Source organism: Tiliqua scincoides, chromosome 5 (assembly GCF_035046505.1).
Source record: "Tiliqua scincoides isolate rTilSci1 chromosome 5, rTilSci1.hap2, whole genome shotgun sequence".
NCBI lineage: Eukaryota > Metazoa > Chordata > Lepidosauria > Squamata > Scincidae > Tiliqua > Tiliqua scincoides.
In genome coordinates this window covers 136,712,759-136,856,937 of record NC_089825.1, presented here as the reverse complement: position 1 = coordinate 136,856,937, position 144,179 = coordinate 136,712,759, and the positions used below count along the sequence as shown (strand labels likewise).

Sequence of the window (144,179 nt, the reverse complement as noted above, 5' to 3'; positions counted from 1 at the left end):
TGGCTCCCGCCTGCTGTACCATTTTGCATGGCCCACCTCTGGGAAGTACAACTGGAAGTAAATGGAATGACTTTATCACCAGTTATTTCCATACTAAGAGGCCAGACATGATGCAACAAACTACAGTAAGAGGCTCAGGCTACAATCCTATCCACTTTTTCCTGTTAGTAAGTCCCATTGACTATAATGGAACTTACTTCTGAGTAGACATGCATAGGATTGGGCTCCCAGGGTAGATGGGAGGGCTTTTTTGATTGCAAGAAAAGCAGAACTGAGCCTCCTACCACTGTTTGTTGCATCGTATTGCTGGTCTCACTGCCAGGCAGTGGAGGTCTGGGGGGGTCCTGCCATGAGTCCCACTGGGCACCACCTCAAGTACCACTGGTTGAGAAATGCTGCTCTATTACTTTTACCACCCAGCCCCAAAAAGAATTCCAGTGAACTCTAAAGCTTCCCCCTCCAACTTCCAACTCTGCAATCCAATGCACTTCTACTCAGAAGCCCAACAAGTTCAAGGGGAGTTGTTGACTTCCAGAGTTTGAGAGAGAATGGCAGCCTTGAAGGACACTTTCACTAATGAGCAAAAAGTTACTACGAGGGGACTGTTCTTCCAGGTTGCTTTCTGACAGGCAACAGCAGATATCCATCACTTTGGTCTACTCTAGTGGCAATTCTCCCACAAGTTTGAGGGCTGCTACTGACCAGGGAGTGCAAAGCAGGGGCCTGCAGTGGGTGGGGAGGCAGGTGAGGCAGAACCTCCCCACCACAGTCCTTCAAAAGTGTTGCAGCTGTGTAGGTGCCCAAGCACCCACAACCCAGCCTAAAAATGAAAATTAACAGCACATGTAACAAGCCTTGAAGCACATGTAACAACCCTGATCACAAGTTCTTCCCAGTGCTTCTCCAGTTCTTCATTAGGTGATAAGACCTAAACCCAATTTGCAAACTTGTTCAAAAAATCTTCAATTTCTAGTCAGCCTGCCATGGGGGGGAGGGGGGAGAATAACCTAAAGTTTTTCTGCTAGAGAAGGAGCAATGCTAACTGTACCATCCTCAGCACACTTACCTGGGAATAGCAGCCCAATCCTATGCAAGCCTACACAGGAGTAAATCACATTAGATAGTCAATTGGGCTTGCTTCCCAGGTGTGAGTAGGATTGCAGCCTAAGGGCTATCCAACTTTCCAGAGCCAATGCAGCCACATTGCAGTCCCAAGGTAAGGGAACAAACATTCCCTTGTCACAAGGAGACCTCCAGGACTTGGTGCTGGAAAGTTACAGTTAAGAGGACTTAGGACCCAATCCTATCCAATTTCCAGTGCCAGTGCAGCTGTACCAATAGCGCATGCACTGCATCCTGTGGTGGGGGACAGGGAACATTTGTTCCCTTACCTCAGGGCTGCATTGTGACTGCACAAGTGCTAGAGGAAAGCCTCACTGAGCACAATAGGACATACTTCTGAGTAGACATGCATAGGATTGTGCCCTAAGGCTGCAATCCTACTTCCACTTTCCTGGGAATAAGCCCCATTGGCTATAATGAGATTTACTTCTGAGTAGATATGCATATGCTTCTGCTCAAAGGCTGCAATCCTATCCACACTTTCCTGGGAGTAAGACCCACTGAACACAATGGGACTTACTTCTGAGAAGACCTGCATAGGATTGTACCCTTAATGAAGTAATGTTTTGTGACACATTCCTGCCTTTTTTTAACCTGAGGAATTTCAGCTGTGGGAGCATCACCTCTATGTGTCTGATAGTGTATTATACAATCATTGTGTAACAACACATTGTATTGCAATGAAAAGATCCCAGGCACAAAACTGCGTTCCCAAACCCCAAGGATGAAAACCAACCCCATGGTGCAGTCCTGTGCTTGTGGGAAGTAAAGGCACAATCCCCATGCCTGTCTACTCAGAAGTAAGTCCCATTATAGTCAATGGAGCTTACTGCATCATAAGAGCCCAAGCCTATGCATGTCTACTCATCATAGAGTCTCATTATAGCCAAAGGGTCTTACTCCCAGGAATGTGTGGCTAGGAGTGCAGCCTTTGAGCACAATCTTATGCATGTCTACTCAGGAGTAAGTATCCCAGTCCTGCGAGTGGCACTGCTGCAATTGGCTGGCAGCGCTCATTAGCAAACGGTTCACAGAACCGATACCTATATTAGGTATTGGTTCTGCAGAACCGGTGCGAATCGGATGAATCCCACCACTGGGACAGAGTGCCTATACCTTTAACCATTGTATAGGAGAGAGAAGTTTGACAGGTGCAGCTCAACATGAAAGAGCTTAAAAAGCTGCTCCTGCCAAAATATGCTATATAATGCTATATAATGTGAGTCAGCCTTTTTCTACATGAAGATCTATCGCTTAGAGACACTATCTCTGAGGCCCCAAACCCTTGGTTATTTACAATCAAATTACTGAAGTAATTAGGCCTCTCCTTGTCACCTCTAAGCCGAGAGGACAAGAAACATACCTACATGGTGGTTGGTTTGATTGGGAATGTATTCGGCTAAAACGATCAGTGGCTAGAGCTCTTAGAACTCGTAGGAGGAGGGACTCGGATGTAAACTTTGCCTCCTATATTCAATTGAGGAGACTATAAAAACCTTTTAAGATTGAAAAAGGCTGAATTTGTCAGAAAGTCTTGGCAAGTTCTTGCCTTGGTCGTCTCTGAAAAGGATTCTGCCAAATTCTGGTCTTTGATTTCCAGAGGTATGAAGTCTCAGCATGGTGGCTTGGATAATCAGATAACTCCTCTTCAGTGGCGAAATCATTTTTCTGCAATTTTTACTGAAGAGTCAAATTTAAACTGTGTTTCTCCCTGTTGCAATTTGGTTGTTCCTTCTCTCCGCCTTATACCCGATTGGGAACTGGTCACCTCAGCAGAAATTAAAGATCTGATATCCTCTATTTCTATTAATAAAGCCCCGGGTCCGGATATGTTACCAGGCAAACTCTTCAAACACAACCCAGATTGGTGGTGCAAAATACTTACCAAACTATTTTCCCAGATAAATTACTCTGGAGATTTTCCCCAGGGGTGGGAAGATAGCATTGTGGTACCTATCCATAAGAAAGGTTCCAAACTGGACCCCAAAAATTTTAGACCCATTAGCCTTCTCAGCGTAGTGTCTAAACTTTATTCCAAGTATCTTCTACACAAATTGGAGGCGTGGGCAAATGATAATTCGATCATTGCCAGAGAGCAGGCCAGTTTCCAAAAGGGAAAGTCTCCATTGGATCATAGCTTTGTAATCCATCATCTGATCCACAAATATACTCAGATTGGCCACAAACGATTATATGCGGTTTTTGTTGATCTTACTGCGGCATTTGATTCCATCAATAGAACGCGCCTATGGCAGAAGTTGTCTGCAACTAATATTGATAGGAGACTTCTTTTTTTAGTACAGAGGATTCACATGGATACTAACTTAAGAGTCAGACTTGGGACATCAGGTATGCTTTCCGAGAAAATTTCCACTGATAAGGGAGTTCGTCAAGGTTGCCTACTGGCTCCCTTTCTTTTTAACTTTTATATAAATGATATTGTACATGCTCTTCAAGGACCTGAGTTTTTTCCTCCGCTGATAGGGGACACCAAACTTTCAATTCTTTTGTACGCCGATGACATTGCACTTTTTCTATTACTTGTATTGGGCTACATAGGTTGATGACTGGATTGAGCTCCTTTTGTGTTTGGGAAAAATTGTCCATGAACTATAACAAGACCAAAGTGGTTCTTTTTGGAAAATAAAAAAAGAAACACATATGGAGAATTGATGATAATTATATTGAACAACTTAGAGCATTTAAATATCTGGGGGTTACTTTTAATGCTCAACTTGCTTGGTCCCCCCCATTTAAATTCGGCCCAGCTTAAAGCTGCTCATACATCTCAATCCCTACTACACTTTACGAGAACTAAAGGAGGTAATCTGGTGACTCCTGCGGTAGAGGTTTTTGCTAAGAAAATAATCCCCCAAATGGTTTTTGGTGCAGAAATCTGGGGCTATTCTAAAACCTCTACACTAGAATCTGCCAAAAATGCTTTTATATGTTTACTGTTAAATGTCCGCAGGCAAATTTTATCCCCTCTTCTTAGAGCGGAGGGGTTTAATTTCTATAGAAGCCCACTGTCATACTGCGTTGGCCCTGTATTGGTACAAATTAGCAGCAATGGATGATTCCTGTCTTCCCAAGATGTGTTTTACAGAACAACTTTCCAACTCTGCTCGGCTGTCCTGGGCTACTTTGGTAAAACAGATCTTGGAGAAATACGACATTGTCACGGACTCTTTGCCTTCCTATTTGTCTAAAAACGCTAAGGTTTGGTAAAAGATAAGATCCGACTTTACCATATGAGACATGACCTGTGCAACATCTCTACTTCATATTTTTCATTCTGGCTTCCATTGTATAAGCTATCTTTTGTTTCAGAAAATTATTTATCCTATTTAACAGTGCCAGCACTGCGTAACGCCTTCACGGCTCTGCGCTTTCAGTGTATGCAGTCTGCATTCCTTGAAGGCAGATATAAAAATACTCCCTATCATCTCAGGACTTGTATTTGTAATTCTGGTGATATAGAGGGTGTTTCTCATTATTTATTAAAATGTCCTTTATATGACTTCCCAGATCTAAATACCTAACCAACATTATTTCCTTGTTCCAAGAAAGATCCATCTCAGCCTTGATTTGCTGGTTCCTTGCTGACTCAAACTCTGATGTCACCTATAAAGTGGCTAGCTTTGCCCTTGCGGCAAAGAATATCGGTGCCAATTTCCTGCTGTCTAAATCTTAAATTTTCCTGTTCTCCTTATTAGCTGGTAAGATCTTGAAAATTACTGAAGTGTGTTCCATTTTGGAATCATTTTAACATTTTATGCTTTTATTCTACGTTGGGTTTTAATGCGCTCAGTTTTATTTGATGTGTTTGGAGGGTTGAACCGCTATTGCCCATTTCATATGTGCTTATGTGTTCTTATATTGTAATGACCAATTGGTTATATAATAAAAAATTTCTTCTTCTTCTTCTACATGAAGATCATTAAGTCCAAGTACCCTTCCACCATGACTGATGAACATTTGGAAGTGCGCTTGAGGCTGGCTGTCAGCAGCTACTGTCCGGACTATGCATCCTTGGCTTATTCACTTCAGTGGAAGTCATCAAAGTAAACTCAAGTAATTACAAAAAATGTTTATAGTTAATTATGTTGTGTTGTGCAATATTGGCTCATGCGGTTATGCAAGGTACACCAACATACATTGCACACATAAATGTTATATGTTATGATGGCGCGAACATTGTAAAAAAAGTCTGGCAGATCTCCGGGCCTTGCTGGGTTTCAAAGTAGCTTTCGAGCCAAAAACGTGTGAGCAGCCCTGCCCTAACACTTTCTTAGTGTTAATTGCACCCTGTTGTTCAGCTGAGGTCTCACGATAATAATGAAGCATTTGGGGGAAAAGAGGCAGTCCAGTAAGCCAACACTGGAGACTAAGAGAGAAAAGATCTCCTCCACCACTGTGTATTTCCCCCTGGTGCTTAGGTAGGTTGGCACAAAGGACATCCAGACACTGTAAAACACCAGCATGCTGAAGGTGATAAATTGGGCTTCATTAAAGGCGTCAGGTAACTTCCTGGCTAGGAAGGCTACCGTGAAACCAACCAGAGCCAGGAGAGCCATGTAGCCCAGGACACAGTAGAACATGGTGGCTGAGCCATCATTACATTGCAGGACAATTTCTTTAGCCACTGAGTGCATGTCAGCGTCTGGATATGGAGGGGAGGTTACCAGCCACACCGTACAAATGATGACTTGAACAGAGGAACAGGAAAGGGCCAGGAAGACTGCCAATTTATTTCCCAGCCATTTCCTCATGCTGGACCCTGGCTTGGTGGCCAGGAAAGCGAGGACCACAGTGATGGTTTTGGCCAACACACAAGAAACGGCCACTGGGAAGATGATGCCAAAAGTTATTTGTCGGAGCAAACATGAGAGCTTGTCAGGTTGGCCAATGAATAGCAAAGTACAAAGGAAGCAGAGGTGGAGGGACACGAGCAGGGCATAGGTGAGGTTTTGATTGTTGGCTTTGACTACAGGAGTATCCTGGTACTTGATGAAGACCCCGAGCACCAACTTGGTGATGGAAAGAAAGGCAAGTGCAAGAGCAGCCAGGACAACCCCCAAAGGCTCTTTGTAAGACAAAAAGTTTATAGATTTTTGATTGCAAGAATTCTGGTCCTCGTTTGCATAATGATCTTCAGCACACTGAAAACATTCATCCACATCTGGGAAAGAAAATAAGAATCGTTTTTGGCACATGGAAATTCTGGTGCGCTGCAGTTAACATGCAGGGGGTGCAAAGCACTAAGTTTTGCAGGGAGCCTCACTGCACCACGCAAGTGGCCCCTCCACTTTGGAGCCAGGTGTACATCTCCATTTCGCACTAGTGACACAGAAAGGTTCTGAAGGGGAGGGGGGAGAGGTTGCTTGCATGGTGGGGTGAGGATCCCTCCAAAACTTAGTGCTTTGCATCCCCTCTAGCTGTGCTTCTGTAACCAACATGTGTCTGAGGTCTGTAGGATCCATTTCTGAAATTTGCAGTTATATTTGGCCTCCTCTACCAAATTCTAGCCCCTGTCTCGGCTTGGAAGGTCAACACAGGGCTTTTCAAGTCTGCACCAGCAAAATAGCAATGCCTACTTCTCAATCTGGGGTGTCAAACAGAAGGCCTGTGGGTCAAATGCAGCCCATTGAAGCAATTTATCCAGCTCCCATTATAATTGGGCTCTCCCAGTGTGACAATTGGGCTCTCTCTTATCTTGAAAATATGAACATGATTTGCGAATTTTCCTTTCGATCATTTGCAGCTAATGAGTTTCTATGTGAGAACACAGTGCTCAGTTCTGGCCATCATCTGCTTAATGATGTCATTAACTGCTTAAATATGACATTTCAGCCCAAAGCAGTAACAATGAATGCCAGCTTCAGCCCTCTGTATGAAACAAGTTTGACACCCTCTTCTAACTGGACATTCTTGGTCTCTTAACCAGTATGCTATATTCACTTGAGTGTCAGGACCATTGTGTCCTCGATCGGATAACGATGTCCTAGTTCAATGTGTTCCAGTCTTGGACATTTGTGTCCTAACATACGTGTATTTATATTAGGCATACTTTTTAAATTTAAAAAAGCAAAGGTAGGAGTGAGGGTTAGAACTGGAATAAGAGGCTAAGGATATATGGGGTTTGCTATCCAATTATCGTTTGTTTGTTGCCCATTTATGAAAATGTAAAAAATTAGGACACAAAAAATAGACTTGAATGTCCAGGAATCAGTGGCGTCGCTAGGGGGCGCAGGGGGTGCAGGTCGCACAGGTTGACAACACACAGGGGTGACACCACACATGGGGGTGACACCACTACTAGCCAAAATTTTTAAAATCTTGATATTTTTGAATAATACCATCATCTTATATATTGTTTGACGTGTAATTTCATTCGGGATGCAATGAAATAACCAGTGAAGGAATATTTCTATTCTATCAAAAGTTTTAGCCTAGAAAACAGAGGGGTGGGGCAATGGTACATCACCACGCCCACTGCCTGAGGCATTGCCCCACCCTTTGCATGGGAGAGGTCCATCATGGGTGTGATGTGCTGCTCTCCCGCACCAGTTGATGCAAACCCTTGTGATGCCACTGCCAGGGATGCCAAGAACTGGAATGCATTTGGCCAGGAGATAATCATCCAGCACACAGCTGTCCTACTCCCACCCACTTCAAGGGAACCTATAATTCTGAGGCAATAATGTCCCTTGTGGTTATCAAATTACCCGTGTTTAAATCCTGTGTTTTTGACCCCTGTGCAAATTTCCAAGGGGCATCTAGTGGTGACTCGTAAAACTACAGGCTTCAACTACAGGATGTTATTAATATCCACGATGCAGTTCAGACATGGTGCAGAATCACACTGGATTCTGTTGGTCTATTCCCTAATTGTTTACATTGTGCCATCTGCACTTCTATTCTGGGGAGCGAGTGGCCATTTATGTCCGCTGTGCTATTCCAAGATGCACAAATGAAAAGGGGGTGGCAGAGGAATTATTGACATGTCTTAGATGTTGCAGGGCTGATTTTTTCCCTGCAAGATGATTGTATTTTTGGTGTCAGTGTTTGTGATGCTGCCACAGATTGTGTGCAAGGTTCCTATTGTGAGGTGTGCCATCAGTAAACCTCTTGCTATTCTCCACAAGTATTTCCAGGCAGGAAACCTTGTCATTGCTGGCATTCTTTCCCAGATCTACATATTTTCAGATGAGATCACTTTCGTGAAACATCCATCACAGGAACTCTCCGATGAATACATGTAAGGGGTGTGTGTGTGCATTAACTGTATCCTACAAATGTGATGGTAATATCTTCAGGCAAACTGGTTGTAGTTTGGATCTAGTTTCAGAAGGTAGAGAATATTTGGAGATGAACCTTGATGTCCATTGATTGTCACTCTGTCACTGTTGCTGCAGAATGACAGAATGTATATTTACCTTTTTCTTTTCTGAAAGACTGCTTGTCCCTAGTTTTGGAATAACAATAATGATGATTATCCTCCCTTTTTTTCTTATACAGCTGGCATCATAGAGGTGAAAGGCTTTATCTCTGAATCAAGAAACCCCTGTACGGTGTAAAACAATTGCTGTGATCTTATTTACGTAGGCTTGTCATGCTCATTGCAGGTTCCTGACTCAGAATTATCAGCACATTCTGGCCTTGGAATTTGCAGTCAAGGAGATCAACGCAAATCCCTTGATTTTACCCAATGCCACTCTGGGCTTCCACCTCTATAACAGCCACTTCACTGAAAGCTGGATCTATCGTGCCTCAGTAGAACTTCTCTTTGGGTGGGGCAGAATTGTGCCTAACTACAAGTGTGGCAGAAAAAGCATTCCAGTGGCTGTCATTGGGGGACCTACCTCTATAGTTCCCCAACATATGGCCACCATTCTGTGCAAGTACAAGATTCCACAGGTAAGATGTGGACATTAGCAAAGCAGATGAAAGCGAGATGAATAAAGTGTTTATTACTATGTCACTGGGAAACCTTTGGGTCAGGTGCACTATTAGTAAAGTTCGAAGTGAGACGGTCTGTCTAATTCACCCTCCAGCGAATAAGCTGCCCTCCATTCCTTGTTATGAATTTGATTCTTGTCTGTTTAGATACAAAGGATCAGCAGAACTGGAAGCGCAGCCTAGGAAAGGAATTGGAGAATGTAGATATGCGCCATGTCCTTCCAATAACCCTAGGTGTCCAACAAACTTTGGCAATCTAACAGTCTTCTAGTATTCTATTGCATGTTGCTAATCCACAGTGTACAGTCTTTGCATCAAAATGCCTTCTGAAATTCTGCCTTTATATTTCCATCATATTGATCCAAATAAGTATTATTTTGACTCCTTCTTCTATATCGGCAATTGTCGACCTTTTTCATCTCCTGACACACTGGCAAGATGCTAAAATTGTTTAGCATCGGTTTTTTGCCCATTGACAAGGCACAGCATTCTATTGGTGATGGGTTCACATTTCCCAATGACCCTACTAATAAATGACCATCTCCCAAAGTCCCGTGGCACACGTGTGGACCCCTCATGGCTCACCAAAGTGCCATGGCACAGTGGTTGAAAATCACTGTTTATATATATATATATATATATATTGTATTGGCAACCTTCAGTCTCGAAAGACTATGGTATCGCGCTCTGAAAGGTGGTTCTGGCACAGCGTCTAGTGTGGCTGAAAAGGCCAATCCGGGAGTGACAATCCCTTCCACACCGGGAGCAAGTGCAGTCTGTCCCTGGTCTGTCTCCCTGGCTATGGGCCTTCCTTCTTTGCCTCTTAGCCTCAGACTGTTGGCAAAGTGTCTCTTCAAACTGGGAAAGGCCATGCTGCACAGCCTGCCTCCAAGCGGGCCGCTCAGAGGCCAGGGTTTCCCACTTGTTGAGGTCCATCCCTAAGGCCTTCAGATCCCTCTTGCAGATGTCCTTGTATCGCAGCTGTGGTCTACCTGTAGGGCGCTTTCCTTGCACGAGTTCTCCATAGAGGAGATCCTTTGGGATCCGGCCATCATCCATTCTCACGACATGACCAAGCCAACGCAGGCGTCTCTGTTTCAGCAGTGAATACATGCTAGGGATTCCAGCACGTTCCAGGACTGTGTTGTTTGGAACTTTGTCCTGCCAGGTGATGCCGAGGATGCGTCGGAGGCAGCGCATGTGGAAAGCGTTCAGTTTCCTCTCCTGTTGTGAGCGAAGAGTCCATGACTCGCTGCAGTACAGAAGTGTACTCAGGACGCAAGCTCTGTAGACCTGGATCTTGGTATGTTCCGTCAGCTTCTTGTTGGACCAGACTCTCTTTGTGAGTCTGGAAAACGTGGTAGCTGCTTTACCGATGCGCTTGTTTAGCTCGGTATCGAGAGAATGTGTGTTGGAGATCGTTGAGCCAAGGTACACAAAGTCATGGACAACCTCCAGTTCATGCTCAGAGATTGTAATGCAGGGAGGTGAGTCCACATCCTGAACCATGACCTGTGTTTTCTTCAGGCTGATTGTCAGTCCAAAATCTTGGCAGGCCTTGCTAAAACGATCCATGAGCTGCTGGAGATCTTTGGCAGAGTGGGTAGTGACAGCTGCATCGTCGGCAAAGAGGAAGTCACGCAGACATTTCAGCTGGACTTTGGATTTTGCTCTCAGTCTGGAGAGGTTGAAGAGCTTTCCATCTGATCTGGTCCAGAGATAGATGCCTTCTGTTGCAGTTCCAAAGGCCTGCTTCAGCAGGACAGCGAAGAAAATCCCAAACAAGGTTGGTGCAAGAACACAGCCCTGCTTCACTCCGCTTCGGATGTCAAAAGGGTCTGATGTGGAGCCATCGAAGACAACAGTGCCCTTCATGTCCTTGTGGAAAGATCTGATGATGCTGAGGAGCCTGGGTGGACATCCAATCTTGGGGAGAATCTTGAAGAGGCCGTCTCTGCTGACCAGGTCGAAAGCCTTCGTGAGATCTATGAAGGCTATAAAGAGTGGCTGTCGTTGTTCCCTGCATTTCTCCTGCAGTTGTCTAAGGGAGAATACCATATCAGTGGTGGACCTGCTGGCTCGGAATCCACACTGCGATTCTGGATAGACGCTCTCTGCAAGTACCTGGAGCCTCTTTAGTACAACTTGGGCAAACAGCTTTCCTACAACGCTAAGGAGAGAGATGCCGCGGTAGTTGTTGCAGTCACCCCTGTCACCTTTGTTCTTGTACAGCGTGATGATGTTTGCATCCCTCATGTCTTGAGGTACTCCACCTTCTCTCCAGCAGAGACAGAGGATTTCATGCAGCTCAGTGACTATGATCTCTTTGCAGCATTTTAGGACTTCAGCAGGGATGCTGTCTTTTCCAGGTGCCTTGCCAAAGGCAAGGGAGTCCAGGGCCACGTGAAGTTCTTCTAGGGTTGGTTCACTGTCAAGCTCTTCCAGCACAGGCAGGCACTCAATGTTGTTCAGTGCTTCTTCGGTGACTACATTTTCTCTGGAATATAGCTCAGAGTAGTGCTGCACCCAGCGTTCCATCTGCTGCGCCCGATCCTGGATGACCTCGCCTGTGGCAGACTTCAGAGGGGCAATTTTCTTCTGTGTTGGACCTAGGGCCTGCTTGATACCATCATACATCCCCTTGATGTTGCCCGTGTCAGCTGCTATCTGTATCTCGGAACAGAGCTGGAGCCAGTAGTCGTTAGCACATCTCCTGGCAGTCTGTTGGACTTTGCTGCGAGCAGTTTGGAGGACCTGCAGGTTGCGCTCACTGGGACAGGCCTTGTATGCTGCTTGAGCTCTCCTCTTTTCCTCAATGACTGGTGTCAACTCCTCAGAGTGGGCTTCAAACCAGTCTGCCGCCTTGTTGGTCTTCTTGCCGAATATGGACAAGGCGGTGTTGTAAACGGTATTCTTGAAATGTTCCCATCTGTTGGATGCGTTTGCGTCGGCCGGGCCTGGAAGAGATTCCTCAAGCGCTTGTGCAAATTCCTCCACTTTTCTCTGATCCCGGGTCTTGCTGGTATCAATGCGAGGTCTTCCTTCCTTTTTCGTGTGATACAGTCGCTTTGTTTGCAGTTTCACTCTGCTGCACACCAGGGAGTGGTCAGTGTCGCAGGCAGCACCATGATAACTGCGTGTGATCTTGATGCTGGGAAGGCTGGAGCGTCTGGTGAGGATCAGGTCGAGCTGGTGCCAGTGCTTTGATCTTGGATGTCTCCAAGAGACTCTATGTTGGGGCTTTGTGTTGAAGAATGTGTTGCTGACACAGAGACCGTGATGACAGCAGAACTCTAGCAGGCGTTGGCCATTTTCGTTCATCCTCCCAGTGCCAAACTGACCTAAGCAAGTGGGCCATGAACTGTTATCAGCACCAACTCTAGCATTGAAATCGCCGAGGATGAACAATGGCTCTTTTACAGGGATTTTCTTGACAGTGGTGGCCAGGTCATCATAGAATTTGTCTTTGGCTTCTGCTGGAGATGACAGAGTCGGTGCATAAGCACTGATGAGAGTGATAGGTCCTGCTGATGACTGGAGCTGCAGGGACAAAATTCTTTCACTTCCCACAGCAGGTGGGATGATGGATTTCAGCAGGGTATTTCTGACCGCAAAGCCAACGCCATGTTCCCTGGTTTCGTTTGGTGGTTTTCCCTGCCAGAAAAATGAGAAATTTCTCTCCTTGACAGATCCGGAATCTTGCAGCCTAGTCTCTTGAAGGGCGACGATGTCCATCTGCAGTCTGCTCAGCTCCATGTCGATGACAGCTGTTTTGCGTGCGTCGTCTATTTCTTGCAGGTCATCAGAGCAGCCAGGTGTCATTGTCCTAACGTTCCAGGTGCCCAGCTTTAGGGCAGTAGTTTTCTGTTTTCTGTTGCATGATGCAGAGTTGTCGATCCGCTTGTCGGTTTTCACCCTAAACCCCACGCACCCCATGAGGTTAACGGACCGTGGCGAGGCAACACCTTACTGGCTGGGGACTGCCCAGCTTAAGGCGGGCGGTAGCTGCCCAATGAGATGCAATGATCTCTCCCACCGTCGGAAGCAGCCCCTGGCGTCATGCTCTACGCCAATCAAGCAAAGACTTATAACCGGTAAACTGCTGCTTCCCGTGTTGTGCCGACGCCGTATGGCGAAGTTGGAGTGTCCTCTCCAGTGCGCGAAGCCTGGGTAAAGAAGGTATGGAGGATAGGCTGTTACCCATGCAGCAAATCCCCCCTCTCCACGTCGCTGGAATGGTCCAATGGAAAGGCAGAAGCCAATACGGTTGGTTCCAGCGGCGTCGCAGGAGTTGCCAGAACGTGACTGTGTTCAGCCATGAACTGCCTCAGGGACTCCGGCTCCTGATTTTGCCTCGAGGTTGACTCCTGAAGCCTTTTCCAGAACTGGATGTAGCCACAAGGCAGTGGAGGTTTGAGGTCAGAGTTTCCTTCTCTTAGATGAGCTGCCTTCCTAGGCTGACAAGTCCCATCTACCCGGTGGCTGTTTAGTCGCCTCTTACGACAAGTACAGCCAAACTGAGGGCCTATTCTTAGCCCCCAGCCCCCAGGGTTTATATATATAAAGACTGACTGAATTGCAAATTGAAACTTGATTGGATCTCAGTGGCCAAATGCTTGCCCTGAAACCATTTGGCAAGTGCATCAGTATAAACCAAAACCTATGCGTAGAGCTTATTTTGAAACTATATCTTCCCATCCCCTGTTTCAAATTATCTTTAGTTTCTGTATGGCTGTCCTCCAGTGATGAAGGACAACACTCAAGTCTTCTTCCATCAGATGGTCCCTGCTGAAGCCCATCAATATAGAGGGATTCTCCAGTTACTGTTACATTTTGCGTGGACGTGGATTGGAGTGGTTTCTCATAATGAAGATAATACGGAGGTATTTATAGATAATGTGCTTGCTGTGTTTACCCAGAGAGGTATCTGCTTTGACTTCATAGCACGATTTGCAGCCATATCGTCATCTATTCCCAAAATGGAAAGCGACAGTTTCCAAACAATCAACACCATTCAGAGAAGCACTGCCAATGTTGTGCTTGTGTATGGAGAAATTCAGACCACAATGAGCTTGAGGATGCTGAACCACTTTGCTGAGTTTGAGGGTATAGCAGCAAGGATCAAGGGTAAAGCCTGGATTATGACAGCCCAGATGGAGTTCACATCATTTTCCTTCCAAAGGGATTGGGACATTGATTTCCTTCATGGCGCCATTCACTCTGAAGAGCTACTTGAATTCCAGAAATTTATTCAGCTCAGAAATCCTGCCTCCCATAAAGAAGATGGCTTTTTCAGGGAATTCTGGGAAAAGGCATTTGAATGTTCATTCCCCAGCTCTGTCGCAAATCAGGTGGGCAGAGAGATCTGCACTGGAGAGGAGAAGCTGGAGACTCTTCCTGGGTCTGTGTTTGAAACCAGCATGACTAGCCACAGCTACAGCGTCTACAATGCGGTCTATGCTGTGGCACATGCTTTGCATTCCATGTACTTGTCAAAATTCGAAAACAGAGCAATGGCAAATGGAAGGAGAGAGAAGATCCGAAATCATCCACCATGGCAGGTAATGGTGAACAAAAAGATTAGTGGATGGGGATATCTCCCATAAGAATAAAGTCCACTGTGTTTGGGGCTATTCAGTCTAGAAAGAAGGTGCCGGGGGGGCATAATTGAGACATGTGGTATTATGCATGGGTTGGAGAGAGTGAATATAGGGAAGTTCTTGACCATCTCATGCAACTCCAAAACTGGATGGCTGATTGCAAGAGTGGGTTGAAATCTAGAGTCCCCTCCTTTTCAACAGATGCATAGCCATAATGAGGACTAATTCACCCGGTTTTCTCTCCTATTCATGTCTGCATATTGTTATCCCCCTTCACCTTCTGTCAACTCAGGAGCAGGAGGCAGGGGAGATGGAAGAAAAGGGACTAAGGCAGTAGTTCTCAAACTGTGGGTCCTGGAACCACCAGTTTGTCATGACCTACTTTTTGGTGGTTCATGAAACCCACAGGGCAGATTACGTTCTGTTTATCAAGGGCTCTTCAACCTCACCAGACTGAGAGTAAAGTCCAAAGTCCAGCTGAAATGTCTTCGTGACTTCCTCTTTGCCGACAATGCAGCTGTCACTGCCCACTCTGCCAAAGATCTCCAGCAGCTCATGGATCGTTTTAGCAAGGCCTGCCAAGATTTTGAACTGACAATCAGCCTGAAGAAAACACAGATCATGGTTCAGGAAGTGGACTCACCTCCCTGCATTACAATCTCTGCATATGAACTGGAGGTTGTCCATGACTTCATGTACCTTGGCTCAACGATCTCCAACACTCTTTCTCTGGATACCGAGCTAAACAAGCGCATCGGTAAAGCAGATACCATGTTTTCCAGACTCACAAAGAGAGTCTGGTTCAACAAGAAGCTGAAAGAACAAGATCCAGGTCTACAGAGCTTGCGTCCTGAGTACACTTCTGTACTGCAGCGAGTCATGGACTATTTACTCACAACAGGAGAGGAAACTGAATGCTTTCCACATGCGCTGCCTCCAATGCATCCTCGGCATCACCTGCCAGGACAAAGTTCCAAACAACACAGTCCTGGAACGATCTGTAATCCCTAGCATGTATGCACTGCTGAAACAGAGACGCCTGCGTTGGCTCGGTCATATCGTGAGAATGGATGATGGCCGGATCCCAAAGGATCTCCTCTATGGAAAACTCGTGCAAGGAAAGCGCCCTACAGGTAGACCACAGCTGCGATACAAGGACATTTGCAAGAGGGATCTGAAGACCTTAGGAGTGGACCTCAACAGGTGGGAAACCCTGGCCTCTGAGCGGTCTGCTTGGAGGCAGACTGTGCAGCATGGCCTTTCCCAGTTTGAAGAGACACTTGGCCAACAGTCTGAGGCAAAGAGGCAAAGGAGAAAGGCCCATAGCCAGGGAGACAGACCAGGGACAGACTGCACTTGCTCCCGGTGTGGAAGGGATTGTCACTCCCGGATTGGCCTTTTCAACCACACTAGACGCTGTGCCAGAACCATCATTCAGAGTGCGATACCATAGTTTGTCGAGACTGAAGGTTGCCAACATGCTATCAAGGGCTGGACAAGCTGCTGCTGCAGGGGGAGCTCTCATGCCCCATCAGAATCAGGCAGCAGTCTCTAGGCCTCTAAAAAGTTTGAGAACCACTGGACTAAGGGATGGAATCAGATGGGATGGATGAAGGCATCATTCCTCAGTTCAATATGTGCTTTACAGAGACAGAAGCCGATTCCAAGTGGATACCCAGAATTTCTTGGAAAAGGAGATAGTTCTGGCAAAATCTGCACACTCCTTCATTTATTAACCCATGCACAAGGCAGCATTTGCTTTGCTTTTCAGGTTCATGTTAGTTCTCTTGTAAACCTGCTCGTAGGGTGTTGTCCTAATTGTCTCTGCTGTGTCTCTTTCTGGAATTGGATTTTGTTCCTCTGAAAAGTGTCGTGTACATAGAAGCACCATCAACAGAACAACACTACTAGCTTGTATTCATTGATATTTTACTGCTACTACCATGACCACCACCATTACTAAAAGTAGCCTGGATAAAGCTTTTAAATATTTGCACCGGTTTAAAGTGTGTTCAACAGGTGCAGGCTACTGCAAAAGTGCATTTCACGAGAGTGCAGGAAACCAGCACGCCAGTAGGAAGGCCAGAGCCTTCCTGCACGTGGTGGGAGAGTGATGGAGGCCTGTTGGAGCAGGTAAACCTGGAGAGGGGGACAGAATAGACTGGGGCTTCTGTGAGTTGAACATGGTGGTGGTGAGCGGAACAGGGAGGGGATGGGAGTGGGGGTGCGCATATTGGGTCCAGGAGGGGGTGGAATTGGTAACAGTGTGCAGTGAATCCTGAGACCCTTTCTGGGCCTGATCCACCTGCACAGATCAGTGTGGACTTGCGCTAACAAATAACACCGGAGCAGGTCTGAATAGGCCCATTATGGCTGCTGAGACATGTCCTGGAGCACAGGGATAAATGTCCTCTCATCCCAAAGAGACCACCAGTGGCCAAAAATTCCCCACAGGATGGTAGTGTAGCCCGTGCCAATGCTGCTACATCACCATGTGGGGATTTAGTTAAGTTCAGGCTCTTCATCCTATCCCTTGATTGTCAAAGATGAACACACTCTTATGTATTAGTATGTCTTGTGCCTCCTTTGAAATTCTTCTTCTGTTGTGGTTCCTTGTAGCTCCACCACTATTTGAGAAACGTCGCCTTTAACACCACTACTGGGAAAAGGATTTCCTTTGATGAAAATGGGGAATTATTAGCTGGATATGATCTTATCAACTGGGTCACATTCCCAAACATGTCTTTTCTGAGAGTCAAAGTTGGAAAAGTAGACCCGGTGACTTCCACAGACAAGGTGCTCACTGTTCATGAGGATGCCATTGTTTGGCCCAGCAGGTTTAACCAGGTGGGGTATTTGAACTTTTCAAGTATATCTTATAGATTTCTCAGTGTTGACTGCTGCCCAGTCACCATTATAACCACAAAGGCTTGAGTAGCTGGTAAAGTGAAAATTTTTTAACGTAGGTCCTGGTGCTAAAAAGTGTGGGAACCACTGCCTTAGAACAATGCTTTATGGTTAGTTGGGTCAATACCACAAGACTTCTTGAAGATAAAAGGGTGGATGCCAAAAGCAGCCTCTGAGAAGAGCTCCAGTTACCAATTTTGCCATGTCATTAATATGAATCAATAAATATGTTTTCAATGTTGAAACCTGCAAATGAGACTATGGGTGCAATCCTGAAAGTGTGCTGGGCTGGCACATGTCACTTGCGTTGGCCCATCAGTGTCACGAAAGTGTCGTAAAGCACTTTCGCGCCATCTGGAGAGGAATCCTATCCTTGTTCCTGGGCAGTCTGTAGCAGTTCCGGGCTGCTAGGATCAGTGGCAGAGATTTGAGTAGCCCCGTTAGGGCTGCTGCCGCCACTTTACCTGGGGTGAGGGAAAGCAATTCCCCTTACCCCTGGCTGAGCTGCATTCAGTCCTAACCCTACCTTTGATGTGGGGCAGGCCTGCCGGCCTACCTGGTCCAGGGCAGGTTAGGATTGGTCTGTATGCAACTTAAGGGGCATTTTGGGTTAGCCTTACTTTAGGATGCCAAGTCTATTATAACAGGAGCAGGAGCTGTAAAGTTATCAATATAGCAACTGACCAAAAAAAGCACCAGGGTGGAAAATCAAAGCAAATTGTAATGCGTTTGTAACAAACATGAAGGAGCAGAAGCAAACTGGAACCACTTGATTGCTGGTTTTGCAGGTGGAGCTGATACTCATGCCCAGCCCATTCTTGAGACAGTGAAGTCCTCCTGGCTCCCCACCACACAGTAAGGCAGGACTGGTGGGGTGCACCGGTAGTGATTGTGGGGAAGCAGAGCCAGTAGCAGACCATCTTCTTTGAGAGATGTTTATTCCCAAAATTACCCCTGCTGATTGGGTAAGAGGCACTTTTTCAAGTGGGTGCTCCTCTTTTTTTAGCAGGGGGAGAGTAACCGGCCCACCTCACCCCAGCACTGTCTGTTCTAGTGGCTGTCTGCTGGTATTCATTTGCATCTTTTTAGATTGTGAGCCCTTTTGGGACAGGGAGCCACTAGTTGTTTGATTTTTCTCTGTAAACCGCTTTGTGAACTTTTAGTTGAAAAGCGTTATATAAATACTGTTAATAATAATAATAATGCTGAAATATTCCCCACTCCCATATTCCAGCAGGTACTGCCCCTTTCAGTGTGTAATGACAATTGTCATTCAGGTTTCTTCAGGAGAAAGAAGAAAGGGGAGCCTTTTTGCTGCTACGACTGCCTCCCATGTCCAGAAGGGAAGATTTCAACCCAAGACAGTAAGATATGTCACGTAAACATCACCATATGTATAGGCAGCATCTCTGTATCAGATTGTCCAAATCAGTAGAGTAGTTAGAGGGGGTGCAAAGTACTAAGTTTTGCAGGCAGCCTCACCGTGCCATGCAAGAGACCAGTCCCCCTCCTTTTTGGAGCTGTTCTGGGCTGCTAGAGCAAAACCGAGGCATATAGAAAGGCTCCGAAGGGGAGGGGGCAGCTTGCACGTGGCGGTGAGGCTCCCTGCAAAACTTAGTGCTTTGCACCCCCTCTAGCTACACTATTGGAACAGATAAAAATGGCTCAAATTAGAAAGTGTTGTTAACTGGTTGTCACGTCTGCTGTCTGATAAGACCATAAAGCACACTGTACCAGCTGAATTTACTCTTTTTACAGCAACGTGCAATGTGAATTTACTCTTTTACTACACTTGATAAATCAACCGTCCATCCGTCAATATTTTCTGTATTGCTCGATCAATCAACAATAATTTACAATGGACATTGGTGCTGTTACATAAATAATAATCTACAATGTGGTGGTAGTGTTAACTTCAAATATTGCCATCCATGTTTAACTGGAATCGACCAGATCACATCCCACTAAATTTGGGGGAGGAATCAATCCCCATCCCAACTGCAAAAAAATCCTTTCAGTTTCCAATTAGCAGCTTTGATTCCAGATTCTGTAATATGAATGCTTAGTTACAGCAGTGAATTGTGTATGGGGCTGTCATACACTGAAGCCAGGTCTTGTTTTCCAGACACTGATAATTGCTTTGAATGTCCAGAAGATCAGTATTCAAACCCTGGCCAGGATTCCTGTGCTCCAAAAATCATCAGCTTCTTGTCTTATGGGGATCCTTTGGGAATTGGTTTGGCCACTTCAGCCCTTTCCTTTTCTTTCATCACAGCTTGTGTGATGGGCATATTTATGAAGAACAGAGACACTCCCATTGTCAAAGCCAACAACCGGAACCTCACCTACGCTCTCCTCATCTCTCTCCTGCTCTCCTTCCTTTGTGTTTTGATCTTCATTGGACAGCCTGGGAAGACAGCGTGTCTCCTTCGACAAACTGGTTTCAGCATCATCTTCACAGTGGCTGTTTCCTGTATATTGGCCAAGACCACCATTGTCATTTTAGCTTTCATGGCTACCAAGCCAGGCTCGAGGGTGAGGAAATGTGTGGGGAATCAACTGGCTAGCTCCATGGTTCTTTCCTGCTCCCTTTTTCAAGCCACACTTTGTACTGTGTGGCTCTCAACATCCCCTCCATTCCCAGATGCTGACATGCACTCAATCACTAAAGAAATTGTCCTGGAATGTAATGAAGGTTCAGCTCTCATGTTCTACTGTGTCTTGGGTTTTATGGGCTTCCTGGCCATTGTCAGCTTCACTGTGGCTTTCCTAGCCAGGAAGTTACCAGATACTTTCAATGAAGCCAAGTTCATCACCTTCAGCATGTTGGTCTTTTGCAGTGTTTGGTTGTCCTTTGTTCCCTCCTACTTGAGCACCAAGGGGAAGTACATGGTGGCTGTGGAGATCTTCTCCATCTTGGCTTCCAGTGCTGGCTTATTGAGTTGCATCTTTTTCCCCAAATGTTTTATTATTGTGATGTATCCTGAGCTGAATATCAGAGAGCATCTAATAAAGAGGACACATTAAAGAATCGTACAGTTCAAACTTCTCTGGGCCTTGCACTGATGGAACCTCAGATGGAATAATCATCTAACACATGTTTGTTAAGGCGTCCTAATATTTCATGACAGTCGGTACCAAATGGACAGACACTGGCATATTTTGACTTGGGAAATGCATTCAATTTTTAAACATGGTACAGGGGAATGTTAGCACACTATCAGTCATTCATTGGAGAAAGGATTCCTCCTATTTGTCTGATAGTGTATTATACAATCATTCCTCTATAGCAACTACCCAAATTTATTGCTATGAACACAGACACTCCATGCAAATCTGTGGAATGTGAGGAATGTCTGAGGAATGTGTCTATTCCTCTATGTGTCTGATAGTGTATTATACAATCATTGTGTAACAACAGGTTGTATTGCAATGAAAAGATCCCAGGCACAAAACTGCATTCCCAAACCCCAAGGATGAAAGCCAACCCCATGGTGCAGTCCTGTGCTTGTGGGAAGTAAGGGCACAATCCCTATGCCCGTCTACTCAGAAGTAAGTCCCATTATAGTCAATAGAGCTTACTGCAGCATGAGAGCCCAAGCCTATGCATGTCTACTCATTATAGAGTCTCATTATAGCCAAAGGGTCTTACTCCCAGGAAAGTGTGGCTAGGAGTGCAGCCTTTGAGCACAATCCTATGCATGTCTACTCAGGAGTAAGTCCCATTATAGCAAATGAGGCTTACTCCCAGGAAAGAGTGGATAGCATTGCAGCCTAAGGCAAGATGAGTGCGCGACCCAAGGCAACAGTGAGTGCCCCCTGAGGCCGCCTTGCTGGCAGGGGAGCTGCTGACTGAAGCAGGGGGGCTAGAAAGGCAGCCCTTCCAAGGCATGGAAGTGGTTCTGCCAGAATGGAGTCGAGCAAGGCGCAGGCAGAGAGGATGATGGTGCGCCTCAGGATAGTGGGGGAGAGGAGGAGGCAGCAGCGGCGGCGGCGGCAGGGGGGGCCCTCATCTGAGTCCATGCCTCACAGCTCGCTCCCAGCCAGGCTGAGAAAAGGCACGGAAAGGGGAGGCGCCTCCCTCTGGTTTCATAAGCCTTAGGGCGGGGAGCGCTGGGGCAGAGCGAGCGCTTCACACGGGAAACTCTAGCTGGGTTCTGAGGGGGCCTGAGGGCTCTACGGAGGTGGGGCTCTGAAACAGGGACCTGCTGTGGGTGGGCAGAGCCTCCCCACCAGAGTCCTTTAAAGAGTGCTGCTGCCATGGGTTGTGTGTGCTTAAGCACCTTACACAGTGTTCGTGGTGCTTTTCGAAGAACTCCGGTGGGCCGGCTCTGTCTCACCTGCCTCCCCACTCCTGTGTGAGATGCTTTTGGAAGGACTCCAGTAGGGAGGCACTGCCTCACTTGCCTCCCCACTCATTGCATGTCCCTGCTATGAAATGGCAAAGGAAAGACACAGAGAAGAAGGGGGGCAGCCCCGGGCAAGGTGCGTTGGAGACCTCGGCTCGCATTCTCCTCCTCCTGCTTGCGCTCAGCTTGCTCCGGCCACTCTGCGGGTGCCCCACCACTCTCCTTCCCACCCAGCGCCCCCTCCCAGTCCTGCGAGTGGCGCTGCTGCGATTGGCTGGCAGCGCTCACTGGCAAACTGTTCGCAGAACCGATACCTATACTTTTAACCATATAGGAGAGAGAGGTTTGACAGGTGTAGCTCAACATGAAAGAGCTTAAAAAGCTGCTCCTGCCAAAATTTGCTATACAATGGTTAAAGGTATGGGCTCTCTGACCTTCACTGGATCTTGTCACCCTGACTGCAGCGTCAACAGGATTCGACAGGCCACCCCACTGGTGCAGTTTACTTCCAGGTGGCACAAATGTGCCCTGGGGCTACAGCTCCGGTGCTGAGGTCCCAGAGGATTGGTCTGTAAATCTCATTGCTTAGAACAGGGATGGGCAACATTTTGGTGGGAGAGCCACATCATCTCTCAGACACTGGTTCAGGGGCCAGGAAAAAAAGACTTAATCTCCCTTTCAAATCTGAATAAATTTACATAACTGAATTCATTATAGACAGAACGGATATGAATGAATTGATTTTACTGAGTTTATTTATAATACACATGAGAACTATAATACAGGGAGTACAAATAACTCCTGAGCCCACACCTCCAGCCTGAGCACACAACACCTGAGTATACACCTCCAAGAGAATGCACAGTCACCAGTCAGCACAGGCTTGCACAGTCTCCAATGGACCAGAGGCTCACTGGAGACTGGGGGCTCCCTGCAGTTTAATTGGGCGTCCCTGAGGGCCGCAAATGGCATGCGGGCCGGGATTTGCCCACCCCCAGCTTAGAATGCAATGTACTCAAAAATTCACATGAATAGATTCTTAACCTAACTTACACTCAGCCCACATCTTATGTGAAGGTTACATTCTGTCAGTGTGTAAAGGCAAAATTGCATTTGCTTATTGGTTTGTTTGTTTGTTTTCTGCCTTTCTGGAAGCCCAAGGCGGCTTAAAGGCCCAAATGGATAAATAAAATACAATGTAAAATTCAAAAAAGAAGAGCATTGAAAAGCAATTTACATCTAGCACATACTGGTGCAAATGCAGTATCTGCTGAATTGTTATCCACTGACTTGACTCACCAACAATACTCAGGTCCACCTTTAAAAGCCTTGTAACAAGGGAAAAAAGCACCAAAATCCAGTTTCCCACCTTTGTGCTGTTAAATAATAATAATCTCATTCCATTAGGTTTCATTATTCCCCCCATCTATTGTTTGAATGCCGTGTAGCATCTATACAATGTGGACTAATTAAAATTGTACAGTTATAAATGATACATATATTGTAGCATAATGACAAATTCTTGTATAAATTTGATTGCCTAACACTTTCTTACCGTTAGCTGTACCCTGTTGTTCAGCTGAGGTCTCACGATAATAATGAAGCATTTGGGGAAAAAGAGGCAGCCCAGTAAGCCAACACTGGAGGCTAAGAGAGAAAAGATCTCCTCCACCACTGTGTTTTTCCCCTTGGTGCTCAGGTAGGTTGGCACAAAGGACATCCAGACACTGTAAAACACCAGCATGCTGAAGGTGATAAATGTCGCTTCATTAAAAGTGTCAGGTAACTTCCTGGCTAGGAAGGCTACCGTGAAACTGACCAGAGCCAGGAGAGCCATATAGCCCAGGACACAGTAGAACATGATGGCTGAGCCATCATTACATTGCAGGACAATTTCTTTAGCCACTGAGTGCATGTCAGCGTCTGGATATGGAGGGGAGGTTGCCAGCCACACAGTACAAATGATGACTTGAACAGAGGAACAGGAAAGGACCAGGAAGACTGCCAATTTATTTCCCAGCCATTTCCTCATGCTGGACCCTGGCTTGGTGGCCAGGAAAGCGAGGACCACAGTGATGGTTTTGGCCAACACACAAGAAACGGCCACTGAGAAGATGATGCCAAAAGTTATTTGTCGGAGCAAGCATGATAGCTTGTCAGGTTGGCCAATGAATAGCAAAGTACAAAGGAACCAGAGGTGGAGGGACACGAGGAGGGCATAGGTGAGGTTTCGTTTGTTGGCTTTGACTACAGGAGTATCCTGGTACTTGATGAAGACCCCAAGCACCAACATGGTGATGGAAAGAAAGGAAAGTGCAAAAGCAGCCAGGACAATCCCCAAAGGTTCTTCGTAAGACAAAAAGTTTATAGATTTTTGATTGCAAGAATTCTGGTCCTCGTTTGCATAATGATCTTCAGTACACTGAAAACATTCATCCACATCTGGGAAAGAAAATAAGAATCGCTTTTGGCACATGGACATTCTGGTGCGCTGCAGTAAACGTGCAGGGGGTGCAAAGCGCTAAGTTTTGCAGGGAGCCTCACTGCGCCATACAAGTGGCCCCTCCACTTTGGAGCCAGGCATACATCTCCATTTTGCTCTAGTGGCCCAGAATGGCTCTGAAGGGGAGGGGGGAGAGGATGCTTGCATGGCGCGGTGAGGCTCCCTCCAAAACTTAGTGCTTTGCATCCCCTCTAGCTATGCTTCTGTAACCAACATGTGTCTGAGGTCTGCAGGATCCATTTCTGAAATTTGCAGTTATATCCTTGTCAAGCAGGTAATTTGAAAGAAGCCATGCCCTGCTATCGTCCAGAAGAAATCTGTCTCATAAGTCTCCCCATTGCAAGGGTTGATTGCAAGAGTGGGTTGAAATCTAGAGTCCCCTCCTTTTCAACAGCCACATAGCCATAATGAGGACTAATTCACCCAATTTTTCTCTCCTACTCATGTCTGCATCTTGTTATTCCCCTTCACCTTCCGTCAGGTCAGGGGCAGGAGGCAGGGGAGATGGAAGAAAAGGGACTAAGGCATTAGTTCTCAAACTGTGCGTCCTGGACCCACCAGTGGGTCATGACCTACTTTTTGATGGTTCATGAAACCCACAGGGCAGTTAAGAACATAAGAACATAAGAACAGCCCCACTGGATCAGGCCATAGGCCCATCTAGTCCAGCTTCCTGTATCTCACAGCGGCCCACCAAATGCCCCAGGGAGCACACCAGATAACAAGAGACCTCATCCTGGTGCCCTCCCCTGCATCTGGCATTCTGACATAACCCATTTCTAAAATCAGGAGGTTGCGCATACACATCATGGCTTGTACCCCATAATGGATTTTTCCTCCAGAAACTTGTCCAATCCCCTTTTAAAGGCATCTAGGCTAGACGCCAGCACCACATCCTGCGGCAAGGAGTTCCACAGACCAACCACACGCTGAGTAAAGAAATATTTTCTTTTGTCTGTCCTAACCCGCCCAACACTCAATTTTAGTGGATGTCCCCTGGTTCTGGTATTATGTGAGAGTGAAAAGAGCATCTCACTCTCCACTCTGTCCATCCCCTGCATAATTTTGTATGTCTCAATCATGTCCCCCCTCTTTTCTAGGCTGAAGAGGCCCAAACGCCGTAGCCTTTCCTCATAAGGAAGGTGCCTCAGCCCCGTAATCATCTTAGTCGCTCTCTTTTGCACCTTTTCCATTTCCACTATGTCTTTTTTGAGATGCGGCGACCAGAACTGGACACAATACTCCAGGTGTGGCCTTACCATCGATTTGTACAACGGCATTATAATACTAGCCGTTTTGTTCTCAATACCCTTCCTAATGATCCCAAGCATAGAATTGGCCTTCTTCACTGCCGCCGCACATTGGGTCGACACTTTCATCGACCTGTCCACCACCACCCCAAGATCTCTCTCCTGATCTGTCACAGACAGCTCAGAACCCATCAGCCTATATCTAAAGTTTTGATTTTTTGCCCCAATGTGCATGACCTTACACTTACTGACATTGAAGCGCATCTGCCATTTTGCTGCCCATTCTGCCAGTCTGGAGAGATCCTTCTGGAGCTCCTCACAATCACTTCTGGTCTTTACCACTCGGAAAAGTTTGGTGTCGTCTGCAAACTTAGCTACTTCACTGCTCAACCCTGTCTCCAGGTCATTCATGAAGAGGTTGAAAAGCACCGGTCCCAGGACAGATCCTTGGGGCACACTGCTTTTCACCTCTCTCCATTGTGAAAATTGCCCATTGACACCCACTCTCTGCTTCCTGGCCTCCAACCAGTTCTCAATCCACGAGAGGACCTGTCCTCTAATTCCCTGACTGTGGAGTTTTTTCAGTAGCCTTTGGTGAGGGACCGTGTCAAACACCTTCTGAAAGTCCAGATATATAATGTCCACGGGTTCTCCCGCATCCACATGCCTGTTGACCTTTTCAAAGAATTCTATAATGTTCGTGAGGCAAGACTTACCCTTACAGAAGCCATGCTGACTCTCCCTCAGCAAGGCCTGTTCGTCTATGTGTTTTGAGATCCTATCTTTGATGAGGCATTCCACCATCTTACCCGGTATGGATGTTAGGCTGACCGACCTATAGTTTCCCGGGTCCCCCCTCTTTCCCTTTTTAAAAATAGGCGTGACATTTGCTATCCTCCAATCTTCTGGCACCATGGCCGTTTTGAGGGACAAGTTGCATACCTTAGTCAAGAGATCTGCAACTTCATTCTTCAATTCCTTAATAACTCTTGGGTGGATGCCATCAGGGCCCGGTGACTTATTGATCTTTAATTTATCAATGAGGTCTGAAACATCTTCTCTTTTAACCTCTATCTGACTTAACTCCTCAGTCAGGAGGGGCCGTTTGGGCAGCGGTATCTGCCCGAGGTCCTCTGCCGTGAAGACAGATGCAAAGAACTCATTCAATTTCTCTGCCATCTCTAAGTCTCCTTTTATCTCCCCTTTCCCTCCCTCACCATCCAGAGGGCCAACCGCTTCTCTGGCGGGTTTCCTGCTTCTAACATATTTGAAGAAGCTTTTATTATTCCCCTTAATGTTGCTGGCCATGCTTTCCTCATAGTCTCGCTTGGCCTCCAGTATCACCTTCTTACATTTCTTTTGCCACAGTTTATGTTCCTTTTTATTCTCCTCATTAGGGCAAGACTTCCATTTACAGAAGGAAGCTTCCTTGCCCTTCACAGCCTCTCTAACTTGGCTGGTTAGCCATGCGGGCACCCTCCTGGATTTAGTGGAACCCTTCTTTCTTTGCGGTATACACCTCTGCTGGGCCTCTATTACTGCTGTTTTAAGCAGCCTCCATGCACTCTGGAGAGATTGGACTCTTTTTACCCGTCCTTTCAACCTCCTTCTAACCAGCCTCCTCATTTGAGGGAAGTCCGCCTGTCGGAAGTCAAGGGTTTTTGTTAGAGATTTGCCTGGTATTCTTCCCCCAACGTGCATGTCAAAACGGATCGCAGCATGATCACTGTTGCCCAATGGCTCAGTAACATTTACATTTCTAACCAGGTCCTGCGTACCGCACAATATTAAATCCAGTGTCACCTGTCCTCTGGTGGGCTCCGTGACTAGCTGATCTAAGCCACAGTCATTTAACACGTCAAGAAATCCGGTTTCCTTATCGTGACCAGAACACAAATTGACCCAGTCAATATGAGGATAATTGAAGTCCCCCATGATTACAACCCTGTCCCTCCTTGTCACCTCCCTGATCTGTTTCCTCATTTCAAGGTCCCCATCCGATTTCTGGTCTGGAGGACGATAGCACGCCCCCAGTATTACATCGCTGCACAAGCCTGGTAATTTAACCCACAGAGATTCTACGGTGGAGTCGGACCCACCTTCAATATCTACTTTGCTGGATTCTATCCCTTCCTTAACATTAACGGCCACCCCACCTCCAATACGCCCCTGCCTGTCCCTCCTGTAGAGTTTATAGCCCGGGATTGCGGTATCCCACTGATTCTCCACATTCCACCAGGTTTCTGTTATGCCCACTATGTCAATATTTTCCCTTGTCACCAGACATTCCAGTTCTCCCACCTTTGCTCGGAGACTTCGGGCATTCGCATAAAAGCATTTGTACATGGAATGCCCCAGGATGCGCTGCTTATTCGCTCCTTTGTCCCCGCATCCTCTCATTGTGCCAAACCGTCTATCACATCCCATCACACTACCTTTCCCAATTTCTTCTCCTACTCTGCCTTTGTCTTGTTGTTCTCTAACCTCCCCATCCTCATCCCATAGGGATGAGGAGTCCCGAACCGGATGCCCCTCAGCTCCTGTCGGCCTTCCCCCAGGGATCAGTTTAAAAGCTGCTCTGCCACCTTTTTAATGTTATGCGCCAGCAGTCTGGTTCCATTCTGTTTCAAGTGGAGCCCGTCCCTCTTGTACAGGCCCCGCTTGTCCCAAAAAGTTCCCCAGTGCCTAACGAATCTAAACCCCTCCTCCTTACACCACCATCTCATCCACGCATTGAGACCCCTGATCTCCGCCTGCCTAGCTGGCCCTGTGCGTGGAACAGGTAGCACTTCAGAGAACGCTACCTTTGAGGTCCTGGCTTTCAGCTTCCTGCCTAAAAGCCTAAATTTGGCCTCCAGGACCTCCCAGCTACACTTGCCCACGTCGTTGGTGCCGACATGCACCACAACTGCTACCTCTCCCCCAGCACTGTCTACTAGCCTGTCTAGACAAGAAGTGATGTCCGCAACCTTCGCACCAGGCAGGCAAGTCACCATGCGGTCCTCACATCCATCGCAAACCCCCCTCTCTATGTTTCTAATAATCGAATCCCCCACTACAAGAAGCCCCCGACCCCCCTCCCGCCGAGGAGTATCCCGAGTGCGTTTGTATATGGGCCCATCCCCTGGAGAAGGGGTCCCCCCTAGGGGATTGTTTCCCTCCTCTCCAGGATGACGTCCTCCAGTCCCGAGACTTCCCACCCGGGCAGCCGAGGAGCTGCACGCCTGAGGTTGGGACGAAGCCTGATCATCCCCAGAAGTTTCCCCACGGTCCTCCTCTGCCTGCCTGCGCTTCTCCAGGTCGGCCACCAAGGCTTCAAGGGAGCGGACGTGTTCCCTGAGACCCTGGAGCTCCTTGCACCGAGGACACACCCATGACTTATGCCCCAGAGGCATATAATCATACATGTGGCACTCTATGCAGAACACTGGATAGCCCCCACCCTGCTGCTGGCTGTCTGACTGTATAGCTTTTTGTTGTTGTTGTTTTATTTAGGGGTCTTTTTATAAACCCTACACTGGATAGCAGCCCTCTTCTCAAGGGAAGTGGAAGGGCAGTGTATGGGGCCCTGGCCTCCTCGCCCTGCTGCTGAACTTGCACAGATGCTAAACTCTCGTGCCTTACCTGGCACTTAGTTCCCAGAGGCACTTGGTTGCCAGAGGCCACAACAGTTTACGTTCTGTTTATCAAGGGTTGGACAAGCTGCTGCTGGAGGGGGAGCTCTGCTGCCCCAACAACATCAGGCAGCAGCCTCTAGGCCTCTAAAAAGTTTGAGAACCACAGGACTAAGGGATGGAATCAGATGGGAGGGATGAATGAATCCATCATTCCTCAGTTCAGCATGTGTTTTACAGAGACAGAAACCGATTCCAAGTGGATACCCAGAAATTCTTGGAAAAGAAGATAGTTCTGGAAAAATAGACACACTCCTTCATTTATTAACCCATGCACAAGGCAGCATTTGCTTTGCTTTTCAGGTTCATGTTAGTTCTCTTGTAAACCTGCTAGTAGGCTGTTGTCCTGATTGTCTCTGCTGTGTCTCTTTCTCGAATTGGATTTTGTTCCTCTGACAGGGGAATGTTAGCACACTCAGTCATTCAGAGCAGATTCCTACTACATGTTGTTACAGCTGTGGAAAGGGTTAGAACATAAGAACGTAAGAAGAGCACTCACTGGATCAGGCCAAAGGCCCATCTAGTCCAGCTTCCTCTATCTCACCATGGCCCACCAAATGCCCCAGGGAGCACACAAGACAACAGACACAACCTGCAGCCTGGTGCCCTCCCCTGCATCTAGCAATCACAGGCAGCCTGCCTCTATTAGGAATTTAGGGGGAGAGGTGGATCCTGGTGGCAGTGACTTGCTCCAGGATCCTATCCCATTTTTCCCATCCCAGAACAGCTCCTGCCTCTCCTCCGACCTGTGTCAGCAAAATGGCTTGCGTAGTCCGTGGAGAACCATAAGTGAGCAGGAAAATTGAGCAGCCTAACAGGAGATAAGTAAAAAATAGTCAAAAATAATTGTGAGCAAGCGAGATGGCTTGACTCAGCAGCATAGCAATAAGGGGTGGGACGTGCAGTCCGCTCCAGGTACCAGATACACGAGCATGATAAAGGGGTACCAGCATTGCTTCTGCTCCAGCCACACCAGTGTCAGACATGCTGGCTGCTATGATCCATTTTATCCATGCAGCACACAGTGAAATACATAGAGGTGTCCACGTTGCTGCCTGTTGGTCCATTTCCATTGAAGAAATTCACTGAAGGACATGGGAAGTCCTGTGTATTCTATTCCACAGGGAAGCAACTGGGAGTGCGGAACATGCTGGGAGCACTGCTTTGCCGATCTGCCCTCTGGTGCACTGCAAAGGGAGCCAGTAGGAGCAGGAAGGGGTCGGCACGGGCAGCATGCCAAGGGTAAGAGGAAGCATAGGGTGAACATGGTTGCCACATCCCACTGGGCCCCAAAGCCCAACGAGAAGGAACCATTTGGGCAAGGCTCTTGCTTGCCACTCCGCATCCCCACTTGCCCCCAACCTTTCTGCAGCCCAGCCAGACCCCCCTCCTCTTGCCCTGTCCTCTGCTTCCCAACTTGCCCCAAAGATCCCTAGCACACCATGGAGATTAGCTACGAGGGTTAGTGGATTCCTCCTTTCTTCAAAACCCCAAATAGAGGAGGGCTGTTAAAAACAGAGAAGAGGTATCAAAAAATTACACAGGCCTACAAAATCGAGGGTCAGAAAGTTTTTCCCACATTTTATGGTGCTTTGATATGAATTTGGGGTGCAGATTCCAAAAATGGCACCCGTTTTGCCCTATCACATCTAGTTTTGGAGATATAGTATAGCCTCATTCGTGAATGGTTCGAGCAGCTTCCTCATGAGGAAGCCATGGTGTAGGCTTCCTCATGAGGAAGCTGCTTGAACCATTCACTAAAGAGGCTGTGCCGTGTCTCCGAAACTAGATGTGATAGGACAAAACGGATGCCATGTTTGGAATCAGCACCCCAAATATACGCAGGAATTGGTGTAATGTTTAAGGAAGCAAAATGTGTGTTGGCCTGTGTCATCTGTCAAACGCACTGGTTGGAATCATCCTATGTGTTGTTTATGTCAAGTCAAACCAACTTAGGAACAGATAGAGAATGAGGCTGGAAATCAATAAATTAGCAGCAAAAAGGATGTTAGCAAGGATTAATTGGTGAATAACTAGACTCTTTTGCATACAGTGATTGCACTGTTAAATTTAGTTGGCAAAGTGTTGAGGGATTGTGATGGAATGATAAGGTGGTGTCTCTGCATTTGAATATATTGGCTTCAAAGTCATTGACACTCAAGTTGCACATGGAAGACTCAGAAAAATACTTGAGTCAAGGGCTCCCTGACCTGGCACTTGTCCCCACGCATGCTGACTGCAGTCTGCCTGTGCCTGGGTGTGCTTGCTTTCTGTTGTCATGCCATGAAGAACCTTGTGGGGCCAGCATTCTGACCGTGAGCAGCAGGGAGTTCCAACTGGGAGGCAGAGAATGGTTAATGTTTGCTTTAGCATCTGAGCAGGAGGGGGGAGGCGGGAGTGAGCTCTTTTGCCCATCTCTGATTACGAAGGAAGGAAGGAATCAATGCTCATTGGACAAAGGATGGGAGGTTTGATATTTTCTTTGGCTGAGGAATGGCAGGAGGAGGAGCCCAAGGGGGTTCTTGCCTTATGATTGTCTGGCAAAGCCTAGGGAAAGGGGGGAGGCAGGGAAGTGGGGGGGGGGAGGAGAGGCAGTTCATAGTGATCATGTTTTCCACTGCATGGCTGATGCGGGAGAGGAACCCTCATTGAATGACCAGCTTCAGTGGGACTGCTTTGGAGTAGAGCTGCAAAGGATCAAGTCGTCCTGGCAAACCACCCATCTGCTGCACATGACCCTCTTCCCTCTTTCCTCTTCTGTCCTGGCTCTCTCGCAGTCTGTCCCACCCCCTCCTGCCCTGTTTACGGATGAGATGGAGCAGCAGGGAAGTGTTTAAAGTGAACTCCAACACACACATCCTGACAGTAGCCCTGTTTTTTTCCCCATGGCTGGGTTTTCAAAGGGGGTGGCTTGACTTTAAAATTGCAAAAGGGTGACTCAGCGACTCGGAAGGTGCCCATTTTTGAGTCAAGTAACAGGGGGATGGAGACTTGTGACTTGATTCGAGTTACTTTGTGCTAGATTTTCCCATTCATGAGAATTAGGAAACTAATGCATCAACACATCAAGAACATTGATGCAGAAATATTTAATGAGGATTCAGTAGTGAATAACAGCCCTTTTACCTCCCATAGTACCACTGTAAAATCTCACAGGGACAGAGTTAATGGTGTTCGGAATTAATTACTTCTTTCTTCTCATGAACTGCTTTCTCATGTTCAGCTCAGACCTCATTAGGATAATTTAGCATTTGGGAGCAAAAACACAACCCTGTAACCCAGCACGGAGTTGTGACCCACATGTGGCACATGGACCCACAGTTTGTGAAATGCTGTTCTAACTCACTGCATGGGAGGAACTGCAGAAATGAGGTCTACATCCCCTGTTGGGCATTTATTTGTACCATCAAGGTTACAACACTGCACCACTAAGTACATTGTACTAACTTTTGGTAAGAAACAGTTAACTGGAACTAGATTGGGTCCACAAATTTTAGATATTATATTCCTTTCTTCTTATCAGTTGCCCCCTTTCATTCAATTCAGGCCTCAGCACTATAATGAAACATTTTGGGAAAAAGATACAAAACAGTAAACCAGCCCCAGAAGCTAAGATGGAGAAGATCTCCACAGCCACCATGTACTTCCCCTTGCTGCTCAGGTACGTTGGCACAAAGGACAACCAAACACTGCAAAAGACCAACATGCTGAAGGTGATGAACTTGGCTTCATTGAAAGTATCTGGTAACTTCCTGGCTAGGAAAGCCACAGTAAAGCTGACAATGGCCAGGAAGCCCATAAAGCCCAAGACACAGTAAAACATGAGAGCTGAACCTTCATTACATTGCAGGACAATTTCTTTGGTGATTGAGTGCATGTCAGCATCTGGGAATGGAGGGGATGTTGAGAGCCACACAGTACAAAGTAAGGCTTGAAAAAGGGAGCAGGAAAGAACCATGGAGCTGGCCAGTTGATTCCCCACCCATTTCCTCACACTTGAGCCTGGCTTGGTAGCCATGAAAGCTAAAATGACAATGGTGGTCTTGGCCAATATACAGGAAACAGCCACTGTGAAGATGATGCTGAAACCAGTTTGTCGAAGGAGACACGCTGTGTTCCCAGGCTGTCCAATGAAGATCAAAACACAAAGGAAGGAGAGCAAGAGAGAAATGAGGAGAGCGTAGGTGAGGTTCCGGTTGTTGGCTTTGACAATGGGAGTGTCTCTGTTCTTCATAAAGATGCCCATCACACAAGCTGTGATGAAAGAAAAGGAAAGGGCTGAAGTGGCCAAACCAATTGCCAAAGGATCCCCATAAGACAAGAAGCTGATCATTTTTGGAGCACAGGAATCCTGGTCAGGGTTTGAATACTGATCTTCTGGACATTCAAAGCAATTATCAGTGTCTGGAAAACAAGACCCGGATTCAGTATATGACAGCCCCATACACAATTCACTGCTGTAACTAAGCATTCATATTACAGAATCTGGAATCAAAGCTGCTAATTGGAAACTGAAAGGATTTTTTTGCAGTTGGGATGGGGGTTAATTCCTCCTCCCAATTTAGTGGGATGTGATCTGGTCGATTCCAGTTAAACATGGATGGCAATATTTGAAGTTAACACTAACTCCACATTATTGATTATTATTTATGTAACAGCACCAATGTCCATTATAAATTATTATTGATTGATTGAGCAATACAGAAAATATTGACAGATGGACGGTTGATTTATCAAGTGGAGTAAAACAGTAAATTCAGCAGGTACAGTGTGCTTTATGGTCTTATCGGAAAGCAGACGTGACAACCAGTTAACAACACTTTCTATATTGAGCCATTTTTATCTGTTCCAGTAGTGTAGCTAGAGGGGGTGCAAAGCACTAAGTTTTGCAGGGAGCCTCACCGCAACCTGCAATCTGCCCCCTCCCCTTTGGAGCCTTTCTATATGCCTCGGTTTTGCTCTAGCAGCCCAGAACGGCTCCAAAAAGGAGGGGGACTGGTCTCTTGCATGGCGTGGTGAGGCTGCCTGCAAAACTTAGTGCTTTGCCCCCCTCTAGCTACTCTACTGACTTGGACAATCTGATACAGAGATGCTGCCTATACATATGTTGATGTTTACGTGACATATCTTACTGTCTTGGGTTGAAATCTTCCCTTCCGGACACGGGAGGCAGTCGTAGCAGCAAAAAGGCTCCCCTTCCTTCTTTCTCCTGAAGAAACCTGAACGACAATTGTCATTACACACTGAAAGGGGCAGTACCTGCTGGGAAATGGGAGTGGGGAATATTTCAGCATCATGAGATGTGTTTTGGGAATAAACATCTCTCAAAGAAGACGGTCTGCTACTGGCTCTGCTTCCCCACAATCACTACCGGTGCACCCCACCAGTCCTGCCTTACTGTGTGGTGGGGAGCCAGGAGGACTTCACTGTCTCAAGAATGGGCTGGGCATGAGTATCAGCTCCACCTGCAAAACCAGCAATCATGTGGTTCCAGTTTGCTTCTGCTCCTTCATGCTTGTTACAAATGCATTACAATTTGCTTTGATTTTCCACCCTGGCACTTTTTTTGGTCAGTTGCTAAACTGATCACTTTATAGATCCTGCTCCAGTTATAATGACTTGGCATCCTAAAGTAAGGCTAACCCAAAATGGCCCTTAAGTTTCATGCAGTCCAATCCTAACCTGCCCTGGACCAGGTAGGCCGGCGGGACTGCCCTACATCCAAGGTAGGGTTAGGACTGAAAATAGCTCAGCCTGGGGTAAGGGGAATTGTTTTCCCTTACCCCAGGTAAAGCAGCGGCAGCAGCCCTAATGGGGCTACTCAGATCTCTGCCACTGATCCTAGCAGCCCTGAACTGCTACAGACTGCCCAGGAACGAGGATAGGATCACTCTCCTGGTGGCGCAAAAGTGCTTTACGACACTTCCGTGACACTGATGGGCCAACACAAGGGACATGTGCTGGCCCAGGGCACTTTTAGGATTGCACCCATAGTCTCATTTGCAGGTTTCAACATTGAAAACACATTTATTGATTCATATTGATGACATGGCAAAATTGGTAACTGGAGCTCTTCTCAGAGTTTGCTTTTGGCAGCCACCATTTGATCTCCAAGAAGTCCTGTGGTATTGACCCAACTAATCATAAAGCATTGTTCTAAGGCAGTGGTTCCCAAACTTTTTAGCATCAGGACCTAAGTTAAAAAATTTTCACTTTACCAGCTGCTCAAGACTCTGTGGCTATAATGGTGAGTGGGCACCAATGGTGACTGGGCAGCAGTCAACACTGAGGAATCTATAAGATACACTTGAAAAGTTCAAATACTCCACCTGGTTAAAGCTGCTCGGCCAAACAATGGCATCCTCATGAACAGTGAGCTTCTTGTCTGTGGAAGTCACTGGGTCTACTTTTCCAACTTTGACTCTCAGAAAAGACATGTTTGGGAATGTGACCCAGTTGATAAGATCATATCCAGCTATTAATTCCCCATTTTCATCAAAGGAAATCCTTTTCCCAGTAGTGGTGTTAAAGGCGACATTTCTCAAATAGTGGTGGAGCTACAAGGAACCACAACAGAAGAATTTCAAAGGAAGCACCAGACATACTAATCCATAACAATGTGCTCATCTTTGACAATCGAGGGATAGGATGAAGAGTCCGAACTTAACTAAATCCCCACATGGTGATGTAGCAGCATTGGCACGGGCTACACTACCATCCTGTGAGGAATTTTTGGCCACTGGCGGTCTCTTTGGGGTAAGAGGACATTTATCCCTATGCTCCATGGTATGTCTCAGCAGCCACAATGGGCCCATTCAGACCTGCTCCGGTGATATTTGCTAGTGCAAGTCCACACTGATCTGTGCAGGTCGATCAGGCCCAGAAAGGGGCTCAGGATTCAGTGCACACTGTTACCAATCCCACCTCCTCCTGGACCCAATATGCCCACCCCCACTCCCATCCTCTCCCTTTTCCGCACTCCCCCACCAGGTTCAACCCCCTACTCACAGAACCCCAAGTTTATTCTGTTCCCTGCTCCAGGTTTACCTGCTCCAACAAGCCTCCATCACTCTACCAGCACATGCAGGAAGGCTCTGGCCTTCCTCCTGGCATGCTGGTTTACTGCACTTTCGTGAAATGCTTGAACATACTTTTCCGGTAGCCTGCACCGGTTGAACACACTTTCCACTGGTGCAGTTCTTCAAAAGTTTTATCCAGGCTACTTTTAGTAATGGTGGTGGTGGTAGTGGTAGTAGCAGTAAAATACTAATGTATGCCAGCTAGTAGTGTTGTTACTGTTGATGGTGCTTCAATGTACATGACACTTTTCAGAGGAACAAAATCCAATTCCAGAAAGAGATACAGCAGAGACAATCAGGACAACCCCCTACTAGCAGGTTTACAAGAGAACTAACATGAACCTAAAAGCAAAGTAAATGCTGCCTTGTGCATGGGTTAATAAATGAAGGAATGTGCCGATTTTGCCAGAACTATCTTCTTTTCCAAGAAATTCTGGGTATCCACTCGGAATCGGTTTCTGTCTCTGTAAAACACATGCTGAACTGAGGAATGATGGATTCAGTCATCCCTCTCAACTGATTCCATCCCTTAGTCCAGTGGTTCTCAAACTTTTTAGAGGCCCTAGAGGCTGCTGCCTGATGCTGATGGGGCAGCAGAGCTCCCCCTCCAGCAGCAGCTTGTCCAACCCTTTATAAACAGAACATAATCTGCCCTGTGGGTTTCATGAACCACCAAAAAGTAGGTCATGACCCACTGGTGGGTCCAGGACCCACAGTTTGAGAACTACAGTGGTGCCTCGCATAACGAAATTAATCCGTTCCGCGAGTCCTTTCATTATGCACGTTTTTCGTTTTGTGAAGTGTTTTTTCCCATAGGAATGCATTGAAATTTAATTAATGCGTTCCTATGGGCAAGAAAAGTCAGAACAAAGTCAAATTTGGTTTACAAAGTGCTTATTAAGTGCTCTTTAAAGTCATACATACTGTACAGAGGATTTCAAAAAGGGGGGGATGCTGATTGGGGAGCTTGAAGGCTGTAATCCTGTGCACACTTTCCTGGGAGTAAGCACAATGGGACTTACTTCTGAGGAGACACGCACAGGATTGTACTCTAAGCTGGGGAGGACAGAGCAGCTGCACTCAATTGCTTGCTTTTGCCATGATCATGGGGGGAAACGTGAAGGAAATGGGGCAGTGAGAGGGTGAATGAGTGATGGGGGGATGCTGAGTGGGGAGTTTGAAGGCTGTAATCCTGTGCAAACTTTCCTGGGAGCAAGCACAATGGGACTTACTTACATGAAGATCCGCCCCTTTCTAGGGTGAACGGGATCATAAACTGACATGAAGATCCGACCCTTACTAGGGTGAATGGGATCATAAACTGACATGAAGATCCGCCCCTTACTAGGGTGAACGGGATCATAAACTGACATGAAGATCTGCCCCTTACTAGGGTGAATGGGATCATAAACTGACATGAAGATCCGCCCCTTACTAGGGTGAACGGGATCATAAATTGGCATGAAGATCCCCCCTTAAGTCAAACCAAAACAAAACAAAAATTCGTCTTGCGAAGCACGGGTCATAAAACTTTGTTGTGCGAGTTACCAAACTTTGCAGAACACTTTCGTTCTGCAAGTTTTTCGCAGCGCGGGGCATTCGTTATGCGAGGTACCACTGTACTGCCTTAGTCCCTTTTCTTCCATCTCCCCTGCCTCCTGCCCCTGAGCTGATGGAAGGTGAAGGGGGATAACAAGATGCAGACATGAGTAGGAGAGAAAACTGGGTGAATTAGTCCTCATTATGGCTATGTGGCTGTTGAAAAGGAGGGGACTCTAGGTTTCAACCCACTCTTGCAATCAACCATCCAGTTTTGGAGTTGCGTGAGATGTTCAAGAACTTCCCTCTATCCACTCTCTCCAACCCATGCATAATATCATATTTCTCAATTATGCCCCCTCCCGCAGGCACCTTCTTTCTAGACTGAATAGCCCCAAACACAGTGGACTTTCTTCTTGTGGGAGATATCCCCATCCACTAATCTTTTGTTCACCATTACCTGCCATGGTGGATGATTTCGGATCTTCTCTCTCCATCCATATGCCATTGCTCTGTTTTTGAATTTTGACAAATACATGGAATGCAAAGCATGTGCCACAGCATAGACAGCATTGTAGAGGCTGTAGCTGTGGCTAGTCATGCTGGTTTCAAACACAGACCCAGGAAGAGTCTCCAGCTTCTCCTCTCCAGTGCAGATATCTCTGCCCACCTGATTTGCAACAGAGCTGGGGAATAAACAATCAAATACCTTTTCCCAGAATTCCCTGAAAAAGCCATCTTCTTTTTGGGAGGCAGGATTTCTGAGCTGAATAAATTTCTGGAATCCAAGCAGCTCTTCAGAGTGAATGGCAAACGACAGACCACCATGGAGGAAATCAATGTCCCAATGCCTTTGGAAGGAAAATGATGTGAAGTCCATCTGGGCTGTCATAATCCAGACTTTACCCTTCATCTTTGCTGCTATACCCTCAAACACTGCAAAGTGGTTCAGCATCCTCAAGATCATTATCGTCTGAATTTCTCCATACACAAGCACAACATTGGCAGTGCTTCTCTTAATGGTGTTGATTGTTTGGAAACTGTCGCTCTCCATTTTGGGAATAGATGACGATATGAGTGGTAATCGTGCTATGAAGTCAAAGCAGATGCCTCTCCGGGTAAACATGGCAAGCACATTGTCTATAAATACCTCTGTATTATCTTCATTATGAGAAACCACTCCAATCCACGTCCACGCAAAATGTAACAGTAACTGGAGAATCCCTCTATATTGATGGGCCTCAGCAGGGAACATCTGATGGAAGAAGACTTGAGTGTTGTTGTTCATCACCGGAGGACAGCCATATAGAAACTAAAGATAATTTGCAACAGGGGATGGGAAGATATAGTTTCAAAATAAACTCTACACATAGGTTTTGGTTTATACTGATATACTTGCAAAACGGTTGCAGGGCAAGCATTTGGCCACCGAGATCCAATCAAGTTTCAATTTGCAGTTCAGTCAGTCTTTTTTTATATATATAAAACAGCGATTTTCAACCACTGTGCCATGACACATTGGTGCGCCATGAGGGGTCCACAGGCATGCCACGGGACTTTGGGAGATGGTCATTTATTAGTAGGGTCAATGGGAAATGTGAGCCCATCACCAACAGAATGCTGTGCCTTGTCAATGGGCAAAAAACAGATGCTAAACCATTTTAGCACCTTGCCAATGTGCCAGGAGATGAAAAAGGTTGACAATTGCCGATATAGAAGAAGGAGTCAAAATAATACTTATTTGGATCAATATGATGGAATTAAAGGTAGAATTTCAGAAGGTTTTTTGATGCAAAGACTGTACACTGTGGATTAGCAACATGCAATAGAATACTAGAAGACGGTTAGACTTCCAAAGTTTGTTGGACTTCCAACAACTAGATGGTTGTTGGAAGGACAAGGTGCTTATCTACACTCTCCAATTCCTTTCCTAGGCTGCGCTTCCAGTTCTGCTGTTCCTTTGTATCTAAACAGACAAGAATCAAATTCACACCAAGGAATGGAGGGCAGCATATTTGCTGGAGGGTGCATTAGACAGACCGTCTCTCTTGGAACTTTACTTATTGTGCACCTCACCCAAAGTTTTCCCAGTGACATAGCTATAAAAAAAACATTTTATTCATCTCTCTTTCATCTGCTTTGCTAACTTCCACATCTTACCTGTGGAATCTTGTAGATGCACAGAATGGTGGCCATATGTTCGGGAACCATAGTGTTAGGTCCCCCAATGACAGCCGCTGGAATGCTTTTTCTGCCACACTTGTAGTTAGGCACAATTCTGCCCCACCCAAAGAGAAGTTCTACTGAGGCACGATAGATCCAGTTTTCAGTGAAGTGGCTGTTATAGAGGTGGAAGCCCAGAGTGGCATTGGGTAAAATCAAGGGATTTGCGTTGATCTCCTTGACTGCAAATTCCAAGGCCAGAATGTGCTGATAATTGTGAGTCAGGAACCTGCAATGAGCATGACAAGCGTACGTAAATAAGATCACAGCAGTTGTTTTTTTCACCATACAGCGTTTTCTTGATTCAGAGTTAAAGCTTTTCACCCATATGATGCCAGCTGTATAAGGAAAAAAGGGAGGATAATCATCATTATTATTATTCCAAAACTAGGGACAGGCAGTCTTTCAGAAAAGAAAAGAGATAAATATACATTCTTTCATTCTGCAGCAACAGTGACAGAGTGACAATCAATGGACGTCAAGGTTCATCTCCAAATATTCTCTACCTTCTGAAACTAGATCCAAACTACAACCAGTTTGCCTAACGGTATTACCATTACATTTGTAGGATACAATTAATGCACAAACACACTTCTTACATGTGTTCATCAAAGAGTTCCTGTGATGGATGTTTCACGAAAGTGATCTCATCTGAAAATATGTAGATCTGGGAAAGAATGCCAGCAATGACAAGGTCTCCTGCCTGGAAATACTTGTGGAGAATAGCAAGAGGGTTACCGATGGCACACTTCGCAATAGGAACCTCGCACACAATCTGTGGCAGCATCACAAACACTGACACCAAGAATACAATCATCTTGCAGGGAAAAAATCAGCCCTGCAGCATCTAAGACATGTCAATAATTCCTCTGCCCCCCCCTTTTCATTTGTGCATCCTTGAATAGCACAGCGGACATAAATGGCCACTCGCTCCCCAGAATAGAAGTGCAAATGGCACAATGTAAACAATTAGGGAACAGACTAACAGAATCCATTGTGTCTATCGTCTGAACTGCTTCGTGGATATTAATAGAATCCTGTAGTTGAAGCCTGTAGTTTTACAAGTCGCCACTAGCTGCCCCTTGGAAATTTGAGGAGGGTGCAAAAACACAAGATTTAATCACGGGTAATTTGATAACCACAAGGGACATTATCGCCTCCTCAGAATTATAGGCCTCCTCCTCCTGATATTGTGGAAGAAAATATGTTTATGAGACCGTAGCAAGACATTTTTGCAAGACTTTGAAAAGCAGGTTTTCCTACTTGTGAAGAAAAGTGGGTGGTAGTAGGACAGCTGCGTCCTGGATGATAATGTCCTGGCCAAATGCATCCCAGCTCTTGGCATCCCTGGCAGTGGCGTCACAAGGGTTTGCATCACCTGGTGCAGGAGATCAGCACATCACACCTACGATGGACCTCTCCCATGCAAAGGGTGGGGCAATGCCTTAGGCAGTGGGCGTGGTGATGTACCATTGCCCCACCCCTCTGTTTTTTAGGCTAAAACTTTGGATAGAATAGAACTAATTCTTCACCTGTTATTTCATTGCATCCCGAATGAAATTACACATCAAACAATATATAAGATGATGGTATTATTCAAAAATACCAAGATTTTAAAATTTTTGGCTAGTAGTGGTGTCACCCCCATGTGTTGTCACCCCCTGCGCCCCCTAGCGATGCCACTGATTCCTGGATATTCAAGTCTATTTTTTGTGTCCTGATTTTTACATTTGCATAAACAGGCAACAAACAAACCCCATATATCCTAAGCCTCTTATTCCAGCCCTAACCCTCATGCCTACCTTTGCTTTTTTAAATTTAAAAAGTATGTCTAATACAAATACACGTATGTTAGGACACAAATGTCCAATACTGGAACACATTGAACTGGGACACGGTTATCCGGTCGAGGACACAATTGTCCTGTCACTCAAGTGAATATAGCATACTGGTTAAGAGACCAAGAATGTCCAATTAGAAGCGGGTGTCAAACTTGTTTCGTACAGAGGGCTGAAGTTGGCATTCATGGTGCCTGCTGAGGGCCGAAATGTCATCATTTAGCAGGAAGTGACATCATTAAGGAGATGATGGCCAGAAATAAGCACTGTGTTCTCACATAGAAACTCATTAGCTTCAAATGATCGAAAGGAAAATTTGTAAATCATGTTCATATGTTCAAGATAAGAGAGAGCCCAATTGTCACACTGGGAGAGCCCAATTATAATGGGAGCCGGATAAATTGCTTCAATGGGCCGCATTTCACCCATAGGCCTTATGTTTAACACCCCAGATTGAGAAGTAGGCATTGCTATTTTGCTTGTGCATACTTTAAAAGCCCTTTGTTGACCTTCCAAGCCGACACAGGGGTTCGAATTTGGTAGAGGAGGCCTCTACCGGTCACACCCTGTTCTGCCCCCCACCCAGAAATGCCTTTGCCTCCCCCTCCCCCCAGCCTCCGCATGCAGGCTCCCACTGCAGTTATGGTAACCAGATCAAATGGAGGACAGAGCATTGGTCGGATTCAGATAAATTGACAACAGGTTCTATGTCCCAATGACCATTTTAAGTATACCAAAAGATATACCAAAAGGTAGTTTAACTCTTGGGTGGATGTCATCAGGGCCAGGTGACTTATTGATCATTAACTTATCAATTAGGTCTGAAACATATTCTCTTTTAACCTCTATCTGACTTAATTCCTTGGTCAGGAAGGGCTGTTTTGGCAGCGGTATCTGACCAAGGTCTTCTGCCATGAAGACAGATGCAAAGAACTCATTTAATTTTTTTGCCATCTCTAAGTCTCCTCTTATATCCCCTTTCCCTCCCTCTTCATCCAGAGGGCCAACCGCTTCTCAGGTGGGTTTCCTGCTTCTAACATATTTGAAGAAGCTTTTATTATTACCTTTAATGTTGCTGGCCATGTGTTCCTCATAGTCTCTCTTGGCCTCCCGTATCACCTTCTTACATTTCTTTTGTCACAGTTTATGTTCCTTTTGATTCTTCTCATTGGGGAAAGACTTCCATTTATGGAAGGAAGCTTCCTTGCCCTTTATGGCCTCTCTAACTTGGCTGGTTAGCCATGCGGGCACCCTCCTGGACTTAGTCAAGCCCTTCTTCCTTTGCAGTATACACTTCCGCTGGGCCTCTGTTACTGTTATTTTAAGCATTTATTTTAACCATTCAGAACAGTGATTTCTTTTCTTTCTCCTCCCTATTACTGTACATTCTTCCCTCAAATTAATAATGTGCATGTGATGTGAATTGATATTTGTGCCTCTAATCTTTAGCAAAAATCAATAGCCATTGGTTCTGACATGAGTTAATGACCTGAGCTGCATAGAGTGGCCAGCAACATTAAGGGGAATAAGAAAAGCTTCTTCAAATATGTTAGAAGCAGGAAACCCGCCAGAGAAGCGGTTGGCCCTCTGGATGGTGAGGGAGGGAAAGGGGAGATAAAAGGAGACTTAGAGATGGCAGAGAAATTGAATGAGTTCTTTGCATCTGTCTTCACGGCAGAGGACCTCGGGCAGATACCGCTGCCCAAACGGCCCCTCCTGACTGAGGAGTTAAGTCAGATAGAGGTTAAAAGAGAAGATGTTTCAGACCTCATTGATAAATTAAAGATCAATAAGTCACCGGGCCCTGATGGCATCCACCCAAGAGTTATTAAGGAATTGAAGAATGAAGTTGCAGATCTCTTGACTAAGGTATGCAACTTGTCCCTCAAAACGGCCATGGTGCCAGAAGATTGGAGGATAGCAAATGTCACGCCTATTTTTAAAAAGGGAAAGAGGGGGGACCCGGGAAACTATAGGTCGGTCAGCCTAACATCCATACCGGGTAAGATGGTGGAATGCCTCATCAAAGATAGGATCTCAAAACACATAGACGAACAGGCCTTGCTGAGGGAGAGTCAGCATGGCTTCTGTAAGGGTAAGTCTTGCCTCACGAACATTATAGAATTCTTTGAAAAGGTCAACAGGCATGTGGATGCGGGAGAACCCGTGGACATTATATATCTGGACTTTCAGAAGGCGTTTGACAAGGTCCCTCACCAAAGGCTACTGAAAAAACTCCACAGTTAGGGAATTAGAGGACAGGTCCTCTCATGGATTGAGAACTGGTTGGAGGCCAGGAAGCAGAGAGTGGGTGTCAATGGGCAATTTTCACAATGGAGAGAGGTGAAAAGCGGTGTGCCCCAAGGATCTGTCCTGGGACCGGTGCTTTTCAACCTCTTCATAAATGACCTGGAGACAGGGTTGAGCAGTGAAGTGGCTAAGTTTGCAGACGACACCAAACTTTTCCGAGTGGTAAAGACCAGAAGTGATTGTGAGGAGCTCCAGAAGGATCTCTCCAGACTGGCAGAATGGGCAGCAAAATGGCAGATGCGCTTCAATGTCAGTAAGTGTAAAGTCATACACATCGGGGCAAAAAATCAAAACTTCCCATATAGGCTGATGGGTTCTGAGCTGTCTGTGACAGATCAGGAGAGAGATCTTGGGGTGGTGGTGGACAGGTCGATGAAAGTGTCGACCCAATGTGCGGTGGCAGTGAAGAAGGCCAATTCTATGCTTGGGATCATTAGGAAGGGTATTGAGAACAAAACGGTTAGTATTATAATGCCGTTGTACAAATCGATGGTAAGGCCACACCTGGAGTATTGTGTCCAGTTCTGGTCGCCGCATCTCAAAAAAGACATAGTGGAAATGGAAAAGGTGCAAAAGAGAGTGACTAAGATGATTACGGGGCTGAGGCACCTTCCTTATGAGGAAAGGCTACGGCGTTTGGGCCTCTTCAGCCTAGAAAAGAGACGCTTGAGGGAGGACATGATTGAGACATACAAAATTATGCAGGGGATGGACAGAGTGGATAGGGAGATGCTCTTTACACTCTCACATAATACCAGAACCAGGGGACATCCACTCAAATTGAGTGTTGGGCGGGTTAGGAGAGACAGAAGAAAATATTTCTTTACTCAGCGTGTGGTTGGTCTGTGGAACTCCTTGCCACAGGATGTGGTGCTGGCGTCTACCCTAGAGGCCTTTAAAAGGGGATTGGACGAGTTTCTGGAGGAAAAATCCATTATGGGGTACAAGCCATGATGTGTATGCGCAACCTCCTGATTTTAGGAATGGGTTAAGTCAGAATGCCAGATGTAGGGGAGGGCACCAGGATGAGGTCTCTTGTTATCTGGTGTGCTCCCTGGGGCATTTGGTGGGCCGCTGTGAGATACAGGAAGCTGGACTAGATGGGCCTATGGCCTGATCCAGTGGGGCAGTTCTTATGTTCTTATGTTCTTAGATAGTCAATTGGGCTTGCTTCCCAGGTGTGAGTAGGATTGCAGCCTAAGGCCTATCCAACTTTCCAGAGCCAATGCAACCTCATTGCAGTCCCAAGGTAAGGGAACAAACATTCCCTTGTCACAAGGAGACCTCCAGGACTTGGTGCTGGAAAGTTACAGTTAAGAGGACTTAGGACCCAATCCTATCCAATTTTCCAGTGCCAGTGCAGTTGTACCAATAGGGCATGCACTGCATCCTGTGGTGGGGGCAGGGAACGTTTGTTCCCTTACCTCAGGGCTGCATTGTGACTACACAGGTGCTAGAAGAAAGCCTCATTGAGCACTATAGGACTTACTTCTGAGTAGACCTGCATAGGATTGTGCCCTAAGGCTGCAATCCTACTTCCACTTTCCTGGGAGTAAGCCCCATTGGCTATAATGAGATTTACTTCTGAGTAGATATGCATAGGATTCTGCTCAAAGGCTGCAATCCTATCTGCACTTTCCTGGGTGTAAGACCCATTGAACACAATAGGACTTACTTCTGAGAAGACCTGCATAGGATTGTACCCTTAATGAAGTAATGTTTTGTGCCACATTCCTGCCTTTTTTTAACCTGAGGAATTTCAGCTGTGGGATCATCACCTCTATGTATCTGATAGCGTATTATACAATCATTGTGTAACAAAATATTGTATTGCAATGAAAAGATCCCAGGCACAAAACTGCATTCCCAAACCCCAAGGATGGAAACCAACCCCAAGGTGCAGTCCTGTGCTTGTGGGAAGTAAGGGCACAATCCCTATGCCCGTCTACTCAGAAGTAAGTCCCATTATAGTCAATGGAGCTTACTGCAGCATGAGAGCCCAAGCCTATGCATGTCTACTCATTATAGAGTCTCATTATAGCCAAAGGAAAGTGTGGCTAGGAGTGCAGCCTTTGAGCACAATCCTATGCATGTCTACTCAGGAGTAAGTCCCACTATAGCCAATGGGGCTTACTCCCAGGAAAGAGTGGATAGCATTGCAGCCTAAGGCAAGATGATTGCGGGACCCAAGGCAACAGTGAGTGCCCCTTGAGGCTGCCTTGCTGGCGGGGGAGCTGCTGACTGAAGCGGGGGGGGGGGGACTAGAAAGGCAGCCCTTCCAAGGCATGGAAGAGGTTCTGCCAGAAGGGAGCTGAGCAGGGTGCAGGCAGAGAGGAGGACGGTGTGCCTCAGGATGGCGGGGGGGGGGAGGAGGAGGCAGCAGCAGCAGCAGCGGTGGGAGGTGCCCCTCACCTGAGTCTACGCCTCACAGCTTGCTCCCCTCCACAGCCAGGCAGGGAAAGTGGAGGCACCTCCCTCTGGTTTCATAAGCCTTAGGGCGGGGAGCGCTGGGGCAGAGCGAGCGCTTCAGGCAGGAAAATCTAGCTGGGTTCTGAGGGGGCCTGAAGGCTCTACGGAGGTGGGGCTCTGAAACAGGGACCTGCTGTGGGTGGGCAGAGCCTCCCCACCAGAGTCCTTTAAAGTGTGCTGCTGCCATGGGTTGTGTGTGCTTAAGCACCTTACACAGTGTTCGTGGTGCTTTTCGAAGAACTCCGGTGGGCCGGCTCTGCCTCACCTGCCTCCCCACTCCTGTGTGAGATGCTTTTGGAAGGACTCCAGTAGGGAGGCACTGCCTCACTTGCCTCCCCACTCATTGCATGTCCCTGCTATGAAATGGCAAAGGAAAGACACAGAGAAGAAGGGGGGCAGCCCCGGGCAAGGTGCGTTGGAGACCTCGGCTCACATTCTCCTCCTCCTGCTTGCGCTCAGCTTGCTCCGGCCACTCTGCGGGTGCCCCGCCACTCTCCTTCCCACCCTGCGCCCCCTTCCAGTCCTGCGAGTGGCGCTGCTGTGACTGGCTGGCAGCGCTCATTAGCAAACAGTTTGCAGAACCGATACCTACATTAGTTAACGGTTCTGTAGAACCGGTGTGAACCGGCTGAATCCCACCACTGGGACAGAGTGCCTATACCTTTAACCATTGTATAGAAGAGAGAAGTTTGACAGGTGCAGCTCAACATGAAAGAGCTTAAAAAGCTGCTCCTGCCAGATTTGCTATACAATGGTTAAAGGTATGGGCTCTCTGTCCTCCACTGGATCTTGTCACCCTGACTGCAGCGTCAGCGGGATGCGACAGGCCACCCTACTGGTGCAGTTTACTTCCAGGTGGCACAAATGTGCCCTGGGGCTACAGCTCCGGTGCTGAGGTCCCAGAGGATTGGGCTATTAAATCCCATTGCTTAGAAAAGGGATGGGCAAGCATTTTGGTAGGAGGGCCACATCATCTCTCAGACACTGGTTCAGGGGCCAGGAAAAAAAGACTTAATCTCCCTTTCAAATCTGAATAAATTTACATAACTGAATACATTATAGACAGAACGGATATGAATGAATTGATTTTACTGAGTTTATTTATAATACACATGAGAACTATAATACAGGGGGTACAAATAACTCCTGAGCCCACACCTCCAGCCTGAGCACACAACACCTGAGTATACACCTCCAAGAGAATGCACAGTCACCAGTCAGCACAGGCTTGCACAGTCTCCAATGGACCAGAGGCTCACTGGAGACTGGGGGCTCCCTGCAGGTTGAATTGGGGGTCCCCAAGGGCCGCAAATGACATGTGGGCCGGGATTTGCCCACCCCCCCAGCTTAGAATGCAATGTACTCAAAATTTCACATGAATGGATTCTTAACCTAACTTACACTCAGCCCACATCTTATGTGAAGGTTACATTCTGTCAGTGTGTAAACGCAAAATTGCATTTGCTTGTTTGTTTGTTTGTTTTCTTCCTTTCTGGAAGCCCAAGGTGGCTTAAAGAACCAAATGGGTAAATAAAATACAATGTAAAATACAAAAAGGAAGAGCATTGAAAAGCAATTTACATCTAGCACATACCACTGCAAATGCAGTATCTGCTGAATTGTTATCCACTGATTTGACTCACCACCAATACTCAGGTCCACCTTTAAATGCCTTGTAACAAGGAAAAAAGCACCAAATTCCAGTTTCCCACCTTTGTGCTGTTAAATAATAATAATCTCATTCCATTAGTTTTCATTATTCACCCCATCTATTGGTTGAATGCCGTGTAGAATCTATACAATGTGGACTAATTAAAATTGTACAGTTATAAATGATACATATATTGTAGCATAATGACAAATTCTTGTATACATTTGATGCCCTAACACTTTCTTAGCGTTAGCTGCACCCTGTTGTTCAGCTGAGGTCTCACGATAATAATGAAGCATTTGGGGAAAAAGAGGCAGCCCAGTAAGCCAACACTGGAGGCTAAGAGAGAAAAGATCTCCTCCACCACTGTGTATTTCCCCCTGGTGCTCAGGTAGGTTGGCACAAAGGACATCCAGACACTGTAAAACACCAGCATGCTGAAGGTGATAAATTTGGCTTCATTAAAAGCGTCAGGTAACTTCCTGGCTAGGAAGGCTACCGTGAAACTGACCAGAGCCAGGAGAGCCATATAGCCCAGGACACAGTAGAACAGGATGGCTGAGCCATCATTACATTGCAGGACAATTTCTTTAGCCACTGAGTGCATGTCAGCGTCTGGATATGGAGGGGAGGTTGCCAGCCACACCATACAAATGATGACTTGAACAGAGGAACAGGAAAGGACCAGGAAGACTGCCAATTTATTTCCCAGCCATTTCCTCATGCTGGACCCTGGCTTGGTGGCCATGAAAGCGAGGACCACAGTGATGGTTTTGGCCAACACACAAGAAACGGCCACTGAGAAGATGATGCCAAAAGTTATTTGTCGGAGCAAACATGAGAGCTTGTCAGGTTGGCCAATGAATAGCAAAGTACAAAGGAAGCAGAGGTGGAGGGACACAAGCAGGGCATAGGTGTGGTTTCGATTGTTGGCTTTGACTATAGGAGTATCCTGGTACTTGATGAAGACCCCAAGCACCAACATGGTGATGGAAAGAAAGGAAAGTGCAAAAGCAACCAGGACAATCCCCAAAGGTTCTTTGTAAGACAAAAAGCTTATAGATTTTTGATTGCAAGAATTCTGGTCCTCGTTTGCATAATGATCTTCAGTACACTGAAAACATTCATCCACATCTGGGAAAGAAAATAAGAATCGTTTTTGGCACTTGGACATTCTGGTGCACTGCAGTAAATGTGCAGGGCGTGCAAAGCACTAAGTTTTGCTGGGAGCCTCACTGCGCCATACAAGTGGCCCCTCCACTTTGGAGCTAGGCATACATCTCCATTTTGCTCTAGTGGCTGTAATGGAAGATCAGAAGATCATCAGGTGGATGATGTGGTGTTCACAGTGATCCCATGTTTTGACAGCTGTTTGATAGCTCTGGGAAGGGCAGGGCTGGCTCCACAGCTGTAATCAATGAATTGGACACCTGAGCTTCATTTGACCTTGATGGGGCTTTGAATGAGCTAAGGAGGTAGCTCACAGCTGAGCTGCATTTGCACTTAACGGGACACAAAGGATAAAAAGCAGCTTCAGAAGGACCAAAGAAGCGGGACGCTGACCCAGCCGGAAGCCGGACCCTGACCCAGAGGGAAACCCGGACCCTGACCCAGAGGGAGACGCTACCTGACCCGGAGGGAACCAGACTAAGAGGGCTACCTGACCCAGACCTACAGGAAAAGGGGAATGCCTAGACTCTGCTGGAGGACACAGAAGACTAGGAAGACTGGACTGTGCTTTGGAGACCGGATTGGACTTGAATTGGAGGCTTCAGACCTTTACCCACTAAGTGGAGTTTTGGGAAGGGAAAGCCTCTGGATAAGAGGACTTGCATGGAGTGTCTGTGTTCATAGCAATAAATTTGGGTAGTTGCTATAGATAAGGAGTTCTGTGTTCATTCCTTTGCACACCACAGCGGTTGATCTAGAGATAAAGAGGGTGTTAATTAGCCAAAAAGCGGGCATTAGAAGGGCATTGAGATATTTGGACAAATTGGCGTAGTCGGCAGGATTCGAAAATTAGGATAGGACAGTGGCCCAGAATGGCTCCGAAGGGGAGGGGGGAGAGGTTGCTTGCACGGCGCAGTGAGGCCCCCTCCAAAACCTAGTGCTTTGCATCCCCTCTAGCTGTGCTTCTGTAACCAACATGTGTCTAAGGTCTGCAGGATCCATTTCTGAAATCTGCAGTTATATCCTTGTCAAGCTTTGAAAGAAGCCATGCCCTGCTATTGTCCAGAAGGAATCTGTCTCATAAGTCTCCCCATTGACTCAAGTGGATGTATATTTTCTCCCTAGACTTCCGAAAGCAGCAGCCAGGATCATTTTTGTCCATCATGTCTGTGTTTTTCTAAAATCCAATTTCTTTTTTCCCTTGGGAAGTTAGTCACCATAACTGAAATGTTTCAGTAGCTGTGTCAGTGGAGATGCCCTTATCGGCAGCTCTCTTCCCCCAGGACTGTATACATGCAAACTTTTTTTTTTCACAATCAGAGAAATGACTCTGTGATGAGGACCTATTTCGTCATAGTCAATATGATGCTGATGATGATGATGATGAACAAAACTCTATTCAGTAAACTTCTTACCTGTCCAGTTTGAAATCTTTCCTTCAGGACATGGAAGGCAGTCATAGCAACCAAAGGGCTTCCCTTCCTTCTTGGTCCTGCTGTAACCTGCAGGGCAGTTGTCATTACACACAGAAAGAGGCAGTGACTGTCCGTACATGAACACAAAGAATGTTATGATATTCAGATCGTATAATGTACATTGCTGGTCATTCTTCATTTCATAAATAGCTGGGTGCTGGTCTGCTAAAACAGCAATGATCTGCCTGAACACTTGAATGTAACGGGCTAAAGCAGCGGTTCTCAGACTTCTCCAGCACGCGGCTCCCTTGACCCATGTGGTTTTTGGCCGCTGCTCCCCATTACATTACTGAGGGCCAGAAGTGATGTCATTAATCAGGAAGTGATGTCATTAAATAGAAAGTGGCCAGGAATATGTTCTTAGTAATGTGCATAAGTATCTATGCAGTTAGTCTCAAGCTACTCACCCCCACCAGAAATGGACAATGTCTCCTGATGTGTCTTTCAGGGAAACCCCGATCCATAACCACCCCCAATTCATAACTGTAGCTCTGCTTGGGCTACCGGACCCCCATTTCTTTTCTTCTCTTTATTTCTCCCTTCCCCCTTTATAATAAAGCACAGCCTTTTGCCGTTCCTTTCCCTCCAATGTCTTATCCAAAAGAAGTCAGCAAGTGTGGCAGAACTCAGTGGATCCCCCACGTGTGTTCCTCACACCCCAAATGCTCATCTCCCCAAATGCCCATGTAGTGCACCTGATAACTCTGCAATCTTCCTCCTCTGTTGTTGCTGAAAGAAGTAGTGTAGCTAGAGGAGGTGCAAAGCACTACGTTTTGCAGGGAGCCCCACCACGCCTTGCAAGTGGCCGCTCCCCTCTCCTGGGGAGCCATTCCGGGCCACTACAGCAAAACGGATGCAGAGCTGGATTACCATGCAGAGGGTTATGGGGGCAGGAAGAGGGTTGCATGAAGCAGGGTAGATAGAATGGGGCAGTGATGGGACGGGGAGGAGGGTAGGTCAGGCTCAGGTGGTTGGGATTGACTAAAGCTTAACCTCCTTTCCAGTCCTGATCTGCTTTCCCAGGCCAAGGCAGGCTTGCACCAGCAATGGAGCTGTCACAGGTGCACGTTGACCCACAGCTGCTGCTGGAGCTGCTGCTGGAGCAAGGGGACCCCCAGGAGACCTCCAGTAGCCAATATCCCCCATGGAGTACTGCTGTTCTGGTGCTAGTGATAGTTAGGATTGTGCTACCAGGAATATGGACTGAGCATACCTGGTTAAATATGGTGGGCCACACGATGGCATCCGGAGACAGAGAGAACATTTCATCCTGAGGACTCAAGGGATCTATCTTTCCAACTTTAGCTCTCAGAAAAGATTTATTTGGGAATGTGATCCAGTTCATAATATTGAGTGGAATGATTAACTGTCCGTTGATGTCAAAGGAAATTACCTCCCCAGCACTGTTGTTGAATGAGACCCTTCTCAGATAGTGGTGGAGCTGGAAGAAAGCCGAATAAGGCAATCAACAGGAACATTCGAGAGCATGTGGATATTTGAGAGGATGTTCATCATTCAGAATAGATGCTTAACCATCTCTTGAGAGCTTGTTGGATGCTAGTATTAGTAATATTCAGACCGCCGCCACCCCTCCCCCATCTAAAGAGGTTTCAGTGTCTTTGGAAATATTTGCCGTTTTCATTGAATGGGCACCAACATTAACACAAACACAAAGCAGAACTGCAAGTGCCTAAGCAGTGAGGCTCCCTGCCAAACCGTGTGCTTTGTGCCCCCTCCAGCGCTGCCACTGCTCTGTCCCATCCTTCTCCTGCCCCTCCACCAGCCTATGGAGAGCCTACCTGCTCCAGTGGGTGCAGGCCTTCGACTGGTGCCAGCAGGCCTTTCCACCAGTGCCTCAAGTACACTACTGGCTAGAGTTCATATGAGAAAGTCATTCATTCTGCTGTAGTAAGCAGTCCTTTCTCCACTACATCCAGTTGATGGCTGTGTGTGCAGGCATTGATTTCAGAAGGAAAGACATTCCACCCTGTAGTACTTTGTAGCATAGTGTGTGTTTGTGTGTGTGTGGGGGGGGGGTAGGAGAATTTACTACTCTTCCCACCAAACCACATACACCCATTTAGTTGCAATCTGCAAAAAAGAAGTTAAATAGAAATGATTTTTTAAAAACCCTTGTACATACACCTAGAACTAAAATATTTTTAATTTTTTTTTTTAGTCATAGGTCGTAGTAAGAACAGTCTTGTCCACTGGTATTTTCATGAGTAGCATCAAACCAGCTGAAAATGGCAGGCTGAGCACTTAAAGACCGAAATGCCAGTCTGGACAGAGAGACCCCATTCAACGTTCAGCTGCAGGTATGATGAACTGATCTGCCTTTGTTGGCTTGAGATGTTACCTGCCATGGCTGTAGTTTCAGAAGCTTATGGCTTCCTCCACGCACTCCTCTTCTGAGTTTGCATTTAGATGAATGCATGGACCGCAAAGCACGTGCCACAGCGTAGACGGCATTGTAGACACTGTAACTGTGGCCAGTCATGCGCATTTCAAAAACAGACCCAGGAAGAGTCTCCAGCTTCTCCTCCCCAGTGCAGATCTTCCCGTCTGTATTTTCTAAGTCAGTGTTTGGGAATGAACAGGCAAATGCCTCTTCCCAGAACTGCCTCACAAAGCCGTCTTCTTCCTCCAGGACAGGGTTTCTGCTCCGAAGGAAGTCTTGGAAACCGAATACCTCATTAGAGGGCAGTGCCAAGGATATGGCACCATTGAGTATGTGGATGTCCAAATCTCTCTGAAAAGAAATTGACACGAAATCCATCTTGGCTGTCATAATCCAAACTTTGCTTTCCTTACTCAGTGGAACATCCTCCACCCCGGCAATCACAGGAAGCATTCTCAAAAACATAATGGTCATAATGTCACCATCTAAGACCACAACAGTGGCAGTACTATTTGTGATGGCCATTAATGTTTCAAAGGTCTCCTTCTCCATGTCAATGATGTGATCAGAAAATGTCATTCTTCCCAGTTTCACTATGAAGTCAAAACAAATACCTCTCTGAGAAAACTTGGGAAGCATGTTCCGTAACAATCGCTCTCCTTTCTCATCATCTATTAAACCCACCCCAATCCATGTCCACCTGAAATATAGCAACAGCTCAAGAATCCCAGTATACTGGAGGTCCTGATCTGGAAACATTTGGTGAAAGAAAGCACCTTCGGTTCTTTGATTCATTTCAGGAAAAGTTCCGTAGATTATCTTTGGAAAGTAAAGAAAACAATAAGGAAGTAAGATATTTTGAAAATAAAGTAAGTTTCACTTTCTCTTTCTTTGATGGAGTAGATTGATAGCAGAGTATCCCCCCAAATCTTACGAGTTCCTACCCAGATTTCAATTTATATCTTTGTTATGTGCTCAGTGTGGATTTGTGATCCCAGAGAATTCATCAGGAGTCTGAAGCATATATTCCCACCTCACCAGCCATCAGCATCTATCCCTATTTTTTAAGAACATGGATTGCATCCAGTGTGGGGTTCAGATTTTTTGCCCTTCTCCAGCACTATCTTGCTTCATTCAACAAAGGCCCAGCAAACTACAGTGGATACCAACATCAAAGCATTGCAGGATGACTATATGCTGTCTTGAATCCTGAAATGGCTGACTTTTATTCTAAACTTGAGTAAAGGCACATTAAAAAAAAATTACCAGCAGTTTACTAGAATTCTATAGCTCAGTGGTTTCTAAACTTTACGGTCACAGTGCCCCTGCAGCCTCTTCTTCCTGGCTCAGCTAGGCACTGCCATCTTGAATCTCAGAAGATCCAAGATGGTGGCGACAAGATCTTGTGTGATCTTGTGAGGCCCGAGATGGCAGTGCCCAAATCTCAAAGATGGCTGCGTCCAAATCTCAAGGGATTTGGGAGCCCTTGTCTTGGATCTTGTGAGATTTCATGAGATCCAAGATGGCAGTACTTGGGAGAGTGGGTAGGAGGAGCACCTGAGTACATCCCACAGTTCCCCTGTGAGTGTGCTGTGGCACCCGAAGGCACCACAGCCCACATTTCAGTAATGACTGCCATAGCCTATCACTTGCTTCTTATCATCTTTAACCACGATAATAATTAAGGGTGCAGGTGAAGTCTCAGGAAACACCAATAGCACAGGCAGTTTCCATCCTCCATTTGCATATCTCACCTGAGGCATCTTGTAAATGGACAGAATGCTTGCCATAAAGATACAAACTTCTGAATTTGGTCCCCCAATGACTGCTACTACATCGTCCTGGATGTCACACTTGAAGTTTGGGATGAATCCGCCCCGAGTGGAGAGGAGATCTGTGGAGGCATGATAGGTCCACTTTGCTGTGTAATAGCTGTTATAGATGTGAAAGCCCAGAGTGACGTTTGGTAAGATCCCAGGGCTTTTGTTGATCTCCTTGACAGCAAAGGCCAAGGCCAGGATGTGCTGGTAGATATGAGACAGTCCCCTGCAAGAACAGTGACGTAGTGCACGACTGAATCTGCTCCTTCCTATGAAATTAAATTCATTCATGTTCAGTATTTGTTTAGTCTATATAATGCACAGCATATAATGCACAAGTTACTGTTGCCTGCCATGCTTTTTATTTGCATTTAAGCTGGTGCTGTGTTAAGTATCCCCATTCTCTCCACCACCCTAGAACCACTGCACCAGTTACACCATCAGACTGCTCTCTTCCTTTCCTGCAGCTCCAACATGGACTTCTGCTGCAGCTGGGAACATTCAACTTTGGCCTTCCTTCTTGAATGCCAGTCAACTGATTGACAGCCCAATCCTATCCACACTTTCCTGGGAGTAAGCCCCATTGACTCTAATGAGACTTTCGTCTGAGTAGACATGCTTAGGATTGGGCAGTTAATCCATTGTCCACCATACTCAGTCCACATGCATCCACTAGATTTTCACTGTATGTGCATGTTTTAAGAGCACTCCCAGAAACAGTGTGTCTTTGGCAAGAGCTGTTTGAAGAAATATTGGATCACACAACCACATGTTTTACTCTCTGGGTATATTAACCCAACTACTCTTGCAGTACAGTGTACACTGGGCTCCTTTTGGAGCAGAAACTGCAGCAGGTTCAGACTGTATGATTGTATGATTGAGGGTGCGTTATTCTGACCTTACTACTGCAGTATGATGTGATCTACATGAAACCTCTCTTGTTTTGAAGCCATACTCAGTGGACTGGGATCAACTTTCACTTGTTTTGGTCCATTATTTCTACGTTATTGTCGACACTTGCAGGATTAAGCCCACCCCTTGAGCTCCTTAGACCCCAATCCTGAAGAGGCATTGGAACTAATGAGAAGGATGTTATTATAATTATTTCCACCACCACTACCATTACCACTACCACTACTAGTACTACTACTAGTAGTAGTATACCTCTAATTAATTATGCCTCTGAATATCCAAGTCCTTGGGAAGGACTTGATATTTAGGAAATACTAGCCACCATCAGGTGGACTGTGATTTACTACTACTACTACTACTACTACTACTACTACTACTACTACTACTACTACTACTAATAATAATAATAATAATAATAGACAAAGAGATGGGGATACTGCCTTTCTAAAAAGGAAGTGCACCATTCTATACAACAAGTGAGACCAATATTATCATCATCAGGTTCCTGGGATGGGTGTGGAAAGAGTGGAAAACATGAAGATCTGGGAAAAAATGCCAGCCAGGATGAGGTCTCCAGACTGATAATACAGGTGCTCGTTGTAGGGAGGGTCGCCAATGGCACATTTCATGGGAGCATTGCAGGCCACCCAAGGAAGCAGTGCTGAAACAGAGATCATGAATAGCAGAGTCTTGCCTAAAGATCTTCTTCCGAGGCACCAATGGACCTGCTTCCACAATGGTGTGTGCGTGTCCCTCAATTGAACAGTCCCAGTTGTGCTGCCAGCATAGAGCTCTTGTGATCACACGGCCTGTCTCATCACCCTGACTGTCTCGTACCTCAGCATCTTAAGGGGTGGGGGCAGCCAGGAGACATGGGGAAGGCAGATCGCACTGTTCAGGGGGGCTACAGGGGCTTGGGTGGACTTGCAACCTCCAGGGGGTGTGGGGAGCCCTGCACAACCTTCGGCAGGGCTCCCCAGGTCAGGGAAAGTGAAAGCGGAGCAATCGTGCCCCGCTCCACAAAACCGGAAGCGGAGCACAATCACTCCGCTTTCCCTCCTGATGGGGCTGCAGGGACTGGGGTGCACCTTCCAGTCCCTGCAGCAGCAGTGCCTGTGTGCGGGGAGCCCTGCATGTGCGCCTGCAGAGCTCCCTAGTTCAGGGAAGGGAGAGTAGGGTGATCATGACCCTGCCCCTTCCCCCTGCCCCTGCTTCCTCCCCCCCACCCCCACAAAGACTTACTGTGGGTTTCAAATTCCCGGAGAGTTTGAAAACCTCAGCCTTACCTTGAGGAAGCCCCCTTGACTGCCTCCCCACTGCAGGAGGCAGAGCACACTACATTCGCAGAGCTATGTCAGTGCCAAAAAGTTGGTTAGGATTGCACCCTTAGACTATATACCATCTTACTCATCAGAAACCAACTGTACATTACTGGGACCTCCCGAAGCCTCTCCCGGCCTGGCAACCCACTCTAGAGGCCTCTGAGAACCTTAGAATGGCGTTCAAAAGACTCCGTAAGCCACTTCTTGTTTTCAAAACCACTTCCAAAAACCAGAAGTGTCTTATGGAGACTTCTCAAGATCATTTTGAGGCCTTCTGACACCTGTAGAGTGGGTTACTGGGCCAGGAGAGGCCTCCAGCACCATCAGGAGCATCATGACCCACCGTTTTTTTTAGACTTGTGCTATGGTCTTACGCCAAGCAGTGGGCTCCCTTGATGCCCCTGGGGAGTGCCTCACAATGTCCTTTGAACTGGGCTCTGTGACAACATGTGTGACATTGCAGCTGTTCATTCTAGTGTTTGGCGTACTTAAAATAAAAAATAAAAACTTCTGTCATGCCTTTTACTTGGCACTCCAACAAACCTTCAGACCCACAGCTGGGGCATATAGCAGTCTGCAGAAAGAGGGGATAAGCAGCACAACCGGTGCTAACAATCTGCATGTATCCCAGCAGCACTTGCCAACCAGAAGTGGTGGGATTTTCCTCCAATGGTTTGCCTGTTTGAGGGCAGTACATTTACTGTGGTGGGTGAGGCCAGTGATGCTCGCAGCCATGCCAATCCTTTGAGAATCCCTACACTTCCATTCCCAGAAGTGTGCTAAGGACCACAGCATGATTTCTGGTGTCTTCCCCCACCCCTCAAGCTGCACAGAGGGGTTGATGTTCAAATCAACATGTTTTCTTCTGACATGTCTCAGGGTGTCCATAACACTCAGGAGTTGATTTTCTCCCCTTGTCATTATCAAATTAAGTACGATGACTTGACCGATTTCTCCAAGTCTCATGGGAATCATTGCTCTCTTCAGAAACATCTAAATATATGGCATAATCTGGATATGGTGAATGGGTTTACAAAAGGTAGATAGTCCTAGAGGATGTTGCAATTCATGGTGTTACTATTAACATGCCTGCCTCAAGGAGTGTACAGTGCCCCTATTACAAAGTGTGCCGGAGGCGAGCATGTTCCTCTCCATTACAGTTATTATGAGTCTGGAGACTTCATCATTGGTGGCATTATTTCTCAAAGCTACCTGATTTCTGACCCACAAACTTTCAGAAGACATCCATCTCAGGGACTGCTTGATGATCGCCTGTAAGGAGTTGACTTTCTTGAAACTTTCATGCATGTTTTCAGATATTATGCTCAGACAGGCTGATTGGGCAGGTTGAGATGGGATTGAGATAGTCGTGACTGCGATGGGAATGAATGGCAAGACTGGCATTTTAAGAAATTCCTTATCATCAAGTGAATCTTTTTGTATGACATGTAATGCAGCATTAAATTGTTCCAAATGTGTTTTTTAATTGGGTGACTAGCTGAGTGGGTGACGGGAATGCCGAGGATGCTCTTTGTATTGATTTTGAGAACACATTTGACAAGTGATGTAATTTTGAATTGAGTTTCATATGAATGCCAGCAAACAGCTGAATCCTAACTAGAAATGCCGCCGGGTCAATGGATTGCAGGCTGCGTCATACAGGAGGATATACCGCTATTCCACAGAAAGTTCACAAAGCGGTTTACTGAGAAAATCAAACAAACAACTCCAAAAGGACTCACAATCTAAAAAGATGCAAAAGAACATCAGCAGACAGCCACTAGAAAAGACACTGCTGCAGTGAGGAGGGTCAGTTACTCTCCCCCTGCTAAATAAAAGAAGGGCACCCCCTTAAAAAGTGCCACTTATCGAGTAAGCAGGGGTTAAGGGAGCATTTGTTCCCTTACGCTTGGGGCATGTCTCTGTTGCCCCAATGTACCTCCTTGGAGTGTTCCAACCATTTTGCTGCAGCAGAAGAGTAAGGGAGAGGGAAGAGGAGAAGTAATGGGGATGGAGTCCTTCCATATGCCGGTGTCACTGGGATCCATCCCCTCTCTCCTGCATTCCACCTACTGTGCTCCTTTCTCCCACATGCCCCATTCCATCCCTTTCCTGACCCGCTCCCCCCACCACCCACCCTCACAGCCAACATCCTGGCATTGCTTCTGGGGACACTTGTGTAAACCACCCTGAATTGGCTTCCTCCTCTCTGGGTGGTCCCTGAGAGAGTCACTCTGCCCAACATAACTTGAAGGAAACGGGCACAGATGCAGTCGCATGGATCACTAGTGAGCCTTTGGGCAGCTGCCTAAGTACCCCAACCTCTGGTGCAAGTCCTGGCAGCTGCAGTAATTAAAAAAAATGTCTAGCTGGCAAGCATCTATGGATTTTCCTTCTGTGCTTCTTTTTCATGCTTGCTTCTGTATGCAGGAGGCTCCACTGCTTCTAGCAAAACTTCCTTAAATTTAAGTAAATGTCATATTGTGCAGCAAATGTGTTGCAATGTCATATCACTTTCTTCGTAGTCATTCAGAATTACCAGCTGTTATTCAGAGACATTTACATTCCAGGTCTAGGCACCAATGGCTCTTCACACTTCATCGACTGTGGCCATTCTTTTTTTGTAGTGTCATTACCAAATATATGTTGGATTTTGTTACGAACTGCTATGCACAGCAGTTTGATGTTTCTGTGCCTCACGGCCGAACCACAATCACCCCCGGCGACAAGGAAGACTCAGAGGCAGAAGTCATCCACCACACTCCTCCTTTACTGTATGTACAGATATTTACAAGTCCAAGTAGTACAACGGTACACGATCCACTCTTCCAACCAACGTAGCCTCCGGCTCACAATGCTCTGCTTCTCCCACACACTTGCTTGCCTCTGCTGGATATTTATATTTCTTACAGCCAATCACAGCATTGGGAATTACTGCACAGTCATGCTGACTGTGCAGCTGCTGCCACACACACACACACACACACACAAACACACACACATGAGATCACCTGATGCAGTATCACCAGATATTGCATCAGCATGAAACTCCCAGGATGCTGTGCACTCCTGGTTTGGCCAAGGCTTCAGGCCTGATACTGTGCAGCCAGTAAATTACCTGTCAGGTCTGGGGTTCAACCCGGGACAGATTTCAAAGTGGAAAAAGTGTTATCCTTAAACATACCCACTGTGATAGAACATGCAACTCTCATTGTAGGGTATTGATTCAGACCTACCAGCATATCCTGGCCTTGGAATTTGCTGTAAAGGAGATAAATGAAAATCCCCAGATCTTACCCAATGTCACTTTGGGTTTCAACATCTATAATAGTTATTTCATGGCAAGCTGGACATACTATGCCTCCCTAGAGCTTCTCTCCACAAAGGGCAAATTCATCCCCAACTACAAGTGTGACCTACAGGACAACGTAGTAGCTGCCATTGGGGGACCCAACTCTCCCATGTGGAACTACATAGCAAACATTTTGTGCAACTACAAGATACCCCAGGTAAATGACCATCAGATTTTGGTAAACTCCAGACAAGTGAAAGCTGTATGTCAGTTGTTTGATCAACTGGAATGAGAGTTAAATCATTATGCACAAATATCTATGGCTCTTAAAGCAGCAAGTTTTATAAGGACAGTGAACTTCCCATTCATAAATATTACACTGATAGCCAGTGAGAGCCTGTGTGTCCCCAGTTTTGCCACCCCCAGGCTCATTTGTACATGCACCTGCGTAGATGAAGGGACAGATGTGGGTGGGTGAGTAAGCAAGGGAGACAACATGTGTCCAAGGCAGAGAGGGGGAACAGTGCCATCCACACCTCCCTTCCCTCTACTTAGAAGCAGAGCTGACCTTAGAAGCTGCAGGGAAACATTTGTGGTGGGGCCCCAAGTTCACAGCCACGGTCTGTAATTTTATAGAGGTATAAATATCACTTATAGATGTTATAGATCTATGAAAGGGTGGAAAGCAATCAAAACATGTGCCTGAAAAGTGTATGTGAGTTAATGCACCACATGTATCCCAGTTCATTTTATTATAAGTCATATACTAGGCTAGAGTCAATTTTCCTGGCATGGGGCCCAATTTGGAGTAATCAGCCCAATCAGCCTAAAGCCGGTCCTGCTTACAAGAGGTCTGCGTGCAGCCTCTCTCTCTCTCCTCAGTGCGCCTTCAACGTAAGTTGTTCTTCTCCCTCTAATTTATTGCCATGTTTTTACAACTTTATTGCACCTCATTCCCCACATCGGGAAGCCTTGTGCCTTGTGCATTCTCATGCCCTTTTCCCCCAGCTACCATCTCTCTTTAGGTCTGTAATCAGTCCTGTTTCTCTGAAGTCACTACATTCCTCCTCCCTTCTTTTGATAGCATCCATCTTTTCACCATGACTTTCATCTCTCCAGATCTGTGAAGCCTTGTTTTCTCAGAAAAGCCCTTCTGGATCAGGCCAAAGGCCCACCTAGTCCAGCTTCCTGTGTCTCACAGTGGCCCAAAAGATGCCTCAGGGAGCATGCAAGACAAGAGTATCTCAGAATACCTCCAGACTCTGGTGGTCATATCCAGAGGTCATAGTGGTCGTAGTGAACTGGACTTGCATATTCACTTATCATGGGTTTCAGTATCCATGGGAGGTCCAAGAATGGATCCCCTGTGGATACCAAGATCCTGCCTGTACTCTCATAACTCTCTCACAGAAAGAGAGACACAAGCATTTGCTTCTGTGTAGACATGTATCATTCCATTTTTCAATATTCTCTAGCTTGTATATGGCTCTGTCCCAGTTCTGAATCATGAAACCAAGGCTGTTTTCTTTCACCGGATGTTTCCAAAAAGTGACCATCAATATAAGGGATTTCTCAAGTTGCTGCTGCATTTCGGGTGGACGTGGGTTGGGGTGATTTATGTACCTGGTGACAGTGGAGAGTGGTTTGTTCAGAACGTGCTCCCTACATTCACCCAAGAAGGCATCTGCTTTGCTTTCGTAGAAGCCTTGCCCAAAGAATCTTTCTCCAATGAAGTCTATGAAATGCTGGAGTTGTGGCATGGGGCATACAAAACGATATTAGGAAGCACTGCCACTGTTGTGCTCTTATATGGTGAAATTCAGAGCACTGCACTTTCAAGAATATTCCCCCTCTTGAAAGAATATGAGGATATACCAATGAAGACAAAAGGCAAAGTTTGGATTATGCCGGCCCAGATGGATTTCACATCACTTCCCTTTCAAAGAACTTTCAGCGTGGAGTTCATGCATGGTGCCATCTCCTTTGCAGTGCCCTCAAAGGAGGTTGTAGGATTTCAGAAATTCCTTCAGAGCAGAAATCCTGCCTCAGATAGAGAAGACGGCTTCATCAAGTTCTTCTGGGAACAGGCCTTTGATTGTTTTTCCCCCGACTCTAACAAAGACAATGACAATGGAATTCCCTGCAGTGGGGCGGAAAAGTTGGAGACTCTCCCCTCATCTGTCTTTGAAGTGAGCATGACTTCCCACAGCTACAGTGTCTACAACGCGGTCTATGCTGTGGCACATGCTTTGCATGCCCTCCATTCATCCCAGTACAAACACAGGACAATGGTGGATAGTGGGAGATGGAGGTTTCTGAATCAGCAGCCATGGCAGGTAATGTCCTGAACACATCATCTCTATCTGTGCAACCACTGTTGGTTGTCCCATAAATCTGTAAAATATTATCCATGTACGTCAGCACTAAACTTTTGGCATTTAAGAGTAAATTCATCTGCCGTTTTCAATTAGTAGGTTGGTCCTGAAAATTTGTTGGTTTATTTAAAAAAAAACTAAAACTTTTCTTGCAGCTGTGGGAGGTCAAAAAGAGTTGTGAGACTGGTGCCATGTACACCAATGACTCTGAAATCCTCAGTGGATTAAAAAAAAATCAGTGGATACCAGATCAGTGGAAAAAACAGCTTTAAAGACCCAATTCCAGGTTTCTTGGATAATGAGGCATGACCTGTATGTAAATACAGTTGGGGGGGGGATAGCACACACTTTAGAACATATATTAACATATATGAACACTTATACATTTGGAAGAATGCATATGTCCATGTCAGTATGTAGCGAGAAATGTATTTTTAGTATGTAGCAAGATATTAATTTTTACTTAAAATATTCTTGTCAGAACCTTGAATTTTGCAATCTTGAATTGTGTCACTTGAACCTTTCAGACAAAATAATCTTGCACTATGCCTGAAGACCCATGTCCTCTTACATAAAGATGCTACTCATACTTTCTGAACTATCAGTAGCTTTTGTGTATTTCTACATTCTTAGAGATCACTAATTAATTACCTTCTTTGGCTTTAATTTAGTTTCACCACTACCTGAGAAGTTCCATGTTCAACAACAGTGTTGGAGACACACTTTCCTTTGATGAAAATGGGGAATTAATAGCTGGGTTTGATATTATTAACTGGATCACATTCGCAAACCAGAGCTTTTGTAGAGTTAAAGTCGGAAGGATAGACCCCATGGGACCTAAAGACCAAATGTTCACCATTGCTGAAGATGCCATTGTGTGGCCCAGCATCTATGACCAGGTAGAGACTTCACCTTTCAAGGTGAAAGAATCCCTTTCACCATTTTGCAAGCTGTTCTTCACCACATAGCCTGTACCCAACTGCACTGAAATCGTTCTATCTCTGTGTCTTGTCAATCAGATAAGATTGATCCAGATTCTGATTTTATATCCCAAATCTTCCCTTTGCAAAATGTTGTCCCTGTCAGGTTTACATGATTCACTTGAATGGGAATGTTGTCAGAGCAATACTGCCGTGCATGGGATTCATGAAATCATGTGAATCAATGGAATTAACAGCTGATCACTAATCGGGGAGTAGCCTGCCACGCATATGTTCCAATGAAGAAGACTTTGGGTAAAGTCTGGAGGCAGTAAAAATAATCTGATGCAGGGCTTTTTTTGTAATGGAATGCACCGGAATGGCTTTCCGGCACCATTTTCCCCCCCTCCTCCTGGCCCCCACCTTTTTTCCCCCTCCCTGCGGCACTGCTGGCTATGGAGGGATTCGAACCGGCACCTTTTTTCCCCCTCCTCCTGGCCCCCACCTTTTTTCCCTCCCTGTGCTGCCCAGCACTGCTGGCTAGGGAGGGATTTGAACCTCCAACCCTCCTCCTGGCCCCCACCTTTTTTCCCCCTCCTGACCCCCACCACCTTTTTTCCCTCCCTGCGCCACCCAGCACTGCTGGCTAAGGAGGGATTCGAACCTCCAACCTTGTGCTCCACAGCCCAGCACTTTCTCCATTGGGCTATAGGAAAGCCTATTGTTAGAGTGTTCAGAACTAATATATAAGGTCCTGAGCCCAGCTGGTGGCCATCAGTGCCTCAAGTATTAGTTCCAAACACTTTGAGCCTAAGACTTCCAATGGCTCAATTACTAAAGTGCTGGTCTGTGGAGCCCCAGGTTGGGGTTTCAAATCCCCGTAAGGAATAATTTTTTTTCTTCTTCTTCTTTTTTTTTTTTAGGTGGGGAGGTAAATAAGTAAGATTACACTTGTTAATCTTAAACTTGTTCTTGTAAGTGGGTTCCTGCACCTTTTATTTTTTTTTTTTTACCAAAAAAGCACTGCCCCTGCCTCACCATATCAGCTCTCGCCTGAGCCCAGCCCACCTTTCCTCACCCCGCGCTCTGCTTCCCACGCAGCTACCAAGCCGGTGAGGGTGTGGGGACATGTGCTGAGGAGGAGGATGAAGAGGGACAGCCAGCCAGTCAGCCAGCCAGGGAGACGGGTTGCAGCATCCAGGTACTGGCTTGGCAGAGGAGGGGGGGAAGGAAGCTGGCTGGTGCAGCCCCTGCACCTGAGACAGCCTAGGCATGTCTACTGAGAAGTAAGCCCCCTTGTGTTCAGTGGGGCTTACTCCCAGGAAAATGTGGATGGGATTGCAGCCAAGCCTATGCAGGTCTACTCAGAAGCAAGTAATTCATTCATCTTTATAGTTATTAATATAAGGCTTGGCTGATCTAAATTAATTAAGCAAAAATTATTACTAATAATTTAGTAGTTTTGTAATGTCATCAACAGGAGATTTAGGTTTTAACTATAAATGGGGAAGCTTAAGTGTCCTTGCTGCATTATAATAACACTTAGGAAATATGTATTCCTCTGTGCAGTAGGTCAGATCATTGTTGTCTATTAATTTTTGGTTTTTTTAGACTATATTTAATAATCACTATTATTATAATGGGGAATGGGGACATAGTACACAGGGGAAAGGGGGAATCACAAAAGATGGGTTAATGAATTGATTAATAAACAAGTTATGGATCAAAAATCATGTGGTCACACACACTCTATTGGTTCAAGATGAGTAGCAAAATAGATTATATTCCGGTATTATATAATTTATCTATTTTACAATTCACCTTTTGTGTTTATTCTTCTGCTCCCCCCTTGTGTGCTTATATTGCGCATTCATTGTTATCTGATCACATATTTCTCTTTTTTTCTGCACCAATCATGTTTCAATGCCTTGAGCCAATAGAGGGTATGTGACCACATGATGTTTGATCCATAACTTGTTTATTAATCAATTCATTAACCCATCTTTTGTGCCCCCTCTCCCCTGTGTGCTAATTGATTTGGGTTCAAACAAATCTGTAGAGTGATGTAATGTAATCATTTTTTATATTTTGCCTTCATCAATTGTTTTAACCAATATTTATTAAATGTTTTTTAAAGTTTTAATTATTTTTTTTGGTTGTTACATATTTGCAAATACATGCAACAAGCCGTGATATAATCCTTGGTGTGCGCTCCCGAGGTGGTCCGTCTCTTTTTGTTCTTCTCTCTTGAAGATCTCCCCTCATTTTCTAGTTCTTAAGTAGTTGGGGAATGGGGATTTAAAGAGAGAGAAATGAGATGAATGAATGAAGGAATGAATGAATAAATGAATAAATAAATAAATAAAAGATTTATTTTATTTTAAATAAAAAATATTTTACATATTTATATATACATATTATGTGTGTGTGTGTGTGTGTGTGTGTATATATATATAATAAAATATTTTATTTTAAATAAATTTAAAAATAAATAAATAAATAAAAGATTAACAAGTTGTGAGTTCCTCCACCTTTTTTTTTTTTTTTTTTTACAAAAAAAGCACTGATCTGATGAATGTTGTTCTATCCCCCAAACTCTACAGCACTGTGGTCTGAGTTGGACATTGCAGAGAACTTAGTATTAACTAGAAGTGATGTGACCAAATGCTGGACAGTTGTGAATAAAGCCTGCATCATTTAGGCAGAAGTCACCAATAACAGGTTGCAACTTTCTGTTCGTACCACTTCCATTCTGTCATGCCGGCATTACTCATTTCTTAAAAGTAAAGTGATCAGTGAAATATAAAGTCCAAACTATGTCTTCCGAACATATAGTATGTTTATATGCTTTCATAATGTCTTTCTGCTTTTGTTTACGGACAGACACAACCCCTTTCTCTATGTAATGGCCATTGCCATTCTGGCTATAGCAGGAGAAAGGTGGAAGGACAACCCTTTTGCTGCTATGATTGCCTCCAATGTCCAGAAGGGAAGATTTCAAATCAGAATGGTAGGACGTGCCCTGCTTAGAGTTCATCAAATACATTGATGGTAATCCAGAAATTTTCCTAATGATGGGCAGCCCAATCCTGAGCAGCCCAGCATGTGGGGCTGCGGAAGTGCCGAAAAAGGCTGCCGCTGCATCCAGTACGCTCCAGGCTGCCGCCGGTGGCTCCTCCACCAGCGGCATCCACCCCCTTCCCTGCGGGAAAAGCAAGTAGCCCTGCAGTAGAACTACTTGACTCCATGGCGACAAAAAGGTCAGCATAGAATCAAGATCCTCTGTGTTGCCTCTGTGTTGGTATAACAGAGAGGCTCTGGATCCGGTGGAGTGAAGCTTCACCGGTCCCACCTCCATCCCGTCCTGCTCCCTCCCCCTGGAATGCCTTCTCCCTGCCCTCTCCCCACCCTCCCTCCATTCCCCCCTTCCCGGAATGCCACTTCCCCACCTTCCCCCATGCCTCCAACTACCTCTCCGCTGCTTGATAGTTCGTAACCCCCCCCCCCCCGGAAAACCTCATTTCCCTTGTATTTAAACAATTGTTCAGAATTCATAATGATGAGCACCAATCAGAGAGCCTGGGCTGATGGAATCAATGATATGTGCGCTCCTGGGTGTGCGCACCCATTTCACAGACACAAAACGGGAAACCTTTGACTTTCGCAGACAAGTTGAATGTATTGATGTTCTGCTTTGTGATGTCTAAGGTGAGAACCACAGGGGCCAACAACCTGAATTGCTCCTGGTGAATTGGGGATTGCCAAATATACTTGGTTGAGAAAGGTAGAAACATATTTGCATTTGGACCTTGCAGCCCTAATTTAAGACAGCGGTCACCAAACTCACAACTGCTATTCGACGAAAATGCAATACCCATTCAGAACAGAACTTAACATTCAGCCTCCATGTCTCAACAATTTCCAGTAGAACTGGGCACCGGGAAGCTCTGGGCAGTTGCCTCTGTTACCCGGTGGCCCAGAAGGCTGTGAAACAGGACATCCAGGCAGATGTGACTGCCCAGAGTGTCCCAGTGCTCAGATCTACTGGAACAGCTTGCGGCATGGGAACAGACCGCTAAGCTTTGCTCACAGAGCAAAGGACTTTCCCCAAACACTGGATCTGGCCCCTGGCCCAGGGTTTGGAAAGCCCTGATTCAGGACTTTCTAGTAATGCTTAAGTACATCACTGAACTCTATCCTGAGGGTCCAGTTATAGAAAATCCCCATGTTCTTTCTTTTCAGACATGGATGACTGTTTTCACTGCCCAGAAGATCAATATCCCAGTAAGGACCAAGTTTTGTGCATTCCAAAAGAAATGACCTTCTTGTCTTATGAAGAAACTTTGGGGATCATTTTAGCAGCTCTGGCTTTTTCCTTTTCTTTCATCACTGCTTTGGTGCTTGGGATCTTCATGAAGAACAAGGACACTCCCATAGTCAAAGCCAACAACCGGAACCTCACCTACGTTCTTCTCGCCTCCCTCTTGCTCACCTTCCTTTCTGCTTTCCTGTTCATCGGTCGACCTGTGAAACTGACATGCCTCCTTCGACAAACTGCTTTTGGCCTCATCTTCTCAGTGGCCGTTTCTTGTGTGTTGGCCAAAACCATCATTGTGGTTCTGGCTTTCCTGGCCACCAAACCAGGGTCCAGCATAAGGAAATGGGTGGGGACAAGACTGGCTTTCTCCATAGTTCTTTCTTGCTTCCTAATGCAAGCCACTATTTGTACTATATGGTTAGCAAAGTCTCCCCCATTCCCAGATTTTGATATGCACTCAATGGCAACGGAAATTGTGCTGGAATGCAATGAAGGTTCAGCTGTCATGTTTTACTGCATTTTGAGCTTTATGGGTTTCCTGGCCATAATCAGCTTTGTTGTGGCTTTCCTAGCCAGGAAGTTGCCAGACAGCTTTAACGAAGCCAAGTTCATCACCTTCAGCATGCTGGTCTTTTGCAGTGTTTGGTTGTCTTTTGTGCCAACTTACCTGAGTACCAAAGGAAAACACTTGGTGACTGTGGAGATCTTCTCCATCTTGGCCTCCAGTTTGGGGCTCCTGTTTTGTATCTTCTCCCCCAAGTGCTACATTATCATTGTGAGACCTGAACTGAATAAAAGGGGGCAGCTAATTAGAAGAAGGAATTAAGAAACCATGTGGATGCAAAATAGCAATGGTTAACTTGAATGAGAAGGGGAGCAGATATGGTTTGCTAGCGCTGCTGATCCTGCCCCCTTCCAGAACCAGTTTGCCTCCACACCCTTCCCATTAGTCCTTCCCTGCCCCTCCCCTTCCCTGTTTCTGCTTACTATGTTCCTTACACTATCAGGCCTTCCTGCAATAGCCCCAAGCGCCTATGCTGTCATGAAGTGCTTTATGGCACTTTTGTGATAGCCTGAGCCGGGAAGCATGCACCTTAGGCTGTTAATACTTTTATAAGCAATGCGGATTAAATCAAACACAACTGAATATGTCGATTGTGAAGGATCAGATTTGTTTGTTTGTTTGCTTTGTACTTCTGCGAATATTTGAATGGAGAAGTTGTGAAAAGAGCAGAGTTAACCTAGCAGTGAATGAAAATTTAGGTTGTATGTATAGAACTATTTCTTGTTCCATCCCTTGGGCCGCAGTCCTAACCCACTTTCCAGCGTTGTCTTAAGGGCAATGCAACTCCAAGGTAATGGAACCAACATTGCCTTACTTTGAGGGGGCCTCTATGACTGCCCCCCAACTGCAGGATGCAGCACATGCCCCACTGGCACAGCTATGCTAGCGCTGGAAAGTGGGTTAGGACTGTGCCCTTAGTCAAATAAAAGTTGCTTCACTGGCGGAGCTAGAGGGGGTGCAAAACACTAAGTTTTGTAGGCACCTGAACATGCCAGCAAGTGGCACCTCTCTCACGCTTTGGAGCCATTCCGGGTGGGGGGAGCAGAGCGGAGGCGTTTGCCTCCATTTTACTCCCCCTGCCCAGAATGACTCTGAATTCGTGCCTGCAAAACTTAGTGCTTTGCACCCCTCTGACTATGCCACTGGTTTATCTTATGATACTTCATGGTGTGATCCTTCCAATTGCAGAACTGTCTTCATAACTGGGTAATATCAGGGCTTCACACAATATAAAGAGGGATTTTAAGATGAAACTGGTTGTGCTTTTTTCCCCCTATTCCTCTCCATTCCTTGTCATTGCTGTACTAATCAAATATAGAAAATGACAAAACAAAATGAAAATAAAATTACTTTCCAGCATCACTTTGAACATTGTATAATCTGTGTCATGGTATTCTGCCATGCACCTTAAAGCAGTACTTCTCAAACTGTGGGTTGGGGCCCACTAGATGGGTCATGAGCCAATTTCAGGCATGTCCCCATTATTTCAATATTTTATATTTACTATATTAGACTTGATGCTCCCATGGTATGTGACTGCAATTAAGAAAATGTGACAGACCTGTACTTTTAACAAGCTACTACGTATGTATATTCTTTTAACAGATGGTCAATGGGACCTACTCCTGGGTAAGTGTTGGTAGGCCTGCAACCTAGGATAGTTAAAAAATTTCCCGCTTGATGATTTCATATCCGGTCATGACATCACTTCCCGTGGGTCCTAACAGATTCTCCTAAAAAGTGGATCCTGTTGCGAAATGTGTGAGAACTACGGCCTTAAAGGATTTGTCAAATATTCCTCCCTGATAAAGGTTTCCAAAATATTGTTTTGTTTTGTTTTATATGCAAAACCTATTATGCATATATTTCACCAGAAGAGGCAGGCTGCCTGAGGGCTGTATAATCTAATTGTCAGAGCTCACCTACACCTTCCTGTTCTGCACTTTCCCTTTTTATTGAGTCAGTAGCTAAAGGGGGTGCGGAGAAACTGGTGGCTGCACCTGCTGCAAATATCCCAGGCAAAGGGGGACCATCTGAGGAAACCCCCATCCCAGAGACATGAGGTTTTGAATGTACAGTTGGAAAACTAACATGACTGTCCAATATCTGTGAGTTTTGAGCCCTCAAAGGTGGCGAGAGGGTGCCCTCCATTGTCTCCTGGGGGAGCCCTTCATCAAAGCTGGGCCTCTCCTTGCTTTCTGATTTAAGGGCAGCAAAATCCCCCCCCCCCTTGTATTAAGAAGGAGAGAAACACAGAAAAAGTAGCTTTAGCTTGTTCTTATGCTCTGGTTAGAATCTTGGGGGAGGGGGAGGAAAGGTGAAGGAGGGGAAGCCCCCATTCCTTCTCTGAAGGACAGCTAAGGGTGAGCAAGTGGAGGATCAAGGCAGTGGCAGCCCCCTTCATGCTGATCAGAACCTTGGAGGGGACCCACTGCTGATGGAGAGTTTGTTGTCAGTACCTTGAAGCGACCTTCAATGGCAAAACCCCAGGTATTCCTACTCATAAGTACAGTAGGTCCCACTGTGTTCAGTGGGGCTAACTCCCCAAATAGTGTGTATAAGACACATGTTTTCTGAGTGTGGGTGTGAAGGAGTGTGGGGCAGCTGCTTCATTGACAGTCCTCAAGTCTTTGGGTCATGATTGTATACGTGCTTGCTCAGAAGCAAGCCCCAAGGAACGGCCAAGTGCCTGCCCTTGGCATATGCTCTGTGCAGCTTGAGGGGTGGGGGAAGACACCAGAAATCATGCTGCAATCCTTAGCACACTTCTGGGAATGAAAACATAGGTATTCTCAAAGGATCACAAAGGATCTGCTTTGTGTTTCCCCGTTAATGTTGAAGCCCATTCAATGAAAACAACAAATATATCAAAAGACACTGAAACCTCTTTAACTGGGGGGTGGGGGGTGGGCAATGATGGTCTGAACACTTCTAATGCTAGCATCCAACAAGCTCTCAAGAAATGGCTAAGCATCTATTTTGAATGATGAACATCCTCTCAAATATTCACATGTTCTTGAATGTTCCTGTTGATTGCCTTATTCTGCCTTCATCCAGCTCCACCGCTATCTGAGAAGGGTCTCATTCAACAACAATGCTGGGGAGGTAATTTCCTTTGACATCAACAGACAGTTAATCATTCCACTCAATATTATGAACTGGATCACGTTCCCAAATAAATCTTTTCTGAGAGCTAAAGTTGGAAAGATAGATCCCTTGAGTCCTCAGGATGAAATGTTCTCTCTGTCTCCGGATGCTGCCATCGTGTGGCCCACCATATTTAACCAGGTATGCTCAGTCTGCATTCCTGATAGCACAATCCTAACTATCACTAGTGCCAGCACAGCAGTACTCCATGGGGGATTTTGGCTACTGGAGGTCTCCTGGGGGCCCCTTGCCCTCGGTGAGTTCTTTTTCCCCAAATGCTTCATTATTATCGTGAGACCTCAGTTGAACAACAGGGTGCAACTAACACTAAGAAAGTGTTAGGGCATCAAAATTAAACAAGAATTTGTCATTATGCTACAATATATGTATCATTTATAACTGTACAATTTTAATTAGTCCACATTGTATAGATGCTACATGGCATTCAACCAATAGATGGGGTGAATAATAAAACCTAATGGAATGAGATTCTTATTATTTAACAGCACAAAGGTGGGAAACTGGATTTTGGTGCTTTTTTTCCTTGTTACAAGGCTTTTAAAGGTGGACCTGAGTATTGTTGGTGAGTCAAGTCAGTGGATAACAATTCAGCAGATACTGCATTTGCAGCAGTATGTGCTAGATGTAAATTGATTTTCAATGCTCTTCCTTTTTGTATTTTACATTGTATTTTATTTACCCATTTGGGTCTTTAAGCTACCTTGGGCTTCTGGAAAGGCAGAAACCAAACAAACAAACAAATGCAATTTTGCCTTTACACACTGACAGAATGTAACCTTCACATAAGATGTGGGCTGACTGTGTGTTAGGTAAAGAATCCATTCATGTGAAATTTTGAGTACATTGCATTCTAAGCAGAGGGTGGGCAAATCCCAGCCCGCATGCCATTTGCGGCCCTCGGGGATGTCCAATTCAACCTGCAGGGAGCCCCCAGTCTCCAGTGGGCCTCTGGTCCATTGGAGACTGTGCGAGCCTGTGCTGACTGGTGACTGTGCGTTCTCTTGGAGGTGTATACTCAGGTGCCGTGTGCTCAGGCTGGAGGTGTGGGCTCAGGAGTTATTTGTACCCCCTGTATTATAGTTCTCATGTGTATTATAAATAAAATCAGTAAAATCAATTCATTCATACTAGTTCTGTCTTTAATGTATTCCTTTATGTAAATTTATTCAGATTTGAAAGGTAAGTTAAGTCTTTTTTTCCTGGCCCCTGAACCAGTGTCTGAGAGATGATGTGGCCCTCCTACCAAAATGTTGCCCATCCCTGTTCTAAGCAATGGGATTTAACAGCCCAATCTTCTGGGACCTCAGTACCGGAGCTGTAGCCCCCGGGCACATTTGTGCCACCTGGAAGTAAACTGCACCAGTGGGGTGGCCTGTCGAATCCCGTTGACGCTGCAGTCAGGGTGACGAGATCCAATGGAGGACAGAGAGCCTATACCTTTAACCATTGTATAGCAAATTTGACAGGAGCGGATTTTTAAGCTCTTTCATGTTGAGCTGCACCTGTCAAATTTCTTTCTCCTATACAATTGATAAAGGTATAGGCACTCTGTCCTCCATTGGATCTGGTTGCCCTGACTGCAGTGGGAGCCTGCATGCGGAGGCTGGGGGAGGGGGAGGCAAAGGCATTTCTGGGTGGGGGGCAAAACAGGGTGTGTCCGGTAGAGGTCTCCTCTACCAAATTCTAACCCCTGTATCGGCTTGGAAGGTCAGCACAGGGCTTTTCAAGTCTGCAGCAGCAAAATAGCAATGCTTACTTCTCAGTCTGGGGTGTCAAACATAAGGCCTGTGGGTCAAATGCAGCCCTTTGAAGCAATTTATCTGGCTCCCGTTATAATTGGGCTCTCCCAGTGTGACAATTGGGCTCTCTCTTATCTTGAAAATAGGGACAGGATTTGTGAATTTTCCCTTTGATTATTTGCAGCTAATGAGTTTCTACGAGTTCTATGAGTTCTTGTATGTGAGAACACAGTGCTTATTTCTGGCCATCATCTGCTTAATGATGTCACTTCCCACTTAATGATGTCATTTCGGCCCTCAGCAGTCACCATGAATGCTCACTTCAGCCCTCTGTATGAAACAAGTTTGACACACTCTTCTAACTGGACATTCTTGGTCTCTTAACCAGTATGCTATATTCACTTGAGTGACAGGACCATTGTGCCCTCGAAAGGATAATCGTGGCCCGGTCCAATGTGTTCCAGTATTGGACATTTGTGTCCTAACATACGTGTATTTATATTAGACACACTTTTTAAATTTAAAAATGCAAAGGTAGGAGTGAGGGTTAGGGCTGGAATAAGAGGCTTAGGATATATGGGGTTTGTTATCCAGTTATCGTTTTTTTGTTGCCCGTTTATGCAAATGTAAAAAATAAGGCCCCAAATCTAGACTTGAATGTCCAGGAATCAGTGACGTCGCTAGGGGGTGCAGGGGGTGCAGGCCGCACCGAGTGACAATACACAAGGGTCACGGAAGTGTCGTAAAGCGCTTTTGTGCCACCCGCAGGGGAATGCTATCCTCGTTCCTGGGCAGTCTGTAGCAGTTCCGGGCTGCTAGGATCAGTGACAGAGATTTGAGTAGCCCCATTAGGGTTGCTGTCGCCACTTTATCTGGGGTAAGGGGAAGCAATTCCCCTTACCCCAGGCTGAGCCGATTTCAGTCCTAACCCTACCTTGGATGTGGGGCGGGCCCGCCGTCCTACTTGGTCCAGGGCAGGTTAGGATTGGTCTGTATGAAACAAGGGGAATTTTGGGTTAACCTTACTTTAGGATGCCAAGTCTATTATAACAGGAGCAGGAGCTGTAAAGTGATCAATTTAGCAACTGACCAAAAAAAGCACCAGGGTGGAAAAGCAAAGCAAATTGTAATGCATTTGTAACAAACATGAAGGAGCAGAAGCAAATTGGAACCACATGATTGCTTGTTTTGCAGGTGGAGCTGATACTTATGCCCAGCCCATTCTTGAGACAGTGAAGTCCTCCTGGCTCCCCGCCACGCAGTAAGGCAGGACTGGTGGGGTGCACCGGTAGTGATTGTGGGGAAGCAGAGCCAGTAGCAGACCGTCTTCTTTGAGAGATGTTTATTCCCAAAACACATCTCATGATGCTGAAATATTCCCCACTCCCATTTCCCAGCAGGTACTGCCCCTTTCAGTGTGTAATGACAATTGTCGTTCAGGTTTCTTCAGGAGAAAGAAGGAAGGGGAGCCTTTTTGCTGCTATGACTGCCTCCCGTGTCCAGAAGGGAAGATTTCAACCCAAGACAGTAAGATATGTCACGTAAACATCAACATATGTATAGGCAGCATCTCTGTGTCAGATTGTCCAAATCAGTAGAGTAGCTAGAGGGGGTGCAAAGCACAAAGTTTTGCAAGCAGCCTCACAGCGCCATGCAAGAGACCAGTCCCCCTCCTTTTCGGAGCCGTTCTGGGCTGCTAGAGCAAAACCGAGGCGTATGGAATGGCTCCAAAGGGGAGGGGGCAGCTTGCACGTGAGACTTCCTGCAAAACTTTGTGCTTTGCACCTCCTCTAGCTACACTGCTGGAACAGATAAAAATGGCTCAAATTAGAAGGTGTTGTTAACTGCTTGTCAAGTCTGCTGTCCGATAAGACTATGAAGCACACTGTACCTGCTTAATTTACTCTTTTACTCCCCTTGATAAATCAACCGTCCATCCGTTAGTATTTTCTGTATTGCTCAGTCAATCAATAATAATTTACAATGGACATTGGTGCTGTTACATAAATAATAATCCACAATGTGGAGGTAGTGTTAACTTCACATATTTCCATCCACGGTTAGCTGGAATTGACCAGATCACATTCCACAAAATTGGGGGGAAGAATTGACCCCCATCCCAACTGCAAAAAAATCTTTTCTGTTTCTGTTTACAATTAGCAGTTTTTATTCCAGATTCTGTAATATGAATGCTTAGTTACAGCAGTGAATTGTGCATGGGGCTGTCATATACTGAAACCAGCTCTTGTTCTCCAGACACTGATAATTGCTTTGAATGTCCAGAAGATCAGTATTCAAACCCTGGCCAGGATTCCTGTGCTCCAAAAACGATCAGCTTCTTGTCTTATGGGGATCCTTTGGGAATTGGTTTGGCCACTTCAGCCCTTTCTCCTTCGACAAACTGGTTTCAGCATCATCTTCACAGTGGCTGTTTCCTGTATATTGGCCAAGACCACCATTGTCATTTTAGCTTTCATGGCTACCAAGCCAGGCTCGAGGGTGAGGAAATGGGCGGGGAATCAACTGGCCAGCTCCATGGTTCTTTCCTGCTCCCTTTTTCAAGCCACACTTTGTACTGTGTGGCTCTCAACATCCCCTCCATTCCCAGATGCTGACATGCACTCAATCACCAAAGAAATTGTACTGCAATGTAATGAAGGTTCAGCTCTCATGTTTTACTGTGTCTTGGGCTTTATGGGCTTCCTGGCCATTGTCAGCTTCACTGTGGCTTTCCTAGCCAGGAAGTTACCAGATACTTTCAATGAAGCCAAGTTCATCACCTTCAGCATGTTGGTCTTTTGCAGTGTTTGGTTGTCCTTTGTGCCAACGTACCTGAGCACCAAGGGGAAGTACATGGTGGCTGTGGAGACCTTCTCCATCTTGGCTTCCAGTGCTGGCTTATTGAGTTGCATCTTTTTCCCCAAATGTTTTATTATTTTGATGTATCCTGAGCTGAACATCAGAGAGCATCTAATAAAGAGAACACGTTAAAGAATCTTACAGTCCTAACTTCTCTGGGCCTTGCACTGACAGAACTTCTGATGGAATAATCATCTAACACATGTTTGTAAAGGCATCCTAATATTTCGTGACAGTTGGTACCAAATGGACAGACACTGGCATATTTTGACTTGGGAAGTGCATTCAATTTTTAAACATGGTACAGGGGAATGTTAGCACACTCAGTCATTCAGAGCAGTTTTCTACTACATGTTGTTAAGCTGTGGAAAGGGTTAGAACATAATAGCATAAGAAGAGCGCTCACTGGATCAGGCCAAAGGTCCATCTAGTCCAGCTTCCTGTATCTCACCGTTGCCCACCAAATGCCCCAGGGAGCACACAAGACAACAGACACAACCTGCAGCTTGGTGCCCTCCCCTGCATCTGGCAGTCACAGGCAGCATGCCTTGAAAACCAAGAGCTTGCACATACCTACTATGACTTGTAACCCATTTGACTTGTAACCTGTAACCTACTATGACTTGTAACCGGGGTTAGGGACATTGATTGCCCCTAGTTGTAATATTATGAACTGCTTCAAGTGCCTTATCATCCAATCCTATACACCTTTTACGATAGCACGATGAGTGTAGTGCTGTAGCAAAAGGCCCAGCAATGGTGATCTGTACCACAAAAGCCCTGCAAATACGGAAATACATGGGAAACCTGTTTTAATGGTGCCCCCCATGCAGCACTGCCCCCCATGCATGCATTCACATTGTTAAACTGCTTACCCGTCGAAGTTTTCTTGTTTAAACAAGTTGTTATAAGCTCATGGTGCAATGTGAACAGGCTGCCAACATTCTAAATAATTAATCTATCTCTATTGCTAGACAGGAAGTGGAAGTTAACCACTTCCAGTTTAGCATTTGAGCTTGTTTCAGCAAGTGTTTAGGCAGCCTGTTCACATCGCACTATTAGCGCAAATGCTTATAGCGACTTGTTTTAGCAAGAAATCTTTGCTGAGTAAGCTGCTTAATGACAGTAAAGGGCGGGGGGCGTGTCCGAAGATAACCAGAACCACTGATATTAGATTATGTGGATATGGGGGCCAGCCTGCACATTACAGTGATCAGCACTTGGAATTATAAAGCACTGAATGAGGGTGGCTGGCTCAAAACCTTAGAAAAATTAGCTTATTCAAACATTGTTGCTTTCATGAAGTTCTACTCCGAGGCAATTCATATCTTAAGAACCTGCAACCAAGGGGGAAAAAGCACCTCATCAAGGAGGGCATCTTCTCACCTTTGGTACGATGCACTGGCAGCCCAATTGGGTTGTGCTGCTGAGCTTATTATGACAGTGGAAGTCACTTCCATGGTTGTAAAATGGCTGCCGATGGAGTGTGGAGCATTCTGTGAGTGCTGCTGCAAGAGGGCCCTGCTGTGCCCGTCGGACTAGGGAAGGCAACCATGGGGTGGTGGTGGTAATGGGGCAGGCTAGGCGTGAAACTGGATGGGGGGAGAAAGGGAGCGGGGAAGCTGCACGGCAGGGTTGATTTGGTGGTGATGGTGCACAAAAGATCCTAACCCCTCCTTTGTCAAGCTTCCCACCCAGTGTAACTGATACTGTTCTACGCAGCATGTCTCTCACCATTCTGATCGGATATTTTCCCTTGTGGGCACGGAAGGCACTCGTAGCAGCAAAATGGCTCTCCTTCCAACTTATTCTTATGATACCCAGGATGGCAGGGTGGGTTACACCTCGAGAGGGGCTGTGACTGTCCAGGAAAGAAAGCAGAAAAAGCTTCAGAGACCAGAGTTTTGGATGTCATGTCTCACTAGGCACAGTACAGTTAAGAAACGGACACATACTGACACAGCATATTGGTACAAATGGACAGTTGAAATCTGTTCTTGACATCTTTTCCCCATAAGATATAGATTTGATTCAAAGCTGTCCAGCACTTGGACACTTGGTGTCCTCACTTCTAGTTATCACTGTGTGGTATTCAATGTCCAGCTGAAATGAGGGCCACCATGGTATGGTCCTGTTTGCTTGTTAGTATAAGATAAAATTCCTCCGGGAATTCTTTCCACTGCCTCCAGACTTTATCCAACGTCTTTTCTGCTGGAACATGTTAAACTAGTTTGCTATAACATTCTTCTATCAGGTGCAATGCATATGATTTTCATAGTTGTATATTGGTTATTCATCATGTTGTGATGTTTTGTTACTCCTAAATATTCTTTAGAATAGTGCCTCTGCATCATTTTTTCTAACCCAGAAATTCAAGGGAAAATGGCAGGAATGCCTTGGTCTTTTTAGTGCTACCCAATGGCATAGCTAGCGCATCTGATAACCAGAGCAGGTGTCACCCCCTTCTCTATATTACAGCCTCAATTTCCCCCGTCTCTTAATTGTCTTGTCTCCTTCTTACTTTCTGGCTGCCCATGTCACTTATCTGTTGTAAATTTTACTGCAAAGGAGGAAGAACCAACAGGCAAATGAAACGGGCAACGTATCCTGGCCTAGCAGCCAGCAGGAGAGAGCCTGTCTGCATATTTTTCAAGAAAGGACATAGGTTCTTTAACTCTTGGATGCCATTAATTCTGAGAGTGGTGGTGGTCTGCATTAGCACCCCCTTAGGGTGGGCACCCAGGGCAAACCTTGCTAAGCTACTGGTGTTACCCACAAAAATCAGGCTTTTTTCAAGAAAGGACATAGGTTCTTTATCTCTTGGATGCCATTAATTCTGAGAGTGGTGGTGGTGGTGCAGGCCCTGCTTCTTTGCTGGGCACTTGGCTAATTACTGGAACCTTCTCATGAATCCAGGAGGCCATGGGGATGCAAAATGATTCCTGGAAGTAGCTAGACACCAAGCAGAGAAGCTGTGCTTTCACTGCTGCTACTGAAGCTCCCTCAGGTGGCAAGGTTTTAAGCAGGGGCTATCATGTTTGCCCAAGGGCTCTGAGTTATCAGTAGGATTGCCCAGGCACCAAAGATAGCTCTCCAAAACCACGAGGGTTCCGGCTAGAATGAATGAATGAATGAATGAATGAAGCAGTATTTGCAAGTAAAAGCTGCTATATTCCGTGATACATTCTGCCATTCACGAGAATCATGAAATCATGTGAAGCAACTCAGCTATAACATTTTTCTAAGCGAAGATGTGGAATACAAAATCTGAATTTGGATCAGCTTCATCTGATTGACAGAACACAGAGACAGAATGATTTGAATGCAGTTGGGTACAGGCTATGTGGTGAAGAACAGCTTGCAAATTGGTGAAAGGGATTCTTACATCTTGAAAGCTGAAATCTCTACCTGGTCATAGACGCTGGGCCACACAATGGCATCTTCAGCAGTGGTGAACATTTGGTCTTTAGGTCCCATGGGGTCTGAATTTCACCGTATAAGAGCACAGCTGTGGCAGTGCTTCCAAATATTGCTTCATATGTTCCAAGCCACAAGTCAAACATTTCATGGGCATCACTGGAGAATGATACTTTGGGCATGGCATGGATGAAAGAAAAGCAGATCCCTTCCTGGGAAAATGTGGGGAGCACATTCTGAATGAAGCACTCTCCACTGCCATTATGTAAAAAAACCACCCCAACCCATGTCCACCTAAAATGCAGCAGCAACTTGAGAAGACCCTTATGTTGATGGTCACTCTTTGGAAACATCTGGTGAATGTGAACAGCCTCCGTTTCATGATTCAAAACAGGTACAGAGCCGTATACAAGCTGAAAAGTATTAAAGGATGATGAAACAAGCGCTTGTGTCTCTCTGTGAGAGTGCTGTGAGCACATTTGCAAATTCTAATGCATCTCTGCTTCTCTGTGTTCCAGATATGGCTGTGTCAGTTTATTTCATTATATATTTTCGTTTTCTTTCCCCCTCCCTGTTAGGGTACACCTTTCCACCCAATAATTATTACTGAGTTTACGTCTTGTGGCTTCCTAACCTACCACAGATACTGGCCTATAGTAAGTAAAATTTTTGCAGAAGCCTGGACCATGGAACACCCGCGTTTCTTTAGAAACCATCAAGTATCTGAGATAATACTGCTTTTTACATCTTCACTGAAAAGTAGTTTTAATATTATGAACTGCTTCAAGTGCCTTATCATCCAATCCTATGGACCTTTTAGGACAGCGAGATGAGTGTAGTGCTGTAGCAAAAGGCCCAGCAAAGGTGCAAAGGTTGCGCTGCAGCTTGGCCCAGCTGGAGCTGCTGCCACAAACTTGGTGGGCAATTTAGGGGGGAGGTGGATCCCGGCGGCAGTGACTTGCTCCAGGATCCTATCCCATTTTTCCCATCCCAGAACAGCTCCTGCTTCTCCTCCGACCTGTGTCAGCAAAATGGCTTGCTTGGTCCATGGAGAACCATAAGAGAGTGGGAAAACTGGGCAGCCTAACAGGAGGTAAGTAAAAAATAGTCAAAAATAATTGTGAGCAAGCGAGATGGCTTGACTCAGTGGCATAGCAATAAGGGGTGGGACGTGCAGTCCGCTCCAGGTACCAGATACAGGAGCATGATAAAGGGACACCAGCATTGCTTCTGCTCCAGCCACACCAGAGTCAGACATGCTAGCTGCTATTTTATCCATGCAGCACACAGTGAAATACATAGAGGTGTCCACGTTGCTGCCTGTTGGTCCATTTCCATTGAAGAAATTCACTGACGGACATGGGAAGTCCTGTGTATTATATTCCACAGGGAAGCAACTGGGAGTGCGGAACATGCTGGGAGCACTGCTTTGCCGATCTGCCCTCTGGTGCACTGCAAAGGGAGCCAGGAGGAGCAGGAAGGTGTCGGCACGGGCAGCATGCCAAGGGTAAGAGGACGCATAGGGTGAACATGGTTGCCACATCCCTCTGGGCCCCGAGAAGGAACCATTTGGGCAAGGCTCTTGCTTGCCACTCCGCACCCCCACTTGGCCACAACCTTTCTGCAGCCCAGCCAGACCCCCCTCCTCTAGCCCTGTCCTCTGCTTCCCAACTTGCCCCAAAGATCCCTAGCACACCATGGAGATTAGTTAGGAGGGTTAGTGGATTCCTCCTTTCTCCAAAACCCCAGAGAGAGGAGGGCTGTTAAAAACAGAGAAGAGGTATCAAAAATTACACAGGCCTACAAAATTGAGGGTCAGAAATTTTTCCCCACATTTTATGGTGCTTTGATATGAATTTGGGGTGCCGATTCCAAAAATGGCACCCGTTTTGCCCTATCACGTCTAGTTTTGGAGATACAGTATAGCCTCTTTAGTGAATGGTTCAAGCAGCTTCCTCATGAGGAAGCTATGGTGTATGCTTCCTCATGAGGAAGCTGCTTGAACCATTCACTAAAGAGGCTGTGCCGTGTCTCCAAAACTAGACGTGATAGGGCAAAACGGGTGCCATTTTTGGAATCAGCACCCTAAATATACGCAGGAATTGGTGTAATGTTTAAGGAAGCAAAATGTGTGTTGGCCTGTGCCATCTGTCAAATGCACTGGTTGGAATCATCCTATATGTTGTTTATGTCAAGTCAAACCAACTTAGGAACAGATAGAGAATGAGGCTGGAAATCAATAAATTAGCAGCAAAAAGGATGTTAGCAAAGATTAATTGGTGAATAACTAGACTCTTTTGCATACAGTGATTGCACTGTTAATTTGAGTTGGCAAAGGGTTGAGGGATTGTGATGGAATGATAAGGTGGTGTCTCTGCATTTGAATGAATTGGTTTCAAAGTCATTGACACTCAGTTGCACATGGAAGACTCAGAAAATCACTGGAGTCAAGGGCTCCCTGACCTGGCACTCGTCACCACGCATGCTGACTGCAATCTGCCTGTGCCTGGGTATGCTTGCTTTCTGTTGTCATGCCATGAAGAACCTTGTGGGGCCAGCATTCTGACCGTGAGCAGCCGGGAGGCAGAGAAGGGTTAATGTTTGCTTTAGCATCTGAGCAGGAGGGGGGAGGCAGGAGCGAGTTCATTTGCCCATCTCTGATTAGGAAGGAAGGAAGGAAGGAATCAATGCTCATTGGACAAAGGATGGGAGGTTTGATATTTTCTTTGGCTGAGGAATGGCAGGAGGAGGAGCCCAAGGGGATTCTTGCCTTATGATTGTCTGGCAAAGCCCAGGGAGGAGGCAGGGAAGTGGGGGGGGGAGGAGAGGCAGTTCATAGTGATCATGTTTTCCACTGCATGGCTGGTGGGGAGAGGAACCCTCATTGAATGACCAGCTTCAGTGGGACTGCTTTGGAGTAGAGCTGCAAAGGATCAGGTCGTCCTGGCAAACCACCCAGCTGCTGTACATGACCCTCTTCCCTCTTGCCACTTCTGTCCCGGCTCTCTCGCAGCCCATTCCACTCCCTCCTGCCCTGTTTACGGATGAGATGGAGCAGCAGGGAAGTATTTAAACGGAGCTCCAACACACACATCCCGGCAGCAGCGCCGTTTTTTCCCCACGGCTAGGTTTTTAAAGGGGGTGGCTTCACATTAAAATTGCAAAAGGATGACTCAGTGACTCGGAAAGTGCCCGTTTTTGAGTCAAGTAACAGGGGTATGGAGACTTGTGACTTGACTCGAGTTCCTTTGTGCTGGATTTTCCCATTCATGAGAATGAGGAAATTAATGCATCAACACATCAAGAACATTGATGCAGAAATATTTAATGAGGATTCGGTGGTAAATAACAGGCCTTTTACCTCCCATAGTACCACTGTAAAATCTCACAGGGACAGAGTTAATGGTGTTCAGAATTAATTACTTCTTTCTTCTCATGAACTGCTTTCTCATGTTCAGCTGAAGCCGCATTAGGATAATGTAGCATTTGGGAGCAAAAACACAACCCTGTAACCCAGCACGGAGTTGTGACCCACATGTGGCACGTTCAGCATTTGTGAAATGCTATTCTCACTACATGGGAGGAACTGCAGAAATGAGGTCTACATCCCCTGTTGGGCATTTATTGGTACCATCAAGGTTACAACACTGCACCACTAAGTACATTGGACTAACTTTTGGTAAGAAACAGTTAACTGGAACTAGATTGGGTCCACAAATTTTAGATATTATATTCCTTTCTTCTTATCAGTTGCCCCCTTTCATTCAATTCAGGCCTCAGCACTATAATGAAACATTTCGGGGAAAAGATACAAAATAGTAAACCAGCCCCAGAAGCTAAGATGGAGAAGATCTCCACAGCCACCATATACTTCCCCTTGGTGCTCAGGTACGTTGGCACAAAGGACAACCAAACACTGCAAAAGACCAACATGCTGAAGGTGATGAACTTGGCTTCATTGAAAGTATCTGGTAACTTCCTGGCTAGGAAAGCCACAGTGAAGCTGACAATGGCCAGGAAGCCCAAAAAGCCCAAGACACAGTAGAACATGAGAGCTGAACCTTCATTACATTGCAGTACAATTTCTTTGGTGATTGAGTGCATGTCAGCATCTGGGAATGGAGGGGATGTTGAGAGCCACACAGTACAAAGTGTGGCTTGAAAAAGGGAGCAGGAAAGAACCATGGAGCTGGCCAGTTGATTCCCCACCCATTTCCTCACCCTCGAGCCTGGCTTGGTAGCCATGAAAGCTAAAATGACAATGGTGGTCTTGGCCAATATACAGGAAACAGCCACTGTGAAGATGATGCTGAAACCAGTTTGTCGAACGAGGCACACTGTCTTCCCAGGCTGTCCAATGAAGATCAATACACAAAGGAAGGAGAGCAAGAGAGAGATGAGGAGAGCGTAGGTGAGGTTCTGATTGTTGGCTTTGACAATGGGAGTGTCTTTGTTCTTCATAAAGATGCCCATCACAGAAGCTGTGATGAAAGAAAAGGAAAGGGCTGAAGCAGCCAAACCAATTCCCAAATGATCCCCATAAGACAAAAAGCTGAAGATTTTTGGAGCGCAGGAATCCTGGCCAGGGTTTGAATACTGATCTTCTGGACATTCAAAGCAATTATCAGTGTCTGGAAAACAAGAGCTGGTTTCAGTATATGACAGCCCCATACACAATTCACTGCTGTAACTAAGCATTCCTGTTACAGAATCTGGAATCAAAGCTGCTAATTGTAAACAGAAACAGAAAAGATTTTTTTGCAGTTGGGATGGGGGTCAATTCCTCCCCCCAATTTAGTGGGATGTGATCTGGTTGATTCCAGCTAACCATGGATGGCAATCTTTGAAGTTAACACTACCTCCACATTATTGATTATTATTTATGTAACACAGTGGTGCTCAATAGGTGGATCGCGATCTACCGGTAGATCGCAAGGCAAAATTTTTAGATCGCGGAGCCCTGTCTCTCCAAACTGTTAATATGTCAGTTTCGTCTAGTGACATATTTAGTGACGAAACTGACATATTTAGCTGACACTAAACTGACACTGAAACTGACACTTTAGCTGCTCTTCAGGCATGCAGCAACAAAACTTACGAAACTGTCTAGACTCTAGTCAGTTTCATCAGTTTCGTGGTGCTGCATGCGGGAAGAGCAGGAGCGAAAGTGCTCGGTGGCGAGAGGGGGAGCTGGGCTGCACTGGACTGAGGTGCTTCCTGGGGCTCTGTAGCGGAAGGGGGAGGGGCAGGAGTTCAAGATGGAGTCGCTCTGATGGCGGTTGCAGCGGGAGGCCCCGAGTGACCCTCCCCTTCCCTTCCAGTCAGGTCTGGCCCAGCCCAGCCCAGCCAGGCCCAGTCCAGCCACCCCTGGAGGAGCCCAGAGGTAAGTGCTGCGTCCGCTGCCGCTCTCGGTCGGGGCTGACAGGTGAGATGACCCCCCTGGCCCCCCTGCTGCTGCAGGAGGAGGGCTGGTGGGAGCAGTGTCTCCCCCACCTGCCGCCTGCATGCACAGCCCCTCTCCATGGAAATGGGGAAGCCCCCCACCCCTTCTGAGGAGGACCTGTGACGCCTCCCTCTGCCTGCTGCTCTCAGGGCGCAGCCACAAAGAGTTTGGGGGGGGAGCTCCTTCCCCCATAGTGCAGCAAGGCAGGGCATGTGCCTCTTGGGGGGACCTGTGGCTGCCCCCAGTATGTGGGGTGGGGAGAGAGGAGAGGCCTCCCATGTGCTTCCTGAAGCATCTGGTGGGCCACTGTGGGGCACAGGAAGTTGGACTTGGTGGGCCTCCTCTTACCTGGTCCAGCAGGGGCTCCATACATCATAGGGGGTGTCTGTCAGACGCTTCCTTCCCCCCTGGTAGATCTCCGGGCCTTGCTGGGTTTCAAAGTAGCTCTCGAGTCAAAAAAGTGTGAGCACCCCTGATGTAACAGCATTAATGTCCCTTGTAAATTATTGATTGATTGATTGATTGATTGATTGATTGATTGATTGATTGATTGATTGGGCAATACAGAAAATGTTGACTGATGGACGGTTGATTTATCAAGTGGAGTAAAAGAGTAAATTCACTTGCGTATTACAGTAAAAAGAGTAAATTCAGCAGGTACAGTGTGCTTTATGGTCTTATCGGACAGCAGATGTGACAACCAGTTAACAACACTTTCTAATTTGAGCCATTTTTATCTGTTCCAGCAGTGTAGCTAGAGGAGGTACAAACCACTAAGTTTTGCAGGGAGACTCACCATGACGTGCAAGCTGCCCCCTCCCCTTTGGAGCCTTTCTACACGTGTCAGTTTTGCTCTAGCAGCCCAGAACAGCTCCAAAAAGGAGGGGGACTGGTCTCTTGCATGGCGCTGTGAGGCTGCCTGCAAAATTTTGTGCTTTGCACCCGCTCAAGCTACTCTACTGACTTGGACAATCAGATACAGAGATGCTGCCAATACATATGTTGATGTTTATGTGACATATCTTACTGTCTTGGGTTGAAATCTTCCCTTCTGGACACGGGAGGCAGTTGTAGCAGCAAAAAGTCTCCCCTTCCTTCTTTCTCCTGAAGAAACCTGAACGACAATTGTCATTACACACTGAAAGGGGCAGTACCTGCTGGGAAATGGGAGTGGGGAATATTTCAGCATCATGAGATGTGTTTTGGGAATAAACATCTCTCAAAGAAGACGGACTGCTACTGGCTCTGCTTCCCCACAATCACTACCTGTGCACCCCACCAGTCCTGCCTTACTGTGTGGTGGGGAGCCGGGAGGACTTCACTGTCTCAAGAATGGGCTGGGCATGAGCATCAGCTCCACCTGCAAAACCAGCAATCAAGTGGTTCCAGTTTGCTTCTGCTCCTTCATGCTTGTTACAAATGCATTACAATTTGCTTTCATTTGCCACCCTGGTGCTTTTTTTGGTCAGTTGCTAAATTGATCAGTTTACAGCTCCTGCTCCTGTTATAATAGACTTGGCATCCTAAAGTAAGGCTAACCCAAAATGCCCCTTAAGTTTCCTACATACCAATCCTAACCTGCCCTGGACCAGGTAGGCCCGCAGGCCTGCCCCACATCTAAGGTAGGTTAGGATTGAAAGTGGCTCAGCCCAGGGTAAGGGGAATTGCTTTTCCTTACCCCAGGTAAAGCAGCGGCAGCAGCCCTAATGGGGCTACTCAAATCTCTGCCTCTGATCCTAGCAGCCCGGAACTGCTACAGACTGCCCAGGAACAAGGATAGGATTCCTCTCCCGATGGTGCAAAAGTGCTTTACGACACTTCCATGAGACTGATGGACCAACGGAAGGGACATGCGCCATCCCAGGGCACTTTCAGGACTCCACCCATAGTCTCATTTGCAGGTTTCAACATTGAAAACATATTTATTGATTTATATTGATGACGGAGGAAAATTGGAAGGTTCTTCTCAGAGGCTGCTTTTGGCAGCCACCTTTTTATCTCCAAGAAGTCCTGTGGTATTGGCCCAACTAACCATAAAGCATTGTTCTAAGGCAGTGGTTCCCAAACTTTTTAGCATCAGGACCTACGTCAAAAATTTTTCACTTTACCAGCTGCTAAAGCCTCTGTGGCTATAATGGTGACTGCGCAGCAGTCAACACTGAGGAATTTATAAGATACTCTTGAAAAGTTCAAATACTGCACCTGGTTAAACCTGCTGGGCCAAACAATGGCATCCTCCTGAATAGTGAGCACCTTGTCTGTGAAAATCACTGGGTCTACTTTTCCAACTCTGATTCTCAGAAAAGACATGTTTGGGAATGTGACCCAGTTGATAAGATCATATCCAGCTAATAATTCCCCATTTTCATCAAAGGAAATCCTTTTCCCAGTAGTGGTGTTAAAGGCAACATTTCTCAAATAGTGGTGAAGCTACAAGGAACCACAACAGAAGAATTTCAAAGGACGCACAAGACATACTAATACATAACAGTGTGTTCATCTTTGACAATCGAGGGATAGGATGAAGAGCCCGAACTTAACTAAATCCCCACATGGTGATGTAGCAGCATTGGCACGGGCTACACAATGCAGCAGCCACAATTCAGACCTGCTCCGGTGATATTTGCTTGCGCAAGGCCACACTGATCTGTGCAGGTGGATCAGGCCCAGAAAGGGGCTCAGAATTTGGTGCACACTGTTATCAAGCCCACCCCTCCTGGACCCAATATGCCCACCCCCCACTCCCATCCCCTCCCTGTTACGCTCACCACCACCATGTTCAACTCACAGAAGCCCCAGTCTATTCTGTCCCCTGCTCCAGGTTTACCTGCTCCAACAGGCCTCCATCACTCCCCAGCATGTGCAGGAAGGCTCTGGCCTTTCTCCTGGTATGCTGGTTTCCTGCACTCTCGTGAAAGGCTTTAACGCACTTTTGTGGCAGCCTGCACCGGATGAACACACTTTCCATCAGTACAGATGGTGGAAAGCTTTAGGGTTTAAAGCCAAGGTTTAAAAGCTTTATCCAGGCTACTTTTAGTAATGGTGGTGGTGGTAGTGGTAGTAGCAGTAAAATACCAATGAATGCAAGCTAGTAGTGTTGTTCTGTTGATAGTGCTTCTATCTACATGGCACTTTTCAGAAGAACAAAATCCAATTCCAGAAAGAGACACAACAGAGACAATCAGGACAACCCCCTACTAGCAGGTTTACAAGAGAACTAACATGAACCTAAAAGAAAAGCAAATGCTGCCTTGCGCATGAGTTAATAAATGAAGGAGTGTGCCTGTTTTGCAAGAGGTGTCTCCTTTTCCAAGAAATTCTGGGTATCCACTTGGAATTGGCTTCTGTCTCTGTAAAGCACATGCCGAACTGAGTAAGGATGGATTCATTCATCCCTCCCATCTGATTCCATTCCTTATTCCAGTGGTTCTCAAACTTTTTATAGGCCTAGAGGCTGCTGCCTGATGCTGATGGGGCAGCAGAGCTCCCCCTCCAGCAGGAGCTTGTCCAACCTTTGAAAACAGAACTTAATCTGCCTTGTGGGTTTCATGAACCACCAAAACGTAGGTCATGACCCACTGGGTTCCAGGACCCACTGTTTGAGAACTACTGGCTTAGTCCTTTTTCTTCCATCTCCCCTGCCTCCTGCCCCTGAGCTGACGGAAGGTGAAGGGGGATAACAAGATGCAGACATGAGTAGGAGAGAAAACTGAGTGAATTAGTCCTCGTTATGGCAATGTGGCTGTTGAAAAGGAGGCGACTCTAGATTTCAACACACTCTTGCAATCAACCATCCAGTTTTGGAGTTGTGTGAGATGGTCAAGAACTTCCCTATATTCACTCTCTCCAACCCATGCATAATATCACATGTCTCAATTATGCCCCATCCCGCAGGAACCTTCTTTCTAGACTGAATAGCCCCAAACACAGTGGACTTTCTTCTTGTGGGAGATATCCCCATCCACTAATCTTTTTGTTCACCATTACCTGCCATGGTGGATTATCTCCGATCTTATCTCTCCATCCATATTCCATTGCTCTGTTTTTGAATTTTGATGAATACATGGAATGCAAAGCATGTGCCACAGCATAGACAGCATTGTAGACGCTGTAGCTGTGGCTAGTCATGCTGGTTTCAAACACAGACCCAGGAAGAGTCTCCAGCTTCTCCTCTCCAGTGCAGATCTCTCTGCCCACCTGATTTGCAACAGAGCTGGGGAATGAACATTCAAATGCCTTTTCCCAGAATTCCCTGAAAAAGCCATCTTCTTTTTGGGAGGCAGGATTTCTGAGCTGAATAAATTTCTGGAATCCAAGTAGCTCTTCAGAGTGAATGGCAAAAGACAGAGCGCCGTGGAGGAAATCAATGTCCCAATCCCTTTGGAAGGAAAATGATGTGAACTCCATCTGGCCTGTCATAATCCAGACTTTACCCTTGATCTTTGCTGCTATACCCTCAAACTCAGCAAAGTGGTTCAGCATCCTCAAGCTCATTGTGGTCTGAATTTCTCCATACACAAGCACAACATTGGCAGTGCTTCTTGTAATGGTGTTGATTGTTTGGAAACTGTCACTCTCCATTTTGGTAATAGATGACGATATGGTTGCAAATCGTGCTATGAAGTCAAAGCAGATGCCTCTCTGGGTAAACATGGTAAGCACAGTGCCTATAAACACCTCCGTATTGTCTTCATTATGAGAAACCACTCCAATCCACGTCCACGCAAAATGTAACAGTAACTGGAGAATCCCTCTATATTGTTGGGCTTCAGCAGGGACCATCTGATGGAAGAAGACTTGAGTGTTGTCGTTCATCACTGGAGGACAGCCATACAGAAACTAAAGATAATTTGAAACAGGGGATGGGAAGATATAGTTTCAAAATAAACTCTACGCACAGGTTTTGGTTTATACTGATATACTTGCCAAATGGTTTCAGGGCAAGCCTTTGGCCACTGAGATCCAATCAAGTTTCAATTTCAGTCAGTCTTTTATATATATATATATATAAAACAGCAATCTTCAACTACTGTGCCATGGCATATTGGTGCGCCATGAGGGGTCCAAAGCCATGCCACAGGATTTTGGAGATGGACATTTATTAGTAGGTCATTGAGAAATGTGAGCCCATCACCAACAGAATGCTGTGCCTTGTCAATGGGCCAAAAACAGATGCTAAACAATTTTAGCACTTTGTCAGTGTGCCAGGAGGTGAAAAAGGTTGAGAACTGCCGATATAAAGAAGGAGTCGAAATAATACTTATTTGGATCAATATGATGGAAATATAAAGGCAGAATTTCAGAAGGTATTTTGATGCAAAGACTGTACACTGTGGATTAGCAACATGCAATAGAATACTAGAAGACTGTTAGACTGCCAAAGTTTGTTGGACACCTAGATGATTGTTGGAAGTTCATGGTGCATAGCTACACTCTCCAATTCCTTTCCTAGGCTGCACTTCCAGTTCTGCTGTTCCTCTGTATCTAAACAGACAAGAATCAAATTCAAACCGAGCAATGGAAGGCAGCATATTCGCTGAAGGGTGCATTAGACAGACCGTCTCTCTTGGAACTTTACTTATAGTGCACCTAACCAAAGGTTTCCCAGTGACATAGTAATAAAAAACCTTTTATTCATCTCGCTTTCATCTGCTTTGCTAACGTCCACATCTTACCTGTGGAATCTTGTACTTGCACAGAATGGTGGCCATATGTAGGGGAACTATGGAGTTAGGTCCCCCAATGACAGCCACTGGAATGCTTTTTCTGCCACACTTGAAGTTAGGCACAATTCTGCCCCACCCAAAGAGAAGTTCTACTGAGGCACGATAGATCCAGCTTTCAGTGAAGTGGCTGTTATAGAGGTGGAAGCCCAGAGTGGCATTGGGTAAAATCAAGGGATTTGCATTGATCTCCTTGACTGCAAATTCCAAGGCCAGAATGTGCTGATAATTCTGAGTCAGGAACCTGCAATGAGCATGACAAGCCTACGTAAATAAGATCACAGCATTTGTTTTTTCACCGTACAGGTGTTTCTTGATTCAGAGTTAAAGCCTTTCACCCATATGATGCCAGCTGTCTAAGAAAAAAAGGGAGGATAATCATCATTATTGTTATTGCAAAACTAGGCACAGCAGTCTTTCAGAAAAGAAAAAGGTAAATATACATTCTGTCATTCTGCAGCAACAGTGACAGAGTGACAATGAATGGACGTCAAGGTTCATCTCGAAATATTCTCTACCTTCTGAAACTAGATCCAAACCACAACCAGTTTGCCTGAAGATATTACCATCACATTTGTAGGATACAATTAATGCACACACACACCCCTTACATGTATTCATCGGAGAGTTCCTCTGATGGATGTTTCACAAAAGTGATCTCATCTGAAAATATGTAGATCTGGGAAAGAATGCCAGCAATGACAAGGTCTCCTGCCTGGAAATACTTGTGGAGAATAGCAAGAGGGTTACTGATTGCACACCTCACAATAGGAACCTTGCACACAATCTGTGGCAGCATCACAAACACTGACACCAAGAATACAATCATCTTGCAGGGAAAAAATCAGCCCTGCACCATCTAAGACATGTCAATAATTCCTCTGCCACCCCCTTTTCATTTGTGCATCTTGGAATAGCACAGCGGACGTAAATGGGCACTCGCTCCCCAGAATAGAAGTGCAGATGGCACAATGTAAACAATTAGGGAATAGACCAACAGAATCCAGTGTGATTCTGCACCATGTCTGAACTGCATCCTGGATATTAATAACATCCTGTAGTTGAAGCCTGTAGTTTTACGAGTCACCACTAGATGCCCCTTGGAAATTTGCAGAGGGGGCAAAAACACTAGATTTAATCACAGGTAATTTGATAACCACAAGGGACATTATTGCCTCCTCAGAATTATAGGTTCCCTTGAAGTGGGTGGGAGTAGGACAGCTGTGTGCTGGATGATTATCTCCTGGCCAAATGCATCCCAGTTCTTGGCATCCCCGGCAGTGGCGTCACAAGGGTTTGCATCACCTGGTGCGGGAGAGCTGCACATCACACCCATGATGGACCTCTCCCATGTGCAAAGGGAGTGGGCGTGGTGATGTACCATTGCCCCACCGCACTGTTTTTTAGGCTAAAACTTTTGATAGAATAGAAATAGTCCTTCACCAGTTATTTCATTGCATCCTGAATGAAATTACACGTCAAACGATATATAAGATGATGGTTTTATTCAAAAATATCAAGATTTTAAAAATTTTGGCTAGTAGTGGTGTCACCCCAATGTGTGGTGTCACCCCTGTGTGTTGTCACCCGGTGCGGCCTGCACCCCCTGCGCCCCCTAGTGATGCCACTGATTCCTGGACATTCAAGTCTATTTTTTGTGTCCTAATTTTTTACATTTGCATAAATGGGCAACAAACAAATGATAATTGGATAGCAAACCACATATATCTTAAGCCTCTTATTCCAGTCCTAACCCTCACTCCTTCCTTTGCTTTTTTAAATTTAAAAAGTATGCCTAATATAAATACACGTATGTTAGGACACAAATGTCCAAGACTGGAACACATTGAACTAGGACATCATTATCCGGTCGAGGACACAATGGTCCTGACACTCAAGTGAATATAGCATTTTTAAAATGCTATTTTAAAAATACATAGCCTATTTTTAAAAAGGGAAAGAGGGGGGACCCGGGACACTATAGGCTGGTCAGCCTAACATCCATACCGGGTAAGATGGTGGAATGCCTCATCAAAGATAGGATCTCAAAACACATAGACGAACAGGCCTTGCTGAGGGAGAGTCAGCATGGCTTCTGTAAGGGTAAGTCTTGCCTCACGAACCTTATAGAATTCTTTGAAAAGGTCAACAGGCATGTGGATGCGGGAGAACCTGTGGACATTATATATCTGGACTTTCAGAAGGCGTTTGACACGGTCCCTCACCAAAGACTACTGAAAAAACTCCACAGTCAGGGAATTAGAGGACAGGTCCTCTCGTGGATTGAGAACTGGTTGGAGGCCAGGAAGCAGAGAGTGGGTGTCAATGGGCAATTTTCACAATAGAGAGAGGTGAAAAGTGGTGTGCCCCAAGGATCTGTCCTGGGACCGGTGCTTTTCAACCTCTTCATAAATGACCTGGAGACAGGGTTGAGCAGTGAAGTGGCTAAGTTTGCAGACGACACCAAACTTTTCTGAGTGGTGAAGACCAGAAGTGATTGTGAGGAGCTCCAGAAGGATCTCTCCAGACTGGCAGAATGGGCAGCAAAATGGCAGGTGCGCTTCAATGTCTGTAAGTGTAAAGTCATGCACATTGAGGCAAACAATCAAAACTTTAAATATAAGCTGATGGGTTCTGAGCTGTCTGTGACAGATCAGGAGAGAGATCTTGGGGTGGTGGTGGACAGGTCGATGAAAGTGTCGACCCAATGTGCAGCGGCAGTGAAGAAGGCCAATTCTATGCTTGGGATCATTAGGAAGGGTATTGAGAACAAAACGGCTAGTATTATAATGCCGTTGTACAAATTGATGGAAAGGCCACACCTGGAGTATTGTGTCCAGTTCTGGTCGCCGCATCTCAAAAAAGACATAGTGGAAATGGAAAAGGTGCAAAAGAGAGCGACTAAGATGATTACGGGGCTGGGGCACCTTCCTTATGAGGAAAGGCTACGGCGTTTGGGCCTCTTCAGCCTAGAAAAGAGACGCATGAGGGGGGACATGATTGAGACATACAAAATTATGCAGGGGATGGACAGAGTGGATAGGGAGATGCTCTTTACACTCTCACATAATACCAGAACCAGGGGACATCCACTCAAATTAAGTGTTGGGCGGGTTAGGACAGACAAAAGAATATATTTCTTTACTCAGCATGTGGTTGTTCTGTGGAACTCCTTGCCACAGGTTGTGGTGATGGCGTCTAGCCTAGACGCCTTTAAAAGGGGATTGGACAAGTTTCTGGAGGAAAAATCCATTATGGGGTACAAGCCATGATGTGTATGCGCAACCTCCTGATTTTAGAAATGTCAGAATGCCAGATGCAAGGGAGGGCACCAGGATGAGGTCTCTTGTTATCTGGTGTGCTCCCTGGGGCATTTGGTGGGCCACTGTGAGATACAGGAAGCTGGACTAGATGGGCCTATGGCCTGATCCAGTGGGGCTGTTCTTATGTTCTTATGTTCTAGCATACTGGTTAAGAGACCAAGAATGTCCAGTTAGAAGATGGTGTCAAACTTGTTTCATACAGAGGGCTGAAGCTGGCATTAATTGTGACTGCTTTGGGCCGAAATGTCATATTTAAGCAGTAAATGACATCATTAAGCAGATGATGACCAGAACTAAGCACTGTGTTCTCACATAGAAACTAATTAGCTGCAGGAAACTGCAGGTTTTGGTTTTGGTTTCTCAGCAAGAGGCTTGAATTTTTTTTTTTTCATTTGGTCATTTAATGGCATACTAACCTAATTTGACTGTGGATTTGATTGACTTTTTTTGGATATAAAAATTTGGAAAGTAGCCCTGGATACAAAATTAGAAAGTAGCCCTGCAGGAAGTGGCTCGAGCTGGTGTTGATAAAAATGGCTTTTGAAAATCTAAAAGATGATCATGAAATCCAGGCCTTGTTGGTGGACTTTCTGATGGATTTTAGAAGAGAAACGAAGCAACAAGTCAGAGAACTCTCTGAACAAATTGGGCAAATAAGCTCCTCCCTTGTAAACTCGCGGGAACAGATTATAAACAATAGAGAAGAAAAAAGAATGGATCAGATGTCAGGTGAAGTTAAAGAAGTGGAGTATTTTGAAATGGGACACGAGATGGAAGAAGCAATTGTTATAATAACTGGGAATCTTAAGGAAGAAAAAAGACGAAATGTTCAGAGAGCAAGCTGTCTCAAGAAGAGGAAGAATTTATGGATTGAATTCAAGAATAACAGAATGAAAAAGAAGAAAGAAAAACAGAGGGGGGGACTTAAGAAGAAAAAGAAGAAAAAGAAGAAGTGGAAGAACCATTAGGAGGACTAAGAGGGAACACCAATAAGATAGAGTACAAAGTAAACAATAAGAAGAAGGGCGAAATGGTTGAATAATAAATAGAATTTTTTTTAAAAAACATATTAAATTAAAATAGATGTAAATGAAAATTTGAAATATAAATATTGTGGAAATTAAGTGGTATTAAGATAAATATTTTATTAATTAGATTAAGCTAAAGTGGATGAAAAGGGAATTTGGAATATAAGTATTGTGAAAATTAAAGTGGTAAATATATGAAATAAATTAGATGGAACTGCAATTTTGGAATATAAGTATTGTGTAAAATATAATGGTACTAAGACAAATAAAAGGGTTATTTTATAAAAAAGAAGGTAAATAAAGTAAATTATAGATGTCAATTTATTTTGGAGAAAATATTAAACCTGTATTTTGGGTTAATAAATATGTGGTGGATAAGCAAAGTATAATATTATTGTAATTGGAGATATTTGTTTTTAGATGTGATATTAGAAATTAAGAATCAGATAAGAGATTGTATTTTAGAGGTTTATTTAGTGGTAAGAAGAGTCTATAAGTAAAAATTTGAAGCCTTTTTTTGATTGGATAGTTATGGAAAATGATGTATAACATGTTATAAGAGATATTGAAGGAGGTAATACCATGGTAATCGGAGACTTCTTTTATAGATGTCATATTAGAAATTAAGAATCAGATAAGAAAGATTTTATTTTAGAGACTAGTTTAGTGGTAAGAAGAGTATATAAGTAAAAGTTTGAAGTGTTTTTTTTTTTATGATGGGATAGATAAGGTTAGAGGAAAAATATGGAATTTTAAAGTATTAACCAGTTGGGTAAAAGACTATGATAATTTTTGTATTGATTATTAATTTCGTTTGGATTAAAGTTTGTTGTAATCGATGGCCACCACCCTCATGTGTAACCTATGTAGTCCTAGCCCTAAGTCTACCCAATTTTCCTTACCTGTATCTGTAATAAATAAATAAAGCATTATATAAAAATAAAAAAAGAAACTCATTAGCTGCAAATGATCGAAAGGAAAATTCGCAAATCATGTTCATATTTTCAAGATAAGAGAGAGCCCAACTGTCACACTGGGAGAGCCCAATTATAATGGGAGCTGGATAAATTGCTTCAATGGGCCGCATTTGACCCACAGGCCTTCTGTTTGACACCCCAGATTGAGAAGTAGGCATTGCTATTTTGCTGGTGCAGACTTGAAAAGCCCTGTGTTGACCTTCCAAGCTGACACAGGGGTTAGAATTTGGGAGAGGAGGCCTCTACTGGTCACACCCTGTTCTGCTCCTCACCCTCCTCCACCCAGAAATGCCTTTGCCTCCCCCTCCCCCCAGCCTCTGCATGCAGGCAACCACTGCAGTCAGGGTAAGCAGATCCAATGGAGGACAGAGCATTGGTCGGATTCAAATAAATTGACAACAGGTTCAATGTCCTAATGACCATTTTAAGTATACCAAAAGATATACCCAAAGGTAGTTTAACTCTTGGGTGGATGCCATCATTGCCAGGTGGCTTATTGATCTTTAACTTATCAATTAGGTCTGAAACATCTTCTCTTTTAACCTCTATCTGACTTAATTCCTTGTTCCAAGTTCCATGTATCTGGAATTCCAAGTTCATGTATCTGACTTGATACATGTTGGTTACAGAAGCACAGCTAGAGGGGATGCAAAGCACTAAGTTTTGGAGGGAGCCTCACCCCACCATGCAAGCAACATCTCCCCCCTCCCCTTCAGAACCTTTCTGTGTCACTAGTGCAAAATGGAGATGTACACCTGGCTCCAAAGTGGAGGGGCCACTTGCATGGCGCAGTGAGGCTCCCTGCAAAACTTAGTGCTTTGCACCCCCTGCACGTTTACTGCATCGCACCAGAATGTCCATGTGCCAAAAACTATTCTTATTTTCTTTCCCAGATGTGGATGAATGTTTTCAGTGTGCTGAAGATCATTATGAATGATCAAAAAGCCAACAATCGAAACCTCACCTATGCCCTGCTCGTGTCCCTCCACCTCTGCTTCCTTTGTACTTTGCTATTCATTGGCCAACCTGACAAGCTCTCATGTTTGCTCCGACAAATAACTTTTGGCATCATCTTCTCAGTGGCCGTTTCTTGTGTGTTGGCCAAAACCATCACTGTGGTCCTCACTTTCCTGGCCACCAAGCCAGGGTCCAGCATGAGGAAATGGCTGGGAAATAAATTGGCAGTCTTCCTGGTCCTTTCCTGTTCATCTGTTCAAGTCATCATTTGTACGGTGTGGCTGGCAACCTCCCCTCCATATCCAGATGCTGACATGCACTCAGTGGCTAAAGAAATTGTCCTGCAAGGTAATTGAGTGGGTGGTGGCGTCCCAACTCCAGAGGGTTTTGGATGAAGCGGATTATCTGGATCCTTTTCAATCTGGCTTCAGGCCGGGCTTTGGGACGGAAACCGCCTTGGTCGCCTTGGTGGATGACCTACGCCAGGGACTGGACAGGGGGAGTGCGTCCCTGTTGTTCCTGCTGGATCTCTCAGCGGCTTTCAATACCATCGACCATGGTATCCTTCTGGGCCGATTGGCCGAGTTGGGAGCTGGAGGCACTGTTTTGCAGTGGTTCCGCTCTTACTTGGAGGGTCGGTCCCAGATGGTGGTGTTGGGGGATGCCTGTTCAACACCCTGGCCCTTGAGATGCGGGGTGCCACAGGGCTCAATTCTGTCCCCCATGCTATTTAACATCTACATGAAACTGCTGGGAGAGGTCATCCGGGGCTTTGGAGTGGGGTGCCATCAATATGCCGATGACACCCAGCTCTATCTCTCCTTTCCTCCAGACTCCAGGGTGGCAGTTGAGGGCCTGGAGCGCTGTCTGGAGGCAGTGAGGATCTGGATGGGGGCTAACAAGCTGAAATTAAATCCGGATAAGACAGAGGCTCTCCTGGTTCGGAAATCCTTGATGCAGGTGCTGGACTATCAGCTTGTGCTGAATGGGGTTGCACTCCACCTGAAGGAGCAAGTCCACAGCTTGGGGTTCCACCTGGACTCGCAGCTGCTCCTGGATTCCCAGGTGGCGGCTGTGGCTAGGGGGGCCTTCGCTCAGCTTCGGCTGGTGCGCCAGCTGCGGCCGTACTTGGATCGTGCAGACCTGGCCACGGTGAACCATGCCTCTGTGACATCGAGATTAGATTACTGTAACGCGCTCTATGTGGGGCTGCCCTTGAAGACGGTTCGGAAACTGCAACTAGTGCAGAATGCAGCGGCCCGTGTGGTTACTGGAGGTAGGCAGTTTGACTCTGTCAGTCCGCTTCTCCAGCGGCTGCATTGGCTGCCCATTCGTTTCTGGGCCCAATTCAAGGTGCTGGTATTGACCTTTAAAGCCCTATACTGCTCTGGACCAGGGTATCTTAGAGATCGCCTGCTCCCGTACAATCCGGCTCGTCCTCTTAGGTCATCAGAGAAGGCCTTTTTACAAGTGCCGCTGCCTAGGGAGGTACGTGGGGCGGCTGCAAGAAATAGGGCCTTCTCAGTAGTGGCACCAACGCTATGGAACTCCCTTCCCCCTGACTTAAGAATGGCTCCCTCTCTTGAGACCTTTCGGCGAGGCCTGAAGACCCTTCTGTTTAAACAGGCCTTCTGAGTTCTCAGCCTTTTAACATCTTTTTAACATCTTTTAATATTTTTTACAGGCCTGATTCTTTTATGACTTGCTGCTGCTCTATGCTCTTTTTACCTATTTTTTACTCTGACTGCTGTTTTTTATGATGTGTTAATATGTTTTTATTTGTTTTTAAATTATGTTTTTAATATGTTGTAAGCCGCCTTGAGTCCCTTTGGGGAGAAAGGCGGGATAAAAATAAAGTTATTATTATTAAAGTTATTATGTAATGATGGCTCAGCCACCATGTTCTACTGTGTCCTGGGCTACATGGCTCTCCTGGCTCTGATCGGTTTCACGGTAGCCTTCCTAGCCAGGAAGTTACCTGACGCCTTTAATGAAGCCCAATTTATCACCTTCAGCATGCTGGTGTTTTACAGTGTCTGGATGTCCTTTGTGCCAACCTACCTGAGCAGCAAGGGGAAATGCACAGTGGTGGTGGAGATCTTTTCTCTATTAGCCTCCAGTGTTGGCTTACTGGACTGCTCTTTCCCCCCAAAAGCTTCATTATTATCGTGAGACCTCAGCTGAACAACAGGGTGCAATTAACACTAAGAAAGTGTTAGGGCAGGGCTGCTCACACTTTTTTGGCTTGAGAGCTACTTTGAAACCCAGCAAGGCCCGGAGATCTGCCAGACTTTTTTTACAATGTTCGCGCCATCATAACATATAACATTTATGTGTACAATGTATGTTGGTGTACCTTGCATAACCGCATGAGCCAATATTGCACAACACAACATAATTAACTATAAACATTTTTTGTAATTACTTGAGTTTACTTTGATGACTTGCACTGAAGTGAATAAGCCAAGGATGCATAGTCCGGACAGTAGCTGCTGACAGCCAGCCTCAAGCACACTTCCAAATGTTCATCAGTCATGGTGGAAGGGTACTTGGACTTAATGACCTTCATGTAGAAGAAGAAGAAGAAATTTTTTATTATATAACCAATTGGTCATTACAATATAAGAACACATAAGCACATATGAAATGGGCAATAGCGGTTCAACCCTCCAAATACATCAAATAAAACTGAGCACATTAAAACTCAACGTAGGATAAAAGCATAAAATGTTAAAATGATTCCGAAATGGAACACACTTCAGTAATTTTCAAGATCTTACCAGCTAATAAGGAGAAAAGGAAAATTTAAGATTTAGACAGCAGGAAATTGGCACGGATTTTCTTTGCCGCAAGGGCAAAGCTAGCCACTTTATAGGTGACATCAGAGTTTGAGTCAGCAAGGAACCAGCAAATCAAGGCTGAGATGGATCTTTCTTGGAACAAGGAAATAATGTTGGATAGGAATTTAGATCTGGGAAGTCGTATAAAGGAAATTTTAATAAATAATGAGAAACATCCTCTATATCACCAGAATTACAAATACAAGTCCTGAGATGATAGGGAGTATTTTTATATCTGCCTTCAAGGAATGCAGACTGCATACACTGAAAGCACAGAGCCGTGAAGGCGTTACGCAGTGCTGGCACTGTTAAATAGGATAAATAATTTTCTGAAACAAAAGATAGTTTATACAATGGAAGCCAGAATGAAAAGGATGAAGTAGAGATGTCACACAGGTCATGTCTCATATGGTAAAGTCGGACCTTATCTTTTGCCAAAGCCTTAGCGTTTTTAGACAAATAGGAAGGCAAAGAGTCCGTGACAATGTCGTATCTGTTGTCCAAGATCTGTTTTACCAAAGTAGCCCAGGACAGCCGAGCAGAGTTGGAAAGTTGTTCTGTAAAACACATCTTGGGAAGACAGGAATCATCCATTGCTGCTAATTTGTACCAATACAGGGCCAACGCAGTATGACAGTGGGCTTCTATAGAAATTAAACCCACCTCCACTCTAAGAAGAGGGGATAAAATTTGCCTGGGGACATTTAACAGTAAACATATAAAAGCATTTTGGGCAGATTCTAGTGTAGAGGTTTTAGAATAGCCCCAGATTTCTGCACCAAAAACCATTTGGGGGATTATTTTCTTAGCAAAAACCTCTACTGCAGGAGTCACCAGATTACCTCCTTTAGTTCTCATAAAGTGTAGTAGGGATTGAGATGTATGAGCAGCTTTAAGCTGGGCCGTATTTAAATGGGGGGACCAAGCAAGTTGAGCATTAAAAGTAACCCCCAGATATTTAAATGTTCTAAGTTGTTCAATATAATTATCATCAATTCTCCATATGTGTTTCTTTTTTTGTTTTCCAAAAAGAACCACTTTGGTCTTGTTATAGTTCATGGACAATTTTTCCCGAACACAAAAGGAGCTCAATCCAGACATCAACCTATGTAGCCCAATAGAAGTAATAGAAAAAAGTGCAATGTCATCGGCGTACAAAAGAATTGAAAGTTTGGTGTCCCCTATCAGCGGAGGAAAAAACTCAGGTCCTTGAAGAGCATGTACAATATCATTTATATAAAAGTTAAAAAGAAAGGGAGCCAGTAGGCAACCTTGACGAACTCCCTTATCAGTGGAAATTTTCTCGGAAAGCATACCTGATGTCCCAAGTCTGACTCTTAAGTTAGTATCCATGTGAATCCTCTGTACTAAAAAAAGAAGTCTCCTATCAATATTAGTTGCAGACAACTTCTGCCATAGGCGCGTTCTATTGATGGAATCAAATGCCGCAGTAAGATCAACAAAAACCGCATATAATCGTTTGTGGCCAATCTGAGTATATTTGTGGATCAGATGATGGATTACAAAGCTATGATCCAATGGAGACTTTCCCTTTTGGAAACTGGCCTGCTCTCTGGCAATGATCGAATTATCATTTGCCCACGCCTCCAATTTGTGTAGAAGATACTTGGAATAAAGTTTAGACACTACGCTGAGAAGGCTAATGGGTCTAAAATTTTTGGGGTCCAGTTTGGAACCTTTCTTATGGATAGGTACCACAATGCTATCTTCCCACCCCTGGGGAAAATCTCCAGAGTAATTTATCTGGGAAAATAGTTTGGTAAGTATTTTGCACCACCAATCTGGGTTATGTTTGAAGAGTTCACCAATCTGGGTTATATTTGAAGAGTTCGCCTGGTAACATATCCGGACCCGGGGCTTTATTAATAGAAATAGAGGATATCAGATCTTTAATTTCCGCTGAGGTGACCGGTTCCCAATCGGGTATAAGGCGGAGAGAAGGAACAACCAAATTGCAACAGGGAGAAACACAGTTTAAATTTGACTCTTCAGTAAAAATTGCAGAAAAATGATTTCGCCACTGAAGAGGAGTTATCTGATTATCCAAGCCACCGTGCTGAGACTTCATAGCTCTGGAAATCAAAGACCAGAATTTGGCAGAATCCTTTTCAGAGACGACCAAGGCAAGAACTTGCCAAGACTTTCTGACAAATTCAGCCTTTTTCAATCTTAAAAGGTTTTTATAGTCTCCTCAATTGAATATAGGAGGCAAAGTTTACATCCAAGTCCCTCCTCCTACGAGTTCTAAGAGATCTAGCCACTGATCGTTTTAGCCAAATACATTCCCAATCAAACCAACCACCATGTAGGTATGTTTCTTGTCCTCTCGGCTTAGAGGTGACAAGGAGAGGCCTAATTACTTCAGTAATTTGATTGTAAATAACCAAGGGTTTGGGGCCTCAGAGATAGTGTCTCTAAGCGATAGAGCTTCATGTAGAAAAAGGCTGACTCACATTATAAAGCATTATATAGCATATTTTGGCAGGAGCAGCTTTTTAAGCTCTTTCATGTTGAGCTGCACCTGTCAAACTTCTCTCTCCTATACAATGGTTAAAGGTATAGGCACTCTGTCCCAGTGGTGGGATTCAGCCGGTTCACACCGGTTCTGCAGAACCAATACCTAATATAGGTATTGGTTCTGTGAACCGTTTGCTAATGAGCACTGCCAGCCAATCGCAGCAGTGCCACTCACAGGACTGGGATACTTACTCCTGAGTAGACATGCATAAGATTGTGCTCAAAGGCTGCACTCCTAGCCACACATTCCTGGGAGTAAGACCCTTTGGCTATAATGAGACTCTATGATGAGTAGACATGCATAGGCTTGGGCTCTTATGATGCAGTAAGCTCCATTGACTATAATGGGACTTACTTCTGAGTAGACGGGCATAGGGATTGTGCCCTTACTTCCCACAAGCACAGGACTGCACCATGGGGTTGGTTTTCACCCTTGGGGTTTGGGAACACAGTTTTGTGCCTGGGATCTTTTCATTGCAATACAATGTGTTGTTACACAATGATTGTATAATACACTATCAGATACACAGAGGTGATGATCCCACAGCTGAAATTCCTCAGGTTAAAAAAAGGCAGGAATGTGGCACAAAACATTACTTCATTAAGGGTACAATCCTATGCAGGTCTTCTCAGAAGTAAGTCCTATTGTGTTCAACCCAGCTAGATTTTCCTGCCTGAAGCGCTCGCTCTGCCCCAGCGCTCCCCGCCCTAAGGCTTATGAAACCAGAGGGAGGTGCCTCCACTTTCCCTGCCTGGCTGTGGAGGGGAGCAAGCTGTGAGGCGTAGACTCAGGTGAGGGGCACCTCCCACCGCTGCTGCTGCTGCTGCCTCCTCCTCCCCCCCCCCGCCATCCTGAGGCACACCGTCCTCCTCTCTGCCTGCACCCTGCTCAGCTCCCTTCTGGCAGAACCTCTTCCATGCCTTGGAAGGGCTGCCTTTCTAGTCCCCCCCCCCCCGCTTCAGTCAGCAGCTCCCCCGCCAGCAAGGCAGCCTCAAGGGGCACTCACTGTTGCCTTGGGTCCCGCAATCATCTTGCCTTAGGCTGCAATGCTATCCACTCTTTCCTGGGAGTAAGCCCCATTGGCTATAGTGGGACTTACTCCTGAGTAGACATGCATAGGATTGTGCTCAAAGGCTGCACTCCTAGCCACACTTTCCTTTGGCTATAATGAGACTCTATAATGAGTAGACATGCATAGGCTTGGGCTCTCATGCTGCAGTAAGCTCCATTGACTATAATGGGACTTACTTCTGAGTAGACGGGCATAGGGATTGTGCCCTTACTTCCCACAAGCACAGGACTGCACCTTGGGGTTGGTTTCCATCCTTGGGGTTTGGGAATGCAGTTTTGTGCCTGGGATCTTTTCATTGCAATACAATATTTTGTTACACAATGATTGTATAATACGCTATCAGATACATAGAGGTGATGATCCCACAGCTGAAATTCCTCAGGTTAAAAAAAGGCAGGAATGTGGCACAAAACATTACTTCATTAAGGGTACAATCCTATGCAGGTCTTCTCAGAAGTAAGTCCTATTGTGTTCAATGGGTCTTACACCCAGGAAAGTGCAGATAGGATTGCAGCCTTTGAGCAGAATCCTATGCATATCTACTCAGAAGTAAATCTCATTATAGCCAATGGGGCTTACTCCCAGGAAAGTGGAAGTAGGATTGCAGCCTTAGGGCACAATCCTATGCATGTCTACTCAGAAGTATGTCCTATTGTGCTCAGTGAGGCTTTCTTCTAGCACCTGTGCAGTCACAATGCAGCCCTGAGGTAAGGGAACAAATGTTCCCTGCCCCCACCACAGGATGCAGTGCATGCGCTATTGGTACAACTGCACTGGCACTGGAAAATTGGATAGGATTGGGTCCTAAGTCCTCTTAACTGTAACTTTCCAGCACCAAGTCCTGGAGGTCTCCTTGTGACAAGGGAATGTTTGTTCCCTTACCTCGGGACTGCAATGTGACTGCATTGGCTCTGGAAAGTTGGATAGCCCTTAGGCTGCAATCCTACTCACACCTGGGAAGCAAGCCCAATTGACTATAGAATGTGATTTACTCCTGTGTAGGCTTGCATAGGATTGGGCTGCTATTCCCAGGTAAGTGTGCTGAGGATGGTACAGTTAGCATTGCTCCTTCTCTCGCAGAAAAGTTCCTTTAGGTTATTCTCCCCCCCCCCCCCCATGCATGTGAAATGGCAGGCTGACTAGAAATTGAAGATTTTTTGAACAAGTTTGCAAATTGGGTTTAGGTCTTATCACCTAATGAAGAAGCAGTGGGAGGAACTTGTGATAAGGGTGAACCTCAAAACCTGCAAGGCTTGTTACATGTGCTGTTAATTTTCATTTTTAGGCTGGGTTGTGGGTGCTTGGGCACCTACACAGCTGCAACACTTTTGCAGGACTGTGGTGGGGAGGTTCTGCCTCACCTGCCTCCCCACCCACTGCAGGCCCCTGCTTTGCACTCCCTGGTCAGTAGCAGCCCTCAAACTTGTGGGAGAATTGCCACTAGAGTAGACCAAAGTGATGGGTATCTGCTGTTGCCTGTCAGAAAGCAACCTAGAAGAACAGTCCCCTCGTAGTACCTTTTTGCTCATTAGTGAAACTGTCCTTCAAGGCTGCCATTCTCTCTCAAACCCTGGAAGTCAACAACTCCCCTTGAACTTGTTGGGCTTCTGAGTAGAAGTGCATTGGATTGCAGAGTTGGAAGTTGGAGGGGGAAGCTTTAGAGTTCACTGGAATTCTTTTTGGGGCTGGGTGGCAAAAGCAATAGAGCAGCATTTCTCAACCAGTGGTACCTGAGGTGGTGCCCAGTGGGACTCATGGCAGGACCCCCCCAGACCTCCACTGCCTGGCAGTGAGACCAGCAATATGATGCAACAAACAGTGGTAGGAGGCTCAGTTCTGCTTTTCTTGCAATCAAAAAAGCCCTCCCATCTACTCTGGGAGCCCAATCCTATGCATGTCTACTCAGAAGTAAGTTCCATTATAGTCAATGGGACTTACTACCAGGAAAAAGTGGATAGGATTGTAGCCTGAGCCTCTTACTGTGGTTTGTTGCATCATGTCTGGCCTCTTAGTATGGAAATAACTGGTGATAAAGTCATTCCAGTTACTTCCAGTTGTACTTCCCAGAGGTGGGCCATGCAAAATGGTACAGCGGGCGAGAGGCAGATGCTGAGGAATGCTGTAATAGAACAAAAAAGAAGGGGAGATGTAAAGAGGTTACTATGCTGTTGTTGCTTTTGGTTGATGATGAGGTGTCAGACTATGTGCTCAGTGCACTTTTGCTGACCAGATGTTCACCACTAAAAGTGAACCAGATCCTTGAGAGGATTGACTGCTCTGGTAAAAATCACCAAGTTCCCACTGAGAAGGAAGGTGGCCCAGCTCAAAGCCCAGTGCAGCCAGTTGGTTTGTGCAGATGTGAAGGTGCTATGCTGCTGTGGTGTCTCCAGAGATTGGTAACCTGGAGCCCTGGCAGTTCCCATCTCCTCTTCTTGGTGCCTTCCTGATTTCATTATACAATTGCCTTGAGAATTCAAGAAAAAATGTCCATTTGAAATGTGCATTTCAGCAGCATGTTTATCCTCCTTGGAAACTAGTGGCCAGAGGCCTGTAAATATGACTATAGAGGACAGAATTGCAGCCTTGCAATTTGGATTTAGACATTGGGTTAAAGTTACAGTAACTTGGTTAAAGTTACAGTGCAATCCTATGACTGTCTACTCAGAAGTAAGTCCCATTATGTTCAATGGGACTTACTCCAAGGAAAGTGTGTACTGTATACTGCAGACTACGGCTGCAGTATAGGACTGCAGCCGTAGTCTTTCAACTTCCTTTGCGGCAGACAATTGAAGCTGAGTTGCTCATTGCTCATTAGGACATAGCAATTGTTGTTAATTTATTTGAATCCCACCACTGGCATTAAGGGTAATAATAAAAGCTTCTTCAAATATGTTAGAAGCAGGAAACCCATCAGAGAAGCGGTTGGCCCTCTGGATGAAGAGGGAGGGAAAGGAGATATAAGAGGAGATTTAGAGATGGCAGAAAAATTAAATGAGTTCTCTGCATCTGTCTTCATGGCAGAAGACCTTGGGCAGATACCGCTGCCCGAACAGCCCCTCCTGACCAAGGAATTAAGTCAGATAGAGGTTAAAAGAGAAGATGTTTCAGACCTAATTGATAAGTTAAAGATCAATAAGCCACCTGGCAATGATGGCATCCGCCCAAGAGTTAAACTACCTTTGGGTATATATTTGGTATACTTAAAATGGTCATTAGGACATTGAACCTGTTGTCAATTTATTTGAATCCGACCAATGCTCTGTCCTCCATTGGATCTGGTTACCCTGACTGCAGTGGTTGCCTGCATGCAGAGGCTGGGGGGAGGGGGAGGCAAAGGCATTTCTGGGTGGAGGAGGGTGAGGAGCAGAACAGGGTGTGACCAGTAGAGGCCTACTCTCCCAAATTCTAACCTCTGTGTCAGCTTGGAAGGTCAACACATGACTTTTCAAGTCTGCACCAGTAAAATAGCAATGCCTACTTCTCAATCTGGGGTGTCAAACAGAAGGCCTGCGGGTCAAATGCGGCCCATTGAAGCAATTTATCCAGCTCCCATTATAATTGGGCTCTCCCAGAGTGACAATTGGGCTCTCTCTTATCTTGAAAATATGAACATGATTTGCAAATTTTCCTTTTGATCATTTGCTGCTAATGAGTTTCTATGTGAGAACACAGTGCTTAGTTCTGGCCATCATCTGCTTAATGATGTCATTTCCTGCTTAAATATGGCATTTTGGCCCAAAGCAGTCACAATGAATGCCAATTTCAGTCCTCTGAACGAAACAGGTTTGACACCTTCTTCTAATTGGACATTCTTGGTCTCTTAACCAGTATGCTATATTCACTTGAGTGACAGGACCATTGTGTCCTCGACCAGATAACCGTTTCCCGGTTCAATCTGTTCCAGTATTGGACATGTGTGTCCTAACATACGTGCATTTATATTAGACATACTTTTTAAATTTAAAAATGCAAAGGTAGGAGTGAGGGTTAAGGCTGGAATAAGAGGCTTAGGATATATGGGGTTTGTTATCCAGTTATCGTTTGTTTGTTGCCCGTTTATGCAAATGTAAAAAATCAGGACACAAAAAATAGACTTGAATGTCCAGGAATCAGTGGCGTCGCTAGGGGGTGCAGGGGGTGCAGGCCACACCGGGTGACAACACACAGGGGTGACACCACTATTAGCCAAAATTTTTAAAATCTTGGTGTTTTTGAATAATACCATCATCTTATATATCGTTAGATGCGTAATTTCATTTGTGATGCAATGAAATAACTGGTAAAGGAATATTTCTATTCTATCAAAAGTTTTAACCTAGAAAACAGAGGGGTGGGGCAATGGTACATCACCACGCCCACTGCCTGAGGCATTGCCCCACCCTTTGCATGGGAGAGGTCCATCATGGGTGTGATGTGCTGCTCTCCCACACCAGGTGATGCAAACCCTTGTGACGCCACTGCCAGGGATGCCAAAAAGTGCAGTGGATTTGGCCAGGATATCATCAACCAGGACGCAGCTGTCCTACTACCACCCACATTTCTTCACAAGTAGGAAACCTGCTTTTCAAAATCTTGCCGAAATGTCTTGCTATGGTCTCATAAACATATTTTCTTCTGCAAAATAAAGAGAACCTATAATTCTGAGGAGGTGATAATGTCCCTTGTGGTTATCAAATTACCTGTGATTAAATCTTGTGTTTTTGCCCTCTCTGCAAATTTCCAAGGGGCATCTAGTGGTGACTTGCAAAACTACAGGCTTCAACTACAGGATGTTATTAATATCCATGATGCAATTCAGACATGGTGCAGAATCACACTGGATTCTGTTGGTCTATTCCCTAATTGTTTACATTGTGCCATCTGCACTTCTATTCTGGGGAGCGAGTGGCCAGTTATGTCCGCTGTGCTATTCCAGGATGCACAAATGAAAAGGGGGGGCAGAGGCATTATTGACATGTCTTGGATGATGCAGGGTTGATTTTTTCCCTCCAAGATGATTGTATTTTTGGTGTCAGTGTTTGTGATGCTGCCACAGATTGTGTGTGAGGTTCCTGTTGTGAGGTGTGCCATCAGTAACCCTCTTGCTATTCTCCACAAGTATTTCCAGGCAGGAGACCTCGTCATTGCTGGCATTCTTTCCCAGATCTACATATTTTCAGATGAGATCACTTTCGTGAAACATCCATCACAGGAACTCTCTGATGAATACATGTAAGGGGTGTGTGTGTGCATTAATTGTATCCTACAAATGTGATGGTAATATCTTCAGGCAAACTGGTTGTGGTTTGGATCTAGTTTCGGAAGGTAGAGAATATTTGGAGATGAACCTTGACGTCCATTCATTGTCACTCTGTCACTGTTGCTGCAGAATGACAGAATGTATATTTACCTTTTTCTTTTCTGAAAGAATGCCTGTCCCTAGTTTCAAAATAACAATAATGATGATTATCCTCCCTTTTTTTCTTAGACAGCTGGCATCATATGGGTGAAAGGCTTTAACTCTGAATCAAGAAACCCCTGTACGGTGTAAAACAAATGCTGTGGTCTTATTTACGTAGGCTTGTCATGCTCATTGCAGGTTCCTGACTCAGAATTATCAGCACATTCTGGCCTTGGAATTTGCAGTCAAGGAGATCAACGCAAATCCCTTGATTTTACCCAATGCCACTCTGGGCTTCCACCTCTATAACAGCCACTTCACTGAAAGCTGGATCTATCGTGCCTCAGTAGAACTTCTCTTTGGGTGGGGCAGAATTGTGCCTAACTTCAAGTGTGGCAGAAAAAGCATTCCAGTGGCTGTCATTGGGGGACCTAACTCTATAGTTCCCCAACATATGGCCACCATTCTGTGCAAGTACAAGATTCCACAGGTAAGATGTGGACATTAGCAAAGCAGATGAAAGCGAGATGAATAAAGTGTTTTTTATTACTATGTCACTGGGAAACCTTTGGGTCAGGTGCACTATAAGTAAAGTTCCAAGAGAGACGGTCTGTCTAATGCACCCTCCAGCGAATAAGCTGCCCTCCATTCCTTGTTATGAATTTGATTCTTGTCTGTTTAGATACAAAGGATCAGCAGAACTGGAAGAGCCGCCTAGGAAAGGAATTGGAGAGTGTAGATATGCACCATGTCCTTCCAACAACTATCTAGGTGTTCATAGTTTGTTGAACTTTGGCAGTCTATCAGTCTTCTTGTATTCTATTGCATGTTGCTAATCCACAGTGTACAGTCTTTGCATCAAAATGCCTTCCGAAATTCTGCCTTTATATTTCCATCATATTGATTCAAATAAGTATTATTTTGACTCCTTCTTCTATATCGGCAATTGTCGACCTTTTTCATCTCCTGGCACACTGGGAAGATGCTAAAATATTTTAGCATTGGTTTTTTGCCCATTGACAAGGCACAGCATTCTATTGGTGATGGGTTCGCATTTCCCAATGACCCTACTAATAAATGACCATCTCCCAAAGTCCCGTGGCACACGTGTGGACCCCTCATGGCGCACCTAAGTGCCATGGCACAGTGGTTGAAAATCACTGTTTTATATATATATATATATATATATATATATATATATATATATATATATATATATAAAGACTGACTGAATTGCAAATTGAAACTTGATTGGATCTCAGTGGCCAAATGCTTGCCCTGAAACCATTTGGCAAGTATATCAGTATAAACCAAAACCTATGCGTAGAGCTTATTTTGAAACTATATCTTCCCATCCCGTTTCAAATTATCTTTAGTTTCTGTATGGCTGTCCTCCAGTGATGAAGGACAACACTCAAGTCTTCTTCCATCAGATGGTCCCTGCTGAAGCCCATCAATATAGAGGGATTCTCCAGTTACTGTTACATTTTGCGTGGACGTGGATTGGAGTGGTTTCTCATAATGAAGATAATACGGAGGTATTTATAGATAATGTGCTTGCTGTGTTTACCCAGAGAGGCATCTGCTTTGACTTCATAGCACGATTTGCAGCCATATCGTCATCTATTAACAAAATAGAGAGCGACAGTTTCCAAACAATCAACACCATTATGAGAAGCACTGCCAATGTTGTGCTTGTGTATGGAGAAATTCAGACCACAATGAGCTTGAGGATGCTGAACCACTTTGCTGAGTTTGAGGGTATAGCAGCAAGGATCAAGGGTAAAGTCTGGATTATGACAGCCCAGATGGAGTTCACATCATTTTCCTTCCAAAGGGATTGGGACATTGATTTCCTCCACGGCGCTCTGTCTTTTGCCATTCACTCTGAAGAGCTACTTGGATTCCAGAAATTTATTCAGCTCAGAAATCCTGCCTCCCAAAAAGAAGATGGCTTTTTCAGGGAATTCTGGGAAAAGGCATTTGAATGTTCATTCCCCAGCTCTGTCGCAAATCAGGTGAGCAGAGAGATGTGCACTGGAGAGGAGAAGCTGGAGACTCTTCCTGGGTCTGTGTTTGAAACCAGCATGACTAGCCACAGCTACAGCGTCTACAATGCGGTCTATGCTGTGGCACATGCTTTGCATTCCATGTACTTGTCAAAATTTGAAAACAGAGCAATGGCAAATGGAAGGAGAGAGAAGATCCGAAATCATCCACCATGGCAGGTAATGGTGAACAAAAAGATTAGTGGATGGGGATATCTCCCATAAGAATAAAGTCCACTGTGTTTGGGGCTATTCAGTCTAGAAAGAAGGTGCCGGGGGTGGCCATAATTGAGACATGTGGTATTATGCATGGGTTGGAGAGAGTGAATATAGGGACGTTCTTGACCATCTCACACAACTCCAAAACTGGATGGCTAATTGCAAGAGTGGGTTGAAATCTAGAGGCCCCTCCTTTTCAACAGATGCATAGCCATAATAAGGACTAATTCACCCGGTTTTCTCTCCTATTCATGTCTGCATATTGTTATCCCCCTTCACCTTCTGTCAGCTCAGGAGCAGGAGGCAGGGGAGATGGAAGAAAAGGGACTAAGGCAGTAGTTTTCAAACTGTGCATCCTGGACCCACCAGTGGGTCATAACCTACTTTTTGGTGGTTCATGAAACCCACAGGGCAGATTACGTTCTGTTTATCAAGGGCTCTTCAACCTCACCAGACTGAGAGTAAAGTCCAAAGTCCAGCTGAAATGTCTTCGTGACTTCCTCTTTGCCGACAATGCAGCTGTCACTGCCCACTCTGCCAAAGATCTCCAGCAGCTCATGGATCGTTTTAGCAAGGCCTGCCAAGATTTTGGACTGACAATCAGCCTGAAGAAAACACAGATCATGGTTCAGGAAGTGGACTCACCTCCCTGCATTACAATCTCTGCATATGAACTGGAGGTTGTCCATGACTTTATGTACCTTGGCTCAACGATCTCCAACACTCTTTCTCTGGATACCAAGCTAAACAAGCGCATCGGTAAAGCAGATACCATGTTTTCCAGACTCACAAAGAGAGTCTGGTTCAACAAGAAGCTGAAAGAACATACCAAGATCCAGGTCTACAGAGCTTGCATCCTGAGTACACTTCTGTACTGCAGCGAGTCATGGACTCTTTGCTCACAACAGGAGAGGAAACTGAATGCTTTCCACATGCGCTGCCTCCGATGCATCCTCGGCATCACCTGCCAGGACAAAGTTCCAAACAACACAGTCCTGAAACGATCTGTAATCCCTAGCATGTATGCACTGCTGAAACAGAGACGCCTGCGTTGGCTCGGTCATATCGTGAGAATGGATGATGGCCGGATCCCAAAGGATCTCCTCTATGGAGAACTCGTGCAAGGAAAGCGCCCTACAGGTAGACCACAGCTGCGATACAAGGACATCTGCAAGAGGGATCTGAAGACCTTAGGAGTGGACCTCAACAGGTGGGAAACCCTGGCCTCTGAGCGGTCTGCTTGGAGGCAGGCTGTGCAGCATGGCCTTTCCCAGTTTGAAGAGACACTTTGCCAACAGTCTGAGGCAAAGAGGCAAAGAAGGAAGGCCCATAGCCAGGGAGACAGACCAGGGACAGACTGCACTTGCTCCCGGTGTGGAAGGGATTGTGACTCCCAGATTGGCCTTTTCAACCACACTAGACGCTGTGCCAGAACCATCATTCAGAGTGCGATACCATAGTTTTTCGAGACTGAAGGTTGCCAACATGCTATCAAGGGCTGGACAAGCTGCTGCTGGAGGGGGAGCTCTGATGCCCCATCAGAATCAGGCAGCAGCCTCTAGGCCTCTAAAAAGTTTGAGAACCACTGGACTAAGGGATGGAATCAGATGGGATGGATGAAGGCATCATTCCTCAGTTCAATATGTGCTTTACAGAGACAGAAGCCGATTCCAAGTGGTTACCCAGAATTTCTTGGAAAAGGAGATAGTTCTGGCAAAATCTGCACACTCCTTCATTTATTAACCCATGCACAAGGCAGCATTTGCTTTGCTTTTCAGGTTCATGTTAGTTCTCTTGTAAACCTGCTAGTAGGGTGTTGTCCTAATTGTCTCTGCTGTGTCTCTTTCTGGAATTAGATTTTGTTCCTCTGAAAAGTGTCGTGTACATAGAAGCACCATCAACAGAACAACACTACTAGCTTGTATTCATTGGTATTTTACTGCTACTACCATGACCACCACCATTACTAAAAGTAGCCTGGATAAAGCTTTTAAATATTTGAACCGTTTTAAAGTGTGTTCAACAGGTGCAGGCTACTGCAAAAGTGCATTTCACGAGAGTGCAGGAAACCAGCACGCCAGTAGGAAGGCCAGAGCCTTCCTGCACGTACTGGGAGAGTGATGGAGGCCTGCTGGAGCAGGTAAACCTGGAGCGGGGGACAGAATAGACTGGGGCTTCTGTGAGTTGAACATGGTGGTGGTGAGCGGAACAGGGAGGGGATGGGAGTGGGGGTGCGCATATTGGGTCCAGGAGGGGGTGGAATTGGTAACAGTGTGCAGTGAATCCTGAGACCCTTTCTGGGCCTGATCCACCTGCACAGATCAGTGTGGACTTGCTCTAGCAAATAATACCGGAGCAGGTCTGAATAGGCCCATTATGGCTGCTGAGACATGTCCTGGAGCACAGGGATAAATGTCCTCTCATCCCAAAGAGACCACCAGTGGCCAAAAATTCTCCACAGGATGGTAGTGTAGTCCGTGCCAATGCTGCTACTTAACCATGTGGGGATTTAGTTAAGTTCAGGCTCTTCATCCTATCCCTCGATTGTCAAAGATGAACACACTCTTATGTATTAGTATGTCTTGTGCCTCCTTTGAAATTCTTCTTCTGTTGTGGTTCCTTGTAGCTCCACCACTATTTGAGAAATGTCGCCTTTAACACCACTACTGGGAAAAGGATTTCCTTTAATGAAAATGGGGAATTATTAGCTGGATATGATCTTATCAACTGGGTCACATTCCCAAACATGTCTTTTCTGAGAGTCAAAGTTGGAAAAGTAGACCCAGTGACTTCCACAGACAAGAGGCTCACTGTTCATAAGGATGCCATTGTTTGGCCCAGCAGGTTTAACCAGGTGGGGTATTTGAACTTTTCAAGTATATCTTATAGATTTCTCAGTGTTGACTGCGGCCCAGTCACCATTATAACCACAAAGGCTTGAGTAGCTGGTAAAGTGAACATTTTTTAACGTTGGTCCTGATGCTAAAAAGTGTGGGAACCACTGCCTTAGAAGAATGCTTTATGGTTAGTTGGGTCAATACCACAGGACTTCTTGAAGATAAAAGGGTAGATACCAAAAGCAGCCTCTGAGAAGAGCTCCAGTTACCAATTTTGCCATGTCATTAATATGAATCAATAAATATGTTTTCAATGTTGAAACCTGCAAATGAGACTATGGGTGCAATCCTGAAAGTGCGCTGGGCTGGCACACGTCCCTTGCGTTGGCCCATCAGTGTCACGAAAGTGTCATAAAGCACTTTCGCGCCATCTGGAGAGGAATCCTATCCTCGTTCCTGGGCAGTCTGTAGCAGTTCCGGGCTGCTAGGATCAGTGGCAGAGATTTGAGAAGCCGCATTAGGGCTGCTGCCGCCACTTTACCTGGGGTGAGGGAAAGCAATTGCCCTTACCCCTGGCTGAGCTGCATTCAGTCCTAACCCTACCTTTGATGTGGGGCAGGCCTGCCGGCCTATCTGGTCCAGGGCAGGTTAGGATTGGTCTGTATGCAACTTAAGGGGCATTTTGGGTTAGCCTTACTTTAGGATGCCAAGTCTATTATAACAGGAGCAGGAGCTGTAAAGTTATCAATATAGCAACTGACCAAAAAAAGCGCCAAGGTGGAAAATCAAAGCAAATTGTAATGCGTTTGTAACAAACATGAAGGAGCAGAAGCAAACTAGAACCACATGATTGCTGGTTTTGGAGATGGAGCTGATACACCTACGCAGCCCATTCTTGAGACATGAAGTCCTCCTGGCTCCCCACCACACAGTAAGGCAGGACTGGTGGGGTGCACCGGTACTGATTGTGGGGAAGCAGAGCCAGTAGCAGACTGTCTTCTTTGAGAGATGTTTATTCCCAAAACACATCTCATGATGCTGAAATATTACCCCTCCTATTTCCCAGCAGGTACTGCCCCTTTCAGTGTGCAATGACAATTGTCATTCAGGTTTCTTCAGGAGAAAGAAGGAAGGGGAGCCTTTTTGCTGCTACGACTGCCTCCCGTGTCCAGAAGGGAAGATTTCAACTCAAGACAGTAAGATATGTCACATAAACATCAACATATGTATAGGCAGCATCTCTGTATCAGATTGTCCAAGTCAGTAGAGTAGCTAGAGGGGGTCCAAAGCACAAGGTTTTGCAGGCAGCCTCACCGCGCCATGCCAGAAACCAGTCCCCCTCCTTTTCGGAGCCGTTCTGGGCTGCTAGAGCAAAATCGAGGCGTATAGAAAGGCTCCAAAGGGGAGGGGGAGCTTGCACATCGTGGTGAGGCTCCCTGCAAAACTGAGTGCTTTGCACCCCCCTCTAGCTACACTACTGGAACAGATAAAAATGGCTCAAATTCGAAGGTGTTGTCAACTGCTTGTCAAGTCTGCTGTCCGATAAGACAATGAAGCACACTGTACCTGCTGAATTTACTCTTTTACTCCACTTGATATATCAACCGTCCATCCGTCAATATTTTCTGTATTGCTTAATCAAACAGTAATAATTTACAATGGACATTGGTGCTGTTACATAAATAATAATCCACAATGTGGAGGTAGTGGTAACTTCAAATATTGCCATCCATAGTTAGTTGGAATCGACCAGATCACATTCCACGAAATTGGGGGGAGGAATTGACCCCTGTCCCAACTGCAAAAAAATCCTTTCTGTTTCAAATCAGCAGCTTTGATTCCAGATTCTGTAATAGGAATGCTTAGTTATAGCAGTGAACTGTGTATGGGGCTGTCGTATACTGAAACCATCTCTTGTTTTCCAGACACTGATAATTGCTTTGAATGTCCAGAAGATCAGTATTCAAACCCTGGCCAGGATTCCTGCACTCCAAAAATCATCAGCTTCTTGTCTTATGGGGAACCTTTGGGAATTGGTTTGGCTACTTCAGCCCTTTCCTTTTCTTTCATCACAGCTTCTGTGATGGGCATCTTTATGAAGAACAAAGACACTCCCATTGTCAAAGCCAACAACCGGAACCTCACCTACGCTCTCCTCATCTCTCTCTTGCTCTCCTTCCTTTGTGTTTTGATCTTCATTGGACAGCCTGGGAACACAGCGTGTCTCCTTCGACAAACTGGTTTCAGCATCATCTTCACAGTGGCTGTTTCCTGTATATTGGCCAAGACCACCATTGTCATTTTAGCTTTCATGGCTACCAAGCCAGGCTCGAGGGTGAGGAAATGGGTGGGGAATCAACTGGCCAGCTCAATGGTTCTTTCCTGCTCCCTTTTTCAAGCCATACTTTGTACTGTGTGGCTCTCAACATCCCCTCCATTCCCAGATGCTGACATGCACTCAATCACCAAAGAAATTGTACTGCAATGTAATGAAGGTTCAGCTCTCATGTTTTACTGTGTCTTGGGCTTTATGGGCTTCCTGGCCATTGTCAGCTTCACTGTGGCTTTCCTAGCCAGGAAGTTACCAGATACTTTCAATGAAGCCAAGTTCATCACCTTCAGCATGTTGGTCTTTTGCAGTGTTTGGTTGTCCTTTGTTCCCTCTTACTTGAGCACCAAGGGGAAGTACATGGTGGCTGTGGAGATCTTCTCCATCTTGGCTTCCAGTGCTGGGTTATTGAGTTGCATCTTTTTCCCCAAGTGTTTTATTATTTTGATGTATCCTGAGCTGAACATCAGAGATCATCTAATAAAAAAAACACGTTAAAGAATCTTACAGTCCTAACTTCTCTGGGCTTTGCACTTACAACTTCTGATGGAATAATCATCTAACAGATTTTTGTAAAGGCGTCCTAATATTTCGTGACAGTTGGTACCAATTGGTAAACTTGGTACAGGGGAATGTTAGCGCACTCAGTCATTCAGAATAGATTCCTACTACATGTTGTTACGGCTGTGGAAAGGGTTATAACATGAGAACATAAGAAGAGCGCTGCGGGATCAGGCCAAAGGCCCATCTAGTTCAGCTTCCTATATCTCACAGTGGCCCACCAAATGCTCCAGGGAGCACACAAGACAACAGTCACAACCTGCGTCCCAGTGCCCTTCCCTGCATCTGGCAATCACAGGCAACCTGCCTCTAAAACCAAGAACTTGCATATATCTACTATGACTTGTAACCTATTTGACTTGTAACCTGTAACCTACTATGACTTGCAACCCGGGTTTGGGACATTGATTGCTTGATTGAATTGATTGAATCGGAAGTGATAATGACATGCTCTGTTTTAATTTAGTACCATATACATTCATGTGCCTCCTTAATTAGGAGGCATTGATATGCGAAGAGGTCAACAGCCTAACCTTGACAGATCAATGGGCCAATCCTAAACTGGAGGGCCACTGGAGGAATTAACATTTCATGGTGGAATGTGCTTTACAGACAACACAAACAGTCTGCTGAAGTTTTAGTAAGTATGAGTTCAAGATGTACGATCTGTCTGACCTGAAAAAGGAAGGAAGGAGAAGCCAGGACTATGGAACACCCGCATTTCCTGAGATGCGTTTCCTGAGATGAGAACTTTCCGCATCAAGTTCCTGAGATAACACTGTTTTTTACATCTTCACTGACAAGTGGTTTTAATATTCTAAACTGCTTCAAGTGCCTTATCATCCAATCCTATGGACCTTTTAGGACAGCGAGATGAGTGTAGTGCTGTAGCAAAAGGCCCAGCAAAGGTGCAAAGGTTGCGCTGCAGCTTGGCCCAGCTGGAGCTGCTGCCACAAAGTTGGTGGGGAATTTAGGGGGGAGGTGGATCCTGGTGGCAGTGACTTGCTCCAGGATCCTATCCCATTTTTCCCATCCCAGAACAGCTCCTGCTTCTCCTCCGACCTGTGTCAGCAAAATGGCTTGCTTGGTCCATGGAGAACCATAAGTGAGCGGGAAAACTGGGCAGCCTAACAGGAGGTAAGTAAAAAATAGTCAAAAATAATTGTGAGCAAGTGAGATGGCTTGACTCAGTGGCATAGCAATAAGGGGTGGGAGGTGCAGTCCGCTCCAGGTACCAGATACAGGAGCATGATAAAGGGGCACCAGCATTGCTTCTGCTCCAGCCACACCCGTGTCAGACATGCTGGCTGCTACGATCCAATTTATCCATGCAGCACACAGTGAAATACATAGAGGTGTCCACGTTGCTGCCTGTTGGTCCATTTCCATTGAAGAAATTCACTGACGGACATGGGAAGTCCTGTGTATTCTATTCCACAGGGAAGCAACTGGGAGTGAGGAACATGCTGGGAGCACTGCTTTGCCGATCTGCCCTCTGGTGCACTGCAAAGGGAGCCAGGAGGAGCAGGAAGGGATCGGCACGGGCAGCATGCCAAGGGTAAGAGGACGCATAGGGTGAACATGGTTGCCATATCCCACTGGGCCCCGAGAAGGAACCATTTGGGCAAGGCTCTTGCTTGCCACTCCGCACCCCCACTTGCCCCCAACCTTTCTGCAGCCCAGCCAGACCCCCCTCCTCTTGCCCTGTCCTCTGCTTCCCAACTTGCCCCAAAGATCTCTAGCACACCATGGAGATTAGCTACGAGGGTTAGTGGATTCCTCCTTCCTCCAAAACCCCAGAGAGAGGAGGGCTGTTAAAAACAGAGAAGAGGTATCAAAAATTACACAGGCCTACAAAATTGAGGGTCAGAAGGTTTTTCGCAAATTTTATAGTGCTTTGATATGAATTTGGGGTGCCGATCCCAAAAATGGCATCCGTTTTGCCCTATCACATCTAGTTTTGGTGATATAGTATAGCCTCATTTTTGAATGGTTCAAGCAGCTTCCTCATGAGGAAGCTGCTTGAACCATTCACTAAAGAGGCTGTGCCGTGTCTCCAAAAATAGAGGTGATAGGGCAAAACGGATGCCATGTTTGGAATCAGCACCCTAAATATACGCAGGGATTGGTGTAATGTTTAAGGAAGCAAAATGTGTGTTGGCCTGTGTCAACTGTCAAATGCACTGGTTGGAATCATCCTATATGTACTGGAGTCAGCCTGGGTGTGCTTGTTTTCTGTTGTCATGCCATGAAGAACCTTGTGGGGCTACTATTATTATTATTATTATTATTATTATTATTATTATTATTATTATTATTATTATTATTATTATTATTATTATTAATTTGTACCCTGCCTTTTTGCCCAACGGGCACACAAGGCGGCTTACAACATTAAAAAAAAAATACATTAAAAACAATTAACAACAATATACATAATTAAAAAATCTAAAAACAAACAAACCCCGTGGATTTTCATATAAAAGCAAGAACGCCAGCCAGCCTGTCAACAATTAAAAGCTTTTTGAAATAAAAAGGTCTTCAGTCCACACTGAAATGTTAGCAATGAGGGGGCAGTTCTCAGTTCTAAGGGGAGGGTATTCCACAGTTCGGGGGCCACCACCAAGAAGGCCCTCTTCCTGGCCGCCACCCCTCTCACATCTCTTAGTGGCGGCACAGTCAAAAGGGCCCCCCCAGATGATCTAAGAGCACGGGCAGGATTGTAGGGAAGGAGGCGGTCCCTCAAATACCCCGGACCCGATCCGTAGAGGGCTTTAAAAGTCAAAACTAGCACCTTGAATTGGGCCCGGAACAGAACCGGCAGCCAGTGTAGCTGCCGGAGCAACGGCTCGACAGAGTCAAACCGACGTGCCCCAGCAACCACACGAGCAGCCGTGTTCTGTTCTGTACTGTAATTTCCAGACCATCTTCAAGGGCAGCCCCACGTAGAGTGCATTGCAATAATCTAATCTGGATGTCACTTGCGCATGGGTTACTGTGGCCAGGTCCGTGCAGCTCAGGTACGGTCGCAGCTGGCGAATCAGCCAAAGCTGAGCAAAGGCTCCTCTGGCCACTGCCGCCACCTGGGACTCCAGGAGCAGCTGTGGATCCAGGAGAACCCCCAAGCTGCGGACCTGCTCCTTCAGAGGGAGTGCAACCCCATTCAGAGCAGGACGATAGTCCAGCACCCGAGCCGTGGATTTCCGAACCAAAAGCACCTCTGTCTTATCCGGATTTAATTTCAGCTTGTTCGCCCACATCCAGCCCCTAACCGCCTCTAGACAGCGATCCAGGACCGCAACCACCTCCTCAGAATCAGGGGGAGAGATAGAGCTGGGTGTCATCAGCATACTGATGGCAACCCACTCCAAACCCCCGGATGACCTCTCCCAGCAGCTTCATGTAGATGTTAAAGAGCATGGGGGATAAGATGGAACCCTGCGGCACCCCAAACCTAAGAGGTTGGGGTGCTGAACAGGCATCCCCCAGCACCACCTTCTGAGATCTCTCAGCCAGGAAGGAGCGGAACCACTTCAAAACAGTGCCTCCAAGCCCCAACCTGGCCAGCCGGCCCAGAAGGACACCATGGTCAATGGTGTCGAAAGCCGCCGAGAGGTCCAGCAGGACTAACAGGGTTGCACCCCCCCGTCCATCCCCCGGCGAAGGTCATCCACCAAGGCGACCAAGGCAGTCTCCGTCCCGAACCCTGGCCTGAAGCCAGATTGGAATGGGTCCAGATAATCCGATTCCTCCAGTACCCTCTGAAGCTGGGACGCCACCACCCGCTCAATCACCTTGCCCAGGAATGGGATACTTGAGACTGGCCGAAAGTTGTTTAAATTAGTGGGATCCAGGGAGGGCTTCTTCAAGAGGGGGTGAACCATCGCCTGCTTCAAGGCAGGCAGGAGCACCCCCTCCCTCAGAGATGAGTTCACCACCCTCCCCGTCCCCTTGGCCAGCCCTTCCCGGGCAGCCCTAATTAACCATGCTGGGCACGGGTCGAGCAGGCAAGTAGCAGGTCTCACACTCTAGAGAATCCTGTCCACATCCTCAGGCTCTACAAGCTGAAAAGAATCCCAAATAGCAGGATAGACAGGTGCCCCGGGGACATCACTAGACATGCCCACAGCGGCATCCAAGTCATGCCAAATCTGATCGAACTTTTCTGCAAAATGTTTAGCGAACTCGTCACAGCGAGCCTCCGTGTGCTCCTCCCCACCAGTAGGGGGGGCCAGATGTAAAAGGCTACGGACTACCCAAAAGAGCTCAGCTGGACGGTTCTCTGCAGATGCAATGGTGGCAGAGAGGTGCACCCTCTTAGCTGCCACCAACGCCTTAGAATACGCTCTCAACTGGGCCCTAGCCTGTGTACGGTCAGATTCGGTACGAGTCTTTCGCCACTGATGCTCTAGACATCTGTCCTGCCGCTTCATCATCCGCAGCTCCTCAGAAAACCAAGCAGCCGCTCTGACTCTGCGACTGAGCAGAGGATGCTTGGGAGCGATCTCATCCAGGGCCCTGGCCATCTCCGTATTCCAGAAATCGACCAGAGTGCCGCATGGGTCACCAGCTCTGGCAGCAGGAAAATCCCCCAGAGCCCTCAGGAATCCATTTGTATCCATCAGCCTCCAAGGGCGGATCATAAAATGTGATCCCCCGCCATTGCGGAGGTAAGAGGCCGCAACAAGCCTAAATCCCACCAGAAAGTGATCTGTCCATGACAAAGGAGTGATCTTAATATCTTCCACCTCCAGATCACCATCAGCCTGCCCAGCAGTAAACACCAGGTCCAGCGTATGTCCCGCATCATGTGTTGGGGCAAAAACTCTTTGAGACAGACCCATGGTTGCCATGGAAGCCATGAAATCCTGAGCCGCAGCTGTTCCCGGGGCCTCGGCATGGACATTAAAGTCCCCCAACACCAATAGGCGGGGGGACTCCAGCACCATGCTCAAGACCAACTCCATCAGCTCAGGCAGGGAGCCTGTTGGGCAGCAAGGCGGGCAGTACACCAGCAGAATCCCTGTTCTGTCTCGCCCCTCCAACACAACATGAAGACACTCAAACCCGGTGGACTGCTGAACAGGGTTTCTGGTAAGACGGATGGAATCCCGGTAGACCATTGCAACCCCAACTCCCCGCCCCTGTAGCCTTGGCTGCAGCAGTACCTGGAAACCCAGTGGACAAATCTAGGAAAGGCTAAACCCCCCAGCTCACCCAACCAGGTCTCCGTGATACATAACAGGTCGGCCTTTTCCTCCAGGATTAAATCCTGGATTAAATAGATCTTATTATTTACTGACCTGGCATTCAGAAGAAGCAGTTTCAGACTCAGGGGGCTGTTGCCAGGCATGCCAAGGGTCAGAGGAATGCGAGGAGAGCCAGAAAGAGGGACAGTCTGTCTACGACTGACCCTCCTTCTCCTGTAACAGCCAGGCCAACCCCCACTGCCATACCTTCCATGGCCCATAACTCTAGTGATGGTGGCCTCCCTCCCCTCCCCTGAGCTCCCCCGTGGTGTCAAACACATAGTTCCGGTGGGACTGACCTACACATCAACAACAGCCACACAAATATAAAACTAAAACCCACACACTCAAACACACCACAGCCAGCAAAAACATCAATGATTAGGAAGGAAGGAAGGAATCGATGCTCATTGGACAAAGGATAGGAGGTTTGAAATTTTCTTTGGCTGAGGAATGGCAGGAGGAGGAGCCCAAGGGTGTTCTAGCCTTATGATTGTCTGACAAAGCCCAGGGAGAGGGAGGAGGCAGGGAAGCGGGGGGGGGGGGGAGGAGAGGCAGTTCATAGTGATCATGTTTTCCACTGCATGGCTGGTGGGGAGAGGAACCCTCATTGAATGACCAGCTTCAGTGGGACTGCTTTGGAGTAGAGCTGCAAAGGATCAGGTCTGCCTGGCAAACCGCCCAGCTGCTGCACATGACCCTCTTCCCTCTTGCCTCTTCTGTCCTGGCTCTCTCGCAGTCCATCCCACGCCCTCCTGCCCTGTTTATGGATGAGATGGAGCAGCAGGGAAGTGTTTAAAGTGAACTCCAATACACACATCCCAGCAGTAGCCCTGTTTTTTTCCCCACAGATGGGTTTTTAAAGGGGGTGGCTTGACTTTAAAATTGCAAAAGGGTGACTCGGCAACACGGAAAGTGCCCATTTTTGTGTCAAGTAACAGGGGGATGGAGACTTGTGACTTGACTTCAGTTACTTTGTGCTGGATTTTCCCATTCGTGAGAATTTGGAAACTAATGCATCAACACATCAAGAACATTGATGCAGAAATATTTAATGAGAATTCGGTGGTAAATAACAGGCCTTTTATCTCCCATAGTAGCACTGTAAAATCTCACAGGGACAGAGTTAATGGTGTTCGGAATTAATTACTTCTTTTTTCTCGTGAACTGCTTTCTCATGTTCAGCTCAGGCCTCATTAGGATAATGTAGCATTTGGGAGCAAAAACACAACCCTGTAACCCAGCACGGAGTTGTGACCCACATGTAGCACATGGACCCACAGTTTGTGAAATGCTGTTCTAACTCACTGCATGGGAGGAACTGCAGAAATAAGGTCTACATCCCCTGTTGGGCATTTATTGGTACCATCAAGGTTACAACACTGCACCACTAAGTACATTGGACTAACTTCTGAAAAGAAACAGTTAACTGGAACTAGTCCACATATTTTAGATATTATATTCCTTTCTTCTTATCAGTTGCCCCCTTTCATTCAATTCAGGCCTCAGCACTATAATGAAGCATTTGGGGGAAAAGATACAAAATAGTAAACCAGCCCCAGAAGCCAAGATGGAGAAGATCTCCACAGCCACCATGTACTTCCCCTTGGTGCTCAGGTACGTTGGCACAAAGGACAACCAAACACTGCAAAAGACCAACATGCTGAAGGTGATGAACTTGGCTTCATTGAAAGTATCTGGTAACTTCCTGGCTAGGAAAGCCACAGTGAAGCTGACAATGGCCAGGAAGCCCATAAAGCCCAAGACACAGTAAAACATGAGAGCTGAACCTTCATTACATTGAAGTACAATTTCTTTGGTGATTGAGCGCATGTCAGCATCTGGGAATGGAGGGGATGTTGAGAGCCACAAAGTACAAAGTGTGGCTTGAAAAAGGGAGCAGGAAAGAACCATTGAGCTGGCCAGTTGATTCCCCACCCATTTCCTCACCCTCGAGCCTGGCTTGGTAGCCATGAAAGCTAAAATGACAATGGTGGTCTTGGCCAATATACAGGAAACAGCCACTGTGAAGATGATGCTGAAACCAGTTTGTCGAAGTGGACACGCTATCTTCCCAGGCTGTCCAATGAAGATCAAAACACAAAGGAAGGAGAGCAAGAGAGAGATGAGGAGAGCGTAGGTGAGGTTCCGGTTGTTGGCTTTGACAATGGGAGTATCTTTGTTCTTCATAAAGATGCCCGTCACAGAAGCTGTGATGAAAGAAAAGGAAAGGGCTGAAGTGGCCAAACCAATTCCCAAAGGATCCCCATAAGACAAGAAGCTGATGATTTTTGGAGTGCAGGAATCCTGGCCAGGGTTTGAATACTGATCTTCTGGACATTCAAAGCAATTATCAGTGTCTGGAAAACAAGAGCTGGTTTCAGTATATGACAGCCCCATACACAGTTCACTGCTGTAAATAAGCATTCGTATTGCAGAATCTGAAATAAAAGCTGCTGATTTGAAAATGAAAGGATTTTTTTGCAGTTGGGAAGGGGGTCAATTCCTCCCCCCAATTTAGTGGGATGTGATCTGGTCGATTCCAGCTAACCATGGATGGCAATATTTGAAGTTACCACTACCTCCACATTGTGGATTATTATTTATGTAACAGCACCAATATCCATTGTAAATTACTATTGATTGATTGGGCAATACAGAAAATGTTGACGGATGGACGGTTGATTTATCAAGTTAAGTAAAAGAGTAAATTCACATTGCACGTTGCTGTAAAAAGAGTAAATTCAGCTGGTACAGTGTGCTTTATGGTCTCATCGGACAGCAGACTTGACAAGCCATTGACAACACCTTCTAATTTGAGCCATTTTTATATGTTCCAGCAGTGTAGCTAGAGGGGGTGCAAAGCACAAAGTTTTGCAGAGAGCCTCACCACGATGTGCAAGCTGCCCCCTCCCCTTTTGAGCCTTTCCTTATGCCTCGGTTTTGCTCTAGCAGCCCAGAACGGCTCCGAAAAGGAGGGGAACTGTTCTCTTGCATGACTGGTCTCTTGCATGAGTGCTTTGGACCCCCTCTAACTACTCTACTGTCTTGGACAATCTGAGACAAAGATGCTGCCTATACATATGTTGATGTTGACATGACATATCTTACTGTCTCGAATTGAAATCTTTCCTTCTGGACACGGGAGGCAATCATAGCAGCAAAAAGGCTCCCCTTCCTTCTTTGTCCTGAAGAAACCTGAATGACAATTGTCATTACACACTGAAAGGGGCAGTACCTGTTGGGAAATAGGAGGGGTAATATTTCAGCATCATGAGATGTGTTTTGGGAATAAACATCTCTCAAAGAAGACGGTCTGCTACTGGTTCCGCTTCCCCACAATCACTACCTGTGCACCCCACCAGTCCTGCCTTACTGTGTGGTGGGGAGCCAGGAGGACTTCATGTCTCAAGAATGGGCTGGGCATGAGTATCAGCTCCACCTGCAAAACCAGCAATCAAGTGGTTCTAGTTTGCTTCTGCTCCTCCATGCTTGTTACAAATGCATTACAATTTGCTTTGATTTGCCACCCTGGCGCTTTTTTTGGTCAGTTGCTAAATTGATAACTTTACAGCTCCTGCTCCTGTTATAATAGACTTGGCATCCTAAAGTAAGGCCCTTCAGTTTCCTACAGACCAATCCTAACCTGCCCTGGACCAGGTAGGCCGACGGGTCTGTCCCACATCCAAGGTAGTGTTAGGACTGAAAGCAGCTCAGTCTAGGGTAAGAGGAATTGCTTTCTCTCACCCCAGGTGAAGCGGCGGCAGCAGCCCTAACGGGGCTACTCAAATCTCTGCCACTGACTGCCCAGGAATGAGGATAGGATTCCTCTCCAGGTGGCACGAAAGTGCTTAACGACACTTTCGTGACACTGATGGGCCAACGCAAGGGACGTGTGCCGGCCCAGCGCACTTTCAGGATTGCACCCATAGTCTCATTTGCAGGTTTCAACATTGAAAACATATTTATTGATTCATATTGATGACTTGGCAAAATTGGTAACTGATGCTCTTCTCAGAGGCTGCTTTTGGCAGCCACCCTTTTATCTTCAAGAAGTCCTGTGGTATTGACCCAACTAACCATAAAGCAAGGTTCTAAGGCAGTGGTTCCCAAACTTTTTAGCATCAGGACCTACGTTAAAAAAAATTCACTTTACCAGCTGCTCAAGCCTCAGTGGCTATAATGGTGACTGGGCAGCAGTCAACACTGAGGAATCTATAAGATACACTTGAAAAGTTCAAATACCCCACCTGATTAAACCTGCTGGGCCAAACAATGGCATCCTCATGAACAGTGAGGCCCTTGTCTGTGGAAGTCACTGGGTCTACTTTTCCAACTTTGACTCTTAGAAAAGACATGTTTGGGAATGTGACCCAGTTGATAAGGTCATATCCAGCTATTAATTCTCCATTTTCATCAAAGGAAATCCTTTTCCCAGTAGTGGTGTTAAAGGCGATATTTCTCAAATAGTGGTGGAGCTACAAGGAACCACAACAGAAGAAGAATTTCAAAGGAGGCACAAGACATACTAATACATAAGAGTGTGTTCATCTTTGACAATCGAGGGATAGGATGAAGAGCCTGAACTTAACTAAATCCCCACATGGTGAATTAGCAGCATTGGCACGGGCTACACTACCATCCTGTGGGGAATTTTTGGCCACTGGTAGTCTCTTTGGGGTAAGAGGACATTTATCCCTGTGCTCCAGGGTATGTCTCAGCAGCCACAATGGGCCCATTCAGACCTGCTTCTGTGATATTTGCTAGCGCAAGTCCACACTGATCTGTGCAGGTGGATCAGGCCCAGAAAGGGGCTCAGGATTCGGTGCACACTCTTACCAATCCCACCCCCTCCTGGACCCAATATGCCCACCCCCACTCCCATCCCATCTCTGTTCCATTCTCCACCACCATGTTCAGCCCCCTACTCACAGAACCCCCAGACTATTCGGTTCCCTGCTCCAGATTTACCTGCTCCAACTGGCCTCCATCACTCCCCAGCAAGTGCAGGAAGGCTCTGGCCTTCCTCCTGGTGTGCTGGTTTCCTGCACTCTCGTGAAAAGCTTGAATGCACTTTTGCGGCAGCCTGCACCGGTTGAACACACTTTCCATCAGTACAGATAGTGGAAAGCTTTAGGGTTTAAAGCCAAGGTTTAAAAGCTTTATCCAGGCTACTTTTAGTAATGGTGGTGGTGGTAGTGGTAGTAGCAGTAAAATACCAATGAATGCAAGCTAGTAGTGTTGTTCTGTTGATGGTGCTTCTATGTATACGGCACTTTTCAGAGGAACAAAATCCAATTCCAGAAAGAGACACAGCAGAGACAATCAGGAGAACAACCTACTAGCAGGTTTACAAGAGAACTAACATGAACCTGAAAGCAAAGGAAATGCTGCCTTGCACGTGGGTTAATAAATGAAGGAGTGTGCCGGTTTTGCAAGAGGTATCTTCTTTTCCAAGAAATTCTGCGTATTCACTTGGAATTGGTTTCTTCTCTTTGTAAAGCACATGCTGAACTGAGGAAGGATGGATTCATTCATCCCTCCCATCTGATTCCATCCCTTAGTCCAGTGGTTCTCAAACTTTTTAGAGGCCTAAAGGCTGCTGCCTGATGCTGATGGGGCCGCATAGCTCCCCCTCCAGCAGCAGCTTCTCCAGCCCTTGAAAACAGAATGTAATCTTCCCTTTGGTTTTCATGAACCACCAAAAAGTAGGTCATGTTCCACTGGCGGGTCCAGGACCCACGGTTAGAGAACTACTGCCTTAGTCCCTTTTCTTCCATCTCCCCTGCCTCCTCCCCCAGAGCTCATGGAAGGTGAAGGGGGATAACAAGATGCAGACATGAGTAGGAGAGAAAACTGGGTGAATTAGTCCTCATTATGGCTATGTGGCTGTTGAAAAGGAGGGGACTCTAGATTTCAACCCACTCTCGCAATCAGCCATCCAGTTCTGGAGTTGTGTGAGATGGTCAAGAACTTCACTCTCTCCAACTCTCCAACTCACTCCATGCATAATATCACATGTCTCAACTATGCCCCATCCCACATGCACCTTCTTTCTAGAATGAATAGCACAAACACAGTTGACTTTCTTCTTATGGGAGATATCCTGATCCACTAATCTTTTTGTTCACCATTACCAGCCATGGTGGATGATCTCCGATCTTCTCTCTCCATCCATATGCCATCACTCTCTCCAACCCATGCATAATATCACATGTCTCAATTATGCACCCTCCCGCAGACACCTTCTTTCTAGTCTGAATAGCCCCAGTGGACTTTCCTCTTCTGGGAGATATCCCCATCCACTAATCTTTTTGTTCACCATTACCAGCCATGGTGGATGATCTCCGATCTTCTCTCTCCATCCATATTCCATTGCTCTGTTTTTGAATTTTGATGAATACATGGAATGCAAAGCATGTGCCACAGCATAGACAGCATTGTAGATGCTGTAGCTGTGGCTAGTCAGGCTGGTTTCAAACACAGACCCAGGAAGAGTCTCCAGCTTCTCTTCTCCAGTGCAGATAACTCTGCCCACCTGATTTGCTACAAAGCTGGGGAATGAACAATCAAATGCCTTTTCCCAGAATTCCCTGAAAAAGCCATCTTCTTTTTGGGAGGCAGGATTTCTGAGCTGAATAAATTTCTGGAAACCAAGTAGCTCTTCAGAGTGAATGGCAAAAGACAGAGCGCCGTGGAGGAAATCAATGTCCCAATGCCTTTGGAGGGAAAATGATGTGAACTCCATCTGGGCTGTCATAAGCCAGACTTTACCCTTGGTCTTTGCTGCTATACCCTCAAAAACTACAATGTGGTTCAGCATCCTCAAGATCATTGTGGTCTGAATTTCTCCATAAACAAGCACAACATTGGCAGTGCTTCTCAGAATGGTGTTGATTGTTTGGAAACCGTCGCTCACCATTTTGGGAATGGATGACGATGTAGCTGGAAATCGTGTTATGAAGTCAAAGCAGATGCCTCTCTGGGTAAACACAGCAAGCACATTGTCTATAAATACCTCCGTATTATCTTCATTATGAGAAACCACTCCAATCCACGTCCACGCAAAATGCAACAGTAACTGGAGAATCCCTCTATATTGATGGGCTTCAGCAGGGACCATCTGATGGAAGAAGACTTGAGTGTTGTCCTTCATCACTGGAGGACAGCCATACAGAAACTAAAGATAATTTGAAACAGGGGATGGGAAGATATAGTTTCAAAATAAAATCTACGCATAGGTTTTGGTTTATACTGATATACTTGCCAAATGGTTTCAGGGCAAGCCTTTGGCCACTGAGATCCAATCAAGTTTCAATTTGCAATTCAGTCAGTCTTTTATATATATATATATATAAAACAGCAATCTTCAATTATTGTGCCATGGCACATTGGTGCTCCATGAGGGGTCCAAAGGCATGCCACGGGACTTTGGGAGATGGTCATTTATTAGTAGGGTCATTGGGAAATGTGAGCCCATCACCAACAGAATGCTGTGCCTTGTCAATGGGCAAAAAACCGATGCTAAACAATTTTAGCATCTTGCCAGTGTGCCAAAAGATGAAAAAGGTGGACAATTGCGATATAAAGAAAGAGTCAAAATAATACTTATTTGGATCAATATGATGGAATTATAAAGGCAGAATTTCAGAAGGCTTTTTGATGCAAAGACTGTACACTGTGGATTAGCAACATGCAATAGAATACTAGAAAACTGTTAGACGGCAAAAGTTTGCTGCACACCTAGATAGTTGTTGGAAGGACATGGTGCATATCTACACTCTCCAAATCCTTTCCTAGGCTGTGCTTCCAGTTCTGCTGATCCTTTGTATCTAAACAGACAAGAATCAAATTCACGCCAAGAAATGGAGGGCAGCTTATTCACTGGATGGTGCATTAGACAGACCGTCTCTCTTGGAACTTTACTTATAGTGCACCTGACCCAAAGGTTTCCCAGTGACATAGTAATAAAAAACACTTTATTCATCTCGCTTTCAGCTGCTTTGCTAACTTCCACATCTTACCTGTGGAATCTTGTAGATGCACAGAATGGTGGCCATATGTAGGGGAACCATAGAGGTAGGCCCCCCTATGACAACCGCTGGAATGTTTTTTCTGCCGCACTTGTAGTTAGGAACAATTCTGCCCCACCCAAAGAGAAGTTCTACTGAGGCACGATAGATCCAGCTTTCAATGAAGTGGCTGTTATAGAGGTGGAAGCCCAGAGTGGCATTGGGTAAAATCAAGGGATTTGCGTTGATCTCCTTGACTGCAAATTCCAAGGCCAGAATGTGCTGATAATTCTGAGTCAGGAACCTGCAATGAGCATGACAAGCGTACATAAATAAGATCACAGCATTTGTTTTACACTGTACAGGGGTTTCTTGATTCAGAGTTAAAGCCTTTCACCCATATGATGCCAGCTGTACAAGAAAATAAAGGAGGATAATCATCATTATTGTTATTCTAAAACTAGGGACAGGCAGTCTTTCAGAAAAGAAAAAGGTAAATATACATTCTGTCATTCTGCAGCAACAGTGACAGAGTGCGGATCAATGGACATCAAGGTTCATCTCCAAATATTCTCTTTCTTCTGAAACTAGATCCAAACCACAACCAGTTTGCCTGAAGATATTACCATCACATTTGTAGGATACAATTAATGCACACACACACCCCTTACATGTGTTGATCAGAGAGTTCCTGTGATGGATGTTTCACGAAAGTGATCTCATTTGAAAATATGTAGATCTGGGAAAGAATGCCAGCAATGACGAGGTCTCCTGCCTGGAAATACTTGTGGAGAATAGCAAGAGGGTTACTGATGTAACACTTTGCAACAGGAACCTCGCACACAATCTGTGGCAGCATCAAAAACACTGACACCAAGAATACAATCATCTTGGAGGGAAAAAATCAGCCCTGCAACATCTAAGACATGTCAATAATTCCTCTGCCCCCCCTTTTCATTTGTGCATCCTGGAATAGCACAGAACACATAAATGGCCACTCGCTCCCCAGAATAGAAGTGCAGATGGCACAAGGTAAACCATTACGAAATAGACCAACAGAATCCAGTGTGATTCTGCACCATGTCTGAACTGCACCGTAGATATTAATAACATCCTGTAGTTGAAGCCTGTAGTTTTGCAAATCGCCACTAGATGCCCCTTGGAAATTTGCAGAGGGGGCAAAAACACTAGATTTAATCACGGGCAATTTGATAACCACAAGGGACATTATCGCCTCCTCAGAATTATAGGTTGTCTTGATATTGTGGAAGAAAATATGTTTATGAGACCGTAACATGACATTTTTGCAAGACTTTGAAAAGCATGTTTTCCTACTTGTGAAGAAAAGTGGGTGGTAGTAGGACAGCTGCATCCTGGATGATTATCTCCTGGCCGAATGCATTGCAGTTCTTGGCATCCCTGGCTGTGGCGTCACAACGGTTTGCATCACTTGGTGTGGGAGAGCAGCACATCATCACACCCATGATGGACCTCTCCCATGCAAAGGGTGGGGCAATGCCTCAGGCAGTGGGCGTGGTGATGTACCATTGCCCCACCCCTCTGTTTTCTAGGCTAAAACGTTTGATAGAATAGAAATATTCTTTCACCGGTTCTTTCATTGCATCCCAAATGAAATTACGCATCTAACGATATATAAGATGATGGTATTATTCAAAAATACCAAGATTTTAAAAATTTTGGCTAGTATTGGTGTTACCCCCATGTATGGTGTCACCCCTGCATGTTGTCACCCAGTGCGGCCTGCACCCCCTGCGCCCCCTAGTGACGCCACTGATTCCTGGTCATTCAAGTCTATTTTTTGTGTCCTGATTTTTTACATTTGCGGTCAACAAACCAACGATAACTGGATAACAACCCCTTATATCCTAAGCCTCTTATTCCAGTCCTAACCCTCACTCTTACCTTTGCTTTTTTAAATTTAAAAAGTATGTCTAATATAAATGCACGTATGTTAGGACACACATGTCCAATACTGGAACAGATTGAACCGGGACACGGTTATCCAGCTGAGGACACAATGGTCTTGTCACTCAAGTGAATATAGCATACTGGTTAAGAGACCAAGAATGTCCAATTAGAAGAGGGTGTCAAACTTGTTTCGTACAGAGGGCTGAAGTTGGCATTCATGGTGACTGCTGAGGGCCGAAATGTCATCATTAAGCAGGAAGTGACATCATTAAGCAGATGATGAACAGAAATAAGCACTGTGTTCTCACATAGAAACTCATTAGCTGCAGATGATCAAAAGGAAAATTTGCAAATCATGTTCATATTTTCAAGATAACAGAGAGCCCAAATATTATGGGAGCTGGATAAATTGCTTCAACGGGCCGCATTTGACCCACAGGCCTTCTGTTTTACACCTCAGATTGAAAAGTAAGCATTGCTATTTTGCTGGTGCAGACTTGAAAAGCCCTGTGTTGATCTTCTGAACTTACACAGGGGTTAGAATTTGGTAGAGGAAGCCAAATATAACTGCAAATTTCAGAAATGGATCCTACAGACCTCAGACACATGTTGGTTACAGAAGCACAGCTAGAGGGGATGCAAAGCACTAAGTTTTGGAGGGAGCCTCGCCCTGCCATGCAAGCAACCTCTCCCCCCTCCCCTTCAGAGCCTTTCTGGGTCACTAGTGCAAAATGGAGATGTACGCCTGGCTCCAAAGTGGAGGGGCCACTTGCGTGGCGCATCGAGGCTCCCTGCAAAACTTAGTGCTTTGCACCCCCTGCACATTAACTGCAGCGCACCAGAATGTCCATGTGCCAAAAACGATTCTTATTTTCTTTCCCAGATGTGGATGAATGTTTTCAGTGTGCCGAAGATCATTATGCAAACGAGGAGCAGAATTCTTGCCATCAAAAATCTAGAAACTTTGTGTTTTACGAGGAGCCTTTGGGGATTGTCCTGGCTGCTCTTGCACTTTCCTTTCTTTCCATCACCATGTTGGTGCTTGGGGTCTTCATCAAGTACCAGGATACTCCTATAGTCAAAGCCAACAATCGAAACCTCACCTATGCCCTGCTCGTGTCCCTCCACCTCTGCTTCCTTTGTACTTTGCTATTCATTGGCCAACCTGACAAGCTCTCATGTTTGCTCCAACAAATAACTTTTGGCATCATCTTCTCAGTGGCCGTTTCTTTTGTGTTGGCCAAAACCATCACTGTGGTCCTCACTTTCCTGGCCACCAAGCCAGGGTCCAGCATGAGGAAATGGCTGGGAAATAAATTGGCAGTCTTCCTGGTCCTTTCCTGTTCCTCTGTTCAAGTCATCATTTGTACGGTGTGGCTGGCAACCTCCCCTCCATATCCAGACGCTGACATGCACTCAGTGGCTAAAGAAATTGTCCTGCAATGTAATGATGGCTCAGCCATCCTGTTCTACTGTGTCCTGGGCTATATGGCTCTCCTGGCTCTGGTCAGTTTCACAGTAGCCTTCCTAGCCAGGAAGTTACCTGACGCCTTTAATGAAGCCCAATTTATCACCTTCAGCATGCTGGTGTTTTACAGTGTCTGGATGTCCTTTGTGCCAACCTACCTGAGCACCAAGGGGAAATACACAGTGGTGGTGGTGATCTTTTCTCTCTTAGCCTCCAGTGTTGGCTTTCTGGACTGCCTCTTTTTCCCCAAATGCTTCGTTATCATGAGACCTCAGCTGAACAACAGGCTGCAACTAACACTAAGAAAGTGTTAGGGCATCAAAATTAAACAAGAATTTGTCGTTATGCTACAATATATGTATCATTTATAACTGTACAATTTTACTTAGTCCACATTGTATAGATGCTACATGGCATTCAGCCAATAGATGGGGTGAATAATGAAACCTAATGGAATGAGATTATTATTATTTAACAGCATAAAGGTGGGAAACTGGATTTTGGTGCTTTTTCCCTTGTTACAAGGCATTTAAAGGTGGACCTGAGTATTGGTGGTGAGTCAAATCAGTGGATAACAATTCAGCAGATACTGCATTTGCAGTGGTATGTGCTAGATGTAAATGGCTTTTCAATGCTCTTCCTTTTTGTATTTTACATTGTATTTTATTTACCCATTTGGTTCTTTAAGCCGCCTTGGGCTTCTGGAAAGGCAGAAAACAAACAAACAAACAAACAAACAAACAAACAAACAAACAAACAAACAAACAAATGCAATTTTGCCTTTACACACTGACAGAATGTAACCTTCACATAAGATGTGGGCTGACTGTATGTTAGGTAAAGAATCCATTCATGTGAAATTTTGAGTACATTGCACTCTAAGCTGGGGGTGAGGAAATCCCGGCCCACATGCCATCTGTGGCCCTGGGGGACCCCCAATTCAACCTGCATGGAGCCCCCAGTCTCCAGTGAGCATCTGGTCCATTGGAGACTGTGCGAGCCTGTGCTGACTGGTGACTGTGCATTCTCTTGGAGGTGTATACTCAGGTGTCGTGTGCTCATGCTGGAGGTGTGGGCTCAGGAGTTATTTGTACCCCCTGTATTATAGTTCTCATGTGTATTATAAATAAACTCAGTAAAATCAATTCATTCATACCAGTTCTGTCTATAATGTATTCATTTATGCAAATTTATTCAGATTTGAAAGGTAAATTAAGTCTTTTTTTCCTGGCCCCTGAACCAGTGCCTGAGAGATGATGTGGCTCTCCTACCAAAATGTTGCCCATCCCTGTTCTAAGCAATGGGATTTAACAGCCCAATCCTCTGGGACCTCAGCACCAGAGCTGTAGCCCCCGGGCACATTTGTGCCACCTGGAAGTAAACTGCACCAGTGGGGTGGCCTGTCGAATCCTGTTGATGCTGCAGTCAGGGTGACAAGATCCAGTGGAGGACAGAGAGCCCATACCTTTAACCATTGTATAGCAAATCTGGCAGGAGCAGCTTTTTAAGCTCTTTCATGTTGAGCTGCACCTGTCAAACTTCTCTCTCCTATACAATGGTTAAAGGTATAGGCACTCTGTCCCAGTGGTGGGATTCAGCCGGTTCACACCGGTTCTGCAGAACCGATACCTAATGTAGGTAAATGTGAACCGTTTGCTAATGAGTGCTGCCAGCCAATCGCAGCAGTGCCACTCGCAGGACTGGGATACTTACTCCTGAGTAGAAATGCAGAGGATTGTGCTCAAAGGCTGCACTCCTAGCCACACATTCCTGGGAGTAAGACCCTTTGGCTATAATGAGACTCTATAATGAGTAGACATGCATAGGCTTGGGCTCTCATGCTGCAGTAAGCTCCATTGACTATAATGGGACTTATTTCTGAGTAGACGGGCATAGGGATTGTGCCCTTACTTCCCACAAGCACAGGACTGCACCATGGGGTAGGTTTTCATCCTTGGGGTTTGGGAATGCAGTTTTGTGCCTGGGATCTTTTCATTGCAATACAATGTGTTGTTACACAATGATTGTATAATACACTATCAGACTCACAGAGGTGATGCTCCCACCCATTTAAAGCTTCTTCAAAAATGTTAGAAGCAGGAAACCCATCAGGGAAGCAGTTGGCCCTCTGGATGGTGAGGGAGGGAAAGAGGAGATAAGAGGAGACTTAGAGATGGCAGAAAAATTAAATGAGTTCTTTGCAACTGTCTTCATGGCAGAAGACCTTGGGCAGATACCGCTGCCCGAACAGTCCCTCCTGACCAAGGAATTAAGTCAGATAGAGGTTAAAAGAGAAGATGTTTCAGACCTAATTGATAACTTAAAGATCAATAAGTCACCTGGCTCTGATGGCATCCACCCAAGAGTTAAACTACCTTTCGGTATATCTATTGCTATACTTAAAATGGTCATTAGGACACTGAACCTGTTGTCAATTTATTTGAATCTGACAAATGCTCTGTCCTCCATTGGATCTGGTTACCCTGACTGCAGTAGGAGCCTGCATGCGGAGGCTTGGGGGAGGGAGAGGCAAAGGCATTTCTGGGTGGAGGAGGGTGAGGAGCAGAACAGGGTGTGATGGTAGAGGACTCCTCTTCGAAATTCTAACCCCTGTGTCGGCTTGGAAGGTCAACACATGGCTTTTCAAGTCTGCACCAGCAAAATAGCAATGCCTACTTCTCAATCTGGGGTGTCAAACAGAAGGCCTGTGGGTCAAATGCAGCCCATTGAAGCAATTTATCTAGCTCCCATTATAATTGGGCTCTCCCAGAGTGACAATTGGGCTCTCCCTTATCTTGAAAATATGAACATGATATTCGAATTTTCCTTTCAATTATTTGCAGTTAATGAGTTTCTTTGTGTGAACGCAGTGCTTATTTCTGGCCATCATCTGCTTAATGATGTCACTTCCTACTTAATTATGACATTTTGGCCCTCAGCAGGCACAATGAATATCAGCTTCAGACCTCTGTTCGAAACAAGTTTGACACCCTCTTCTAATTGGACATTCTTGGTCTCTTAACCAGTATGCTATATTCACTTGAGTGACAGGACAATTGTGTCCTCGGCCGGATAACCGTGTCCCAGTTCAATGTGTTCCAGTATTGGACATTTGTGTCCTAACATACGTGTATTTATATTAGACATACTTTTTAAATTTAAAAATGCAAAGGTAGGAGTGAAGGTTAGGCTGGAATAAGAGGCATAGGATATATGGGGTTTGTTATCCAGTTATTGTTTGTTTGTTGCCTGTTTATGCAAATGTAAATAAGGACACAAAAAATAGACTTGAATGTCCAGGAATCAGTGGTGTTGCTAGGGGGCACAGGGGGTGCACGCTGCACCAGGTGACAACACACAGGGGGTGACACCACACATGGGGGTGACACAACTACTAGCCAAAATTTTTAAAATCTTGGTATTTTTGAATAATACCATCATCTTATATATCGTTTGATGCGTAATTTCATTCGGGATGCAATGAAATAACCGGTGACGGACTATTTCTATTCTATCAAACGTTTTAGCCTAGAAAACAGAGGGGTGGGGCAATGGTACATCACCACGCCCACTGCCTGAGGCATTGCCCCACCCTTTGCGTGGGAGAGGTCCATCATCGGTGTGATGTGCTGCTCTCCAGCACCAGGTGATGCAAACCCTTGTGACGCCACTGCCAGGGATGCCAAAAACTGCAATGCATTTGGCCAGGAGATAATCATCCAGGATGCAGCTGTCTACTACCACCTACTTTTCTTCACAAGTAGTAAAACCTGCTTTTCAAAGTCTTGCAAAAATGTCTTGCTATGGTCTCATAAACATATTTTCTTCTGCAATATCAAGAGGACCTATAATTCTGAGGAGGCGATAATGTCCCTTGTGGTTATCAAATTACCCGTGATTAAATCTTGTGTTTTTGCCCCCTCTGCAAATTTCCAAGGGGCATCTAGTGGTGACTTGTAAAACTGCAGGCTTCAACTACAGGATGTTATTAATATCTACGGTGCAGTTCAGACATGGTGCAGAATCACACTGGATTCTGTTGGTCTATTTCGTGATGGTTTACCTTGTGCCATCTGCACTTCTATTCTGGGGAGCGAGTGGCCATTTTTGTGTGCTGTGCTATTCCAGGATGCACAAATGAAAAGGGGGGGGGGCAGAGGAATTATTGACATGTCTTAGATGTTGCAGGGCTGATTTTTTCCCTCCAAGATGATTGTATTCTTGGTGTCAGTGTTTTTGATGCTGCCACATATTTTGTGCAAGGTTCCTGTTGCGAAGTGTTACATCAGTATCCCTCTTGCTATTCTCCACAAGTATTTCCAGGCAGGAGACCTCGTCATTGCTGGCATTCTTTCCCAGATCTACATATTTTCAAATGAGATCACTTTCGTGAAACATCCATCACAGGAACTCTTTGATGAACACATGTAAGGGGTGTGTGTGTGCATTAATTGTATCCTACAAATGTGATGGTAATATCTTTAGGCAAACTGGTTGTAGTTTGGATCTAGTTTCAGAAGGAAGAGAATATTTGGAGATGAACCTTGACGTCCATTGATTGTCACTCTGTCACTGTTGCTGCAGAATGACAGAATGTATATTTACCTTTTTTCTTTTCTGAAAGACTGCCTGTCCCTAGTTTTAGAATAACAATAATGTTGATTATCGTCCCTTTTTTTCTTGTACAGCTGGCATCATATGGGTGAAAGGCTTTAACTCTGAATCAAGGAACCCCTGTACGGTGAATAAACAAATGCTGTGATCTTATTTACGTATGCTTGTCATGCTCATTGCAGGTTCCTGACTCAGAATTATCAGCACATTCTAGCCTTGGAATTTGCAGTCAAGGAGATCAACGCAAATCCATTGATTTTACTCAATGCCACTCTGGGCTTCCACCTCTATAACAGCCACTTCACCGAAAGCTGGATCTATCGTGTCTCAGTAGAATCTCTCTTTGGGTGGGGCAGAATTGTGCCTAACTACAAGTGTGGCAGAAAAAGCATTCCAGCGGCTGTCATTGGGGGACCTACCTCTGTGGTTCCCCTACATATGGCCACCATTCTGTGCATCTACAAGATTCCACAGGATCTAAGATGTGGAAGTTAGCAAAGCAGATCAAAGCGAGATGAATAAACTGTTTTTTTAGAGCTATGTCACTGGGAAACCTTTGGGTCAGGTGCACTATAAGTAAAGTTCCAAGAGAGACGGTCTGTCTAATGCACCATCCAGTGAATAAGCTGCCCTCCATTCCTTGGTGTGAATTTGATTCTTGTCTGTTTAGATACAAAAGAACAGCAGAATTGGAAGTGCAGCCTATGAAAGGATTTGGAGAGTGTAGATATGCACAATGTCCTTCCAACAACCATCTAGGAATCCAACAAACTTTGGCAGTCTATCAATCTTCTAGTATTCTGTTGCATGTTGCTAATCCACAATGTACAGTCTTTGCATCAAAATACCTTCTGAAATTCTGCCTTTATAATTCCATCATATTGATCCAAATAAGTATTATTTTGACTCCTTCTTCTATATCGGCAATTGTCGACCTTTTTCATCTCCTGGCACACTGGCAAGATGCTAAAATATTTTAGCATCGGTTTTTTGCCCATTGACAAGGCACAGAATTCTGTTGGTGATGGGCTCACATTTCCCAATTACCCTACTAATAAATGACCATCTCCCAAAGTCCCGTGGCACACGTGTGGACCCCTCATGTCGCACCAAAGTGCCATGGCACAGTGGTTGAAAATCACTGTTTTATATATATATAAAAAAAGACTGACTGAATTGCAAATTGAAACTTGATTGGATCTCAGTGGCCAAAGGCTTGCCCTGAAACCATTTTGCAAGTATATCAGTATAAACCAAAACCTATGCGTAGAGTTTATTTTGAAACTATATCTTCCCATCCCCTGTTTCAAATTATCTTTAGTTTCTGTATGGCTGTCCTCCGGTGATGAACGACAACACTCAAGTCTTCTTCCATCAGATGTTCCCTGCTGAGGCCCTCAATATAAAGGGATTCTTCAGTTACTCTTCCATTTTGCGTGGACGTGGATTGGAGTGGTTTCTCATAATGAAGAGAATACAGAGGTATTTATAGGCACTGTGCTTGCCATGTTTATCCGGAGAGGCATCTGCTTTGACTTCATAGCACGATTTCCAGCCATATCGTCATCTATTACCAAAATGGAGAGCGACAGTTTCCAAACAATCAACACCATTATGAGAAACACTGCCAATGTTGTGCTTGTGTATGGAGAAATTCAGACCACAATGATCTTGAGGATGCTGAACAACTTTGCAGAGTTTGAGGGTATAGCAGCAAATATCAAGGGTAAAGTCTGGATTATGACAGCCCAGATGGACTTCACATCATTTTCCTTCCAAAGGCATTGGGACATTGATTTCCTCCATGGCGCTCTGTCTTTTGCCATTCACTCTGAAGAGCTACTTGGATTCCAGAAATTTATTCAGCTCAGAAATCCTGCCTCCCAAAAAGAAGATGGCTTTTTCAGGGAATTCTGGGAAAAGACGTTTGAATGTTCATTCCCCAGCTCTGTCGCAAATCAGGTGGGCAGAGAGATCTGCACTGGAGAGGAGAAGCTGGAGACTCTTCCTGGGTCTGTGTTTGAAACCAGCATGATTAGCCACAGCTACAGCGTCTACATTGCTGTCTATGCTGTGGCACATGCTTTGCATTCCATGTATTCATCAAAATTCAAAAACAGAGCAATGGCATATGGATGGAGAGAGAAGATCGGAGATCATCCACCATGGCTGGTAATGGTGAACAAAAAGATTAGTGGATGGGGATATTAGTGGATTAGTCCACTGCGGCTATTCAGTCTAGAAAGAAGGTGCCTGCGGGATGGGGCATAATTGAGACATGTGATATTATGCATGGGTTAGAGAGTAGAGCTGCAAAGGATCAGGTCGTCACCTTCCTTCAGCTCAGGGGCAGGAGGCAGGGGAGATGGAAGAAAAGGGACTAAGGCAGTAGTTCTCAAACCGTGGGTCCTGGACCCGCCAGTGGGTCATGACCTACTTTTTGGTGGTTCATGAAAACCAAAGGGAAGATTACATTCTGTTTTCAAGGGCTGGAGAAGCTGCTGCTGGAGGGTGAGCTCTGATGCCCCATCAACATCAGGCAGCAGCCTCTAGGGCATCTAAAAAGTTTGAGAACCACTGGACTAAAGGATGGAATCAGATGGGAGGGATGAATGAATCCATCATTCCTAAGTTCAGCATGTGCTTTACAGAGACAGAAACCGATTCCAAGTGGATACCCAGAATTTCTTAGAAAAGAAGATAGTTCTGGCAAAATAGGCACACTCCTTCATTTATTAACCCATGCGCAAGGCAGCATTTGCTTTTCTTTTAGGTTCATGTTAGTTCTCTTGTAAACCTGCTAGTAGGGTGTTCTCCTGATTGTCTCTGCTGTGTCTCTTTCTGGAATTGGATTTTGTTCCTCTGAAAAGTGTCGTGTACATAGAAGCACCATAAACAAAACAAAACTACTTCTTTGCATTCATTGGTATTTTACTGCTACTACCACTACCACCACCACCATTACTAAAAGTAGCCTTGATAAAGCTTTTAAACTTGGCTTTAAACCCTAAAGTTTTCCACCATCTGTACTGATGGAAAGTGTGTTCAACCAGTGGAGGCTGCCACAAAAGTGTGTTGAAGCATTTCATTAGAGTGCATGAAACCGGCACGCCAGGCCATAGCCTTCCTGCACATGCTGGGAGAGTGATGGAGGCCTGTTGGAGCAGGTAAACCTGTAGCAGGGGACAGAATAGACTGGGGGTTCTGTGAGTTGAACATGGTGGTGGTGAGCGGAACAGGGAGGGGATGGGAGTGGGGGTGGGCATTTTGGGTCCAGGAGGGGGTGGGATTGGTAAGAGTGTGCACCGAATCCTGAGCCCCTTTCTGGGCCTGATCCACCTGCACAGATCAGTGTCGACTTCCTCTAGCAAATATCACCAGAGCAGGTCTGAATGGGCCCATTGTGGCTGCTGAGACATACCTTGGAGCACAGAGATAAATGTCCTCTTACCCCAAAGAGACCACCAGTGGCCAAAAATTCCCCACAGGATGGTAGTGTAGCCCGTGCCAATGCTGCTACATCACCATGTGGGGATTTAGTTAAGTTCAGGCTCTTCATCCTATCCCTTGATTGTCAAAGATCAGCACACTCTTATGTATTAGTATGTCTTGTGCGTCCTTTGAAATTCTTCTTCTGCTGTGGTTCCTTGTAGCTCCACCACTATTTGAGAAATGTTGCCTTTAACACCACTACTGGGAAAAGGATTTCATTTGACGAAAATGGGGAATTAATGGCTGGATATGATCTTATCAACTGGGTCACATTCCCAAACATGTGTTTTCTGAGAGTCAAAGTTGGAAATGTAGACCCAGTGACTTCCACAGACAAGGGCCTCACTGTTCATGAGGATGCCATTGTTTGGCCGAGCAGGTTTAACCAGTTGAGGAATTTGAACTTTTCAAGTGTATCTTATAGATTCCTCAGTGTTGACTGCGGCCCAGTCACCATTATAGCCACAGAGGGTTGAGCAGCTGTTAAAGTGAAATTTTTTTAACGTAGGTCCTGATGCTAAAAAGTTTGGGAACCACTGCCTTAGAACAATGCTTTATGGTTAGTTGTGTCAATACCACAGGACTCCTTGCGATAAAAGTGTGGCTGCCAAAAGCAGCCTCTGAGAAGAGCTCCAGTTACCAATTTTGCCACGTCATCAATATGAATCAATAAACATGTTTTCAATGTTGAAACCTGCAAATGAGACTATGGGTGGAATCCTGAAAGTGCGCTGGGCTGGCACACGACCCTTGCATTGGCCCATCAGTGTCACGGAAGTGTCGTAAAGCACTTTCGTGCCACCCGGAGAGGAATCCTATCCTCGATCCTGGGCAGTCTGTAGCAGTTCCGGGCTGCTAGGATCATTGGAAGAGATTTGAGTAGCCCCATTAGGGCTGCTGCCGCCGCTTTACCTGGGGTGAGGGAAAGCAGTTCCCCTTACCCCTGGCTGAGCTGCTTTCAGTCCTAACTCTACCTTGGATGTGGGACAGGCCTGCCGGCCTACCTGGTCCAGGGCAGGTTATTATTGGTCTATAGGAAACTGAAGGGGCATTTTGGGTTAGCCTTACTTTAGGATGCCAAGTCTATTATAACAGGAGCAGGAGCTGTAAAGTGATCAATATAGCAACTGACCAAAAAAAGCACCAGGGTGGAAAATCAAAGCAAATTGTAATGCATTTGTAACAAGCATGAAGGAGCAGAAGCAAACTGGAACCACTTGATTGCTGGTTTTGCAGGAGGAGCTGATACGCCTGCCCAGCCCATTCTTGAGACAGTGAAGTCCTCCTGGCTCCCCACCACACAGTAAGGCAGGACTGGTGGGGTGCACTGGTAGTGATTGTGGGGAAGCAGAACCAGTAGCAGACCGTCTTCCTTGAGAGATGTTTGTTCCCAAAACACATCTCATGATGCTGAAATATTCCCCACTCCCATTTCCCAGCAGGTACTGCCCCTTTCAGTGTGCAATGGCAATCTCTGTATCAGATTGTCCAAGTCAGTAGAGTAGCTAGAGGGGGTGCAAAGCACAAAGTTTTGCAGGCAGCCTCACAGCGCCATGCAAGAGACCAGTCCCCCTCCTTTTCAGAGCCGTTCTGGGCTGCTAGAGCAAAACCGAGGCGTATGGAATGGCTCCAAAGGGGAGTGGGCAGCTTGCACGTGAGACTTCCTGCAAAACTTAGTGCTTTGCACCCCCTCTAGCTACACTGCTGGAACAGATAAAAATGGCTCAAGTTAGAAGGTGTTGTTAACTGCTTGTCAAGTCTGCTGTCCGATAAGACTATGAAGCACACTGTACCTGCTTAATTTACTCTTTTACTCCCCTTGATAAATCAACCGTCCATCCGTCAGTATTTTCTGTATTGCTCAATCAATCAATAATAATTTACAATGGACATTGGTGCTGTTACATAAA

At 45.7% G+C, this 144,179-nt stretch overlaps 4 protein-coding genes across 4 annotated transcripts; 2 read left to right on the top strand and 2 right to left on the bottom strand.

Annotated features, from left to right (window-relative positions):
• Positions 1-48,708: 48,708 nt before the first annotated feature.
• On the bottom strand, positions 48,709-55,633 carry LOC136653776 (vomeronasal type-2 receptor 26-like). Its single transcript, XM_066630655.1, has 4 exons — positions 55,277-55,633; positions 53,573-53,873; positions 51,062-51,148; positions 48,709-49,610 (listed from the first exon to the last, which is right to left on the bottom strand). Exons 1-4 carry the CDS (start codon positions 55,631-55,633, stop codon positions 48,709-48,711), a joined length of 1,647 nt encoding a protein of 548 aa, XP_066486752.1.
• A 2,999-nt stretch (positions 55,634-58,632) lies between these two features.
• Positions 58,633-69,307, top strand: LOC136653775 (vomeronasal type-2 receptor 26-like). Its single transcript, XM_066630654.1, has 6 exons — positions 58,633-58,850; positions 60,908-61,085; positions 62,344-63,204; positions 63,915-64,142; positions 67,047-67,173; positions 68,406-69,307. The coding sequence occupies exons 1-6, from the start codon at positions 58,633-58,635 to the stop codon at positions 69,305-69,307; spliced, it is 2,514 nt and encodes an 837-aa protein (XP_066486751.1).
• Positions 69,308-84,070: 14,763 nt separating this feature from the next.
• On the top strand, positions 84,071-134,477 carry LOC136653774 (vomeronasal type-2 receptor 26-like). The gene is made up of 7 exons (XM_066630653.1): positions 84,071-84,117; positions 85,551-85,654; positions 108,565-108,679; positions 109,710-110,001; positions 111,086-111,272; positions 115,725-115,811; positions 133,579-134,477. The coding sequence occupies exons 1-7, from the start codon at positions 84,071-84,073 to the stop codon at positions 134,475-134,477; spliced, it is 1,731 nt and encodes a 576-aa protein (XP_066486750.1).
• Positions 124,204-125,181, bottom strand: LOC136651196 (vomeronasal type-2 receptor 26-like). Its single transcript, XM_066627385.1, has one exon. It carries the CDS (start codon positions 125,179-125,181, stop codon positions 124,204-124,206), a length of 978 nt encoding a protein of 325 aa, XP_066483482.1.
• Positions 134,478-144,179: the final 9,702 nt, after the last annotated feature.

Excerpts from the sequence above, each read along its gene's own strand:
- LOC136653776 (XM_066630655.1), bottom strand. The coding sequence starts at position 55,633 with ATGAATGAATTTAATTTCATAGGAAGGAGCAGATTCAGTCGTGCACTA. Across the intron at positions 53,874-55,276 it reads CCATTTACAAGATGCCTCAG|AGAGATTTGGACATCCACAT; the intron begins GTGAGATATGCA and ends ATTTCTTTTCAG. Across the intron at positions 51,149-53,572 it reads TGCCGTCTACGCTGTGGCAC|GTTACAGCAGGACCAAGAAG; the intron begins GTGCTTTGCGGT and ends ACTGCCCTGCAG.
- LOC136653775 (XM_066630654.1), top strand. The coding sequence starts at position 58,633 with ATGTTGCAATTCATGGTGTTACTATTAACATGCCTGCCTCAAGGAGTG. Across the intron at positions 58,851-60,907 it reads GGACTGCTTGATGATCGCCT|TTATTTCATGGCAAGCTGGA; the intron begins GTAAGGAGTTGA and ends CATCTATAATAG. Across the intron at positions 64,143-67,046 it reads GGCCCAGCATCTATGACCAG|ACACAACCCCTTTCTCTATG; the intron begins GTAGAGACTTCA and ends GTTTACGGACAG.
- LOC136653774 (XM_066630653.1), top strand. The coding sequence starts at position 84,071 with ATGGAGAAGATCTCCACAGCCACCATATACTTCCCCTTGGTGCTCAG. Across the intron at positions 85,655-108,564 it reads CTCTCGGTCGGGGCTGACAG|GTGATGCAAACCCTTGTGAC; the intron begins GTGAGATGACCC and ends CTCCCACACCAG. Across the intron at positions 110,002-111,085 it reads GCAAGTACAAGATTCCACAG|AGAGGCATCTGCTTTGACTT; the intron begins GTAAGATGTGGA and ends GTGTTTACCCAG.
- LOC136651196 (XM_066627385.1), bottom strand. The coding sequence starts at position 125,181 with ATGCTTATTTACAGCAGTGAACTGTGTATGGGGCTGTCATATACTGAA.